This window comes from Bufo bufo, chromosome 4, assembly GCF_905171765.1.
Source record: "Bufo bufo chromosome 4, aBufBuf1.1, whole genome shotgun sequence".
NCBI classification, from domain to species: Eukaryota; Metazoa; Chordata; class Amphibia; order Anura; family Bufonidae; genus Bufo; species Bufo bufo.
The window spans coordinates 59038100-59182278 of record NC_053392.1 but is presented as its reverse complement, the minus strand read 5'-3'; the positions used below and the strand labels follow the sequence as shown (position 1 = coordinate 59182278).

The 144179-nt window shown below is 44.4% G+C and overlaps 2 protein-coding genes and 1 long non-coding RNA gene across 5 annotated transcripts; 1 reads left to right on the top strand and 2 right to left on the bottom strand.

Annotated features, from left to right (window-relative positions):
- Positions 1 to 34311: 34311 nt before the first annotated feature.
- On the top strand, positions 34312 to 121732 carry LOC120997274. Its single transcript, XR_005778135.1, has 3 exons — positions 34312 to 34432; positions 50770 to 50773; positions 120969 to 121732. It is a non-coding gene; the product is annotated as an uncharacterized LOC120997274 (long non-coding RNA).
- LOC120997273 (bis(5'-adenosyl)-triphosphatase enpp4-like) lies at positions 38840 to 62859 on the bottom strand. 2 transcript variants are annotated; one of them, XM_040427294.1, is made up of 4 exons: positions 62835 to 62859; positions 43192 to 44047; positions 42463 to 42636; positions 38840 to 39344 (listed from the first exon to the last, which is right to left on the bottom strand). In XM_040427294.1, exons 2-4 carry the CDS (start codon positions 44018 to 44020, stop codon positions 38980 to 38982), a joined length of 1368 nt encoding a protein of 455 aa, XP_040283228.1. In that variant the 5' UTR covers positions 44021 to 44047; positions 62835 to 62859; the 3' UTR covers positions 38840 to 38979. The 2 variants fall into 2 exon arrangements, with proteins under 2 accessions (XP_040283228.1, XP_040283227.1); XM_040427293.1 differs by having other exon boundaries at positions 62654 to 62853.
- Positions 121733 to 125729: 3997 nt separating the features above from the next.
- Positions 125730 to 140859, bottom strand: LOC120997272 (bis(5'-adenosyl)-triphosphatase enpp4-like). Of its 2 annotated transcripts, none has more exons than XM_040427292.1 (4): positions 140804 to 140847; positions 128417 to 129272; positions 127707 to 127880; positions 125730 to 126557 (listed from the first exon to the last, which is right to left on the bottom strand). In XM_040427292.1, the coding sequence occupies exons 2-4, from the start codon at positions 129243 to 129245 to the stop codon at positions 126220 to 126222; spliced, it is 1341 nt and encodes a 446-aa protein (XP_040283226.1). In that variant the 5' UTR covers positions 129246 to 129272; positions 140804 to 140847; the 3' UTR covers positions 125730 to 126219. The 2 variants fall into 2 exon arrangements, with proteins under 2 accessions (XP_040283226.1, XP_040283225.1); XM_040427291.1 differs by having other exon boundaries at positions 125731 to 126557; positions 140622 to 140859.
- Between the last annotated feature and the right edge of the window lie 3320 nt (positions 140860 to 144179).

Here is a 144179-nt window from a genome sequence, read left to right as displayed (position 1 = left end):
TAAAAACTATGAGGAAATTGAAATTTTGCCCACCTTACTTCCCAAAGAAGGTAATAAAAGTGATCAAAAAAGTCGCATGTACGCCAAAATAGTACCAATCAAACCGTCATCTCATCCCGCAAAAATCATACCCTACCCAAGATAATCGCCCACAAACTGAAAAAACTATGGCTCTTAGACTATGGAAACACTAAAACATGATTTTTTTTGTTTCAAAAATGAAATCATTGTGTAAAACTTAAATAAAATAAAAAAAAGTATACATATTAGGTATCGCCACGTCCGTATCGACCGGCTCTATAAAAATATCACATGACCTAACCCATCAGGTGACCACCGTAAAAAAAATAATAAAAAAAAACGGTGTAAAAAAAGCCATTTTTTGTCATCTTACATCACAAAAAGTGTAATAGCAAGCAATCAAAAAGTCATATGCACCCCAAAATAGTGCCAATCAAACCGCCATCTCATCCCGCAAAAAATGAGACCCTACTTAAGATAATCGACCAAAAACTGAAAAAACTATGGCTCTTAGACTATGGAGACACTAAAACATTTTTTTTGTTTTAAAAATGAAATCATTGTGTAAAACTTACATAAATAAAAAAAATTGTATACATATTAGGTATCGCCGCGTCCGTGACAACCTGCTCTATAAAATTACCACATTATCTAACCTGTCAGAAGAATGTTGTAAATAACAAAAAAAAGTGCCAAAAAAGCTATTTCTTGTTACCTTGCCGCACAAAAAGTGTAATATGGAGCAACCAAAAATCATATGTACCCTAAACTAGTACCAACTAGTATTCTAGGGGTGCATCAGGGGGGCTTCAAATGGGACATGGTGTAAAAAAAAAACAGTCCAGCAAAACCTGCCTTCAAAAACCGTATGGCATTCCTTTCCTTCTGCGCCCTGCCGTGTGCCCAAACAGCAGTTTACAACCACATATGGGGTGTTTCTGTAAACTACAGAATCAGGGCCATAAATATTGAGTTTGGTTTGGCTGTTAACCCTTGCTTTGTAACTGGAAAAAAAATATTAAAATGGAAAATCTGCCAAAAAAGTGAAATTTTGAAATTGTATCTCTATTTTCCATTAAATCTTGTGCAACACCTAAAGGGTTAACAAAGTTTGTAAAATCAGTTTTGAATACCTTGAGGGGTGTAGTTTCTTAGATGGGGTCATTTTTATGGAGTTTCTACTCTAGGGGTGCATCAGGGGGGTTTCAAATGGGACATGGTGTCAAAAAAACAGTCCAGCAAAATCTGGCTTCCAAAAACCATACAGCGCACCTTTCCCTCTACGCCCTACTGTGTGCCCGTACAGTAGTTTACGGCCACATATGGGGTGTTTCTGTAAACTGCAGAGTCAGGGCAATAAAGATACAGTCTTGTTTGGCTGTTAACCCTTGCTTTGTTGGTGGAAAAAATTGGTTAAAATGGAAAATTAGGCAAAAAAATGAAATTCTCAAATTTCATCCCCATTTGCCAATAACTCTTGTGCAACACCTAAAGGGTTAACGAAGTTTGTAAAATCAGTTTTGAATACCTTGAGGGGTGTAGTTTATAGAATGGGGTCATTTTTGGGCGGTTTCTATTATGTAAGCCTCGCAAAGTGACTTCAGACCTGTAGTGGTCCCTAAAAATTAGGTTTTTGTAAATTTCTGAAAAATTTCAAGATTTGCTTAACTTCTAAGATTAAACTTCTAAGCCTTGTAACATCCCCAAAAAATAAAATATCATTCCCAAAATAATTCAAACATGAAGTAGACATATGGGGAATGTAAAGTCATCACAATTTTTGGGGGTATTACTATGTATTACAGAAGTAGAGAAACTGAAACTTAGAAATTTGCAAATTTTTCCAAATTTTTGGTAAATTAGGTATTTTTTTATGCAAAATAATTTTATTTTTTTACTTCATTTTACCAGTGTCATGAAGTACAATATGTGACGAAAAAACTATCTCAGAATGGCCTGGATAGGTCAAAGTGTTTCAAAGTTATCAGCACTTAAAGTGACACTGGTCAGATTTGCAAAAAATGGCCAAGTCCTTAAGGTGAAATAGGGCTGAGTCCTTAAGGGGTTAAACACCCTTTCTCCCTAAAATTGTTATTAATTCTGGTGAATGGTGTTAAAAAAAACAAACAACAAAAAAAAAAAAACACTGCAATTTGCCAGAATTACTGCTTTTGTTTATCCACCACCCAAAAAAAAAACGGAATAAAAAGCCATCAAAAAGTCTCATGTACCTCCAAATGTTACCAATGAATACTATAAGTCATCCTGCAAAAATCAAGCCCTCACAGGGCTGTCAAAAGTAAAAAAAAAAAAAATTTATTGCTTGGTGACTAAGGTGCAGGCTGGTCTCTAAGAGGTTAAAGGGGGTTTCTACTTTCAACAGTCTCTGCCTTGACAATAATCTGATCACAGCGTCCCCCTGCTGGGATCTCCAGAGATCAGCTGTAGTCTGTGAAGAAGTGGTCAATTTTCCTACAGCGCCACCACAAGGGAAACAAAGAATTACACAGTGTCCTTTAAAATCAATGGATTGTCTTTGTAATGTAGGACAGGACAGATCCTCCAGAGTGAGAGACAATCTTGGTAACTGATCTTACTGTGGGCAAGAGATGAGGACCCTGTAAGGGAAACCCCTCTATTAACTCAGAGTTCCCTATTAGGATGTATGAAAATGCAACTTGCCAACTGTCCCGAATTTGAAGGGACTGTCCCTGATTTTTATAGACAGTTCAGACAAATTTGCGCTGTCCAGGGCGGGAGCTTAAGCAAACCTCACCCATAAATAGGTATTCCAATGCGGGTCGGGGTGTTCCCAGATGCCCCGATTTTGGTAAGTATCAAAATGGGATTTTTTAAACTGGAAACCTCTTTAAAGGGGTTATCCCATGACTCATGTAAAAAATGAAAATCAGACATCATATAGTACATGACAATCTCTTTCTAACAAAGTTATAACCAGCCCTGTACCTCACATGGATCCAGAGATCTCCCCATTCATTGCTCTGCTAGATATATATCAAGCTGAAAGCTCAAGGGGAGTGTCTTTTCTGCTGCAGATAAGGGGGCGTGTCTCAGCTCTCCCTATCACAGCTCAGGAGGCAGATGAAGGATAAAACTTCAGTGGGCAGGTCAAAGAAATAAGAAAAAAAACAAGCAGAAGGTGGCGCTATACAGATAGATTTTAGTGAATAACTCAGTGGCTATGCAAATTTTTTTATTACATGCAATTACAAAAGTGGTCAGATCCAGGTGCTGGTTTGAAAACTGTAGAATATTTTTCGTGGGACAACCCCTTTAAGCAGCAGAACTGTACAAGGGCCAGTTATAACCTGAGCTGCAAAGGCAAATGTAATGACGTCAGAGACTGATCCACAAGTCTGTACGTCTAGGAAGGTAGGCTCGGCGGTGCCATCGCTGAACTATTAGAAATGGCACTTGTTTTTTCATCAGTGCCATTAGGTAAATGAAGAAATATGGTTTCAGTAGTGCCAGGCAGCCAGGAGGACTTTTCTAGAAAATACCTGACTCTGATGCTTGACTTGAAGAACCCCCTTCTCCCCCCCCCCCCCCCCACAGGGTCACCTTCCATCTGACTCATGAAATCAATGGGCTGTGATAACGTTATACACGATAAAGCTGCACAGTACACGTTTTATACCGTACACACAAGCTTTAATGATTTATATATATTTCTATATCACTTAGACTCTCAACGGAAGATGAGCCGTCCGGACTCTCAGCCTGAAAAACAAAAATATTACTCCGAATATATACTGTATTCATGACGAGGACATTAAACTCATAGCAAACAGCAATTTACTCACAATGCACCGAAACCTCTGTGCTCGAGTGTTGCCCTCTTCTACGCTGTTTCGTTGGTGGCATCTCCGTATACAGCCAGGTCCATAAATATTGGGACATCGTCACAATTCTAACATTTTTGGCTCTATACACCACCACAATGGATTTGAAATGAAACCAACAAGATGTGCTTTAACTGCAGACTGTCAGCTTTAATTTGAGGGTATTTACATCCAAATCAGGTGAACGGTGTAGGAATTACAACAGTTTGCATATGAGCCTCCCACTTGTTAAGGGACCAAAAGTAATGGGACAATTGGCTTCTCAGCTGTTCCATGGCCAGGTGTGTGTTATTCCCTCATTATCCCAATTACAATGAGCAGATAAAAGGTCCAGAGTTAATTTCAAGTGTGCGATTTGCATTTGGAATCTGTTACTGTCAACTCTCAAGATGAGATCCAAAGAACTGTCACTATCAGTGAAGCAAGCCATCATTAGGCTGAAAAAAAAACAACAAACCCATCAGAGAGATAGCAAAAACATTTGGAACATCCTTAAAAAGAAGGAACGCACCGGTGAGCTCAGCAACACCAAAAGACCCGGAAGACCACGGAAAACAACTGTGGTGGATGACCAAAGAATTCTTTCACTGGTGAAGAAAACACCCTTCACAACAGTTGGCCAGATCAAGAACACTCTCCAGGAGGTAGGTGTATGTGTGTCAAAGTCAACAATCAAGAGAAGACCACCAGAGTGAATACAGAGGGTTCACCACAAGATGTAAACCATTGGTGAGCCTCAAAAACAGGAAGGCCAGATTAGAGTTTACCAAACGACATCTAAAAAAGCCTTCACAGTTCTGGAACAACATCCTATGGACAGATGAGACCAAGATCAACTTGTACCAGAGTGATGGGAAGAGAAGAGTATGGAGAAGGAAAGGTACTGCTCATGATCCTAAGCATACCACCTCATCAGTGAAGCATGGTGGTGGTAGTGTCATGGCGTGGGCATGTATGGCTGCCAATGGAACTGGTTCTCTTGTGTTTATTGATGATGTGACTGCTGACAAAAGCAGCAAGATGAATTCTGAAGTGTTTCGGGCAATATTATTTGCTCATATTCAGCCAAATGTTTCAGAACTCATTGGCCGGCGCTTCACAGTGCAGATGGACAATGACCCAAAGCATACTGCAAAAGCAACCAAAGAGTTTTTTAAGGGAAAGAAGTGGAATGTTATGCAATGGCCAAGTCAATCACCTGACCTGAATCCGATTGAGCATGCATTTCACTTGCTGAAGACAAAACTGAAGGGAAAATGCCCCAAGAACAAGCAGGAACTGAAGACAGTTGCAGTAGAGGCCTGGCAGAGCATCACCAGGGATGAAACCCAGCGTCTGGTGATGTCTATGCGTTCCAGACTTCAGGCTGTAATTGACTGCAAAGGATTTGCAACCAAGTATTAAAAAGTGAAAGTTTGATTTATGATTATTATTCTGTCCCATTACTTTTGGTCCCTTAACAAGTGGGAGGCACATATGCAAACTGTTGTAATTCCTGCACTGTTCACCTGATTTGGATGTAAATACCCTCAAATGAAAGCTGACAGTCTGCAGTTAAAGCATATCTTGTTTGTTTTATTTCAAATCCATTGTGTTGGTGTATACAGCCAAAAATGTTAGATTTGTGTCAATGTCCCAATATTTATGGACCTGACTGTGTATATATATATATATATATATATATATATATATATATATATATATATAGAAAAAATTTGATGCTGTTAAAAAAAAATATATATATATATATACTACTCTACATGAAAAAAAAAGTGACTCGTATCCGTCATGCATATGTCACTCCTCTCATCCTCTCCCCTCTCTTCAGATATACTGACATATACTAGTGTATATATATTCATATATGTATAGAGAGAGCAAGATGGAGACACACCGAGAGCCCGGTGCTTTCCATTCTCATAGACGACATGCAGAACTACATACAGGACCACTGCACATACAGGACCACTGCGCATACAGGACCACTGCACATACAGGACCACTGCGCATACAGGACCACTGCGCATACAGGACCACTGCACATACAGGACCACTGCGTATACAGGACCACTGCGCATACAGGACCACTGCACATACAGGACCACTGCACATACAGGACCACTGCACATACAGGACCACTGCGTATACAGGACCACTGCACATACAGGACCACTGCGTATACAGGACCACTGCGCATACAGGACCACTGTACATACAGGACCACTGTACATAAAGAACCATATACACAACCACTGTCCATCCAGTTCAGCCTGTTATCCTGGAAGTTGATCCAGAGGAAGGCAATAAAAAATTCCTTCCCGACTCCAATCAGGCATCAGAATTACTCCCTGGATCAACGACCCCTCTCTAGTAGCTATAGCCTGTAATATTATTACGCTCCAGAAATACATCCAGGCCCCTCTTGAATTCCTTTATTGTACTCACCATCACCACCTCCTCAGGCAGAGAGTTCCATAGTCTCACTGCTCTTACCGTAAAGAATCCATAGTCTCACTGCTCTTACTGTAAAGAATCCATAGTCTCACTGCTCTTACTGTAAAGAATCCATAGTCTCACTGCTCTTCGGTTATGATCACAAGTCGGATTTTGCCCATGACAGAGACCACTGCAGTTTGAATGCTGCGGTCCCGCTCTCAGTTTAGTTCCATTGAATGGAGGCTCTGGCTGCGTCTTTCCAAGATGTCCGCACAGTAACTGTGCCAATAATGGACCTGTACATTCTTGGCACTGTCTGGAAAACCGCACAGGAAAAATCTGCGCTGAAACCCATGCCAAAAAAAAATGACATGTGAACATAGCCTTACAGCAAAGATTCCTCATCTCTGTCACAGTAGAAACATTGGGGACGTCCCCTTGTTATATCACAGTCCTGGATACTGTACATACAGGACCACATAATGTACGTACATACAAGACCACTTACATACATAAAGGAGCGCACATACATACAAGACCACATATGTACGTACATACATACATACATACATACATACAAGACCACCTACATACATACATAGATACAAGACCACCTACATACATGCATACATACAGACCCAACCACATACATATGCAACGAGCAGGACACTGGGTCATTGGGGCTGCTATGCAGTTGGTCAGATTTAGATGTGAATAAGTTTGTGACGCCAATTGCAGCTTGCGCAGGTACTGTAAAAGGGCCCTTTAAGATGGTATGAGCAGACGTACTAGGTGAGGAATGCCAGAGGGGGATATTGTCTCTGTATTGTGTCAACGGTGTCTCTTACCTGTAGTACGGCTGGACTCCTGTATCCTGGCTCACATGCAACAAAATCGAGTGCTGTCAATAGGAGTAATGAAGGAATGATGGAATTCCACACAGATAATAGGGTCCAACTCTTCTTTACTGATGTTAGAATATATGCAGCTCTTGATCCATACAAGGTTACAGCTTTAGTCTAGGATCCCAGCAGGTTTTGGCAATATGTGGCAGGAATTTATATATCTATTCTGCATCTGGTACATACGCCTATAGATCTGCCAGGTATCTGTCTTCTGCTCTGTCTGTGGTCTGCTTGGTATGGGCCTGATTAACTGTGGAGGTACTTATCTTCTCCTTGTATTGGGATCTTTACTTACAGGACTGCTTGCAGGGAATGATGGTTTCTTCCTGGAGATCTGATAGTTCTGAAGTTGGCTGCTTCCTTGGTCATCCAGCTGAGGTAAGGGACTCAGGCTGGGAAAAGTTGATCTTGGGCCTCAGCAGAGGCTTGGATCCTGGTTGGGGTCCCTGTTTCTTGGAGCTCCTACTGACGCAGCCTACCACAGCAGGGGGTGGCTGGTACACTGCTAGAACTTTCTTTCCTCCCCCTGAAGTAAGATGTGGGAACATTCCACTCCTCCTCAGATAGGGGGAAGCTAGTCTGGAATGGTCTGTTCCAGCCTAGGTCTATTAACTAACTAACTGTAGACTGCCTACATATTGCTGCCACCTGCTGGTGTACATCAAGAATTACAGCATATACATATTAAACAGTCCCAGTAAATCCGGATTATATAAAGGGTGATAACACAGGGTGATAACACATTCACACTTTAACATCATATAGCCGGGTGACAGAGTTTTAGTGACATACTCTGGGATGTTACACATACAGGAGCGCACACACATACAAGACCACCAACATACATGCAGAACCACCTACATACATCCAAGACCACGTACATACATACTGTACATGCAGGAGCACACACACACACACACACACACACACACACACAAGACCACCTACATACATGCATACAAGACCACCTACATACACACATACATTACATACATACACGAGCGCACACATATACAAGACCACCTACATACACACATACATACAGAACAACTGACTGTACATACATACAGGAGCACATGCATACATATCACAGCTCTACCCGCTATATGATTTCTCTACACATATATAAAAGCTGGAGGCAGCTCTGCAATAGAAAACCTTTGCCCACATGGTGTGCACCTCTTCACAGCAAGTAACACCTACTGTGATGGGTGTACTTACCTCTGGGTGCTCTTGTGTCTGCTTAGATGAGCTCCGCACATGTCCCCTTCCTCCCCGGTCACCTCCCATGTTTTTGGCTCCAGCAGGGAAGGGCTGGGTCTGATTGATAAAGCTGAAATCACACCTGCCATCTCTGGTGCAGTTTTTGAGCCAGAAGTGGATTGGAGAGGAACTGGACATCCAGTATAAAGAGGTCTTCTCCTTCCTGAGGAAGATGAGAGGTGTCAGTCTTCACTGTGTTTTCCTTTTGGATCCAGACTTGACTTGGCTCAAAAAATGTATTTGTGGTCACCCCTAGTGTTGATCAAGCACCAAAGTGCTCGGGTGCTCGAGCCGAACATCTCGAGATGCTAGGGTGCTCTACCAAGCACCCGAGCACATTGGAAGTCAATGGGAGAATCCGAGCATTAAACCAGGCACCCCCTGCTCTGAAGAGGTGAGGGGGTCTGGTTCATAGGAAAAGGTCAGAAATTGATGGAAACACCATCGAAATGGTTCGGGAACAGCATAGGGAGGATGTCTGGATGCATCTTGGACTCCCAGGTCACAGCTGGGAACGATGTTGTCCGAGTAGTACGCCACTTTTACAGACTGACAATAATACGTACAAAACCAAAGATAAAATCAATTTTAGAGGAAAAATTGTTAAAAAACATTCTTTTATGTATATTTACTTGTATATAAAGTGCAAGTGCTGCCAAAAATTACAAGGAAGAGGCACTCCGATAAAACCTGTATATCACATAAAGGAGGGCCTCATTCACATTGTGGGACAATTGTTCAGGTAGTGGGACTCCTACACTGATAAAGCCTATGCACTAAGTGAAAGGGCTTCCAAAAATTACAAGGAATCGGCACTCCAATACACCCTTTATTACACATAAAGTAGGGCATAATACACACCCTTGAAAAATTATGATTGATGGCCTGCTGATGTGACCCTCAAACATTATGGGTGAGGGGCTGCTGCTGATCTGACCATCTAAAGAATTTAGGGGTGAGGGTCTGCTGCTGAGCTGACCATCTAAAACATTAGGGGTGAGGGCAGCCTAATAAGCATGTTGATATGATGGAGGAGGAGGACGAGGAAAGGAAGATTGAACCATACACCTTTTTTGTGGTGGAAGGGGTGCATGGGAATACAGTGTATTCAATACACCATAAAAGCCACATTTAAAGTGCCTTTATGTTCAGCTACTTTCCTCTGGTGGAGTAGAGAAGTGAGGGGCGATCCAGGCCTTGTTCATTTTGATAAGAGTCAACCGGTCATCATTTTCAGTTGACAGGCGGATGCGTTTATCAGTTATTATGACCCCAGCAGCACTAAAAACCCGCTCTGACAAAACGCTGGTGGCAGGGCAGGCCAGCACCTCCAAGGCGTAGAGCACCAGTTCGTGCCACGTGTCCAGCTTGGACACCCAATATTTGTAAGGCACAGAGGGATCACTGAGGACGCCGACATGGTCTGCTACGTACTCCTTCACCATCTTTCAAAACATTTCCCTCCTTGTGACACTAGGCTGCGCATCAGGGTGAGGGTGCTGGCGGGGTGTCATGAAAGTGTCCCAGGCCTTGGAGAGTGTTGCCCTGCCTCTGTTGGAACTGCTGTGTGTTCCCCTCGTCTCCCCTCCTCGGTTGCCCAAGGAACTACGTACTCTGCCGCCAGCGTTGTCAGCTGGAAATTTGTGGAGCAATTTTTCCACAGGGACCTTCTGGTATTGCACCATTTTGCTATTCCTCTAGGGGTCGAGAAGGGTTAACAACCAGTAATTGGTGTTGGCCAAAATGCGTATAACGCGAGGGTCACGGGAAAGGCAACATAACATAAAGTCAGCCATGTGTGCCAGAGTCCCAACAGACAAGACTTCGCTGTCCTCATCAGGAGGATGACTCAATCTCCTCATCCTCTTCCGCCCATTCACGCTGAACAGATGGAATAAATCTGCTATGGGTACTACCCTCTGTAGCGGAGGCAACCGTCTCCTGCTCCTCCTCCTTCTCATCATCTAATTTGCGCTGTGAAGACGAACTGAGGGTGGTCTGGCTATTACCCTGTGTACTGTCTTCCCCCATTTCCACCTCTTCCACATGCAAAGCGCCCGCCTTCATTGTGAGTAGCAAGCGTTTCAGTAAACACAGAAGTGGGATGGTTACGCTGATAATAGAGGCATTGTCGCTCAAAATCTGTGTTGATTCCTCAAAGTTGCGTAAAACCTCGCAGAGGTCAGACATCCATGCCCACTCCTCGCTTGTGAAGAGTGGAAGCTGACTGGAAAGGCGACGACCATGTTGCAGCTGGTATTCCACTACTGCCCTCTGCTGCTCACAAAGCCTGGCCAACATGTGGAACGTGGAGTTCCAGCGCATGCTCATGTCGCACAACAGTCGGTAAGCTGGCAATTGCAAGTGCTGCTGCAGCGTTGCCGGACCGGCGGCAGCTGTAGATGACTTTCGGAAATGGGCACACACGTGGCACACCTTCACCAGTAGATCAGGCAAATTGGGGTAGGTTTTGAGAAACCACGGAACCACTAAGTTTAAAACGTGGGCTAGGCATGGGATGTGTGTGAGCTTGCCGAGCCGCCGCCAAGTTACGACCATTATCAGACACAACCATGCCTGGTTGTAGGTTGAGTGGCGAGAGCCACAGCTCAGTCTTGTCCCTTATTCCCTGTCACAGCTCAGCGGCGGTGTGCTATTTGTCACCTAAGCAAATTAGTTTCAGCATGGCCTGTTGCCGCTTCCCCACTGTAGTGCTACACTGCTTCCAGCTGCTGACTCATGGCTGACTGGTGCTGAATTCTCATCTTGCAGAGGTGGAAGTGGAGGAGGAGGTGGAGGAGGAGAAGGGAGGGGGGGGGGGGGGTTGCAGCCACTAATGTAGGTGGTGATGGAAATCCTGATAGAAGTAGGGCCCGCAATCCTTGGTGTCGGTAGCACCTGTGCCATCCCAGGGTACGACTCGCTCCCGGCCTCCACAACGTTCACCCAGTGTGCCGTCAGGGAAATGTAGCGTCCCTGGCCAAAAGCACTTGTCCATGTGTCAGTCGTTAAGTGGACCTTCCCAATAACTGCGTTGGTCAGGGCACGGGTGATGTTACGGGACACATGCTGGTGTAAGGCGGGGACGGCACACTGGGAAAAATAGTGGCGGCTGGGGACTGAGTAACGAGGGACGGCCGCGGCCATCAGGCTGCGGAAAACCTCAGTGTCCACAAGCCTAAATGGCAACATTTTCAGGACCAGCAATTTGGAAATGTGTGCATTTAGTGCTATAGAATGTGGGTGGGTGGCTGGGTATTTGCGCTTTCGTTCAAAGGCCTCGGGTAAGGACAAATGTACGCTGCGCTGGGACACAGAAGCGGATGTGCTAGCTGATGGTGCTTGCGAAGGTCCAGGTGCAGGGCGGGAGGCATCCGGGCCTGCGTCTTGGACAGGGGATTGGCCAGCACTAACACAGGGGAAGAGGAGGCAGTGGTGTGACCCGCAGACACTGATTTTGGACCCAGGCGTTCGGCCCACCTATTAGGGTGCTTTGATGCCATGTGGCGGATCATGCTGGTGGTGAGGTTGCTAGTGTTCACGCCCCTGCTAATTTTGGTATGGCACAGGTTGCAAATTACAATTCTTTTATCGTCTGCACTTTCCTCAAAAAAGAACACCTACCCCTTGGCAAGGGAGATTGCCGCAAGGGGGTGCTCCGGGGAACCGTTGCGGGCCTGTTTGGTGTGGCCTGCCTTCTCCCTTTTGCCACCCCACTGCCTCTTCCAGCCTGTTGCGGTGCTGCGGATCCCTCCCCCTCTGTACTGCTGTCCTCGCTCAGCTTGCCACCTTCCCAGGTTGGGTCAGTGATTTCATCGTCCACCACCCCCTCTTCCACTTCCTCACTCTAGTCATCATCCTGACTTGTTGACCTAACAAGAACCTCACTTATTGACAACTGTGTCTCATCCTCATCATCCACCTTGTGAAACACTAATTGCCGCTGACTTATTGGCAACTGTGTCTCATAATCTTCATCCACCTCGTGAAACACTAATTGCTGTTCCCCACTGTCATTTTCTTCTGACTGTGGATGCTCAAGAGTTTGGGAATCAGTGCACAAGATCTCCTCATGTCCCTCTTCAAGTGGGCTTGGCGGGAGGGACAAATCAAGGAATGGCGCTGAAAAGAGCTCCTCGGTAAATCCGAGTGTGGGATCACTTGTTTGCCAAGACTCTCCATGGTGGGAGGAAGGAGGATCAGGGTGAGGATTCTGTTGACCAGACTCTTGGCTACTGAGACTGGACTTTGTGGAAGACAAGGTGGTGCTTAACCGACTGGAAGCATTATCTGCGGCAATCCAACCGACCACCTGGTCGCATTGGAGTGACTTGGAGAGTGGTGTCCTGCGCCGCCATGCAAACTGGGACATGAAGCTAGGCATCGTGGATGAGTGTGTTTCTTGTGCTCTGGCAGCAGACACAGTTTCACCTCGCCCAGGGCCACGGCCTCTGCGTGCACCATCAGCAGCACGGCCACTTCCCAGTGCCTTACTGCTCGCCTTGAGCATATTAAATGGTATATATGCTTGCAAGTATGTCACACGTACAGGGAGTGCAGAATTATTAGGCAAATGAGTATTTTGACCACATCATCCTCTTTATGCATGTTGTCTTACTCCAAGCTGTATAGGCTCGAAAGCCTACTACCAATTAAGCATATTAGGTGATGTGCATCTCTGTAATGAGAAGGGGTGTGGTCTAATGACATCAACACCCTATATCAGGTGTGCATAATTATTTTTCCTTTGGCAAAATGGGTCAAAAGAAGGACTTGACAGGCTCAGAAAAGTCAAAAATAGTGAGATATCTTGCAGAGGGATGCAGCACTCTTAAAATTGCAAAGCTTCTGAAGCGTGATCATCGAACAATCAAGCGATTCATTCAAAATAGTCAACACGGTCGCAAGAAGCGTGTGGAAAAACCAAGGCGCAAAATACCTGCCCATGAACTGAAAAAAGTCAAGCGTGCAGCTGCCAAGATGCCACTTGCCACCAGTTTGCCCATATTTCAGAGCTGCAACATCACTGGAGTGCCCAAAAGCACAAGGTGTGCAATACTCAGAGACATGGCCAAGGTAAGAAAGGCTGAAAGACGACCACCACTGAACAAGACACACAAGCTGAAACGTCAAGACTGGGCCAAGAAATATCTCAAGACTGATTTTTCTAAGGTTTTATGGACTGATGAAATGAGAGTGAGTCTTGATGGGCCAGATGGATGGGCCCGTGGCTGGATTGGTAAAGGGCAGAGAGCTCCAGTCCGACTCAGACGCCAGCAAGGTGGAGGTGGAGTACTGGTTTGGGCTGGTATCATCAAAGATGAGCTTGTGGGGCCTTTTCGGGTTGAGGATGGAGTCAAGCTCAACTCCCAGTCCTACTGCCAGTTTCTGGAAGACACCTTCTTCAAGCAGTGGTACAGGAAGAAGTCTGCATCCTTCAAGAAAAACATGATTTTCATGCAGGACAATGCTCCATCACACGCGTCCAAGTACTCCACAGCGTGGCTGGCAAGAAAGGGTATAAAAGAAGAAAATCTAATGACATGGCCTCCTTGTTCACCTGATCTGAACCCCATTGAGAACCTGTGGTCCATCATCAAATGTGAGATTTACAAGGAGGGAAAACAGTACACCTCTCTGAACAGTGTCTGGGAGGCTGTGGTTGCTGCTGCACGCAATGTTGATGGTGAACAGATCAAAACACTGACATAATCCATGGATGGCAGGCTTTTGAGTGTCCTTGCAAAGAAAGGTGGCTATATTGGTCACTGATTTGTTTTTGTTTTGTTTTTGAATGTTAGAAATGTATATTTGTGAATGTTGAGATGTTATATTGGTTTCACTGGTAAAAATAAATAATTGAAATGGGTATATATTTGTTTTTTGTTAAGTTGCCTAATAATTATGCACAGTAATAGTCACCTGCACACACAGATATCCCCCTAAAATAGCTAAAACTAAAAACAAACTAAAAACTACTTCCAAAAATATTCAGCTTTGATATTAATGAGTTTTTTGGGTTCATTGAGAACATGGTTGTTGTTCAATAATAAAATTAATCCTCAAAAATACAACTTGCCTAATAATTCTGCACTCCCTGTACAGTAGTGCAGGTTTTGTAAGTGGATGCGCAAATAAATTAGACTGAATGTCACAGATATTTAGGATGCGCAAACGTTATACAGAAGATGTAGTGCAGGTAATGTCGCTGTCAAAGAATTGCGCTGAATGTCACAGATATTTAGGATGCGCTAATGTAACACAACAGATGTAGCAGAGGTTGTGTCGCTGTCAGCAGCGGCCAAACAATTGCACGCAATTTAGCGCAGGTTGCACTAATAATATACAGTATATTGCAGCCAGATAAAACAATAGTCCTTAAAAGGACTTTTGGGTCTCTAACACCTTTCAACAATTCCTGTCCCTACACTATCTCTCCCTTCTGCTGCAGCTCTCCCTGACTAAGGGCTTGTTCACACGACCGTGTGAAGCCCGTGTCCGTACCGTGGACCGCAAATTGCCGTGGGGCAGCCGCATGGGGATTGCAGACCCATTCACTTGAATGTGTCCGCGATCCGTCCGTTCCGCAAAAAGATAGAGCAAGTTCTATCTTTTTGCGGTGCGGAGGCACGGAACGAAACCCCAGAAAGCACTCCGTAGTGCTTCCGTAGTGTTCCGTCCCGTGCTTCCGTTCCACATCTCCGGATTTGCGGACCCATTCAAGTGAATGGGTCTGCATCCGTGATGCGGAATGCACACGGAACGGTGCCCATCTATTGCGGATCCGCAAATGCCGTCCGCAATACGGCAACGGGCAGCACACGTTCGTGTGAATGAGCCCTAAGACTGAGCCGAACCACGTGTCATCGGGTGCTATATAGCACCCGATGACGCTTTCCGGCCAGTCATAGTAATGTGAGGGCTAGTACTTCCCTGCATGTTTATTGGCTGCGTAGCAGCCAACAAACGTGCGGGGAGGAGACTCAAGCATCACGATGCTCGAGTGAAAATGGTGTTCGGCCGAGCATGCTCGCCCAACACTAGTCACAGCCTAAAACATTTTTTTTCCAACCAAAAGGAATTAAAAATGCATACATTTAATACAGGCAAACATGAGACATTACTAGTGCAGCGTACTCAAGTTAGGTTTAAAAATGTTCCTGGGTGTTGTAGTGCAATCGTGACTCTAACCTGAGACAGCTGACTCTCTGCAAGGGCAGGTAATGTTAAGTAATGTTCGTGACGCCAGTGCCAATTAAACGGTGGCACGCCGTTTGCTGATAGCAGGAATAACTGAGGAACCACGTGATGTTAAAACAGAACTCAAACTTTAGTAGTCATCATACATGGACATAGATGGAAGCGCAGTTCCTTTGAAGACAGCTGGTATCAATACATTTGATGCAGGCAGTATATAGCAAGGTGACTTCAGAGTGTTAAACACAGGACTTGCAGTACAGGCAGCTTGCACTCTATTCCTGACTGATCCTGGAACATAGAAACTCTTCTCCAAGGCCCGATGCCCTAGCTCTGGCGTATATCCTTGGCTTTATAACTATCAAGTACCTCCTCTGTTGTCTTTAGTACCTCTTGCTTTTCTAGACTTGCCTCTGTCTCCCTCAGTTTCCTCAGGCTGGTTGACGGTGGTGTTCCTGCTTCTGCATATATACCCTCAGGAGGGGAACCTTCTCCTTGGATCTGGAACCCGGTTACAGGGACTGCAATACCCTCTCCTGGTCTGCAGGCTCCAGGCCTGGACTTAACTCAGACATAGTCTGATCTCCAACACAGTCTAAATCTCTCTCTCTATTCCTTTCCCTGACTGGGCCTTATATAAACTAGGGCTCCCTAGCTTCCTCTAGTGACTAAGAGCTGGAATGACACCCCTAGCAGGCCTGTACATGCACATTTTACAGTAACAGGAAGGTACATAGCATTACATTACATTATATTTTATGAAGATGACTTATACCAACCTCCCCATAAATAAGGGGAAACGACAGCACACAAGTGACCCTTCTGTAGTGACGGGCATTACAGCCCCCGTACACTACACTAGTTTTGCGTGTATTACCCATTAACCGTTTCAGGACACCACCTATTTTTACATTTTTGCTTTTTTTCCTCCCACCTTCCAAGAGCCATGCCTTTTTTTGCTTTTCCATTCACATAGCTATACAAGGGCTTATTTTTGTGCCCTAAAAGTGACATGACGACCTTACTTTGCAGGTGAGTATGATTATGGTCATACCAAACATATAGGGGGTCATTTATGAAGGCTGGCTATTTAGATGCCGGTCTTAATCTCCCTGCGCTAGTGCCAGATGCGGCAAAGTTATGTAGAGGCGCCGGTATCTCTTCCATACCCACACCATGCCCTTTTTTTCCGCCACCTTGGAAAAGTGGCGTCAGTGGGGAAAAGTCACAGATTTGGCCGCAAAAACCTCTATGCGACCAAATCTGCAACAAAATTACACCAAAAAATGGGGTACAAAAAAAAATTCTTTCTTTGCATCGACATATTCTGACAGCCATGCGTTTTTTATATCTCCATCCACAGAGCTAAGTGAGGCACGTGTTTATGTGGATGAGCTGTGGTTTCTATTGGTACAATTTCAGGTTACATACAACTTTTTTTTAATCATTTTCTATTCAATTTTTATTTATTTTGGGGGGCGAGGTAGTGGTGTGGGGAAGTGCACTCCCAGCCACCGTCTAAAAACAAAGCAATTCAATAACATAGTGATCTGGCTCTAATAATGAGCATCAGCTGGTTCTAACCCACAGTGTTTAGAGCTCACTTATAATAGTTAATAGATGTGCTGACTTCATTTTAAACAAATCATTAAAAGTTACATTTTATTATCTGGGACAAGAAAGGAAATTAGCCTGTAGCTATGTGATTGTGTATTGTCAAATCCTTTCCCAGATAGGGTCAAATTTTTTCCTGTGTAGTGGTGCCAAGAAACGGCAAATTGGCCATTTTAGATTTTTTTCCATTTCAGCGTTCACCATGTATGATCCATTTTTTTAAAATATTTTAATAGTTCAGACATTTTCAGACGCTGCAATGGTTTATCTTTTATTGTTTATTTATTTTATGTGATTTGAATCTGTAATATTTTTTCAATTGTTTAATTTTTTTTCTCCATTTTTCTAACTTTAATTTATAGTCCACTAAGGGTTTATTCACACGTCCGCAAATGGGTCCGCATCCGTTCCGCAATATCGGGAACGGGTGCAGACCAATTAATTCTCAATGGGGCAGGAATGGATGCGGAGAGCACACTATGTGCTCTCCGCATCCGCATTTCCGGAGCGCGGCCCCGAACTTCCGGGCCGCGGCTCCGCACAAAAATAGAACATGTCCTATTCTTGTCCGCAATAACAGGCAGTTTGCTATGGTAGGCTGAGAGTCTTCACAGGGCCCAAGGCTGTCATAGCAACTGATTGGAGCCCTGCATTTTTGATGCAGGGGCTACAATTGGAGGACAAATGAAATCCCTCCAACTGCTCAGATGCTGCAGTCACTATTGACTGTGGCATCCAAGGGGTTAAATGATCTGGATCAGCGTTATCTCTGATCCCAGTCATTGTGGCTGGGTTTCATTGATATTACACAGGCGGCATCCACCACATATGGAGCGGGTTCAAAGCATGAGCCTCCTTCATACATTTACTGCGCATCAAAGATGTATAGTTATGTCCTGGTGCCTGTAGGACAGGGATCAGCAACCTCCGGCACTCCAGATATTCGGAAACTACAACTCCCAGAATGCTCTATTCACTTCTATGGGAGTTGTGAGAACAGCCGTGCATGTTTGCATGCTGGGAGTTGTAGTTTCACAGCAGCTGGAGTGCCGAAGGTTGCTGATCCCTGCTGTAGGAGGTTAAAAAGTCCCATACAGTACTTTGACAGAAAACAGTAGTTTTCCATTGCCCTTAGCCTCACATTACTGATGCAGAGTCTAACTGTCCTTCCTGTATCATTTACCTTATAAAAACGTCCTCATCCGTCTGTCACACACGTTTCAAACCTAGCTATTTCCTCTTCACAAGTTGAAGAGCTGCCAATGTTACCACAAAACCAGCACTAAATTTTCAGCCTTAGACCCGACACACACAACTATGTCAGTTTTGTGGACCGCCAACTGCAGATCCGAAAAACGTACACCGACCATGCACACCCCGGATCATGGTGCGGACTAATCGACTTCAAAGGTTCCGCAATCCACATGTTGCGGCCAAAGATAAGATCATTTCTATATTTTGCGGTGTGGCTGCACAGACCCAGATCCTTCCGTGTGTTTCCAGGTCCATGCGACCGTGCCACAAAAGGGAGGACATGTCTTATCTGATGACTAAGGACAAGGTGTCCGAAACGCGTAAACTTTCACTTGCTGCATCAATTTGTCTGCACTTGTCAGTGTTACGTAAATAAAGAGGAAGATTTTATTGAGAAAACTTCAGTGCCGGAACCATTTTCTTCACATTATTTGATTTATCCAAGGACTTGCTGGTTGGATTCCGAGCTGGACAAGCAATGTTTTATATGTTTCATCAAGGATGTTTCCATGCTACACCGTCCGTTTCCTGTTAAATATACAATGAAACTTCCTCAGTAACTGAAGTAAGCACTGCGGACTGTTCATATCACTTGTGTACCTGTTGCACTATGGTATTTATGATGACACCTGATCGCAGGTCCAAAGCAGATTCGTTTTTTTCCATGGATGACCAGTCCGCTAAAAGGGATTTGGATCTGAAGAGTAAAATGACGGATCTGGAAAAACTCATGTCACAGGAAACTCGCTTATGGTGGGATTACACCACGTTGGTGAAATATACGGAGAAATCAATGATCCCGCGCGGACTTAGGATCAAGAAAATACCTACCACTATTTTTTCAGATGTGTTTGTAACAAAATGGAATAGTATTTTGTCACACTGTTCATTGGAACTCGTGGCATTAATTATTGAATTTGAAAATGAGAAATTGCTGTCGCTACATACGGAAATACAAATGTGCAAAGAAACCTTGAATAAATATGGAGGAGAGGCTGATTATGTGCCACATCCTCCTCCATCATCGCCCGAAGCGTTTTTTCAAGGAGACATAGAAGTGAGATAGTAACGCTGAGAACGGCATTATCTGCACTGGCCATGTCGGTGGAGTACTCGAAACAGCGCAACAGGGCACACAGGTCTCGCATGGAGGCCCAGTCATTGGTGGTGAAGTGGTGCTGTTCCGCAGTGCGACTGACCCGTGTGTGCTGCAGCTGAAACTCCACTATGGCCTGCTGCTGCTCACACAGTCTGTCCAGCATGTGCAAGGTGGAGTTCCACCTTGTGGGCACGTCACATATGAGGCGGTGAGCGGAAAGGCTGAAGTTACGCTGTAGAGCAGACAGCCGAGCGGCGGCAGAATGAGAACGCCGGAAGCGCGAACAGACGGCCCGCACTTTATGCAGCAGCTCTGACATGTCGGGGTAATTTTTAAGGAATCTCTGCACCACCAAATTCAGCACATGCGCCAGGCAATGGATGTGTGTCAAACCGGCTAGTCCCAGAGCTGCTACGAGATTTCGCCCATTATCGCACACCACCAGGCCAGGCTTGAGGCTCTCCGGCAGCAACCACTCGTCGGTCTGTTGTTCCATGCCTGTCCACAGCTCTTGCACGGTGTGGGGTTTGTCCCCCAAACAGATAAGTTTTAAAACTGCCTGCTGTCGTTTACCCCTGGCTGTGCTGAAGTTGGTGGTGAAGGTGTTACGCTGACTGGATGAGGAGGCGGTAGAGGATGAGGAAGCAGAGTAGGAGGAGGAAGCAACAGGAGGCAAACTAAAGCGCCCTGCAATCCTCGGTGGTGGAAGGACGTGCGCCAAACTGCTATCCGCCTCAGGCCCAGCTGCCACTGCATTTACCCAGTATGCTGTTAGGAAGATATAACGGCCCTGACCGTGCTTACTGGTCCATGTATCTGTAGTGAGGTGGACCTTGCCACAGATGGCGTTGCGAAGTGCACACCTGATTTTGTCTCCCACTTGGTTGTGAAGGGAAGGGATGGCTCGCCTGGAAAAGTAGTGGCGGCTGGGCACGACGTACTGTGGGACAGCCACCGCCATAAGGCCTTTAAAACTATCCGTCTCCACCAGACGGAATGACAGCATTTCAAAGGCCAGTAATTTTGAAATGCTGGCATTCAGGGCCAGGGATCGCTGGTGGGTAGGGGGGTACTTCCTCTTCCGCTCCAGTGTTTGGGAGATAGAGAGCGGAACGCTTCCATGGGACATTGTGGAGATACTTGGTGACCCAGGTGGTCGTGTTGCTGGCAGATCCTCTGTTTGCAGGGTGGCAGGTGGCACTGTCACTCAAGTGGTGGATGAAGAGGCCGAGACTGCAGCAGAAGAGGAAGCAGGAGGAGCCAGAGACCTTTCTTGGTTTTTGAGGTGTCTACTCCACTGCAGCTCGTGCTTTGCACTTAGATGCCTGGTCATGTAGGTTGTGCTCAGGTTGAGAACGTTTATGCCTCGCTTCAGGCTCTGATTGCACAGACCACCACTCGTGTCTTGTTGTCAGCACATTGTCTGAAGAACTGCCACGCCAGGGAACGAACTCCTTGGAGCTGGCTTTGGTGTGCTTGGTCCCTTGCTGTGGTGGGCAGTAGCAGGCGTACTGTCTAGGGGACGGCCGCTCCGCTTTTGCACCCTGCTCCTTCTTCTGCTATGCTGGTGGCTCTGTGCGACCACCGCCTCTTCCTCCGAACTACACAGGTCACTCGCATGAACTTGATTCCATGTGGGGTCGAGGACCTCATCGTCCTCCACATCATCTTCCACCCAGTCTTCACCCCTGCCCTCCTTGTCGGTCTGCACACTTTAGAAAGCCCCAGCAGTTGGCACCTGTGTTTCGTCATCATCCTAGACGTGCTGCGATGGTCCTCCCATGTACTCATCCTGAAACATAAGTGGTTGGGCATCGGTGCACTCAATGGCTTCCACTATTGGGGCCGGGCTATGTGGATGGCCCTGGGAAACCCTGCTAGCAGACTCATCAAAAAGCAGAAGAGACTGCTCCATGGCTTGGGGCTCAGACTGCTTGGTTGATTTGCAAGGGGGTGAGGTGAAGGACTGATGGACATGGGCTTTAGGTGCCAACTCTGATCTTTCAGCAGGAGACTGGGTGGGAGACAATGTGAAGGAACTGGATCCACTGTCAGCAACCCAATCTATCGCCTGTACTTGTTCTGGCCTCACCATTCGTAGAGCTGCATTCGGCCCTACCAAATACCGCTGAAGGTTCTGTCGCCTACTCGCACCTGAGGAAGGTGTTTCACTTGTGCGTGTAGCTGGCCCAGATCGACCACGTCCTCTCCCTGCAACAGGAGCTCCACCAGCAGCACCACGACCGGGGCCACATCCCTTATTTGACGCTCTCCTCATTCTTTGCGTTCACCCACCAAACTAACAAATGGTTTATGTCAGGCAAAAAATTTAACCGCCAATAGTTAACAATTAAGTTCAGTGAGAGTAAGGCAGTGTCGGTGTCATAAAGAGGAAAAATTTCTTGAGGTTACACAACAGTGTGACAGGCAAATTTTATACAATTACTTCACGGTCACAAATTTTTTTTATTTGTCAACCAACAATGTAACTGCAGTATTGACTGATTGTATTTCACTGTGACAAATGCAGCAAAGGCAGCAAATTTTGTATCTTGACCAAAATGGGTGTTTTTTTTATGACAGAATATAACAGCAGTTTTTTTAAACCCAGAATATTAGTGCAGTATTTCAAGCTTGTATTTCACTGTGACAAATGCAGCAAAGGCCCCAGATGTAGGGTCTTGCAAAAAATGGGTGATTTTTTTTAAACCCAGAATATAATTGCAGTATTTCAAGCTTGTATTTGAGTTTCACAGACTCACAAATGCACATATGCTGTACTGGTGCACTGAACTTGCATAAAACTCCCACCTAACTAACAGACAGATAAAAGTTATTTTTCTGTCACTGGGCTCAGGGCAGGGTAAAAAAATTGTGCACTGCACCCACAAAACAAAATCGCTGTAGATCTCTGCGTTAACAAGCACTTCTGATAAAAGAGGTCCATGGATATGTACCTGTGACCATGAATGTGCTAGTCTAAATTTTTTTGTAGTATATATTGAGGGTAGCGGCCTCTTTTAGACTAAGCAACGCCCATCTGCCTAGAGTATAAATGTAGCAGGTTCCTACACTGCCCTGAATATTGTAGGCTTAGTTAAGTCCAAGAGAGGCAGTTCTGTTAGTGTTAGGTACCCGTCTGCGGAAGCCACCTTGAAGCCTGGTAGATGGGCCTGACACACGTTTGATCAGAAAATGTGCGCAAAGAGCTTCTATTTTTTCATTTATAGTAGGTATAATACCACTTTAATATATCCAATACCCTGGGTCTCTTCAAAGAGAGAAGCGCGAGCTTCTGGGTTTTTCACCCTTTAGATGCCGTGATCACACTTGATCTCGGCATCTAAAGGCTGTTATGACCACGACCAGTCATTAGCTGCGGGTCTCTGCTGTTCGAAACAGTGGAGACCCTCCAGCCATGGTGCCCGCTGCACGCATGAGCAGGCTCCATGTTTGCCCATCACTCCAGCACTGTGCATGTACGGCGCTTGTAGTGAAGGGGTTAAGGATGCAACTCTTTGAACTTTTCCCATTTTTTTATACAAAGTTGGCATTTGACCAAGATATTTATCTCACCCAGCATGGGTATATGTAAAATGACAACATGTACATGTACAACATTAAAAACGGGTTTTGGAGCGAATCAACTTGGTTCGCTCAACACTATTGATGACCTAGCCTGAGGATAGCTCATCAATATTGTAGCACTGCACAACTTCTTTAAAGAGGTTGTTCCATTACACAATTTATCCCCCATCAACAAGATAGGGGATTAGCGGGCCCCCACTGATCACAAGAACAGCGGTCTGTGTTTCCCCATTTGAATGGAACGTCAGACACGCATACTCCATTCAGTTCTATGGGTCTGCTGTAGATGGCCACTCAGCTATGTCCGGGAGCCTCACAGAGCGTCAGAGGGCTCCCTGCTAGGTGGAAGTCTCCGCCTAGCATAATCACGTGAAGCCGGTACGTCAGAGGCTCACAACAATGCTGTGCAGGACAAAGGGGAGCATTGGAGCAAGGAAATGCTCAGATGCTCCTATCCTACATGCTAAAGGAGTGAAGGAGAGCTTATGTCTGGTTCAGCCCTGAACCTGGGCAATCCCTTTAATGCTGAGAGCATCAGATTGTTATGTTCCCGACTGGCAGCACCCTGAGCATCAGCCCACTGAGAAATTTCCCTGTGGGATCTGTGGCCAGTCCACCCCTGACAACATGTTAGACTTTTCATCAGAAAATGGCTAACATGTTGTCAGAAAGGTGCTCTTTGGAATGTGGGCCCCTTTGCCCACCTAGGCTGCAAAAAAGTGTCACACATCTGGTATCCCCGTACTCAGGAGAAGTTGGGCAATGTGTTTTGGGGTGTCTTTTTACATATACTCATGCTGGGTGAGAGAAATATCTTGGCAAAAGACAACTTTTCCCATTTTTTATACAAAGTTGGCATTTGACCAAGATATTTATCTCACCCAGCATGGGTATATGTAAAATGACACCCCAAAACACATTGCCCAACTTCTCCTGAGTACAGCGATACCAGATGTGTGACACTTTTTTGCAGCCTAGATGCGCAAAGGGGCCCACATTCCTTTTATGAGGGCATTTTTAGACATTTGGATCCCAGACTTCTTCTCACGCTTTAGGGCCCCTAAAATGCCAGGGCAGTATAAATACCCCACATGTGACCCCATTTTGGAAAGAAGACACCCCAAGGTATTCAATGAGGGGCATGGTGAGTTCATAGAATTTTTTTATTTTTTTTGCACAAGTTAGCGGAAATTGATTATTTATTTATTTTCTCACAAAGTCTCCCTTTCCGCTAACTTGGGACAAAAATTTCAATCTTTCATGGACTCAATATGCCCCTCAGCGAATACCTTGGGGTGTCTTCTTTCCGAAATGGGGTCACATGTGGGGTATTTATACTGCCCTGGCATTCTAGGGGCCCTAAAGCGTGAGAAGAAGTCTGGAATATAAATGTCTAAAAATGTTTACGCATTTGGATTCCGTGAGGGGTATGGTGAGTTCATGTGAGATTTTATTTTTTGACACAAGTTAGTGGAATATGAGACTTTGTAAGAAAAAAAATAATAATTTCCGCTAACTTGGGCCAAAAAAATGTCTGAATGGAGCCTTACAGGGGGGTGATCAATGACAGGGGGGTGATCAATGACAGGGGGGTGATCAGGGAGTCTATATGGGGTGATCACCCCCCTGTCATTGATCACCCCCCTGTAAGGCTCCATTCAGATGTCCGTATGTGTTTTGCGGATCCGATCCATGTATCAGTGGATCCGTAAAAATCATACGGACGTCCGAATGGAGCCTTACAGGGGGGTGATCAATGACAGGGGGGTGATCAATGACTGGGGGGTGATCAATGACAGGGGGGTGATCAGGGAGTTTATATGGGGTGATCAGGGGTTCATAAGGGGTTAATAAGTGACAGGGGGGGGGATGTAGTGTAGTGTAGTGGTGTTTGGTGCTACTTTACTGAGCTACCTGTGTCCTCTGGTGGTCGATCCAAACAAAAGGGACCACCAGAGGACCAGGTAGCAGGTATATTAGACGCTGTTATCAAAACAGCGTCTAATATACCTGTTAGGGGTTAAAAAAAATCGCATCTCCAGCCTGCCAGCGAACGATCGCCGCTGGCAGGCTGGAGATCCACTCTCTTACCTTCCGATCCTGTGAACGTGCGCGCCTGTGTGCGCGCGTTCACAGGAAATCTCGGCTCGCGCGAGATGACGCGTATATGCGTCGCTGAGCGCAGGGCTGCCGCCTCCGGACCGCAATCCTGCGTTAGGCGGTCCGGAGGCGGTTAAAGTTTAAAGATCGAATCCCGAAGTTATCCCTCGTGGGACTTCGGGAATAACTCAATTCGCCTTGCCAGAGATAAATCTCCGTACAGCATTCAAAACAAAGTTTTGACGAAAGCGAAATCGGATCTATGATCCAAAGCTCGCTTCGCTCAACACTAGTCATCAATATCAGATCAGTAGGTGTCCGACTCCCGGCACCCCCGCCGATCAGCTGTTTCAAGAGGTAGTGTTGCTTGCCGCTTCAAAATTACCTGCACGTCATCTCGCTTGTAGAGGCACCGCAGAGTACAGTAATTCCAACTGAGTGTCCCAGTGAATGCATTGCAATTATATTGTGCCACCGCTGCAAAAGAGACGACATGGAGGTAGCACCGCCACCTCTTCATATAGCTGATCGTCAGGAGTGCAAGGAGTTGGACCCCCTGCTGATCTGATAATGATAACCTATTCTGAGGATAGCTCATCAATACTGTAGCACTCCACAACCCCTTTAGCCTTCCCTGCATTAAGCCTCATTCACACGTCAGTGTTCTCCACGGACAGCGCACGTCCCCATTCCTTTTAATGTGTGTATTCAAGCATCATTGTTTTAGCACCGTCCGTGGGTCCGTGTTTTTAGCACAGATGCATGCCCCATTTTGTTCATGTGTTCACGTATCCATCACGCCCATTATAGTCTGCGGGTCCGTGAAAACCACGGATGCAACACAGATGCCATCTGTGTTTCACGGATCATTAGGAAGAGATGCTTGGAAAAAGATTTTTCCGCTGCGCAGTGTCAGTGAAACACGGATGACACAAAAACGGACCCAACACAGATCCATCGAGGACATCTTAACGGAGGCATCACTAACCACCTTTTCACGGATTTCAACACGGACGTGTGAATGAGGCTTTAGTCATCACGCAATGAGCCCAGTACAATTTGAGGACATGCTAATGTGTTTTGACACCATTTTAGGTGCTGCTATAATGGATTTCTTTAAAATTAACAGAGGATGGGCACGGTCGTACGATTCTGGAGTTTCATGTTTTCACTAGGTGCAGTTGTGAGCGCCATGTCCCATCTTCTCCACTTGACTATTGTTCTGTCATAACTGGAAAATGACTGTGAGCAGATGGAAGAGACATCTGTGTTTGTTCTGCACTTTTCAATATAGATAGATGCTTTGATTTCAATTACATGTCATCCTCTGAACAAGTGGCACGTGCCCTGAATGACGACTCCCAGCGTGCGCAGATAAGAGGGCGCAACTGGACGTGACTGTACCACAAAGGCAACTATAGTCCTAGTGGAGGATGGAGGGGTATCACATACAGGGGGAGGGAAAGACAGGTCATTGAGGACCCCTTCTTTCATCATCTTGCATCTACATGTATCCATCAGCCTTCAAATAACCGTGAATTTCTAGAAAGATTCCAGCGTTACATAGTGACAAATATATATATTGCTAAATGTCACTCGCCATGCCTCATGATGAAGCACAGATTTAAGGTTCTCGTCTCATTCACCTACGTCCTCACACACTAAAAGAAATATCTACCACAAACTTGCTACAATTGTTTATGTAACATGTTACATAAGTTATAGGATGCCGTGTCTGTACATTAATGCCCCTATGTACAAAAATATACGGTACATGCTGCAACGAGTAAGGGTGCTGAGGCATACGAAACGCGTCAGTTGATACTGTACATGGGCTTGATGTGTCCTTCCTTGTGGATTTTACTTGAGTAACTACAATAAAAATCCAAAGTTCTTACAGATGGTTGGAGAACTACAGGGTGGGCCATTTATATGGATACACCTTAATAAAATGGGAATGGTTGGTGATATTAACTTCCTGTTTGTGGCACATTAGTATATGTGAGGGGGGAAACTTTTCAAGATGGGTGGTGACCATGGCGGCCACTTTGAAGTCGGCCATTTTGAATCCAACTTTTGTTTTTTCAATAGGAAGAGGGTCATGTGACACATCAAACTTATTGGGAATTTCACACGAAAAACAATGGTGTGCTTGGTTTTAACGTAACTTTATTCTTTCATGAGTTATTTACAAGTTTCTGACCACTTATAAAATGTGTTCAATGTGCTGCCCATTATGTTGGATTGTGAATGCAACCCTCTTCTCCCACTCTTCACACACTGATAGCAACACCGCAGGAGAAATGCTAGCACAGGCTTCCAGTATCCGTAGTTTCAGGTGCTGCACATCTCGTATCTTCACAGCATAGACAATTGCCTTCAGATGACCCCAAAGATAAAAGTCTAAGGGGGTCAGATCGGGAGACCTTGGGGGCCATTCAACTGGCCCACGATGACCAATCCACTTTCCAGGAAACTGTTCATCTAGGAATGCTCGGACCTGACACCCATAATGTGGTGGTGCCCCATCTTGCTGGAAAAACTCAGGGAACGTGCCAGCTAGATGAACAGTTTCTTGGAAAGTGGATTGGTCGTCGTGGGCCAGTTGAATGGCCCCAAGGTCTCCCGATCTGACCCCCTTAGACTTTTATCTTTGGGGTCATCTGAAGGCAATTGTCTATGCTGTGAAGATACGAGATGTATGTAATACGCCCTCGTCTCCACAGCAACGAGGGGTGGGGAGGATCTGGCTACACGCATTCCCTTGGAGTGGTCAGCGTCCTTCGCGTCCATGGCAACTGCGGTAAGCCTGAGCGCCGAGCTGATCACTCAGTTCTCGGCTGGGTTCAGGAGAATGGCCAGCATCACATGGCTCCTCTTCTCCACTATTTAACAGGCAGCCTGCTGGCCACAGGTTGCCTGTGAATTCAGTCTCTATCCTGAACTTGTTCAGCGTTACATGTGGCTAGATTCCCAGCTCCGTTCCTGACTACATCTCCGGTTGCTCCCTGCTTATATTGGCTTCTCCTGGTTTGACCTTTGGCGTGGACTTCTCTTTGATTATCTTTTTGTACTTTAGTGACATCCTGGTTCTGACTCTCAAATGGGCGTTTGAGGAATGGAGAAATTTTTTGGAGGGGGCTAAACATTGTATCACTGTGCTCACTGACCATAAAAATTTATTGTTCCTCGAATCTGCTAAACACCTGAATCCACGTCAAGCCAGATGGGCTTTGTACTTCACGCGTTTTAGCTTCTCAATTACTTTTAGGCCAGGAAGTAAGAACTTAAAGGCTGATGTCTTGTCTCGAAGTTTCTGTGCTTTTCAACCCCCTGAACCCATTCTACCAGTTAACATTATTTTGGCAGCTTTTTCAGAGGAACTGGCTTCTCTCATTAAGGCGAAGCAACATCTAGCACTGCCACAAACACCTACTGATAAGTTTTTTTGTTTCTGAGCAGTTTCGTCTCAGTTTGCTGAGTGAGTGTCACGACTCAGTCTTGTGCGGACATCCCGGTATTGAGGGCACCAAGGAACTCGTGTCCAGGTCTTATTGGTGGCCCACACTATCCAGGGATGTCAAATCTTATGTTTCTGCATGTGAGGTATGTGCCAGGTCCAAAACGCCCAGATCACATCCTGTTGGTGAATTACGACCACTACCCATTCCGAGTAAACTCTGGTCCCATATTTCAATGGATAATGGATTTCATCACTGACTTACCTCCCTTGGAAGGGAAGTTGGTGGTTTGGGTAGTGGTCGACAGATTCAGTAAGATGGTACACTTCGTTCCGTTAGCCAAACTCCCTGATGCCAAGACTCTGGCTTCTGTGTTTATCGAACAGGTGGTACGATTACATGGTATTCCTGAAAATATTGTGTCAGAGGTGTTCAGTTTGTCTCCAAGTTCTGGAGAGCTTTTTGTCAGTGATGTGAAATATCTTTGTCATTCTCTTCAGCCTTTCATCCTGAGTCGAATGGACAAACTGAATGCCTTTATTAAGCCGTTGAGCAGTTTTTAAGATCTTACATCTCTGATAACCAGCAACTATGGGTGAAATATCTCCCTTTGGCGGAGTTTGCCATCAACAACAGAGTGAACTCCTCCACAGGGGTTTCTATGTTTTTCTGCAATTTTGGTTTTCACCAGAGATTTAGTTTTGTTTCATCTGTTCCATCACCTAATCCTGAGGCTGACAGTATAACTTCAGAACTGTGCACAGTTTGGGCTCGGGTTCAGCAGAACCTAGAGAAAGCTCAAGAGAGTCAGAAAACCTATGCTAATAGAAAACGCTCCAAAGGAGGGTACTTTAAGGTCGGAGAAATTATCGAAATTATTAATCTCGTATCTTTCAGGTTGAAGTTGCCAGATTCGTTTTGCATTCACAATGTTTCATAAAGCTTTGCTTAAAAAGTATGTTTCACCCGTGTTTCCTTTTGCAAAGTGCTCCTCCCCCAGTGCTGGTGAATGAGCAAGATGAGTATGTCATTTCTAAGATCATTGACGTTAGGAAGGTTTGTAATTATTTTCAATACTTAGTTCATTGGAAAGGTTACGGACCTGAGGAAAGATCATGGGTACCAATGAATAAGATTCACACTAATATGCTGATTCAAAGGTTTCATCGTGATCATCCTGACAAACCTGCTCTGTCGGCTTGGGGTCCGGTGGCCCCACGTAGAAGGGGGGGTACTGTCACGGGGCGCTGACGGCAGGTTCCCCCTATTCACCGCTGTTAGCGCTTTGATGTTCATACGGAGCGAGGACGTGCGCTACACCCTCGTCTCCACAGCAACGAGGGGCAGGGAGGATCTGGCCGCGCGCATTCCCTTGGCGCGGTCAGCGTCCTTCTCGTCCATGGCAACTGCAGTAAGCCTGAGCGCCGAGCTGATCACTCGGTGCTCGGCTGGGTTCAGGAGAATGAGTCATGTGACGTGGCCTCCACTATTTAACAGGCAGCCTGCTGGCCACAGGTTGCCTGTGAATTCAGTCTCTATCCGGAACTTGTTCAGCGTTACATGTGGCTAGATTCCCAGCTCCGTTCCTGACTCCATCCCTGGTTGCTCCCTGCGTATATTGGCTTCTCCTGGTTTGACCTTTGGCGTGGACTTCTCTTTGATTATCCTATTGTACTTTAGGGACATCCTGGTTCTGACTCGGCTTGCTGACATATCTGTTGTTTGTCTTGTATGTCCCTCCGCACTTACCCAGGCTAGGGAACGCCGCCCAGTTGTACCTCGTTACCTAGGACGAGTGGTGCAAGTAGGCAGGGACAGGGGTGTGGTTAGAGCTAGTGGTCACTACCCTCTACCCCTCTTTGTGACATACTGTTCCTATGTACAACAATATAACTATATAATACTGCTCCTATGTACAAGATTATAACTACTATAATACTGCTCCTATGTACAAGATTATAACTACTATAATACTGCTCCTATGTACAAGATTATAACTACTATAATACTGCCTCCTATGTACAAGAATATATCTACTATAATACTGCCTCCTATGTACAAGAATATATCTACTATAATACTGCCTCCTATGTACAAGAATATAACTACTATAATACTGCTCCTGTGTACAAGAATATAACTACTATAATACTGCTTCCTATGTACAAAAAGGATACCTAGAAAAATACTGCCTCCTATGTACAAGAATATATCTACTATAATACTGCCTCCTATGTACAAGAATATAACTACTATAATACTGCTCCTGTGTACAAGAATATACCTACTATAATACTGCTTCCTATGTACAAAAAGGATACCTAGAAAAATACTGCCTCCCATGTACAAGAATATAACTACTATAATACTGCCTCCCATGTACAAGAATATAACTACTATAATACCGCCTCCCGTGTACAACAATATAACTACTAGATGTACAAGAATATAACTACTATAATACTGCTCCTATGTACAAGAATATAACTACTATAATACTGCCTCCTATGTACAAGAATATAACTACTATAATACTGCCTCCTGTGTACAAGAATATAACTACTATAATATTGCTCTGATGTACAAGAATATAACTACTATAATACTGCCTCCTGTGTACAAGAATATAACTACTATAATACTGCTCCTATGTACAAGAATATAACTACTATAATACTGCCTCCTATGTACAAGAATATAACTACTATAATACTGCCTCCTATGTACAAGAATATAACTACTATAATACTGTCTCCTGTGTACAAGAATATAACTACTATAATACTGCTTCTATGTACAGAAATATAACTACTATAATACTGCTCCTATGTACAAGAATATAACTACTATAATACTGCCCCTATGAACAAAAACATAACTACTATAATACTGCTTCTATGTACAAGAACATAACTACTATAATACTGCCTCCTATGTACAAGAATATAACTACTATAATACTGCTCCTATGTACAAGAATATAACTACTATAATACTGCCTCCTATGTACAAGAATATAACTACTATAATACTGCACCTATGTACAGGAATATAACTACTATAATACTGCTCCTATGTACAAGAATATAACTACTATAATACTGCCTCCTATGTACAAGAATATAACTACTATAATACTGCTCCTATGTACAGGAATATAACTACTATAATACTGCCCCTATGTACAAGAATATAACTACTATAATACTGCTCCTATGTACAAGAATATAACTACTATAATACTGCCTCCTATGTACAAGAATATAACTGCTATAATACTGCTCCTATGTACAAGAATATAACTGCTATAATACTGTCTCCTATGTACAAGGATATAACTACTATAATACTGCTTCTATGTACAAGAACATAACTACTATAATACTGCTCCTATGTAGAAGAATATAACTACTATAATACTGCCTCCTATGTACAAGGATATAACTACTATAATATTGCCTCCTATGTACAAGAATATAACTACTATAATACTGCTCCTATGTACAAGAATATAACTACTATAATACTGCTTCTATGTACAAGAATATCACTACTATAATACTGTCTCCTATGTATAAGAATATAACTACTATAATACTGCTTCTATGTACAAGAATATCACTACTATAATACTGTCTCCTATGTACAAGAATATAACTACTATAATACTGCTCCTATGTATAAGAATATAACTACTATAATACTGCTTCTATGTACAAGAATATAAGGTGGATTGCAACTATAGACGTTCTTGCCGGTCTGGTGTCTTCCTGCACATCTCGTGAATATTAATGACACAGGACACATCGGTGAAGTTATATTTTTATTACAAAAATATATTAGACAAGTCTGAGGTTAGGTCTATTTCCTACAGGTAAAGCTCTTCATCAAAGAAAAGGAGTAGACAATCTGGGCTTCTTCATTCTTCAGTGCAGACATGTATGAGACATAGAATGAGGAGACCTCGCATCTCATTAAATACCCCCCACATCTCAATTAGAGGACAGAACAGAATGGATTCATTACAGGTCATTAGATAATGGATTTCGGGTCCTAGCAGGAGACATGTATCATAGCTGGTGACAATATGCTGCAACGCGTTTCCGGTCTTTTTGGTTATTCTTTTGTAAGTTCCTATTTACTGCTGAGGGATGTGATCACCACAGTATATTATTATTATCTTGGTTGCACTGGGCTGTAACACCTTCCGCAATTTCTTAAAAAGTTTTCTAGAGATTATTAAGGATACTTTCACACTAGCGTTTTTGTTTTCCGGTATTGAGTTCCGTCACAGGGGCTCAATACCGGAAAAGAACTGATCAGTTTTATCCTAATGCATTCTGAATGGAGAGCATTCCGTTCAGGATCCATCAGTTCAGTCCCTCTAACGTTTTTAGGACGGAGAAAACACCACAGCATGCTGCAGTTTTCTCTCCAGCCAAAAATACTGATCACTTGCCGGAACGCCGGCATTAATTTAAGTGTGTCGGCGTTTTTCCGGATGACACCAGAGAGACTGATCCGGTATTTCAATGCATTTGTCAGACGGATCCGTCTGACAAATGCCATCAGTTTGCGTCCGGATTGAGACGGACCTGCCTGCCGGAATCCTCTGCCGCAAGTGTGAAAGTACCCTAATAAGAGTACGGACGTCCTCCAACATTCCCAAGTCATCTTAAAGAAAAAAAATTCAAGGGGTTTTCAAGGAGTAGAATTTTGATCTGATCGGTGGGGGTCTGACTCCCGACACTCCTGAGGATTAGCTCCGGTGGGCGCTGCGGACACTTTCTAGGCCAGTGATGTCACGTTCATCGGTCACATGGCCTATGTGCAGCTCACCTTCCCTGAAGTGAATGGGGCTGGCCTGCAATACCGAGCAGCATCGCTATACAATGTGCTGTGGAGGTCGCAGCTGTTTCGGGAGTCGGACCCAGATCAATCAGATACTGATCACCTATCCTGAGGATAGCTCATCAATATTCTACTATTGCTGTGTGCCCTTCAAAAACTTTTCTCTGAGTATACACATTGTGCAGAGGACAAATTATATCATTCATACTGGATTAGGCTACATTCACACAAACGTATTTTGTTTCTGTTCCGTTTTTTTTTGCAAATAGGATGCAGACCCATTCATTTCAATGCGTCCGCAAAAAATGTGGACAGCACACCGTGTGCTATCTGCATCTCCGTTCCGTAGCCCTGCAAAAAAAAAAATAGAATATGTCCTATTGTTGTCCGTTTTGCGGATAGGCATTGTTACAATGGATCAGCAAAAACCGCAAAACGCATACGGTCGTATGAATGTAGCCTTACGCTGTGGATCTACTCTTCAGAAGGCAATAAAACTAGCCCATCCTTCAATCCAAATATTTTAAATCGGCAGGCCCAAATATCTGTACTAATGGGATAGAATTTCTCTGGAGAAATGTCTTCCCTTCTCCAGTAACATCATTTATAGGGGTAGCACCTTCATGCAACTTTGACTTAAACCTTCATCTCGCACACTGTTGGCATATCGCGAGGATATGCCAGAGAGGTGCAGCGTGCTCCCCATTCTTCACTATGGGAGCTCCAAAAATAATCGAGCCCGGGCGCCTGGCTATTTTCAGAAGTCCCATGGCAGTGAATGTATCACTGCTCCAGACTAAAAAAAATACCTAGTAGTCATTGGCTCCTGAACTGAAAAATTTAGGAGCCAAATAAAATTTTTAGTCGCCAAATCGAAACCGAATCAAAATTTTTGTATCGTGACAACGCTACGCCGATCAGATCGGCGTAGGGTTGTTTTGATACCAAAATTTTGAATCACTTTCGTCACCATAAAAAAGTATTGCGATACTCAATACCACGCAAAGAAAAAAAACAAAAACACCAAAAAAAGCCGCGTGCATTTTATGAAATGTTCGGCCCATAATAGAACAGTCCTATCCTATTTTTTGGGGTGACAAGGTGACAAAAAAATGACGAATCGCATGGTTTTTATTTATTTATTTCTGTTACGGCGCTCACCGCATAGGAGCTATTTTTTAATAATTTAATAGTTTGGACTTTTCGGACGCAGCGCTATGTAATATGTTTATTTATTGTTTATATATTTTCTATGTAAAATTGGGAAAGAGGGGATTTAAACTTAATATTTTAGGGTACATTCACACTAGCATTATTCTTTTCCGGCATAGAGTTCTGTCCTCGGGGCTCAATACCGCAAAATAACTGATCAGTTTTATCCCCATGCATTCTGAATGGAGAGTAATCCGTTCAGGATGCATCAGGATGTCTGCAATTCAGTAATTTTGACTGATCAGGCAAAAAGATAAACCGCAGCATGCTACGGTTTTATCTCCGGCGAAAAAAACTGAAGACTTGCCTGAATGCCGGACCCGGCATTTTTCCCCATAGGAATGTATTCGTGCCGGATCCGGCATTCAAAATACCAGAATGCCGGATCAGTCCTTCCGGTCTGCGCATGTGCAGACCGGTAAAAATGTGTAAAAAGATACAAGACGGATCCGTCTGTCCGCATGACAAGCCGGATCCGCATCCGGATGCGTCTCACAAATGCTTTCAGTCACATCCAGATCGGCGGATCCGGCAGGAAGTTCCGACGATGGAAATGCTTGCCGGATCACACTGCCGCAAGTGTGAAAGTAGCCTTAGGCCTCTTTCAGACGGGCGTCACGTTTTGGCTCCGAATGCGTCCCGGGTGCATTGCGGCAAACCCGCGTGAGTTGGTAAGCAATTGCAGTCAGTTTGGACTGCGATTGTGTTCCGTTGTTCAGTTTTTAACGCGCGGGTGCAATGTGTTTTGCACGCGCGTGATAAAAAACTGACCGCGGTACCCAGACCCGAACTTCTTCACAGAAGTTCAGGTTTGGGTTCAAGGTTGTGTAGATGTAATTATTTTCCCTTATAACATGGTTATAAGGGAAAATAATAGCATTCTTAAAACAGAATGCATTGTACAATAGGGCTGGAGGGGTTAAAAAAAATTATAATAATTTAACTCACCTTAATCCACTTGTTCGCGCAGCCGGCATCTCTTCTGTCTTCATCTGTGAGAAAAAGGACCTGTGGTGACGTCACTGCACTCATCACATGGTCCATCACATGATCTATCACCTTGGTAATGGACCATGTGATGAGCTCAGTGACATCACCACAGGTCCTTTGACTGGTCCTGAAGAAATAACAGGAGACTGGCAGCTACGCGATCAATTGGAGGAGATGAGTTAATTTAAATTTTTTTTTAACCCTCATTGGCACTGCGCCACCAATGTTTATTATACTGGGGTGTTGGGGGGAAGGGGAGGCACACTGCCGCACTGCGCCACCAATGAAGATAACTGACCTGTTAATACAAATACAGGAGGCGGGTGCCGGAATCAAATAGCCGGCACCCGACCTCTATGACAGGGAGCTGCGATCCGCTGCAGTTAACCCCTCAGGTTAACTGCAGCGGATCGCAGCTCCCTTTCATAGAGGTCGGGTGCCAGCTATTTGATTCCGGCACCCGCCTCTTGTATTTGTATTAACAGGTCAGTTGTCTTCATTGGTGGCGCAGTGGCCACAGCCCCTCCCCTCCTCCTCCTGTCCCTTCTACTTATTGGCGGCAGCAGCAGCACAGGGGGGAGGGAGAGACTCCTTCTCCACTGCGCTGCTGAGAAGAACATCGGCGGCGGGGCAGAGAACTATCGGCTCTGTGCCCTGCCGCTGCTGCGGCGGGTCTAGTCGCAAATGGCGACAAGACTAAAAAGTCTTGTCACCATTTGTAAATTCTAAGTCGCATTGGCGACCATTTTGGTCGCCATCTGGAGCCCTGTGTATGGCTGCCTCTTCATTCACCGCTGTGCCAAAGGTGCGCGACAAGACTTGTCCCCTCTCCTGTCATGTCCGTTTCAGTAACCACTCACATTCCCCATGTAATAATTCTGGGGCACCAATTCTTATGACTCTATGTTGTGCCAATCCTTTATTATTCCTGCTAGAAGGGGGGGGTATCCCATCACCGAACAGCTTCATCCATACGTATGGCTTCGACTAAAAAGTACGCCAAGCCCTATCCACTAGAATGGCAGAAGCAGCAGTACCTTTGTGTCCTGACAGTAGGGCATCAATCTCAGAAAACCCCTTTTGGGTAAGGCCACCCGTAGTCACTACAGTATATAATTTGTAGGAACAGTCTATATCAAACACATAAAATTGCAAAAAACAATACACATTAGTGCAAACCCTGTATATCCCACATGTAATAGACAACCTCCCGCTATAACCTCCTAGTGCTGCACTACACTCCCTGGACTAGTCAGTGGCAGTGGTCACCCATCATTCCTACATTAATGTTATATGGGGGGGGTGACAAAGTAAATTCCTCATGACACCTTTGGACACTGCGGTTGCCCCCGTAAATCATATAATCTACACAAAGTGCTATGTGCTAAGGCAGCGGTCTGTGACTGGTGGCTTTCAGGCTGTCCTCAAACTACAAGAACCTGCACATTGCTATGGACTCGCATATCAATAAAAGTTTAGGGTACGCGGCAGGTGGGCCCGGCTAGGGTACGCGGTAGACTGCCTGGCAGTGGAAATGGGCAGCTGTATCTCTTCCCCTATACTATTGCTCTCCAACCTAGGGTGCAACTACAACTCTCAGCATGCCCTGTGGCATGCTTTCTTGGAGTTGCAACAGGTTGGAGACTGTAAATCTAGACCAGGGATGGTCAACCTGAGGCTCCACAGCAGTGGAGGACCTTTCCCAGTGTCACGTCACCTTCTGTGAGCCGTGCCTTGTGGCATCGTCTAGATCAGGGATGGCCAACCTGTGGCTCTCCAGCTGTTGCAAAACTACAACTCCCAGCATGCCCAGACTGCCTACAGCTACCAGCCGACATCAGGGCATGGTGGGAGTTGTAGTTTTACAACAGCTGGAGAGCCACAGGTTGGCCATCCCTGATCTAGATGATGCCACAAGGCATGGCTCACAGAAGGTGAGGTGACACTGGGGAAAGGTCCTCCACCGCTGTGTGCTGCCCTCAGCCTCAGAGCTGTTTAGAGAAGGCACTTTATTTAAAATCTCAGTATTGCAGTCTACAGACAGTACCAAACACAGAACGTCACAGCTCTACATATACGTCTCTAAAAGGGGGCCCTGCTTTGGACAACTGCTTTCTATAGGGCCCTTCTATTTGCAGAGATTCTTCCTCTATAGGACCCCGCTCGTCTCTGCATTACACAGACAGCCCACTGATTTCAATGGCTTCATTCAAAACTTCCTTTTCCCTGCAGGAGATGAGAATTTGCCTTTGTGGCTTTTAATGCTTCCTGGTGGAACGTCGTACCGAGTCTAAGGGGGCCCGGTCCACTTTACACAATGTGTTTGTGCTGGATCTCCAGACAATAAGCCGATCACAACGGGCCCCAGCAATCAGCTACAATCTGATGCAGAACCCATCAGCAAGTATTCCATTCCAATGCAGCGCCACCACAGGTGAAATGGAGGCATTACATGGCTGACTGAAAGCAAAGGGACCAAAGGGGATTTTGTGCCGGTCCTTGTAGCCTCCCTGGATAGTAAATGGGGTTCCTATATTTACACAGAATATTCTGTAAACCAATCCTGAGTTATACATCCTGTATTATACTCCAGAGCTGAATTCATTATTCTTCAGGCTTCAGAGCTAAAGTCTTCTACAGTTTCCTGCTTGTTCGGTGTCTGAACAGAGTGAATTGCATTTTGAGAGGTTTTCCCCTTTGACAGTAACTGCACAGTAATCAGCGAGGCTGTTTGGGATGTGTCTACTGGCGATCTTGCTGACTGTTTCCAACAGAAAACCGTACTGGCTGCCATGCAAAAGAAACACTTCAATGTTTTTACATTACTTAACTTATGTGCCAATTAGTTCTATACATTGTGCAAAGATGGATACCTCAGGGAACATCCCCAAATTCAGTGTAAAAAGTTATGAGCAGATTTGGCGCCGATTTTGGCATGGGTCTCAACCTGCAGCGACACAGTCCAGGAGGGGCCTGAATCGGGCATTTTGCCCTATTGTACCTTTAATATTTGGGACGATTTTTTTTTTTAAATTTAGACAGATTTCGGCACACTCAGGTTTTACATGGAAGAACATTTAAAGGGTTAAAGTGACGGTACCAAGTTTACTTGTGACTAAAGGAGGTCAGCCAATTAAAGGGTCGTCTTCATCCTGGAACTGCAGCCGTGTGAACTGGCGCGGGAAGGGCGTCTTCTTCTTCAGCAGCATTATGACCACGCAGGTGATCGTGGCGAGCACCAGGATCCCACCTATGACGACCCCAATGGCTTCTGGGACTTGGACGCACCACTGGTCGGCTAACAGGCACTTGGTGCTGGACAAGGAGCCGTTGTTGGCTTCTGCCGTTAAGCCGAGGATGTGACACATCATGGGATAGATGTCCACGATGTCTATGGTGCTGATCCGGACGCTCTTGTGGAACGCTGGTCCGCGGGCTGCCAGGAAGGGATGCATGCTGTGCAGGCTGTTGTCGTAGCCGTGGTTTCCCACTGCAAGATAAGAAATAGTTCTCAGCGCAGCTCAAATCCAGTGTGTGTGAACTTACCCCTTCTCTACAGGAGCTGGGAGCGTGCACTGCCTGAGTATCCGCAGCGGCTCCCAGTCTGGCTACCTACATGAAGCTGCATTCAGATGAACAGGACACGTGCAGTACGTGGAATGTGGTACATGCACCCAGTCTCTTATAAGATACCGTACATACATATATACACAGGCTAGCGGTATGTATACGTCCTTTAATGTGCCCCTTGTTATTTATCCTCATACTGCCATTCAGAATGCACAGCAGAACTGCTATGCCGCGGTCACCTGGGCTATGGCTTCTGTCCCACCCACAGATCAGAGATTTGACTGGATACGTGGAGTCGCGGAGACTGGAGAAAGAGCATGACCCACGGTAAACCATTTTTGGTTGCTAACTGGGTTTAGTTGGTGCAGCCTCTAGGTTAGGACTCATGAAGACGGCCATGCCCGTATTGCGGTCTGCAAACAGCGGGTCCGGATATGTTTGCGGAAACTGCATGGATGTTGCACTTGTATTGGGGAACGCAAATTGCGGTCCCCAATGCTCGGAACGGCTGATCAACGCCCGTGTGCATGAGCCCTTAGGCAGAGGATTCTGTGGGAATTGAGAGATTGGAATATCCCTTTAAGACTGACAATCATGTACACTGATGTCAAGGGTTTCCGTGGTGGGACCTCAAAAGGATTTTCGGCAATGGTGGCTGGTTTACACTGCACATGCACATTCGTTAATAGGGAGAGCTGCTGTATGCTTTCTGGGGAGTTGGTCACGCCGCCTCATGACTGAGTGCTCCCTCCACCACCCAGCAAATGCTGCTGTAAATTAGGGTGTAGTGGCTGATGTCAGGGTCGTAAACTCGTTTTTGTGATCTGGAATAATTTTGGGTTCTGTGCAGTACTGGCATATTAGGTTGGGGGGTGGACTTGGGAGGAGGTGGGGGCGAAGCCTAAAAGTTTATGCCATGGAAGGTATTTGTTCATGTGTTGTCCACACTGAGGGCACAGCAACTGGTCACGGTGGGCAAATGTGGCATGTGGACGACGCTACTGTGGCCTTCTGGTGATGCACCCTCCATATGGAGAACAGTTTGAGGTTCCCTGGTTTGAAGAAGTTTGCAAAACCACCAACTTTATATACTGCAGAGCCGTTGTCACTTCCCTTTCCCCACTCCTCCTGGCAGCTCAGAGCCGTTGTCACTTCCCTTTCCCCACTCCTCCTGGCAGCTCAGAGCCGTTGTCGCTTCCCTTCCCTCACTCCTCCTGGCAGCTCAGAGCCGTTGTCGCTTCCCTTTCCCCACTCCTCCTGGAAGCTCAGAGCCGTTGTCGCTTCCCTTCCCTCACTCCTCCTGGCAGCTCAGAGCCGTTGTCACTTCCCTTCCCTCACTCCTCCTGGCAGCTCAGAGCCGTTGTCGCTTCCCTTCCCTCACTCCTCCTGGCAGCTCAGAGCCGTTGTCTCTTCCCTTCCCTCACTCCTCCTGGCAGCTCAGAGCCGTTGTCGCTTCCCTTCCCTCACTCCTCCTGGCAGCTCAGAGCCGTTGTCGCTTCCCATCCCTCACTCCTCCTGGCAGCTCAGAGCCGTTGTCACTTCCCTTCCCCCACTCCTCCTGGCAGCTCAGAGCCGTTGTCGCTTCCCTTTTCTCACTCCTCCTGGCAGCTCAGAGCCATTGTCACTTCCCTTCCATCACTCCTCCTGGCAGCTCAGAGCCGTTGTCACTTCCCTTCCCTCACTCCTTCTGGCAGCTCAGAGCCGTTGTCACTTCCCTTTCCCCACTCCTCCTGGCAGCTCAGAGCCGTTGTCACTTCCCTTCCGCCACTCCTCCTGGCAGCTCAGAGCCGTTGTCACTTCTCTTTCCCCACTCCTCCTGGCAGCTCAGAGCCGTTGTCACTTCCCTTTTCCCACTCCTCCTGGCAGCTCAGAGCCGTTGTCACTTCCCTTTCCTCACTCCTCCTGGCGGCTCAGAGCCGTTGTCACTTCCTTTTCCCAACTCCTCCTGGCGGCTCAGAGCCGTTGTCACTTCCCTTCCCCCACTCCTCCTGGCAGCTCAGAGCCGTTGTCACTTCCCTTCCCTCACTCCTCCTGGCAGCTCAGAGCCGTTGTCACTTCCCTTTCCCCACTCCTCCTGGCAGCTCATATACTATACTACTTGGCAGGGGGGTCAGATTGAGCACCAAAAAACCAAGCCACCAGTGCTGACCTTCAAGCCACCATGGGTGGGGACAAGGAACGTATCCTCAGAAAAAAGGAATTGAAATGGATTTTTTTGTTGAAAGCATTACAACCTTATGGCCTCAATATCGAGTTTAATGTGAATGGGGTGGAGTCAAATAAGAAATGTGTGTATATCTGATTCAGTATTAGTGTATACATTACAGTATTTTATGTGGTTTTAATCTATGTATTTATCACTATTTTTTATATAGTTTTTATGGTGAATTTAATAGCGTATCCGAGACACCTGTGTTCCACCAGCAGACCGGAGATGTTGGATATTGGGTTATGCACCATACCTGTCACATTATGTATATACATTTGTGTGTGTATATATATATATATATATATATATATATATATATATATATATATATATACACACACACACACTGCTAACTGTACATACTGTTGCCGACTGGTGTGATGAGAAGTTTTGGTGTTTGAGTGGAACTCCGGTTTTGGTTGTCCACTCCCACCGAATCACAGCAATTTTAGGCTAATACTGGCTAGATTCGATATGCAGGATGGGTGTTGGAGCCCTTTTTATCTACACCCAGGTTTAGGAAAATAAATATTATCGCTTCTTAATATTATGACAGCGCAAAGAGACGGAGCTGATCTGACGGTCATGTGATTGATGACGCGCATCTGTGCGCTCCTGCGACTCCGGACGCTGGCGAATGAAGCTACGCAATGACGCTAGTGACTGTGTTTTAACCGGCTCTGCCGCAGGTAGAGCCGCATTTGTGACCTGACAGATCGGCTGATGATGGCGTACAATCCAGGACAGTCTACAACTACTACTCTAAACATGGTATAACAAGAGACTACTCCAGCAGGTGACAGGCACAAATACACAGGTGACGTCTTACGCGCTACAGGAGAGGAGGCGTTCTGCACGATGGTCCAGCCCTCGTCGGCTACCAGGATGATTGGCTGGATGCGGCTGTTCTGCTTGTAGTGGTAGTGATCGGGGATGTCGTCTTTCAGGTAGACCTTCATGTGATCGCTGCAGTATTTCAGCAGGCCGGAAACCAGATTTATATCTGGAAACAGAGAAAAATCGTATTAGTTGGTTCGTACTAATCTGTAAATAACACATATGTAGCAGAGCTGAACACTGCACTAGGCTATCTTGGTCGGTCCAATAGACTTTGAAAGGAGCGGTAGTGCATAAGCTTGACAGCCACTCCATCTAAGGGGGTGACACAAGACCCTCACTGGTCAGACAGCCCCAAATAGCACGCGTAGCGGTTATAGGCCGTATGTATACCTCTGTGTTATATGGAGGCACCCAAAACATAGCGCCTCTCAGAGGAATCAAGCAAAGGCACATGGCATCCATATGTATCCAGAAAACAGAACTATAGGACTGGTGGGTCTCCATAAGGCTCCTTGTGGGCAGTTTTGCTGAATATAGGAAGCCTTACTGACAGGCCATAATACAGATGGAGCAGAGCTGAGTTTGTGACTGAACTTGTCAAATATTTATCAAAAATGGTGCAAAGAAAAGGTGGAGAAGTTGCTAGCTTCGGAGATTCATCCAATGATATAATAAGGTCAGATCTACCTACTTAGGATTATTATACGATCACACATACCTTGAAGGGGCAATATGGCCGCCACTGGAGTTGTATCCACCAGTGTGTAGTTTCCCCGGCCAATACAATTATCCAGCACAATGACTCTGTCCGGCGAGCACTGGGCCATTCCATGGTCACTGGTGATTATTACATTCACTGTGTCCCAAAGTTTTAACTCTTTAAGCTTGGCCACTAAGTACCCTATTTTTATATCCACGTCTTTCAGTACGTTGGACATGTTCAATTTGTTTTCAGGTCCAAAAGAGTGTCCGCTGTAGTCGGGTTCTTCAAAGTACAGAGTCGCAAAGTTGATGGGGTCATTAGCCCTGGTCAACCACGAGGTGATGTTATCCACTCGTTCTTTAAAAGGTACCGAGCGATTATATTGTAAACAGTCATTTAGGGTGACGTTCTGGATCTTCACGTCAGTCCCCGGCCACATGGCGGAGCCACTCCTCCGCCCAGCACGCTGGTTTGTCACCCAGATGGGGGTGGCTTCGTTCCACCACACCGGTTTGGTCTCTGACGTAGAGTTGGAAACACTGAAGGTGAGGTTGGTGTCTTTGTCATACATGGAGTTGGCTACAATCCCGTGGCTCTCGGCGTACAGACCAGTCACTATGGAGTAATGATTAGGGAAGGTCTTGGTGATGAAGACGTTCTTGACTTCTCTTACTAGGACACCATCATTGATAAACTCCTCGAGATTGGGCAAAGAGTAGTTTAAATAGTCCGCCCTGAATCCATCAAAAGACACAAGGATTAACCGGGGGACGTCGTCAGATGATCCTCCGGAGCACAAAATTACTCCATGCATCAAGGTTAGCAAGAGCGCCAAATTCTGCATCTTGAATGTATGTCCAGATACGTTTATCTGGAAAAGAAAAGCAGGAGAGCAAGGATTTAAAGATGCAAAGTGGAAAAAAAATGAAATTAACAGTACAGATGAATATAAGAAACTTTGTAATATATCTTATCAGACGACTCGCTCTCTTTCTCCTAAACTAATATTCTCAGCTAATCCCGGACTGTCAGCTCACTGAAGGATCACACTACATGCTGCCTATAGACGGCTATGGATAGGGTTGGGGTGAGGAGGAGAGAGCTGCAGTGAAAGAAGAAACCAAAATTAGCTTATGCTGCCCACAGAGGTCTTCGGAGGAGGGTGGAAGAATGCTGCTAGAGGGAAAAAACAAGATTTTTGTGAACTCACCTGTAAAATCTCTCTCGCTTAGTTCATTGGGGGACACAGGACCGTGGGTATAGCTGCTGCTGCCACTAGGAGGCGACACTAGGCTGAAAACTGTTAGCTCCTCCTCTGCCTGCTATACCCCCTCCAGCCTGGAGAGAGCATATCAGTTTGTGCCCTAGCAGTAGAAGCAGAAAGTAAACAGAAAAACAAACTAGAACCGCGCACTGCCGTAGGACCAAACCAGAACCGAGGTCCCAACCGGCAACCAACTGCCCCTACATGCTGCACTAAGAAAATTGGGTGGGTGCTGTGTCCCCCAATGAACTAAGCGAGAAAGAGATTTTACAGGTGAGTTCACAAAAATCTCGTTTTCTCGCTTGTATCATTGGTGGACACAGGACCGTGGGATGTCCTAAAGCAGTCCACGGGGAGGGAAAACCAGAACCCCATGGAAATCAACTCCCTCGCGGAAGTCACTACACAGCGGCCTGCAAGACCCTGCGGCCCAGAGCAGCATCCGCCGAGGCCAGAGAATGCACCCGGTAAAATTTTGTGAACGTGTGCAAGGAGGACCAAGTCGCAGCCTTACACAATTGAGACGCAGGTGCATGGTGAAGGTGAGCCCAAGAAGCGCCGGCCGCTCTGGTAGAGTGGGCCGTGATCCCAGGGGGAGGTGCCTTGTCCCGGGAGCGGTATGCCTCGCAGATCGCTGACCGAATCCACCTGGCAATCGTCACCTTGGAGGCCGCCAATCCCTTGCGAAGACCTTCAGGGACTACGAACAAAGAGTCTGTACTAGGGATCGACCGATTATCGGTTTTATCGATATTATCAGTCGATATTCAGGATTTTCGAAGTTATCGGTATCGGCATCTATTTTGCCGATAACGAAGCGGGAACAAGGATCGCGCTGCTGTCAGCGCGATCCGTGTTCCCTCAGCAGCACAGGGGAGAAGGAAGCAGTGTCTCCCTCCCCCCTGTGCGGCTGCTGCCACCAATGAGAGGAGAGAGGAGAAGAGGAGGGGTGGTGCTGTGGCCACTGCGCCACCAATGATGTTGACTCACTCATTCATTAAAATTCAACAGGAGGTGGGAGCTGGCTGCAGAATCATATAGCCGCACCCGACCTCTATGACAAGTAGCTGTGGCACCTGAGGGGTTAACTACCGCGGATCGCAGCTACCCCTCATAGAGGTCGGGTGCGGCTATATGATTCTGCAGCCAGCTCCCGCCTCCTGTATATGAATAATGGGAGAGTTATCTTCATTGGTGGTGCAGTGTGCCCCCCCAACCCCAGTATTAAAGACATTGGTGGCGCAGTGAGCCCCCCACTATTAAAAACATTGGTGGCGCAGTGCGCCCCCCCCACCCGAGCCCCCCAGTATTAATCATTGGTGGCAGTGGCCACACGGTCCCCTCCTCCTCATTAGTGGTGCAGTGGCAGCTTCTGATCGGAGCCCCAGCAGTGTAACCCTGGGGCTCCGATTGGTTACCGTGGCAGCCAGGACGCTACTGAAGCCCTGGCTGCCATAGTCAGCTCCCTGCTGCCGTGTGTACTATGCACAGGGCAGCAGGGAGAGTGTGAGATCCTATTCACCCTGATAGAGCTCTATCAGGGTGAATAGGACAAGGGCTCTAGCCCCTAAGGGGGCTAAAAGTTAGTGTAAAAAAAAAAACAAAAAAAAAACAAAAACACACAAACACCAAAATATTAAGTATAAATGAAAAAGAAAGATTTACAAAAAAAAAAAAGCTACACGTTAACAATAAACATAGTTTTTTCAAAAATAAAAATGCACAGAATATCGGTATAAATTATCAGCTATCGGCCTGAAAGCTCACAAATTATCGGTATTGGCTCTAAAAAAAAAAAAAATCAAATAAAAAAGAAATAAAAATCTATAAAAAAAAAAATCGGTCAATCCCTAGTCCGTACACCGAAAAGAACCAGAAACGGACAGGTAGATTCTCAAAGCCCACACGGCATCAAGCCGATGGAGTTCACGCTCTCTCGGATGAGAAGGCTGCGGGCAGAACGAGGGGAGAACAATGTCCTCGTTGACATGAAAGGCCGACACCACTTTCGGCTGAAGAGAAGGCACCGGGCGGAGCACCACTTTACCTTGGTGAAATGCAAGAAAGGGCTGCCAGCTCCGAAACTCTCCTGATAGACGTGATGGCCATCAAAAAGGCCACCCTCCAGGAGAGCAAGCGAAGAGAAACCGCACTCAAAGGCTCGAACGGAGCGACCTGGAGCGAGCCCAGGACCAGGTTCAAGTCCCAAGAATGCAATGGGGGACAATAAGGAGGCACTGTGTGAGCCACCCCCTGCAGAAATGTCTTAACGGGGCCTAACCCAGCCAGGGAACGCTGGAAAAATATGGACAGGGCTGAGACCTGTCCCTTCAAGGAACTAAGCGCTAGTCCAAGTTCCAATCCGGATTGAAGAAATGCCAGAATAGCCGGAAGGGAGAACCGTCTGGGAAGGAGACCGCGTTCCTCACAGAAACGCAGGAAGGACTTCCAAGTCTTGTAATAGATTTTGGACGACGTGGGTTTTCTAGCCATAATCATCGTACAAATGACTGTATCAGAGAAACCTCTCCGCCTTAGAAGGAAGCTTTCAATAGCCAAGCCGTCAAACGTAGGGTATCGCTGGTGGAAGACCGGACCCTGTGAGAGAAGATCGGCCCTGAGAGGAAGGGGCCACAGTGTGTCCCCTAGAAGAATGAGATCGGTGTACCACGCTCGGCGAGGCCAGTCTGGGGCAACCAGGATTGTCCGGATGCCCTCCATCCTGATTCTGCGCAGAATCCAAGGCAGTAGAGGAAGAGGTGGGAAGACATACAGGAGAGAAGTCGTCCCATGATGCCACGAGGGCGTCTACGTCGTACGCCTTGGGGTCTCTTGCGCGAGAGAAGAAGCAAAGGACCTTATGATTGACGCCATCAAGTCCACATCCAGTCAGCCCCTACGGAGACAGAGCGCCTCGAACACCTCTGGATGGAGGGACCACTCCCCGGGGTCCACTATCGCCCAGCTGAGAAAATCCGCCGTCCAATTGTAGACCGCTGAGATTACCGGAACGTGGGCTTACGCCTACTGTAGGATCTTTGCTGATCCCTGCATCACCGCAAGGCTGCGGGTCCCCCCTTGGTGGTTGATATAAGCCACAGCCGTGGCATTGTCCGACTGTACCCTGGGTGGACGGCCCTCCAGGAGAGGGGTCCAATGCTGAAGGGACAGATAAATGGCCTGGAGCTCCAAGATGTTGATGGACAGTTTGGACTCCGATGAAGACCAAACGCCCTGGACTGTCCGAGTGGCGAAGACCCGCCCCAACCTTGAAGGGTGGCGTTGGTGGGGATGACTGTCCATGTCACTAGGAGAAAGGACTTACCCACTTCCAGGCGCGCAGGTGTGATCCACCACCTGAGTGCCGACCGTACCCGTCGAGACAGGTGGATACGCCGATCCAGGGAATCCGGGGATTTGTCCCAGGACGACAATATGGTACGTTGAAATGACCGTGTGTGGAATTGTGCGAATGGAACTGCCTCGAAGGAGGCTACCATCATACCCAGTATCATACAATTGTGAATTGACGGGCTTCGGCACTGGAGGAGGAGACGGACCGACCGCTGAAGATCCAGCCTCTTGTCCGGGGGGAAGGCGTACCAACGCCGTGCCCGAATCTGTGTGGAGGGACGCAGGGAAGACTTCTGCAGGTTCACCAGCCAGCCGAAGCGAGAGAGAGCGTGTCCAAGGTGATCCGTAGACTTCCTTCGCACTGAGCCGCTGTCGAAGCCTTGATCAGGATGTCGTCCAGATAGGGGAGCAGAGTGATGCCCCTGGATCGCAGAAGGGCAAGGAGGGGAGCGAGTACCTTCGTGAATACCCACGGAGCTGTTGCCAAGCCGAAGGGCAGGGCGAAAAACTGGTAATGGCACGACTGAATAGCGAAACAGAGAAAGGGTTGGTAGGTGGCTGCGATAGGGATGTGCAGGTAGGCGTCCTGAATATCTATGGACACTAGGAATTCCCCTTGAACCAACAAAGCAACCACGGAGCAAAGGGACTCCATTCTGAAACGTTGAACACGGAGAAACCGGTTTACCACCTGGAGATCTAGAACCGGGCGGACAGCGCCCTCTTTTTTGGGAACCACGAACAGGTTTGAATAAAAACCCGTAAATTGTTCCTCCAGAGGAACTGGAGTTATCACACCCCGTGCGAGGAGGGATTGAACCGCCTGAAAGAATGCCACAGCCCGAACTGGATCCCTGGGGGGTTGTGAGAGGAAAAAGCGGTTGGGAGGGGTGGAGGTGAACTTGATTTTGTAACCCGAGGTCACGACCTCGAGTGCCCATGCTTCCGAGATGTGAGCCCGCCATGTCTCCTGAAAAAGGAGGAGACGACCCCCCCACCCGCGAGGGCGCACCTTCATGCGGAAGACTGCTTGCCAGAAGAGTAACGTGGCGGCTGAGCCCATGGGCGCCAGGCCGCTTGGGGTTTAAAAGACGTTTTTTTCCGCTAGTCCTGTGTGGGCGGCCTTGCAGACATGATAGCCGCCGGACGGGTGGCAGAGAATCGGCGAAAGGACTGGGAACGGGAAGCCGAGGCCCTAGGACGAAATGTATGCTTTGACTTAGGCTGTGGAAGGTGGGTGCTCTTTTCACCTGTCGCTTCCAAAATTATTTCGTCCAGTCGGGTACCGAAGAGTCGGGACCCAGCAAAAGGAAGGCCCGCAAGTGATCGTTTAGAGGACGAATCTGCCGCCCAAACTTTAAGCCAGAGTTCTCGGCGGAGAGATACCGCGAGGGCCAAGGAGCGGCCGCCATAGCCCCAGCGTCCAGGGCCGCATCACAAAGATATTTCCCTGCCTGAGAGATTTGAACCGCCAAGGATTGGAGCTCAGCTGGGGTAAGATCCGCCGCCAAATCCTGGTTCAAACGGAGGGACCACTCCAAGACCGCCTTGGCCACCCAGGCAGAAGCGAAAATGGGCCGTAGTGCTGAACAACTGTCCGTAAAGACGGACTTGGTGAGAGACTCTATGCGTCGGTCCACAGGGTCATGGAGAGAGGATCTGTCAGCTACCGGAATAGCCGTATTTTTAGCAAGGCGAGCGACCGGGGATCCACCTACGGAGGAGAGGACCATTTCGCCATGCACTCACTGGGAAAAGGATAGAGCAGGTCCAGCCGCTTTGGGACCAGGAAGCGCAAACCTGGCTGGTCCAATGCCTTGGCGACAACCACAAAGAAGTCATCGTGCAAGGGGAAAGTCTTGGGGGCATGCTTCGAGCGCAGGAAAGACACCCCCTGGTGGCTGGTTGAGGGAAGGTCGTCCTGCACCTGGAAAGTGTCCCGGACAGCAGACACCAGGCTATCCACCGAGTCCGAATCCGCAATCTCCCCCTCCGACATTGCGTCTCCCAGGAGGGAGGGCGTCTGTGATTGGGAGGGGGAGGGGATGCTGAGGCGTCAGAGGAGGAATGGTGTACTGCTCTGGGATGCTTGTTAGGAGGCCTGCCCCTGGGGTGGACGCCCTGAGACGGTGCGGACTGCGCAGGTGGCGATTTATCAACCAAACAACCCATGAGAGAAAGGGTGGATTGGGATATCTTAGATAGGTCCTCCACTGCCCAGGACAGGGCCCGTGCCCAGTCTGGTTCCACACTGACAGACTGGTCCTGCACTTCTGTGGGGTGGAGAGGGGGGGGGGATTGGGCCTGCCTGGGCACATGGCATGTTGAGCACAAAGAGTCTGCCTGTCCACGAGGGAATTTTACCTTGCAAGTAGTGCAAGCATAGTAGGTGGCCCTGCGGGTGGCCTGAGGGGAAGTACTGATTGGGTCAGACATTATATGCTGATAGCGCTCAAAGCTAGAGGGGGTAGCGATATTCCTACCGAATGTCCGGCGAACCCAGGTCCTGTGTACCCCGACAGAGAGCTGCGTGGAAGAAGGAAGGAGGGAACGTCCGGTCGCGGCGGGAAAGCTAACCCCGCCACCTCAGGACGCTGAGGAGCATGACTGGAGCGAAACTGAAGCGCAGCGCAGTCTAGCCACGCCCCCTGCCATGTTCCGCCATGCACTCTGCGGCGCATTGGGATCCCAACAGAGCGGTTGGGACTCCCAGAATAACTACAAACCACAAGTTCTTACGCGACCCAGCAGCGGGGAGGTGAGGGCAGAATGATGCGCTGGGAGAAAAATCTGCGCCCCTGTACCCTAAATAGTGAAGTCAGCCAGGCTGCAATTAAGGCTGGCCCGTGAAACACTTAACCCCGCATGCCCAGCGGCGGCGTGAACTGCATCCGCCTGAAGTAGTGATATCGCTACCCCCTCCGCGATGCCTGCTGCCCAAATCTGGGACCAGTCAGAGGGTTGAGACTGGAGAGGGAGGTGGGAAAGGGAGAGGGATATAGTCACCTGCCTTCATCTGTGTTCTTCGCCCTTCCATTATAAACCAGCAGGGCCACCTCTACAGTCGCTGGCACCGAAGTGGCAGGGGACAGGTGAGTGAAGGGCTTGGAGAACAGGTGACCTTTGCGCTGTCGGGAAGCAGGGGAGTGAGGCTGCCCTGGTTCACCTTTTCTTCTTGGGGGAGGCAGGGCGGTGGGACAACCGACACCGGCCAGCCTCCCTGGGTAGACAGAGAGGCAATGCGACTCTGTTCCCCATCCAGAAGTGAAAATGGAGAAAAAGATAAAAAAATTAAAATATCGAAGGAAGCCGCCCTGCTAAGCAGGGAGGTCTGCTTCCTACGGCACTAAGCTAAAAACTGATATGCTCTCTCCAGGCTGGAGGGGGTATAGCAGGCAGAGGAGGAGCTAACAGTTTTCAGCCTAGTGTCGCCTCCTAGTGGCAGCAGCAGCTATACCCACGGTCCTGTGTCCCCCAATGATACGAGCGAGAAAAAGGCATTTTTCGTTGATAAGATATATTGCAGTATCTTCTATTACTGCTACAGATTTATACAAAATTTGTTGAAAGTACGGTGTCCATTTAACTATAGAGACGGTCAGAGACAGCTATCGAACACTCTTCTTGGCAGGCACTCGGTCTAGATGGCCATGAGGTCTGTGGAATGGTAAGCCAGACTCCCAGCTCCACCTCAGACGCCTCTCTTTTTTCACACGCCAACTCTAATATAAATGGCTCAAGTACAATAATTAGTGATACATTTATTTTAGTATTACGGTGACCTTGGGCTTTTCTTCACCTTTATTAAGGACTTGCCTTAACACCTGCGTCCTGTTCTCTCCAGCTGGTCCAAGAAGACTTACTCAGTGTTGAATGTCCTCCCTCTGGTCTTCGCAAGAGAAACTTCACTACTGAGCAAGTGCAATGGCGGCATATGGTAGGGTAGGTAAGGATCATGCATGTTGGATTTTAACTGCTTAATCCTTATACTTTCAGGAGATAAGCCACCATATGTATGAGAGTATCAGGACAGACAGTTGGCCAAATGAGAGTTGGGAGGACAGTGATGGCCAGTGTGCGGCTGGCTTCAAGGTGAGAACAAATGAGAGGTGATGACTGATTTTCTATTTTCTTGCCAGAATAATATATATTTATATGAATACAATTTCTAGACTTTGTTAATTTACCATTAAAGTACATATGCAAGACGATCTGGGTATAATAAGTGAAACATTAATAATAATATATAATAGTTCATAATATTTTGAAGCCAGAGCTTGAGTCAGTACATTTCTACTACCCGTTCTGGAAGTTTGGCTCACATTCTAGATACCCATTACAGTCTAGAGGTCCACTTCCCGCCCATGGCATTCTAGAGGTCCACTTCCCGCCCATGGCATTCTAGAGGTCCATTTCCCGCCCATGGCATTCTAGAGGTCCACTTCCCGCCCATGGCATTCTAGAGGTCCACTTCCCGCCCATGGCATTCTAGAGGTCCACTTCCCGCCCATGGCATTCTAGAGGTCCACTTCCCGCCCATGGCATTCTAGAGGTCCACTTCCCGCCCATGGCATTCTAGAGGTCCACTTCTCGCCCATGGCATTCTAGAGGTCCACTTCCCGCCCATGGCATTCTAGAGGTCCACTTCCCGCCCATGGCATTCTAGAGGTCCACTTCCCGCCCATGGCATTCTAGAGGTCCACTTCCCGCCCATGGCATTCTAGAGGTCCACTTCCCGCCCATGGCATTCTAGAGGTCCACTTCCCGCCCATGGCATTCTAGAGGTCCACTTCCCGCCCATGGCATTCTAGAGGTCCACTTCCCACCCATGGCATTCTAGAGGTCCACTTCCCGCCCATGACATTCTAGAGGTCTACCTCATACCCACTGCATTCTAGTGGTCCACCCCATACCCATTACATTCTAGATATCAAGGTGACTCCAATTACACTCTAGAGGTCCAGCTCACACCCATGACATTCTACATGTACAGCTCAGATCTATTACATTCTAGATGTTGAACCCACACTCATTCTGTTATTATGCTTGACAGTCAGCTCAGACTCTAGATTATAAATGACCATGTTACGTTCATTATACTTAATATACCTATTCTAGATGTCCAGTGTACACCCATTCCCCATTCTATATTCATTGTAGATAACAATAAACTCATTCTGTACACTTTTTAGGTGTTCAGCTTGTACACAGTTCATGCTCACCCGATACCCAGTTCCCTGTACTGTGGCTAGTATTAAGGCTTATAAAAACACAACACACCACCAGTTCACACAACTGTGGTGAAACTACAACTCCCAGCATGCATTGACTACCACAAGCTGAACAATGTAAAAATATATTAAAGGGAATGTGTCGTCAGGAAATGACCTATTGTTTAAATAATGGTTTTATGTAAAACATATTTTTAAAGAAAATGTCTGGTCATGTTATTTTTAATTTTCCATGTCAAAACCTATATATAAAAAAATAAAAATATATACAAAAAATTCAAAAAAAGGCTGCAGTTTTTGCACTGGCCACTAAGCCTAACAATAGGCGCCACTTCTTGGTCTGTACGATCACTTTCCAGCAGTCATGTCATTATCACCACAGGACAGATATCACCTCTGTATAGATAACACAAGATCTACAGTTCACAATAGATGATATCACAGCTTATCTTCTCCCTCCTGACCTCTGCACAGGTCACAGGGCATGCCTAGAAAACTCTCCCATAGAAGTCAATGAGGTCTCCTCCTGTCCACTGTGTCTATGGCCCATGGTAAAGCAAATCTCTAAATGCTGTTAAGAAGAGCTCAGGCAAGATGGCCACCTCTATAATCATGTTCGGGAAACAGAATAAAAAAATTATAATCTGAAATCAGTATAAAAAAGTTGAAAGAAGGAACACGTGTAACAATCTGGTTTTAACTGGCAGAAAAAAAAAGATGTATGGTGACACACAAGTAACAAACTGCTAGTGTTAGGTTACCATCCGGTTACGGCAAGTCCAACAAGCCGTGAAGACTGTTAAATCCAGTTAATCCACTTTTCAAGAGTAGCATACAACACTTGAAGTCCTACAATAACCACAACCAGAAATTCCAGTTTTCCACGTAAGAGAACTGGGTTAAGGCAGCAATACTATGGTCAATGTCCACGAGTCACCGGGTTTATTAACTCACTTAAGTATACCCTGCAAGTCCATCAGATGGAGAACAACTCAGGTTGGCAACAGCTGCCAGTAGTCTTTCAACATACAGCAACCATGGACCAGGCCATGAGGACTACGTGGTGAAAAAAATAAAAATACCTACTCTTATAAATGGGTTCATGACTACAGCTCCTGTTCTCCTCACTATTCATGGTAAGGGAAAGCAACCTTAACTGAAGAATTGTCCACTGGAATTATCATGTGTTGGGTGCTCTGCACATTTTCACCCAAGTAGTGTCACACGTGTGGTACCATTTCTTACCGATGTGATGGACATATCTGAGTTTGGAGGATACTAGAAGTATGGTGGCACCATTTCTAATGTTGTGTACAAGAAAAATAGTCTTCTCGTGGACCTAAGAAAATTATGATAATGTAGGGTGCAGTGACTTTCCCAAAAAATTATGACTTTCCAAAATTTTGGCACCAGGTTTCCTCAGGAATATGCTCCTGAAGGTCAATAAAATTGTTTTGCATGTAAAATACTGAATGGATTGCATCCAGCCCTTACCTAGACCTACTGAACATCTCTGGTATGACTTTGTAGGGTGCAGTGATTTTCCAAATAATTATGGCTTTCCAAAATTGTGGCACGGTTTCCACAGGTCAATGCTCCTGAAGGTCCATAAAAATATCTGACAAGCTTGCATCCAGCCCTTACCTAGACCCTAATGAACATCTGGAGAATGACGTTGACCTCACTAATGTTCAAAGGGGACGTTCTAGCAGCAAAGAGGGATCCAACCCCAAGCAGGTCCATTATGGACAGTTTGTGAAAGAGGAAAGTGAAGCACATTTGGACGACTACCTAGTCTACCTCCTGGTACAGCAAAGAAGACTCACACCTCATGATGGGTCTAACAAATTAAGATCAGAACCTGCAAGGGGTTGTCTCAGGATAGACGCTGGTGGTACACTAGCCGGATATGCCACTGTTGCCCAAACGGAAGGGGTCACAGCAGTAAATCTGTAGAACAAAGCAGCAGTGGCACTCGGAAAGTGCTTGCTATTTAATCCAAATTTGTCCACCAGGCAGTCTTTGGAGGTCAAAGGCTTGGTCTATTATACTCAATGGCTGACCATGTGGGTGCCCGGAAGAAGGAGAGAGACAAAGTGGCACTGCACTTTCCTACAACAGCTGCCACGTGGTTCGGGCAGGGGCACAGCCTAGAGACGTCTATACCGAGACACTACCGGTTACGCCATGACAATGCTTCTGGTGCAAAATTCTTGAAGACTAGCCCACACATCTGGCACCAACTGTGGTGACCTGCAGTTTCTCCACCATCTACTACAAAGCCTGGACATTTTTCTCCAGTCTAAAAAAAAGTTAATCTTGTGCCAACTGGAACAAAAGGACTGACTGAAAGACGTGGTGCCAATGGATATCACTTAAAATACATATTAAGCTCTGCTATGTTTGTACCAATCTACCTCAATGGAAAGGATAAGCTCCACCACCTCCTGATGTTGATTTCCTTAGTCACGTCTGTCTAGAAGCTTCTGTTCAGGTTTGGATACAGTAAGAGGAACAGATTTCAGCACAATGACCCTGTCAGCGAGGCTCCGTACAGTGATATGGGGCATACAGTATGGCGACAGCTCCTATGAAGACTTGTGACCGCCGTGGTCAAGTCAGAACAGGTATCATGTGATCGACACAGCCAATCATGTGTCAGTACGACACATATAAATGGAGGCTGGCTGGTTCTGGTAGTGCACCGGCACTACACGCTCCAAGCACTTACATGGGGTGCCACAATACAACAACTTATCCCCTATTCATGGTATTGGTGGGGCTCCGACTGCTGGGGTCCCTGCCAATCAGGAGAATGGGGCCTGCGTACCCCCCATTTGAACAGAGCGCCAGTCACACATGTGTGGTTCACAATTTTGCTGGCTTCTGAGCTGAAATCTCCCAGCATTCCCTGCTTGTGTAGCGTCCTGCTGCAATCACTTGGGGGACCTGTCAGTGACTACTGGGGACATAGGGGGTCATTTATCAAACTGGTGTACAGTAGAACTGGCTTAGTTGCCCATAACAACCAATCAGATCTCACCTTTAATTTCTCACAGCTCCTTTGGAAAATGAAAGGTGGAATCTGATTGGTTGCTATGGACAACTCAGCCAGTTCTACTTGACACCAGTTTGATAAATGACCCCCGTTGTGTATTCCCACTGCTATTTCTTCCTGTGCAACTTTGTAAATCCTTTGTTTTATACTTTCTCCCTCGATTCTTTGTGCCTGTTCACATGATGGATTATGCCCCCGGAATTTTGGAGCAGAAACCGCGCCGCGCGGTCGCCTGCCGTCTGCCTCCCATTGTTTTCAATTGGAGGCAGAGCTGCAATTCGCGGGCCGGTGGTGTAAAGCCACTGTGCGGCACTTCTCTGTATGAGGTGGTTACTGCGGTCCAAGGTCCAGTAGAGGTCAGGTGACAATAAGGGTGTGTCCTGCCCGTCTCACCACGCAGGAAGTGATATATATACACCGTATACTGCACTTCTTTGGTGAAAACAAAAACCTGCCTGACGAACTTAGCAGCCATTTCCTACGTGATTTTGACACGTTTCTGCCCATATGGTGCATTTTATAATGGCGTTTTCTGCACGTCTTACTTTTTTTTATACTTAAGTATGTGCCCCCCCCCCCCCGTCCATCATATCACTTCATCTGCAGAGCCGTATGGGGAAAATCTATATACCGCATTTTTCGCCCCCATAATACGCACTTTCCCCCCCCCATTGCAGACTGCGATGTATCAGCTGGACGGGGAGGGAGGAGGGGCCGGTGTTATGCAAATACGGCGGGACCGGTGCGGTCACTGTACTCCGGCCCCGCCGCTCACTCACTGCTTTATTGCCAAAGCCTTTTATAATAATAACTTTAACCACCTCAGCCCCCAGTGCTTAAACACCCTTAATGACCAGGCCACTTTTTACACTTCGGACCTACAGTACTTTCACCGTTTATTGCTCGGTCATGCAACTTACCACCCAAATGAATTTTACCTCCTTTTCTTCTCACTAATAGAGCTTTCATTTGGTGGTATTTCATTGCTGCTGACATTTTTACTTTTTTTGTTATTAATCGAAATTTAACGATTTTTTTTGCAAAAAAATAAAATTTTTCACTTTCAGTTGTAAAATTTTGCAAAAAAAACGACATCCATATATAAATTTTGCTCTAAATTTATTGTTCTACATGTCTTTGATAAAAAAAAAAATGGTTTGGGTAAAAGTTATAGCGTTTACAAACTATGGTACAAAAATGTGAATTTCCGCTTTTTGAAGCAGCTCTGACTTTCTGAGCACCTGTCATGTTTCCTGAGGTTCTACAATGCCCAGACAGTACAAACACCCCACAAATAACCCCATTTCGGAAAGTAGACACCCTAAGGTATTCGCTGATGGGCATAGTGAGTTCATAGAACTTTTTATTTTTTGTCACAAGTTAGCGGAAAATGATGATTATTTTTTTTTCTTACAAAGTCTCATATTCCACTAACTTGTGACAAAAAATAAAAACTTCTATGAACTCACTATGCCCATCAGCGAATACCTTGGGGTGTCTTCTTTCCAAAATGGGGTCACTTGTGGGGTAGTTATACTGCCCTGGCATTCTAGGGGCCCAAATGTGTGGTAAGTAGTTTGAAATCAAAATCTGTAAAAAATGGCCGGTGAAATCCGAAAGGTGCTCTTTGGAATGTGGGCCCCTTTGTCCACCTAGGCTGCAAAAAAGTGTCACACATCTGGTATCTCCGTACTCAGGAGAAGTTGGGCAATGTGTTTTGGGGTGTCATTTTACATATACCCATGCTGGGTGAGAGAAATATCTTGGCAAAGAGCCACCTTTTGGATTTCACCAGCCATTTTTTACACATTTTGATTTCAAAATACTTCCCACACATTTGGGCCCCTAGAATGCCAGGGAAGTATAACTACCCCACAAGTGACCCCATTTTGGAAAGAAGACACCCCAAGGTATTCCGTGAGGGGCATGGCGAGTTCCTAGAATTTTTTATTTTTGTCACAAGTTAGCGGAAAATGATGATTTTTTTTTTTCTTACAAAGTCTCATATTCCACTAACTTGTGACAAAAAATAAAAACTTCCATGAACTCACTATGCCCATCAGCGAATACCTTGGGGTAAATGACCTGTGAAATCCGAAAGGTGCTCTTTGGAATGTGGGCCCCTTTGCCCACCTAGGCTGCAAAAAAGTGTCACACATGTGGTATCGCCGTATTCAGGAGAAGTTGGGCAATGTGTTTTGGGGTGTCTTTTTACATATACTCATGCTGGGTGAGAGAAATATCTCGGCAAAAGACAACTTTTCCCATTTTTTATACAAAGTTGGCATTTGACCAAGATATTTATCTCACCCAGCATGGGTATATGTAAAATGACACCCCAAAACACATTGCCCAACTTCTCCCGAGTACGGCGATACCAGATGTGTGACACTTTTTTGCAGCCTAGATGCGCAAAGGGGCCCACATTCCTTTTATGAGGGCATTTTTAGACATTTGGATCCCAGACTTCTTCTCACGCTTTAGGGCCCATAGAATGCCAGGGCAGTATAAATACCCCACATGTGACCCCATTTTGGAAAGAAGACACCCCAAGGTATTCAATGAGGGGCATGGCGAGTTCATAGAATTTTTTTTTTTTCGGCACAAGTTAGCGGAAATTGATATATATTTTTTTTCTCACAAAGTCTCCCTTTCCGCTAACTTGGGACAAAAATTTCAATCTTTCATGGTCTCAATATGCCTCTCAGTGAATACCTTGGGGTGTCTTCTTTCCAAAATGGGGTCACATGTGGGGTATTTATACTGCCCTGGCATTCTAGGGGCCCTAAAGCGTGAGAAGAAGTCTGGAATATAAATGTCTAAAAATTTTTACGCATTTGGATTCCGCGAGGGGTATGGTGAGTTCATGTGAGATTTTATTTTTTGACACAAGTTAGTGGAATATGAGACTTTGTAAGAAAAAAAATATATATATTTCCGCTAACTTGGGCCAAAAAAAATATGTCTGAATGGAGCCTTACAGGGGGGTGATCAATGACAGGGGGGTGATCAGGGAGTCTATATGGGGTGATCAGGGGTGATCAAGGGTGATCAGGGGTTAATAAGTGACGGGGGGGGTGTAGTGTAGTGTGGTGCTTGGTGCTACATATTGCTGAGCTACCTGCGTCCTCTGGTGGTCGATCCAAACAAAGGGGACCACCAGAGGACCAGGTAGCAGGTATATTAGACGCTGTTATCAAAACAGCGTCTAATATACCTGTTAGGGGTTAAAAAAATCGCATCTCCAGCCTGCCGGCGAACGATCGCCGCTGGCAGGCTGGAGATCCACTCGCTTACCTTCCGATCCTGTGAACGCGCGCGCCTGTGTGCGCGCGTTCACAGGAAATCTCGCGTCTCGCGAGATGACGCACGGATGCGTCCAGGAGGAATGAATCAACCACCTTCCGGACGCATCCGTGCGTTAGGCGGTCGGGAGGTGGTTGATTGACGTTCCGATCCCCAGCCCCATCTGTACTACTTACTAAATGTCCTGTAGCAGGCAGAGCAGGGCGGGCGGCCGGAACTCGCTGATGTCACGTGACGTGCCTGCACCGCCTACTTTATGAATGAAGTAGGCGGCGCAGGCACGTGACGTCAGTGAGTTACGGCCGGCCACCCGCCCGCCCAGTGACGGCCCCTCCCCCCTCCCACAGGTTTAGCTATGGTATATTAGGGCATCTGTGGATGCCACTATTATGGGGTGGGGGATATGTGGATGGCACTGTTATGGGGTGGGGGATCTGTGGGTGACACATATATAGCAGTGCCATCCACAGATCACCCCCCATAACAGTGCCATCCACAGATCACCCCCCATAACAGTGCCATCCACAGATGCCCCCATAACAGTGCCATCCACAGATCCCCCCATAACAGTGCCATCCAAGGATCCCCCCATAACAGTGCCATCCAAGGATCCCCCCATAACAGTGCCATCCACGGATCCCCCCATAACAGTGCCATCCACGGATCCCCCCATAACAGTGCCATCCACAGATTCCCCCATAACAGTGCCATCCACAGATTCCCCCAAACCAGTGCCATCCACGGATCCCCCCATAACAGTGCCATCCACAGATCCCCCCATAACAGTGCCATCCACGGATCCCCCCATAACAGTGCCATCCACGGATCCCCCCATAACAGTGCCATCCACGGATCCCCCCATAACAGTGCCATCCACGGATCCCCCATAACAGTGCCATCCACAGATCCCCCCATAACAGTGCCATCCACAGATTCCCCCATAACAGTGCCATCCACAGATCCCCCATAGTAGTGTCATGCACAGACCACCATTAGTTCAAAACCCACCAAAAGCACACCTTTTGGTTAAAAATATTTTTTTTCTTATTTTCCTCCTCAAAAACCTAGGTGCGTCTTATAGGGCGAAAAAATACGCTATATAAAGGACGTATGTGTGTATGTTCTGTGATCACTCAAAAACACAACCATCAATTTCAACGAAACTTGGTACACACATCCCTTGCTACCTGGAAAGAAATCTTGTGGCAGTCTCAGCTCTCTAGGACGTACCGTTCCTGAGATATTCCCAAAAAATGACCTGCATTAGCAAATACAAGCCTGCAAGTCTTTCTCTTCATATCCCAACTGCCATATATGCGGTCACCGTGGAGGTCATTGTTAAAGGGGTGTGCCCCTGAGAAGGTCAATCTCAAGGGAGTGAGGTGCTGTGAAGCTCAAAGTTAAGCAGACGGGCTGCTGTAGACGTCCTATTGTCAGCAGGAGGGGCACTGTGGGGGGGTCAGTGTTAATGAGTGAGGGGCAGTGGAGGTCACTGTTATAGGGGGATACTGTCGATATCTTTTAACGACACACAGAAACATGAAATGAAATAGATGAAATATTCTCGTGCGCAGTCGGGTCCTTCTGCTAGTATACTGGTATAAAAAATAAAAAAATAGGAACACGTACTGCTTTTTTTTTTTTAAGCAGGGCAAAAAAAAAAAAAACTAAACTAATGGGAGGGGGGGGGGTCTATGGGAGAAAAACACCAGACAATGGGGGTCAGCTACCATAACATTAGACCATCTTTCTGCCGTTGGAAAATCACAAATTTTGTCGCAGGTGGTAGTTTGAAGCTAATTTTGGGACTTTTTAGCTTTTCCAAAAACTGGCTGGGGGTCCAGGCGGGATCTGCGCGGCCCGACTCATCTAACATGTGCGCCAAAAAACTGACGCAGGCGCCACCAGCAATCTACAGCAGCTCCTACATAGAGGTTCTGACAGCAGAAGACGTGACAAATTCATTAAAAAGGTGCACCCCCTAAAAAAAAACACCATATAAAAAAAACACATTGGCCCAAAAAATGCCACTACTAAAAAACACCTGTCTGTCCTCTTTGATCTTTCCCACAGACTCCCATGTTGTAGCAATTATGGCAAAATAAATGGGAAACAAGGCGCTCATAGGGTAGTAGTTTTTGGTATCAGATTTAGAGAGTGTACTGTTTCAATTATTACACTCACCTTCTGGTGTTGTGCTTGTGTCAGTACAACACTTGCAAAGGCGGAGGGGGGAGAGAGAGGGTCGATCAAAGGGGGGTATGCTGCCGGTATCTTCTCAATCCTTGGAGTTGCCAGCACTCCAGAGGAGTGATGTAGAATACTGAAAAAGAGCTGTGTACTGTCTCGTACACAATGTGATACCTCTTGGCGCAAAACCACAACTGCGAGTGACGTCTTTTTAAAAGTTATTTATTCATTCGAGTGACAACGCGTTTCGGAGTGAGAATACTCCTTTATCAAGCCTTTGGCGCAGCGCTACACATACAGGACCCCGACACCAAGCATTTGGATCAGTCGCACCAACTGTATGTACCCAGCTCCAAAGACTTGATAAAGGAGTATTCTCACTCCGAAACGCGTTGTCACTCGAATGAATAAATAACTTTTAAAAAGACGTCACTCGCAGTTGTCGTTTTGCGCCAAGAGGTATCACATTGTGTACGAGACAGTACACAGCTCTTTTTCAGTATCCCATGTTGCAGCTGAAACTGGTGTTATTTATTTATTTTCTTAAAAACACTTTAAAAATAAATATAAAAAAAGTGAAGAAAAAATAAAAACAAAAAACAAAATAAAAAATGCAAGAAAACAAAACAAAACCAACATAAGCTTGACATCACCCATGTAGGAAATCAAGACGGGTCCCAGGAAATGTCCGTCAGTCTGGCATCAACGGGACCGTCTGTGTCCTGGATTATCAGCGGGACATGGACGCAGCCACGTGATCCCATCTGGGTGACGCTCCATTTAAAGGGGTTGCGGCAAAAAGTTGCCTTAGTAGTTATACAATTTTCCAATATACTATCCTTTCCAAGATCTCTGCTTGCTGTCCCTCACCTTCATTACTTCCAGAGTTATAGAGCCCAGGCCTGACCACCCTGATGTGCTCTCTGATAACTGTGTGTCCCTCACTAAACCAGGTCTGGAAGGAAGTAATGAAGGGTCCTAGTCAATGACGGCAAGCACAGATCTTGTGAGGATCACATTTTGTTTGTCCTATAGGACTGTACTGGAAGAGACTGATTATTCTCCATGACCTACCTGTACATCAATCAGCAAACACAACTCTGCTACTCCAGCTCCTGGGCGTCACCACCGCCCCTCTGTATGAACGTACACAAGCTGCGTCCTCCCTTCAGTACAAACCCCCGCAATGCTACGGCGGAGAGCTCCTGGTAAGTGACGCAGCGGTCTCAGCTCCCGTACACACTGATCTACTTACAGAAACCGCGCAGCTCCCGACCCTCAACTCCACGGTCTACAGCCGCCGCGCTCACTGGGCGGGGCCTCCGAGAGGGGGAGGAGACGCTGTCATCTGATTAGCTGGGAAGGGATGACGTAATTGACTCCTGGGGTAGTTTGACAGCGGCCAGTGTTTTGGTCACGTGATCAGCCTGGTGAGGTCACGGCGCTTCATGTGCAACCTCTGCAGCACTTAACCACTTCCTGACCGCAATAGTTTTACCGATTACTTTTATGCTATACTTAAAGGGCTTCTGTCACCCCACAAAACTAATTTTTTTTTTTTGGATAGTTATATTCCTTATAGCGCGATATAGGAGAATATAATGGTCTTACTTACTTTCATGCGGCCGATTCTTTAGAAAACGAAGTTTTATAATATGTAAATCAGGGCTCTACCAGCAAGTAGGGCGTCTACTTGCTGGTAGCCGCATCAGAAATCCGCCCCCTCACCGTGTTGATTGACAGGGCCAGCCGTGATCTCCTCCTCCGGCCGGCCCTGTCGGCATTTCAAAAATCGCGCGCCTCTGGTCATTCGGCGCAGGCGCTGTGAGATGAGGAGGCTCGTCTCCTCAGAACTCCCTCACTGCTCCTATGTACAAGAATATAACTACTATAATGCTGCCCCTACGTACAAGAATATAACTACTATAATACTGCTCCTATGTACAAGAATATAACTACTATAATACTGCTCCTATGTACAAGAATATAACTACTATAATACTGCTCCTATGTACAAGAATATAACTACTATAATACTGCTCCTATGTACAAGAATATAACTACTATAATACTGCTCCTATGTACAAGAATATAACTACTATAATACTGCCCCTACGTACAAGAATATAACTACTATAATACTGCTCCTATGTACAAGAATATAACTACTATAATACTGCCTCCTATGTACAGGAATATAACTACTATAATACGGCTCCTATGTACAGGAATATAACTACTATAATACGGCTCCTATGTACAAGAATATAACTACTATAATACTGCTCCTATGTACAAGAATATAACTACTATAATACTGCTCCTATGTACAAGAATATAACTACTATAATACTGCCTCCTGTGTACAAGAATATAACTACTATAATACTGCCTCCTATGTACAAGAATATAACTACTATAATACTGCCTCCCATGTACAAGAATATAACTACTATAATACTGCTCCTATGTACAAGAATATAACTACTATAATACTGCCTCCTATGTACAAGAATATAACTACTATAATACTGCCTCCTATGTACAAGAATATAACTACTATAATACTGCCTCCTATGTACAAGAATATAACTACTATAATACTGCCCCCTATGTACAAGAATATAACTACTATAATACTGCTCCTATGTACAAAAATATAACTACTATAATACTGCTCCTATGTACAAGAATATAACTACTATAATACTGCTCCTATGTGCAAGAATATAACTACTATAATACTGCTCCTATATACAAGAATATAACTACTATAATACTGCCTCCTATGTACAAGAATATAACTACTATAATACTGCTTCTATGTACAAGAATATAACTACTATAATACTGCTCCTATGTACAAGAATATAACTACTATAATACTGCCTCCTATGTACAAGAATATAACTACTATAATACTGCCTCCTATGTACAAGAATATAACTACTATAATACTGCTCCTATGAACAAGAATATAACTGCTATAATACTGCCTCCTATGTACAAGAATATAACTACTATAATACTGCTTCTATGTACAAGAATATAACTACTATAATACTGCTCCTATGTACAAGAATATAACTACTATAATACTGCCTCCTATGTACAAGAATATAACTACTATAATACTGCCTCCTATGTACAAGAATATAACTACTATAATACTGCTCCTATGTACAAGAATATAACTACTATAATACTGCCTCCTATGTACAAGAATATAACTACTATAATACTGCTCCTATGTACAAGAATATAACTACTATAATACTGCCTCCTATGTACAAGAATATAACTACTATAATACTGCTCCTATGTACAAGAATATAACTACTATAATACTGCCTCCAATGTACAAGAATATAACTACTATAATACTACTCCTATGTACAGGAGTATAACTACTATAATACTGCCTCCAATGTACAAGAATATAACTACTATAATACTGCCTCCAATGTACAAGAATATAACTACTATAATACTGCTCCTATATACAAGAATATAACTACTATAATACTGCTCCTATGTACAAGAATATAACTACTATAATACTGCTCCTATGTACAAGAATATAACTACTATAATACTGCTCCTATGTACAAGAATATAACTACAATAATACTGCTCCTATGTACAAGAATATAACCACTATAATACTGCTCCTATGTACAAGAATATCACTACTATAATACAGCCTCAAATGTACAAGAATATAACTACTATAATACTGCTCCTATGTACAAGAATGTAACTACTATAATACTGCTCCTATGTACAAGAATGTAACTACTATAATACTGCCTTAAATGTACAAGAATATAACTACTATAATACTGCTCCTATGTACAAGAATATAACTACTATAATACTGCTCCTATGTACAAGAATATAACTACTATAATACTGCTCCTATGTACAAGAATATATCTACTATAATACTGCTCCTATGTACAAGAATATAACTACTATAATACTGCTCCTATGTACAAGAATATAACTGCTATAATACTGCCTCCTATGTACAAGAATATAAATACTATAATACTGCTCCTATGTACAAGAATATAACTACTATAATACTGCTCCTATGTACAATAATATAACTAGTATAATACTGCCTCCCATGTACAAGAATATAACTACTATAATACTGCTCCTACGTACAAGAATATAACTACTATAATACTGCCCCTACGTACAAGAATATAACTACTATAATACTGCTCCTATGTACAAGAATATAACTACTATAATACTGCCTCCTATGTACAGGAATATAACTACTATAATACGGCTCCTATGTACAGGAATATAACTACTATAATACGGCTCCTATGTACAAGAATATAACTACTATAATACTGCTCCTATGTACAAGAATATAACTACTATAATACTGCTCCTATGTACAAGAATATAACTACTATAATACTGCCTCCTGTGTACAAGAATATAACTACTATAATACTGCCTCCTATGTACAAGAATATAACTACTATAATACTGCCTCCCATGTACAAGAATATAACTACTATAATACTGCTCCTATGTACAAGAATATAACTACTATAATACTGCCTCCTATGTACAAGAATATAACTACTATAATACTGCCTCCTATGTACAAGAATATAACTACTATAATACTGCCTCCTATGTACAAGAATATAACTACTATAATACTGCTCCTATGTACAAGAATATAACTACTATAATACTGCTCCTATGTACAAGAATATATCTACTATAATACTGCTCCTATGTACAAGAATATAACTACTATAATACTGCTCCTATGTACAAGAATATAACTGCTATAATACTGCCTCCTATGTACAAGAATATAAATACTATAATACTGCTCCTATGTACAAGAATATAACTACTATAATACTGCTCCTATGTACAATAATATAACTAGTATAATACTGCCTCCCATGTACAAGAATATAACTACTATAATACTGCTCCTATGTACAAGAATATAACTACTATAATACTGCTCCTATGTACAAGTATATAACTACTATAATACTGCTCCTATGTACAAGAATATAACTACTATAATACTGCCTCCTATGTACAAGAATATAACTACTATAATACTGCCTCCTATGTACAAGAATATAACTACTATAATACTGCTCCAATGTACAAGAATATAACTACTATAATACTGCTCCTATGTACATGAATATAACTACTATAATACTGCTCCTATGTGCAAGAATATAACTACTATATTACTGCTCCTATATACAAGAATATAACTACTATAATACTGCTCCTATGTACAAGAATATAACTGCTATAATACTGCCTCCTATGTACAAGAATATAACTACTATAATACTGCCTCCTATGTACAAGAATATAACTACTATAATACTGCTCCTATGTACAAGAATATAACTACTATAATACTGCCTCCTATGTACAAGAATATAACTACTATAATACTGCTCCTATGTACAAGAATATAACTACTATAATACTGCCTCCAATGTACAAGAATATAACTACTATAATACTGCCTCCAATGTACAAGAATATAACTACTATAATACTACTCCTATGTACAGGAATATAACTACTATAATACTGCCTCCTATGTACAAGAAGATAACTACTATAATACTGCCTCCTGTGTACAAGAATATAACTACTATAATACTGCTCCTATGTACAAGAATATAACTACTATAATACTGCTCCTATGTACAAGAATATAACTACTATAATATTGCTACTATGTACAAGAATATAACTACTATAATACTGCTCCTATGTACAAGAATATAACTACTATAATACTGCCTCAAATGTACAAGAATATAACTACTATAATACTGCTCCTATGTACAAGAATATAACTACTATAATACTGCCTCCTATGTACAAGAATATAACTACTATAATATTGCTACTATGTACAAGAATATAACTACTATAATACTGTTCCTATGTACAAGTATATAACCACTATAATACTGCTCCTATGTACAAGAATATAACTACTATAATACTGCTCCTATGTACATGAATAAAACTACTATAATACTGCTCCTATGTACAAGACTATAACTACTATAATACTGCTCCTATGTACAAGAATATAACTACTATAATACTGCTCCTATGTACAAGAATATAACTACTATAATACTGCTCCTATGTACAAGACTATAACTACTATAATACTGCCTCCTATGTACAAGAATATAACTACTATAATACTGCTCCTATGTACAAGAATATAACTACTATAATACTGCCTCCTATATACAAGAATAACTACCATAATACTGCTCCTATATACAGGAATATAACTACTATAATACTGCTCCTGTGTACAAGAATATAACTACTATAATACTGCCTCCTATGTACAAGAATATAACTACTATAATACTGCTCCTATGTACAAGAATATAACTACTATAATACTACTCCTATGTAAAGGAATATAACTACTATAATACTGCCTCCTGTGTACAAGAATATAACTACTATAATACTGCTCCTATGTACAAGAATATAACTACTATAATACTGCTCCTATGTACAAGAATATAACTACTATAATACTGCTCCTATGTACAAGAATATAACTACTATAATACTGCTCCTATGTACAATAATATAACTAGTATAATACTGCTCCTATGTACAAGAATATAACTACTATAATACTGCCTCCTATGTACAAGAATATAACTACTATAATACTGCTCCTATGTACAAGAATATAACTACTATAATACTGCTCCTATGTACAAGAATATAACTACTATAATACTGCTCCTATGTACAAGAATATAACTACTATAATACTGCTCCTATGTACAAGAATATAACTACTATAATACTGCTCCTATGTACAAGAATATAACTACTATAATACTGCTCCTATGTACAATAATATAACTAGTATAATACTGCTCCTATATACAAGAATAACTACCATAATACTGCTCCTATGTACAAGAATATAACTACTATAATACTGCTCCTATGTACAATAATATAACTAGTATAATACTGCTCCTATGTACAAGAATATAACTACTATAATACTGCTCCTATGTACAAGAATATAACTACTATAATACTGCCTCCTATGTACAAGACTATAACTACTATAATACTGCTCCTATATACAAGAATATAACTACTATAATACTGCTCCTATGTACAAGAATATAACTACTATAATACTGCTCCTATGTACAAGAATATAACTACTATAATACTGCTCCTATGTACAAGAATATAACTACTATAATACTGCTCCTATGTACAAGAATATAACCACTATAATACTGCTCCTATGTACAAGAATATAACTACTATAATACTGCCTCAAATGTACAAGAATATAACTACTATAATACTGCCTCAAATGTACAAGAATTTAACTACTATAATACTGCTATGTACAAGAATGTAACTACTATAATACTGCCTCAAATGTACAAGAATATAACTACTATAATACTGCTCCTATGTACAAGAATATAACTACTATAATACTGCCTCCTATGTACAAGAATATAACTACTATAATATTGCTACTATGTACAAGAATATAACTACTATAATACTGCCTCAAATGTACAAGAATTTAACTACTATAATACTGCTATGTACAAGAATGTAACTACTATAATACTGCCTCAAATGTACAAGAATATAACTACTATAATACTGCTCCTATGTACAAGAATATAACTACTATAATACTGCCTCCTATGTACAAGAATATAACTACTATAATATTGCTACTATGTACAAGAATATAACTACTATAATACTGCTCCTATGTACAAGAATATAACTACTATAATACTGCCTCAAATGTACAAGAATATAACTACTATAATACTGCTCCTATGTACAAGAATAAAACTACTATAATACTGCCTCCTATGTACAAGACTATAACTACTATAATACTGCTCCTATGTACAAGAATATAACTACTATAATACTGCTCCTATGTACAAGAATATAACTACTATAATACTGCTCCTATGTACAAGAATATAACTACTATAATACTGCTCCTATGTACAAGAATATAACTACTATAATACTGCTCCTATGTACAAGAATATAACCACTATAATACTGCTCCTATGTACAAGAATATAACTACTATAATACTGCCTCAAATGTACAAGAATATAACTACTATAATACTGCCTCAAATGTACAAGAATTTAACTACTATAATACTGCTATGTACAAGAATGTAACTACTATAATACTGCCTCAAATGTACAAGAATATAACTACTATAATACTGCTCCTATGTACAAGAATATAACTACTATAATACTGCCTCCTATGTACAAGAATATAACTACTATAATATTGCTACTATGTACAAGAATATAACTACTATAATACTGCTCCTATGTACAAGAATATAACTACTATAATACTGCCTCAAATGTACAAGAATATAACTACTATAATACTGCTCCTATGTACAAGAATATAACTACTATAATACTGCCTCCTATGTACAAGAATATAACTACTATAATATTGCTACTATGTACAAGAATATAACAACTATAATACTGTTCCTATGTACAAGAATATAACCACTATAATACTGCTCCTATATACAAGAATATAACTACTATAATACTGCTCCTATGTACAAGAATAAAACTACTATAATACTGCTCCTATGTACAAGACTATAACTACTATAATACTGCTCCTATGTACAAGACTATAACTACTATAATACTGCCTCCTATGTACAAGAATAAAACTACTATAATACTGCTCCTATATACAAGAATAACTACCATAATACTGCTCCTATGTACAAGAATATAACTACTATAATACTGCTCCTATGTACAAGAATATAACTACTATAATACTGCTCCTATTTACAAGAATAAAACTACTATAATACTGCTCCTATGTACAAGAATATAACTACTATAATACTGCTCCTATGTACAAGACTATAACTACTATAATACTGCCTCCTATGTACAAGAATATAACTACTATAATACTGCTCCTATGTACAAGGATATAACTACTATAATACTGCTCCTATGTACAAGAATATAACTATAATACTGCCTCCTATATACAAGAATAACTACCATAATACTGCTCCTATATACAGGAATATAACTACTATAATACTGCTCCTGTGTACAAGAATATAACTACTATAATACTGCCTCCTATGTACAAGAATATAACTACTATAATACTGCCTCCTATGTACAAGAATATAACTACTATAATACTGCTCCTATGTACAAGAATATAACTACTATAATACTGCCTCCTATGTACAAGAATAAAACTACTATAATACTGCTCCTATATACAAGAATAACTACCATAATACTGCTCCTATGTACAAGAATATAACTACTATAATACTGCTCCTATGTACAAGAATATAACTACTATAATACTGCTCCTATGTACAAGAATAAAACTACTATAATACTGCTCCTATGTACAAGAATATAACTACTATAATACTGCTCCCATGTACAAGAATATAACTACTATAATACTGCTCCTATGTACAAGAATATAACTACTATAATACTGCTCCTATGTACAAGACTATAACTACTATAATACTGCCTCCTATGTACAAGACTATAACTACTATAATACTGCTCCTATGTACAAGGATATAACTACTATAATACTGCTCCTATGTACAAGAATATAACTATAATACTGCCTCCTATATACAAGAATAACTACCATAATACTGCTCCTATATACAGGAATATAACTACTATAATACTGCTCCTGTGTACAAGAATATAACTACTATAATACTGCCTCCTATGTACAAGAATATAACTACTATAATACTGCCTCCTATGTACAAGAATATAACTACTATAATACTGCTCCTATGTACAAGAATATAACTACTATAATACTGCCTCCTATGTACAAGAATAAAACTACTATAATACTGCTCCTATATACAAGAATAACTACCATAATACTGCTCCTATGTACAAGAATATAACTACTATAATACTGCTCCTATGTACAAGAATATAACTACTATAATACTGCTCCTATGTACAAGAATAAAACTACTATAATACTGCTCCTATGTACAAGAATATAACTACTATAATACTGCTCCCATGTACAAGAATATAGCTACTATAATACTGCTCCTATGTACAAGAATATAACTACTATAATACTGCTCCTATGTACAAGAATATAACTACTATAATACTGCTCCTATGTACAAGAATATAACTACTATAATACTGCTCCTATGTACAAGAATATAACTACTATAATACTGCTCCTATGTACAAGACTATAACTACTATAATACTGCCTCCTATGTACAAGAATATAACTACTATAATACTGCTCCTATGTACAAGTATATAACTACTATAATACTGCTCCTATGTACAAGAATATAGCTATAATACTGCCTCCTATATACAAGAATAACTACCATAATACTGCTCCTATATACAGGAATATAACTACTATAATACTGCTCCTGTGTACAAGAATATAACTACTATAATACTGCCTCCTATGTACAAGAATATAACTACTATAATACTGCCTCCTATGTACAAGAATATAACTACTATAATACTGCTCCTATGTACAGGAATATAACTACTATAATACTGCTCCTATGTACAAGAATATAACTACTATAATACTGCCTCAAATGTACAAGAATATAACTACTATAATACTGCTCCTATGTACAAGAATATAACTACTATAATACTGCCTCCTATGTACAAGAATATAATTACTATAATACTGCTCCTATGTACAAGAATATAACCACTATAATACTGCCTCCTATGTACAAGAATATAACTACTATAATACTGCCTCCTATGTACAAGGATATAACTACTATAATACTGCCTCCTAGCTGTGAGGACGTGTGTTGGTGGTTCTCCTCATGTCTGGAGCTAGCCCAGGGAAGGGCCTCCCTGGGCGGGGAACTTCCCCAAGCAAGGCCCAGGCTTCCAGGCCTCCACTGGGAGGTAACTCCCAGGCTCTTTCTAGTATGGATGCAAGTCCAAAAGTGAATCCTGTGACAAGGAATGACCAGAATGGAAGAAACACCAGTGCATTAAGTGCAAGTAAGAAAGATGGAGCAACAGTTGTGATTGCAGCAGAAAAGAAGGATTCAGCAGCAGTGAGTACAGCTAAGAAAGGTGCAGAGAAGCAGTCCTCCAGCCCAGGCATGCAGCGTCCAGTACTGTATAGTGACTCCCAAATGGTATCTTCTGTGAAAAGTGGAAATCCAAACCTGCAGTGTGCGCAGGAGGTGAGACAGGGCGCAGCACATGCATCAGGTGTGCAGCTCACCCCTCCAGCACACAGGCAGCGGAGGACATCTCTGGAGAGGCTGACATTACAGCAGAACCTGCAGCAGGGTGAGGTGGTGACCATGGCACACTTAGGCCGCACCAGGTCTCAGTCTGGAAGTGGCAGCAGCAAAAATGCTGAACAATTTGTGGATGTGGCACAAGAGAGACCTTCAGAGAAATCTGATGGAGGCTCCAGGTCTGCTGAGTTCAAACAGCCTGAGAAGCTGCCCAAGACTGGATCCCAAACGAGAGAGACCCGTGCACCTGAGCTGCAGCTAGCAGACGAGATCCCTGCCCTGGTGAGGAAAATGGAGGAGCTGAAGGGACACAAACAGATGCTGCAAATGGAGATTGACTGTGTGTACAAGCTGAAGACTGCAAACCCAAACTGTGCAGCTGTGTATGACCGTAAGCTACACTCACTCAGCTTGGAACTTGGTGACCTGGTGAAGCAGATGGACACTGTCTTGGTCAGGATGGGACCACTTGCCGAGTCCTATAAGAACCAGGAGCGTTTTGCCAGCCAAGGCCTGAACCTTGAATCTGGATTTTCTGATGTGGAACTGGATTCCAGTGTTACCCCTGAGGAGGCCCAGCGAGCGACAAGACCTGTGCTACAAGCCGCAAAGTTTTCTTTTCATAAAGGAGAGATCCATAAACAGGACAGTGTGCAACAGCGGCCACAAGGATCTGCAGCTGTCCCTAAGGAGACACATGGACCTCAGACACCGGCACTACAAGTCCCAGGAGGCACAGTGCAGCAGGACAATGGACATGCATCCGTACATCCAGGTGATGGGGTGGCAGAGCAGATCTCTACTGCTGGGGCAGAGACTGGGGGTGATGGTGGACATGTCCATGAGGGGTCAGCGTCTGGGGGGAATGTACAGTCTGTATGGGAGATATCTGAGGATGGCATAGAGGTGGACAGGCTGGAGGAATCTCCACAGAGTAATGAGGGCGATTTTCCACCTTTACCCTCGAGCACAGAAGGTGTGAGTGGCCCCCCTAGTGCAGACACATCCCCAATAAGTCAGGGCCCTGAACCCCGCCAGGTCCCCCCCAGTAATGCCTGGAGCCGTGGTGCTCCATCTTTTTCCTCCAGTGCTCACTATACAGGTCAGGCCTTTAAAAGGAGAAATGTAGTGAGGTTTAAACATCGAGGCGCCAAAGAAGACCTCCCAGATCGGAGGCTTGTGGTCCGAAAGCTCCTGTGTCGCCAGATGGGGTTTGTGCCAGCGGACATCTTGGCAGTCATTAATCTACCAGATAGACAGGGCTATGACGTCAGCTTCAAGGTCATGTCTAATCTGGATAGATTCTGGGCTAATTTCCCTAGGTTCAGAGACACTGACGATTGGGGTAAATTTATTTTTATTCCAATATCCAAGCCAGATACCGTCACGGTTAATATCATCTTCTGGAACGAAGCCGTCCCTCCCCAGGACATTGTGGTGTGGCTCAGGAGACACTGTGACATGGTCTCTCATCTCACCAAGAACCGAGATGATGATGGTATCTGGACTGGAGGGTGGAAGGTTTTGGTGAAGCTGCGCCAGCATAATAATGTGACGTGGCATTTACCAAACTCCTTCTTCATTGGGAGAGAGAAAGGCGTCTGCTTCTACCCAGGTCAGCCCAGGAAGTGTTTTAAATGTGGCAGAACCGGTCATGTCGCAAGTGTGTGCACTGTGGTCAAGTGCAATCTGTGTGGTGAGGTTGGCCACATAAGCGCAAATTGTCAAAACATCAGATGTAATCTATGTGGTGCGATGGGTCACCCTCACAGAGATTGTCCGGACGCATGGCACAATGTCTGTAAGGAGCTTCCTGATGAGGAATTGTTAGAGGCAGATGCTGTAGAGGAGGAGGCCTTAATGTCAGGGTCCATTCTGACCAGACAAGAAGTCCAGCAGGGATCAGGTACTGCAGCTCCAGAACACGAGGTCCCAGATACTGCACAGGGGAGTATGGAGGTTGTCCCTGAGGGCCAGCAACAGTCAGAGGTAGCTTCTTCTTCATCACCAGCAGTATTTGAGGAAAGTAAGAGCAACAAGAGGAGGAAAAAAGACAAGTCCTCCCGTAAGCCTGAGGGTGAGTACAGCATGGCCGAGAGTGTCAAGAAGAAAGTCCATAAGGGGGCAGAGGTTATGGTCATATCCAACAGGTATGAAGTCCTGTCAGAGTCTGAGGAAGATTATGAGAGAGAGCTGAAGAAAATAGATGATGAATGTGAAGGGGACACTGAGGATCCCCCCACCAAAAGGAAACCCTATGCTGTAGAGTCCCAGGTAGAATCAGACATGGAGACAGGTGGTAAGCAGGGCAACTCCGTCTCCGACCTATAATAATGGGTATTACCTCGCTGCTCCTCCTTTTGTGTTGTGTAATAATGGCCGGGTTCTCTTTAAAAGTGCTTTCCAGCAATGTGAACAGTATTAAAGTAAGAAAGACAAGGCACGTAGTGTATGACCACCTTGGATCTATTGATGCAGATGTTATCTTCTTACAGGAGACGCGTCTGACCACATCAGGACTTCTACGTGAGGCCGAGAGGGAATGGAGGTCTGGTCCTTCTTTCTGGTCGCTGGCTGTGGAGCCTTATGCCGGGGTTGCTATATTGTTTTCCACCAATGATGTGACTGTACACAGACTGACAGAAGTTATTATGGGTCGGTGTCTGGTCCTGGAGGTCACAATCCATGGTAGACGACTCCGGCTCATTAATATCTATGGCCCACAGTCAGTGGCGGAAAGGGTCCAGTTATTTAATGAGGTTAAGCCATATCTTTTTACCTCTGTCCCAGTGGTGTTGGCTGGAGATTTCAATGTCACTAGGACATCAGGTGACAGATCCTCTGGCCGAGCAGTGACCAGGGACTCCAAGGTCCTAAATAGCATGATCCAGCAGGCAGGCCTCAGCGATGTGTTCACACAGGGTGGTAGGAAGCCAAAATTTACATACTCCTGTGCTGACAGAAGTAGTCGCATCGATATGGCTTTTGTAAACCCTACAGAAGTGGTTAGTGGGATGTGTGAGAAAATTGTCCCTTTCTCTGATCACTTGGCCTTGTCATTCTGTTTGGGATCCATGAAGCGTCCAGATGTTGGTAGAGGGCTATGGAGACTCAACTCCTGGAGGATCCTTATGCCCAGGATTGTGTCCACTTTCTTTTTCAGCAACAACTAGAGAGAGTGGAATTTTATGATAGCATGGCTGACTGGTGGGAGGACGTCAAGGAGGAGATCAGATCCCTCTTGAGGAGACTGTCATTTAAGAAGGGGAAAAGTAAGTACAGCCAGTATCTCAAGCTGCGGAAAGAATTGGAGTCACTGTATTCGGCAGATGGGGGGGACCAGCAAAAGATTAACCGACTGAAATCTGAGATAAGGCAGTATCAGTACAGCAGGTACACCTCCCTGGTTCTGGAACGAGATTATGGTTCCTTAGGGTCACCTGATCCCTTTGAGAACTGCCGGGAGCGTGTAATAAACAAAGTGGTCACAGGTCTCACTGACTCCCAGGGTGTTTTGCAGGAATCTCGGGAGGGTATCCTGGGGGTGGTGAGATCTTACTATACTGACTTATTTCAGAAGAAGGTTTTGGATAAAGAGAAGATGACACAATTCTTGGAGGCAACTCCAGGCCCTGATACTAATGATTTGGACTTTTCTCCTTTAACAGCAGAATTAACGGTGGAGGAGGTTAAAGTGGCCATTGATAAATTACATCTGAAGAAGGCACCAGGTCCCGACGGTATTACCGCAGAATTCTATAAGAAATTCAGAGACCACTTGGCTCCAATCCTCGTGGACGTGTATAAAAATTGTCTAGAAAATCACCTGATGCCTCCGTCCATGAGGGTATCATCGCTAATTCTGCTTTCTAAAGGTAAGGAGCCTAGCGACATCAAGAACTAGAGGCCGATTGCCCTCTTGAATGTCGACAGGAAAATTCTGGCAAAAATCCTTTTCTCTAGATTAGTCTGTTTGTCCCGGGCACTGTTGGCAGGCTGTCAGTTCGGCACAGTAAAAGGGCGGAACATCTCTGGAGCAGTCATCTCGATAAGGGAGATGTTTGAGAGATGTAAAGCTCTGAGGTGTGGGAGATATGTTGGTCTTGACCAGGCTAAAGCCTTCGACAGAGTAGACCACGAGTATCTATGGGCCACTTTGTCAAAGTACGGTATTCCGGGACAATTTATTGATTGGCTGAAAACCTTATATAGAGAGGCAGAGAGCTTTCCTCTGGTCAATGGTTGGCAGGGTGGCACGTTCAAGGTTGAGGCAGGGGTGAGACAGGGTTGCCCGTTGAGTCCACTGCTGTATGTGTTTGCCTTAGACCCGTTCCTGAGGTCGCTGCAGGAGTGTGATTTTCGGGGGGTACCGGTCCCCCACTGCTTGCCTCTGAGTGTTGTTGCCTATGCAGATGATGTGACTGTGGTGATATCTGAGCCTCGTGAGGTGCAGATGTTGTCGGCAGCCCTCAGAAGCTACTCTGAGGCCTCAGGGTCTCTGGTCAACCTTGAGAAGAGTCAAGCTTTCTGGACACTGGGTTCTGTTCCAGACTTTGATCTGCCACAATTTGCGAAAGCCTCCACCTATATTAAGATCTTGGGGGTTAAATTTGGGAGGGACGATAACACCAGGATAAATTGGGAGGAGAAGTTGGAAGCCGGAAATGCAAAGGTTCAGCGATGGAAGAACTGGAGGCTGACCTATAGAGAAAGGGTTAAAATGCTGAAGACTTACCTGGTCCCTGTCTTCTTGTATATCTCTGTCATTTTTCCTTTGCCAGAATCTTTCTCGGCTAGGCTCTTTAGCCTGTTCTTCCAGCTTCTTTGGGGGAACAGGTTGAACCCAGTAAAAAGAGGGATCACCTACCTACAGAGGAGAGAGGGTGGGCTGGATATGTTAATTCCAAGGGTGTTCTTTGACTCCTTGTTCCTAAAAGTCAATTTTGGTGACCTGGACTCGGAGAACAGCTCCCTGTGGGTAAACAGTGTCAGGGACTGGATATTGCCTTTTGCAGAGTCTTGGGTGCGAGGCGGCAGTCTCAAGAGGGGTCGGTTGACTCGTGGCTTCCTCCCCCAGTACCTGGTATATGGTCTTAGGTGCTTGAGAAACTGGCGGATTGATAAAGTATGTATTGAGAGTAAGACCAGGAAAGAGCTGTACCTGACCATATGTAGGACTTTCTTTTATATACAGCCAGCATTAAAAGACTGCACATCAGTAACCTTAAAAGAAAGTCTGAGGTTTCTTAATGGAGTCAGGCTCCCTGCTAAATTTTTTGACATTGCCTGGCTGTCCTTGCATGGAAAGCTTTATGTTAAGGGGAATCTAAAACATCTGAGTGTGTCAGAGCGTAAGTGTCCCTTAGGATGTCAACAGGAGGAGACAATGGCACATTTTATATCTGAGTGCAAGGAAGGGCAGAAAATATGGCAGGAGGTATCCTCTAGGTTAAAGATCCCTAGACTGCGGTGTCTTACATACCCTGATATCATCTATGGGGTACCAGCTAGTATACCTGACATTGACCGGGGGACCATGTACCTGATTATAACGGTCATTAAATACTACCACTGGCATACTAGAACGAAAGTGTCCGTACATAGCGAGCCGTTCCATCACAGGCAAGCGGTGAACCTGATCCTGTCAGAGCTGAGGTGGATAAAGAACTTAGAATGTAGGAAAAAGGAGAGAAACAGGATGTTATGGAGGAATGTACATATGGTGGATGTGGACTTATCTCCATAATGGAATTGTGTTTATTACTGATTTATTTACTTTATTTTCCTTTAACAGCGATGGACTATTGTTAAGTTAAAGTTATCATCATTATTATTATTTATACTGTTGGATATGTATGATTTCTGGTAAATGACCATTGTTTCTGTTCATTGAGATTGAATGTACTGTTATGTTTGTTTATACTAATAAAAATTGCCTCCTATGTACAAGAATATAACTACTATAATACTGCTCCTATGTACAAGAATATAACGACTATAATACTGCCTCCTATGTACAAGAATAAAACTACTATAATACTGCTCCTATGTACAAGAATATAACTACTATAATACTGCTCCTATGTACAAGAATATAACTACTATAATACTGCTCCTATATACAAGAATAACTACCATAATACTGCTCCAATATACAGGAATATAACTACTATAATACTGCCCCCTATGTACAAGAATATAACTAATATAATACTGCCTCCTATGTACAAAAATATAACTACTATAATACTGCTCCTATGTACAAGAATATAACTACTATAATACTGCTCCTATGTACAAAAATATAACTACTATAATACTGCTCCTATGTACAAGAATATAACTACTATAATACTGCTCCTATGTACAAGAATATAACTACTATAATACTGCTCCTATGTACAAGAATATAACTACTATAATACTGCTCCTATATACAGGAATATAACTTCTATAATACTGCCTCCTATGTACAAGAATATAACTACTATAATACTGCCTCCTATGTACAAGAATATAACTACTATAATACTGCTCCTATGTACAAGTATATAACTACTATAATACTGCTCCTATGTACAAGAATATAACTACTATAATACTGCTCCTATGTACAAGAATATAACTATTATAATACTGCTCCTATGTACAAGAATATAACTACTATAATACTGCCTCCTATGTACAAGTATATAACTACTATAATACTGCTCCTATGTACAAGAATATAACTACTATAATACTGCTCCTATGTACAAGAATATAACTACTATAATACTGCTCCTATGTACAAGAATATAACTACTATAATACTGCTCCTATATACAGGAATATAACTTCTATAATACTGCTCCTATGTACAAGAATATAACTACTATAATACTGCCTCCTATGTACAAGAATATAACTACTATAATACTGCTCCTATGTACAAGTATATAACTACTATAATACTGCCTCCTATGTACAAGAATATAACTACTATAATACTGCCTCCTATGTACAAGAATATAACTACTATAATACTGCCTCCTATGTACAAGACTATAACTACTATAATACTGCTCCTATGTACAAGAATATAACTACTATAATACTGCTCCTATGTACAAGAATATAACTACTATAATACTGCTCCTATGTACAAGAATATAACTACTATAATACTGCTCCTATGTACAAGAATATAACTACTATAATACTGCCTCCTATGTACAAGTATATAACTACTATAAGGCCCCTTTCACACGAGTGTGACGGATTAGGTCCGGATGCGTTCAGGGTGCATTCACTGAAACTCGCACCATTTTGCAAGCAAGTTCAGTCAGTTTTGTCTGCGATTGTGTTCAGTTGTTCAGGTTTTTCCACGCGGGTGCAATGCTTTTTGATGCGTTTTTCAGGCGTGTGATAAAAATCTGAAGCTTTACAAACAACATCTCTTAGCAACCATCAGTGAAAAACGCATCCGCACTTGCTTCCGGATACAATGCGTTTTTCACTGAAGCCCCATTCACTTCTATGGGGCCAGGGCTGCGTGAAAAACACAGAATATAGAACATGCTGCGTTTTTCACGCAACTCAGAACTGATGCGTGAAAAAAGCGCTCATGTACACAGACCCATTGAAATGAATGGGTCAGGATTCAGTGCAGGTGCTGTGCGTTCACGTCACACATTGCACCCGCGCTGAAAACTGGCTTGTGTGAAAGGGGCCTAATACTGCCTCCTAGCTGAGAAGTTGTGTCTCTGTAGCTCTCATGTCTGGAGCAAGCCCAGGGAGGGGTCACCCTGGGCAGGGATGCTCCCAGGGCAAAACCCAAGATCTAAGGCAGGCATCCTCAAACTGCGGCCCTCTAGCTGTTGTAAAACTACAACTCCCACAATGCCCTGCTGTAGGCTGATACCTGTAGGCTGTTCGGGCATCCTGGGAGTTGTAGTTTTGCAACAGCTGGAGGGGCGCAGTTTGAGGGTGCCTGCTCTAAGGCCTAATCTGGTAAACAATTCCAAGTCCTCGCAATGTGTGGATGAAAATCCCAAAGCTCTTCTGAAGAAAGTGAATGATCAGAATGTCAGCTGTCATGTTGTCAGCAGTCCCAGTCATGGTGTAAGCAGTCCCAGTCATGGTGTCAGCAGTCCCAGTGCAGCAATCAACCAGGATGGGAAGAAAGTAATAGTAGAGAAGAAATAAGCCGCAGTAAGTAACAGTTTGATGAATCCACCTACCAATGTGCATGTGCAACGTCCTGAAGGAAAAAGTGGCAGCAAAACCAGCGTGCAGGAATATTCAGAAGCAGGAGGCCAGCAGAGTTTGCAGGAGATGAGGCAGACTCCATTGCAGCCTTCACCTTCCCCATGCAGGCAGAGAACTTCTCTGCAAAGACAAACGATTCAGAAAAACCTGAAACAAAATGTCCTGATACAATCGGACCGTACAAGATCTGGGAGCAGCAGCAGCAAAAAAGTTGCAAAAAGTGTGGAGGAGACCAAAGATGGAAAAGAAGGAAGGAAGGAAGGTTTCAAGGTGCAGCCACTGGAAAAAACTTGGGAGTCGGTCCCCAATCTGGAGACTGTGCACCCACCACAGTGACCACAGCCGCAGCAAGTCCAAAGCCACAAGTGTCTTCACCAGCAGTGCAGAGGCCTGGGCTGGAAACAAGCGGAACAACTACTACACCCGTGAGAGGCCATCCTGCAATATCCAGCAATGGACAGTCTGCTAGGGGGGTGAGCACGCACCTGAGCTCTGCCTGGCTGATGAGATCCCTGCACGGGTGATGAGAATGAAAACTCTGAAGAAAGAGAAACTGCAGCTTCAGAAGCAGATAGACTGCATGTGCAAGCTGAAGGCAGCAAACCCTGACCGCCAGGGGCTTCATGACCGCAAGCTGAGCTCCCTGGCCATACAGCTCGCTGATACCGTAAGGGAGATGGACTCTGTGTTGGACATACCTGCTTCAATTAACAACTGATTGAGGCCTACCATATATCAGCTTCCACAAAATAGTGATTGAGGTTTTCCATATACCTGCGTCCACAAAATTACTGCTTGAGGGTGATATAGCTGCTTCAACTAACTACTGATTGAGGCCTGCGATATATCTGCTTCCACCAAATATTGATTGAGGCCTGCGATATACCTGCTTCCACAAATACTGCTCTTCTCTAGGGTCTTTGGCACAGGGTCATTTTGAAAATGACAGGCAGAGGAAGAGTCAGGCTGTTCCGCAGGAGTGGTAGGTGTCGGGCAGGTGCACCAGGCAGGAGTCTAAGTGGGAAGTTGGAGAAGATGCGTGCGATTACGTCAAAGGACGCACCAGAGTTGGTTGAGTAGGTCACTCAGCCTTCCGCTTCTGCCCCCTCCTCATCCTCTGTATATGCACCCTCCTCACTCTCTGCTGTGTGCACCCCCAAAGACATCACCACCACCATAGCCCCTGCATTGGAGTCAAAGGAATTATTTTCCCATCCATTCCCAGACGTTACCGATGCGCAGCCATTCTTGGCATCGGATGAGGAAGAGGAGGTAGCAACGGCCGCCGCCCAGCGGTCAGACGACAGTACCCAGATCAGCCCAAGGATGGAGGTCCCCGCTGTTGCTGCCTACTCTGAGATCTCTAATGTCAGTGGTGGTGAAGGTGACGATGATGACATGTCGATGGACGTCACGTGGGTGCCCACAAGAGAGGAAGAGGAGGGGAGTTCAGAGGGAGAGACGGAGCAGCAGATAGGGAGAAGAAGCAGGCAGAGCTCGCAGTGAAGAGGAGGCAAAAAGCAGACTGCAAATGTATCTGGAGCGAGCCATCCACCATGCATGATCACATCTGGCGCTCCCAGGACGCCGGCACATGGCTCTGCAGTGTGGGCTTTTTTTAACGTGTCAGCTGCTCACAATAGTGTTGCCATCTGCAGCCTGTGCTGTCAACGCATAAGTCGCAGTAAGCCCAATACTCACCTAGGGACGACTGCCTTAAGCAGGCACCTGGCCTCCCATCACCGAGCCCAGTGGAAGAAACACCGTCAGAACCCACAAAACTACACTCCCGGCGCTCCACGTCCTGCCTCTTCTCCTTCTCCTCTCTCCTCCCATTTGTCCCACACTCCACCTTCCACTGTGCCGTTGTCGTGTTTATCTGGCATAAGGCAGGCATCCGTTGCCCAAATGTTCAAGCGTAAAACAATGATGACGCCAGATAATCCTCTTGCCCAACGGCTAACCGCTGGCTTGTCGGAACTGCTAGCCCACCAACTAAACTGGTGGACTCGGAGGCCTTTAGAAAATTTGTGGCCATTGGCACACCGCAATGCAAGGTCCCCGAAAGGAAATATTTCTCCCAGAAGGGCATCCCGGAGCTATATGGCCACGTTCAGCGGCAAGTTAATGTATCTCTGGCACACAGTGTCGGTGCCAAGATACATCTGACCACAGATACGTGGTCTAGCAAACACGGGCAGGGAAGGTACATAACTTTTACTGCCCACTGGGTGAACCTTCTGACGGCCGTCAAGCATGTAACCCGTGGCACCTGTGTGGATTTGGTGTTACTGCCACTGATTGCATGCAGGCCTGCCTCTTCTTCTCCTCCTACTCCATCCTCCATCTACTCCTCAGCTGACTCCTCCTTTTCCACTGCTACTGCCTCTTCCGCTGCGCCATCCAAGCTCCAAGAACCTATTCCACGTGCCAGGTGAGACGTTGCCATGCTGTGCTGCGGCTGTTGTGCCTGGAAGCCAAGAGCCACACCGGTCCTGCACCGCTTTCAGCTCTGCAGTCACAGGCCGATCAGTGGCTAACCCTGCTCAATTTGACAGTTGGTAAAGTAGTGTGCGACAACGGTGCCAATCTGCAGAGCGCGCTGAAACAGGGCAAAATGACACACGTGCCGTGCATGGAACACGTCATGAACTTAGTCGTGCAGCGATTTGTTGCCAAATACCCCGGGGTCCAGGACATCTTGCGGCAGGACAGGAAAATCTCTGGCCATTTTAGAAGATCTTACACGGCCATGGCTCGCCTTGCTGACGTTCAGCGGAGACACTATTGTAGTGTCCCACTAGGTAAAGGTGGGCACTACACAAGGGTCAATTGGACCACGTTGTTCTCTAACTCCTGTGGAACAGTGGCAGTGTATTTTTACCTCACATTTTAAGGTGTATTGCCATGCTTTTATGTGTATTTCTCTGTTGTATCTGTGTATCAGGTCTGTTAGGGTGTATGTAGTTCTACCTCCTAGACAGTAGAGGGAGCTAGGGAACCCCTAATATATATATAGTCAGGTCCTGTTCAGGGAAAGGAGTGTAGAGTCAGAAGCAGTGAGGACTTTAGCTAGGTAACAGCTAAAGGGAGCTTCTGACATGAAACTAGACAGCCCAGGTTTCTAGTTGACACCAGGAGGCTAGGGGGAGTAGTCCAGCCTGCCTGAGGATATTGAGCCAGAGTTAGCTCAGAAGATTGTCACCAGGGGAAGAGTTGCCTCCTGAGAAACCAAGTTCCCACAAGCAGAGCAGAGCCAGTATTCCAGCCAGACAAGAGAGCTGAAGGGCAGAAGGATTTTACCTAAAGCAAGGATATATACCTGAGGAATTTTGCTACCAAGGATAAAGCCAGCATTAGGGCATGTGGGCCTTGGGATAAAGACAGCCAGCAGTTCTGAGGAATAGTGCACAGGATTTCTGAGGAAAAGTGTTTTTACCCTCTGTGTATCTTGCAAGAACATTGTGCCTGCCATATATATATAAAGCCTGCTTATTACTGCTGCTGTACCTGGAACTTACAAAAGACTGTATAAAGTTAACTGTTTCCAGTAAAGGAAGTTCTGGTTCACCACAACATCGTGTTCCTCAATTATTCCTTCCTGCAACCGGTGTGCCACCGTTACAGGCACTGGCGTGACAAACCTTAAAGGGACCTTGCTCCTGGCACATTAAACACCTGCAACATCCAGGGCATCTCACCCACCATCAGGCCAGGTCCCTATACAGAGAGTGCCCCAGAGGACTATTGTGCCAGACTCTCCATCACTGCTGTACGCCTGCCCAGGGTCTCCCTACAAACTGTGAGTAACCCATAGCAACCATCGTTTTCCTAAGTAACCGTGACCTCACAATCGCAGTACCCTGCAGGGCTGCGTACTGCACTACTTGCCCGTCAGACGCACCACTTGCCCCCTCAGTCATCTGATTTGTGTCACGGATGGTGTTGCAGAAAACTGGAAGTTATAAATAAACATCCGACTGACTTGATCCCAAACTAAGGAACATATGGGTGAGCCCTATAAAACCCCTAGAGCTCTCCCTGACTGCTCTGCCCATGCAAAGATCTTTATGATAGATAATTGCATGCCCTCGTACCTAGGCTGTGTGACACCTGAAAACCCTATAATAGTGAGGGGACACGACCACCGGCTCCCTGCACTTAATACGGAGGGAGTCAGGGTCACCTAGAATCAAGCCAGCTTGGAAACACAAATAAAGGAAAAGACTTATCTGAGGAACCAGCAGTTGCAGCCTCCAGCAGTGAACACAATCCAGGAAGTAGTATAAACCGCAAAGTGAGGCAGTATGGGAGGGGATATAAAGGGAGGCAATCAGTGTAAATAGATGACAGCTGGGAGAAGGAAAAGAGATGACAAAGTGAAACCAAAACAAAGAACATCATGCAAGAGGTACAGAAGAACGTCTGCCAGAGCTTCTCAGAGAGCTGGCGGTGACAATTTGTGACTGCCCGACGCGTTGGAACTCCACCTTGTATATGTGTTGGTCACTTCGGATATGAGATCATTCTCGCAGCCAACCCATCGACAGCCGCCCTCCGGATCTAGCCTCAGGGAACGCCTAGACCGACAGGTGTCCGACTACATCGGGTTAACGGCCGATGTGGACGCTCTGAGAAGCGAGGAACCCCTGGACTACTGGGTGTGCAGGCTTGACCTGTGGCCAGAGCTGGCACAATTTGCCATAGAACTCTTGGCTTGCCCCTCGTCGAGAGTCCTGTCCGAAAGAACGTTCAGCGCAGCAAGGGGGATCGTGACCGATAAGCGCACTCGCCTAGCTCACGACAGTGTGGACTACCTCACATTTTTAAAAATAAATGAGGCATGGATCTCGGAGGAATTCAACACCTGTGATGACCACGTGTAATAGAATTTCCTTATGCTAGCCCACACATATCCGCCACCACCCAGAACAAAGAATGGTCCTTGACTTATGTATATAAAGCGGCATAAAAGGCCTTTTATGTCAGGTGAATGCCTAATTTTTGGGGCCTGTACTGGCCGACAGTTACATGCTTATCCTGTGACCGCCTAACGTACCTCCAGCCACAGAATCCAAAGTTCTGTGCTGTCAGGTGAATGCCTATTGGCTAATTTTTGGGGCCTGTACTGGCCGACAGTTACATTTTTTATCTCTAGTTACATAATCACACCGCTGTCTCACTCCTCTGCCTATCATTATGGTGGCATATGAACCGCATTCACCATAAGGACCTTCTAGTGTCATAGGGTCATGTGACTGTGCCCCCTACCCTGTACTGTGCCCCTCACCCCATACTGTGCCCCCTTATACCCTGCATTGTGCCCTCTTACCACACCCTGTGCAGTGCCCCTAGTCATTCCCTGTACTGTGCCCTCTTATACCCTTTTATCCGGTCACGGTATGGCGGTGTTATCCGGTCACTGTACAGAGGTGTTATCCGGTCAATGTATGTTGGTGGTATCCAATATCTGGATAGCCATAACTGTAGCCCCTTCCCTGCCCACGCCATCCTTTTTTAGACCTAATTTGAGCTGGAAAAATTTGCAGATTGCGGTGCTAAGGACCTTTGCGCCACAATCTGTCAGAAATACGCCTAACATAGACATATTTCTATATAATAAATGACCACCTAATTGTATTATTATTCGGGGTAGGGCTAATATCTTTATATTATATAGATTCTAGTGTATTATACTGTGCCCTGTATTTCCCAGTAGAAAATGATCCTTGTGAAACACAGTCCTCATCCCTGACCACCAGGACCAGGTAGCGCTCTGTCAGTACATGGCGGCCTCCCCTCTCCACCACGCTGCTCCGCTCTGTACTGGTGCTTATTCTGACACTAGGGCTGGGTTCACATCCTATTTTTGCCATCCATTTAATGCATACCAAAAATGTATGTGTTAACAGATGCCTCAGACGGATGCCGTACAGTGGTGTCCGTTCACCATACAGTTCCATGGTAGAAAAAAAATTACGTTAACGTATGCATTTTTTTTAGTAGACTCTGCAGGATACAAAAACGTGGAGTGCTGCACATTTGTATACATCAAACCGATAGGAAATAAAAATTTTCTAAGCTCCAGGAGAGCACATTTTTGAGAGTTTCCCTTTAAGACGCATAAAAATGGCCCATGATTAAAATACGTATTTTTTTGTGGGAATTTTTGCCATTGATCCCCCTCCGGTATGTCACTGTGAATGTGGGACTATTTGTGCACTTCTAGTAAGAATTTGGTGGCTGCAAATATGACCTTAAGGTTTTTCAGGTTTGCCTGCTATTAAAGTGAATGGGGCCCGCCGCGAACGTGTGGTTTGCAAACATTTGATCGCGAACGCGCGTTCGCAAAACGTCCCGGACGATATTCGTCCATCACTAGTCACCAAAAGTGTCAGGGGGCAGCACTGTGCAGATAGACTCCTATCAGAAGGTGGCGATGCAGCAGCACATCAGACTGGTATTACTGAGGTGGACCCTCAGGGCTCTGCTCTGCAGGACTGTACTGCTGAGGACTGTGAGGACATTCATGTGTCTGATGATATTGGTGATAATCTGTGTAATAATACTACTGATGCTTCATGTGATAATGTTCTGTCAGGGGAGAGTGCACCACAGTCTGTGTGGGATCTGAGATCATCTGGTGAATCAGGCCAGTCTGTGGTTCCCTGTGTGAATGCTGGTGTCACCGATGGTGGGGAGGGAGCAGTACAGTCTAAGGGACTGTTCACACAACCGTATATATTTTGCAGTCCGCAAAAAATACGGATGACGTCCGCGTGCATTCCGTATTTTGCGGAACGGAACAGCTGGCCCCTAATAGAACAGCCCTATCCTTGTCCGTAATGCGGACATGGATAGGGCTGTAGGACATGTTCTATTGTTTTAGGGAACGGAAATATGGAAATGGATGCACACGGAGTACCTTCAGTTTTTTTTGCAGACCCATTGAAATGAATGGTTCCGTATATGGATACGGAAAGAAAATACGTTTGTGTGCATGAGCCCTAATGCACAGGATTTCCCCCCATTAGTTGTGCAGACAGTACGAGAACCCCCTAGTACAGGAGGCCAGCAGCCTACACAGAGCCCACAAGAACGGCAGGATAGTGGACCTAGTCACACCTCCTCTGGGAATACCTGGAGCCGTGGCTCACCATCATTTACATCAAACACCAGTTAGGCCTCTTGCACAAGAACCTATTTTCATTCCATTTCCGTTCCGTTTTTTTTTGCGGACCGTATACGGAACCATTCATTTCAATGGGTCCGCAAAAAAAACTGAAGGTACTCCGTGTGCATTCTGTTTCTGTATTCGCATCCGCAAAAAAATAGAACATGTCCTATTATTGTCCGCATTACGGACAAGGATAGGACTGTTCTATTAGGGGCCAGCTGTTCCTTTCTGCAAAATATGGAATGCACACGGATGTCATCCGTATTTTTTGCGGACCGCAAAATACATACGGTCGTGTGCAAGAGATCTTATACTGGTCAGGCTTTTAAGAGGAGGAACATGGTCAGGTTCTGTCACGACCATGGTCATGGTCGTGACTCCCCCGCATGCAGTTGCCTGCGGTTTGGTCTGTTGTCAACCACATGGTGAGGACTGCTGGTATGTTGCCTCACATGTGGTGGCCGCTGGCAACATGTTTGTGTTCGCAGTATAGCAGCCTGAGCTTTTTCTAGGCAGCTTGCTGTGAAGGGCATGCGGTAGCACAGGATAACCTCCCCTTGTATGTGTGCACTTTCCTTGTTTGTTGTGCACGAGGTTGTTGTATGTCTGTATTGCGAGTCTTTCCTTCACTTGCGGTTGTCCGTGGCAACGTCTGGTTTTGTGTACATGTGGTGGCAGTGTCTCGGCCTTCTGGCTGTTCCCCAGGACATGGTTGCCACGCATGTCGTTGCCGGCGGTAACAGCTGCAGTGTGATTATTGTGTGTGTATTCCCCTTTAAGTGGTTTCACTCCCTGGTTGGTGTTAGAAGGGTTAATTCCCTCTCCAGTGTGTGTCTGTGTGGGTGTGGCCACTTTGGGCTATAAAGCCTCTGTGGAGACCTGAAGCTGAGGGATACTCCAGCCTTGTAGTAAGCTGGAGGCATCCTCCTGGTCTCTAATACCATCTGCCAGTGAGGGCCACCCTTGTGGTCATAAATTTATGTCACAATGTTATTTTATGTTTGTGTGGTGTTTAATATTATTGCAGCTATGGATCTGGGTTCCTGTGTGTTTATGTATGTGTGCGGTGTCCTTTATCTTGGGTGTGGACATCAGCAGTTGAGCACGGGATCCAGTCAGTGTGTCTGTGGCAGGTAGGGGTGGAAGTCGTTTTCACTCTCCATATCCATAGGCTGTTTATGTTTCTTTTCCTTTACAGCTTGGCCAGTTTAGACTCCTGTCCATCCGTATCCAGGAGGAACAGGTAGTCTTATCCAGCTCCTAGCTCAGGGATCTGTCCAGGGCTAGTAGGGAAGCCAGGTTCCTGAGTATGAGACCTCCTACCATCAAGGTCGGCTCATACAGCTAGGAGTCAGGGTCAGATTAGGGATGTGCTAGGAGATGACCTGCTCCCTAAATCTGTTGTCCTGGTCAAGCAGCTTTATGTTACCTTAACATCACATGGATTAGAGTTACCCCCACTCTAATCCGTGACAGGTTCAGAGAAGAAGAGAGCTGGAATAAGTTCAGTTTTATCCCCCATTTCTAAGCCAGATACTGTTAATGTCACTATCATTTTCTGGATTGAGTCCATTCCCCACCAGGACATTGTAGTTTGGCTGAGGAGACATTGTGACCTTATGTCAGATCTCACTAAGACCAGAGATGAAGACGGTATCTGGACTGGGGGGTGGAGGGTCTTGGTGAAGCTTCATCAACACCAAAATATAACCCATCTGCCCAATTCTTTCTTCATTGGCCGGGAGAAGGGTGTATGTTTCTATGCGGGTTAGCCTAGAAAGTGCTTTAAGTGTGGGAAGACTGGTCACTTAGCGAGTGCGTGCACCATGGTGAAGTGCAACCTGTGTGGGGAGGTTGGTCATGTAAGTGCAAATTGCGAGGTCATTAGATGTAATTTGTGTGGTAAGATTGGTCATGCCCACAACCAGACTGTCTATTAGTGATGAGCCGCAGGGGTCATATTCGAATTCGGGATATTTTACTAATATTTTGTAGAATATTTGTCGAATATTCGTTATATTCTACATTTTTTTACTCGAAAAATTGGGAAGGTAATGATCGCGTAATATGCAAATATTACGCGATCAATACAGTCGTGGGTCAAAAACGAATATATAGCACTATAGAATTTAGTGCTATATATTTGTTTTTTAGAATATTCGTATTTTTTTTCCATCTAAAGTCATGATTCCTCCCTGTTTAAGTAAGTTAAGCAGGGAGGAATCATGACTTCAGATGGAAAAAAAAGACGAATATTTGAAAAAACAAATATATTCGATATAGTGCTATATATTAGTTTTTTTAGAATATTCGTAATATTCTAAAACAAGAATATATAGCAATATAGCGAATATTTGAAAAAAAAAACGAATGTAGAGCAATTTAGCTAATATAGTGCTATAATCTTTTTTTAATAGTTGTAATTTTTTTCTCATCTGAAGTTCAGATTGGAAAAAAATTACAACTATTAGACAAAGAAGATTATAGCACTATATTAGCTAAATTGCTCTACATTCGTTTTTTTTCCCGAATATTCGCTGTATTGCTATATAATCTTGTTTTAGAATTTTATGGATATTCTAAAAAACAAATATATTCGATATAGAGCTATATATTAGTTTTTTTTGAATATTCGTCATTTTTCCCATCTAAAGTCAGGATTCCTCCCTGTTTAAGTTGCTTGTGGGCCAATGACTCATTGGCCCGCAAGCAAGAAGCAGGGAGGAATCATGTTTTCAGATGTGAAAAAATTACGAATATTCTATATAGCGAATATAAAGCACTATATTCAAAATATTCACGAATTCTCGAAGTTGCGATATTCGAGATAAATATTTTCGTAATTCGAATATTTGCGTTCAACACTACTGTCTATTACTCTGACTCCTCTAGCGCCGTTCTATGGAAACAGTAGGCTTAAAGAGCACACCAAATGCTTGAAATAACTTCTTTATTAACTTCAACTTTTCTTCATATAACACTGCCATCTCCGCAGCAGATAGTCCATGTACAAAACACGGGTTGCATAAAGATATCACAAAATGGCGATATGCATAAGATCGTGGTTCAAATGTTCAATCTTGTCATTTAACATAAAATGGTGGATATATTTCTCTCTTCAGTATCTGTACTGTCACTTTAAGTTATTTAAGCACTTTATGATCTCTCTGAGAGGTATATCTGAGGTCTAAGTAATAGTTCTACTTGCTGAATTTGGTCACAATTTGCAGTATGCAGTTAGCAGTAACTATTTGCAGATTGGTTGAGTATGATCTGATATGGTTGTATGCAATTTGGATTGCAATATGGAATTTATATGTGAACTTTGTAGTTTGCAATTGGTGGAACTGTAAGTAAACACACATATAACTGGCTCAGTATACAGTTCTAATCCCTATATTAACAGTAGGAACATTATATAACTATTTTAAATACCTATTTTGGCCTCTCTGCTTCCATAAAACAGAGCTCTTAGTGGAGTGAATGTCTGTTCAGCTTCTCTCCTCTGGTGTAGTGATTCTAGCAGCTCCTGCTAGGGGAATTTCCCACACAGGCTGTGTGTGAGGCTGGCTGTGATTGGTCAAGACTCCTGCTATGTGTGGGTCTGGCTGTGATAAGTCAAAACTCCTGCCCAGCAACAACAGTTTAACTCTATGCTTTCTATTGTTTCTACTGTGTCGTTGAGCTTACCTTACATTATATAATGAATCTTAAAGGCAGCCTCCCAGACCTGATAAAGGGGTCCGTTAAACCCCGAAACGCGTTGTCTTCAAATAAACCTTGTTATACTTGCCATCTGGTTGTGAGTTTGCACCCTGTGTCCACACGCTGGCTAGACTTTCATGGTCCTCTAGTATCTGGAATATGGTCTAAAGTACTTGAAGAAATGGGGAATAGATAAGGTATATCTGGAAACTAAGACCAGGAAGGATCTCTATACCAGGATCTGTAGAATATTATTTTACTTGCAGCCTGCACTACGAAACTGCACAACAGCCACCTTGCAGGAAAGTCTAAAGTTCCTCAATGGACTGAGGCTTCCTTAATAGCTTTTTTGACATTGCCTGGCTGCCGTTGCATGGGAAGCTTTTTGTCAGAGGAAATTGCATGATTTTCCTATTTTATGACTTAAAGTCATGATTTTATGAAAGACACGGAGGCGAGTATTGCTTAACCCTTTCTTTACTGTCCACCAATAGCAGCAAAGAAAAAACATGACATAAAGGAAGAAACCATGGCAACAAGCTCCTCCTCATATGTGCCATTATAATAGACCCCACATCCAAAAGTCCTTCCTCTTTCTTAGCGAGGTGACACCAACTCAATAACAGAAACAATCCGGAACATTCCTTTTCAACCGATGCAGCACGAACCACTGAACTCTTCGGAACTGGAAACACTGCCACGGTCTGGCGAACTCAGCACTGAAGCCACACTGTGAAGCTCCTAATGATCTCGAAGATTCTATCCTGCAAAATCAAGAAAACAGAACATTGCGGAATTACACCTAAAACGGGGCAAACATCCCTGAAAATAAACATATCATTATCAATGCAATTAATCAAGGCAAAGAACAACATATACTACAAAGAAAAAATGTGGGGGGTTGAGTCAGCACAACCCGTATGTAGGTGCACATCACTATGGCGAAATACATATACAAACGGAAAATACAAATGTGATAGCACTCTACATCCAGCATTCTGCCCTGCCTCTATGCTAGATGAGGCATTGGTGTACATTTTGGCCAAAGCGTAATAAGCCACTCACCACGTCAAGGTTGCCTCTGTTGAGTGGTCCCTAACACTAGTTCCTACCCGTTTATGGGCCATGACAGCCACATAAAGTCCAGGGAATGCAGGTCAGCGTGCACACCAAGCACACTCTGCTTTTAACCCCGTCCGGTGCCATTACAGCTTTCATCGGATCCAGGGATGCAAGTACCAACATGCACGCTGAGCCCACCATATACTTCTCCTGGAGCCAAATAGCTACTGGTAGGTTCTATATAAGCAGACTCAGTTTTATACTGACTTTAAAACCAGCCTCCAGGACAGATTGACTGGTCAGGTGTGCATGACTCCAAGGAGATCGCCACGCCTCCAATATATACTACAAAGAAAAAATGTGGGGGATTGAGTCGGCACAACCTGTATGTAGGTGCACATCACTATGGTGAAATACATATACAAACGGAAAATACAAATGTGATAGCACTCTACATCCAGCATTCTGCCCTGCCTCCATGCTGGATGAGGCATTGGTGTACATTTTGGCCAAAGCGTAATAAGCCACTCACCACGTCAAGGTCGCCTCTGTTGAGTGGTCCCTAACACTAGTTCCTACCTGTTTATGGGCCATGACAGCCACACAAAGTCCAGGGAATGCAGGTCAGCATGCACACCAAGCACACTCTGCTTTTAACCCCGTCCGGTGCCATTACAGCTTTCATTGGATCCAGGGATGCAAGTACCAACATGCACACTGAGCCCACCATATACTTCTCCTGGAGCCAAATGGCTACTGGTAGGTTCTATATAAGCAGACTCAGTTTTATACTGACTTTAAAACCAGCCTCCAGGACAGATTGACTGGTCAGGTGTGCATGACTCCAAGGAGATCGCCACGCCTCCAATATATACTACAAAGAAAAAATGTGGGGGATTGAGTCAGCACAACCTGTATGTAGGTGCACATCACTATGGCGAAATACATATACAAACGGAAAATACAAATGTGATAGCACTCTACATCCAGCATTCTGCCCTGCCTCCAACATATAGACACAAAAAAGATTGTCTGGGCGGGTAAAAGGGGCGGGGCAATACTCGCCTCCGTGTCTTTCATAAAATCATGACTTTACGTCATAAAATAGGAATATCATGCAATTTTATTTCAAGACACGGATGATCCTACTGCGAGTTCAAAAGCCGACCCATAACCGACGAGAAAGCATGAAGTGGCGGTCGAAAGTAAAATTCCCTGAAGGTGGAAACCCTGGACCAATCTGCAAATCTCATGACGTCTTCCAGTTTAGCACCTGCTACCGCCATAGAAGTGGCCGCAGCTCCTCTGGTGGAATGAGCTGTGAAGACTGACGTGTCCACTCCCGCTAAGGATATGACCCACTTAACCCATCGAGGCAACGTAGTGCTGGTGACAGGGGAGAAGGGCCGACGGAACGAGAGAAAAAGCTGGGGAGACGCGGGAGAGCGATATGCCAACGTACGAGCCTCATATTCCCTGAGGCAGAGAACCGGACAGAGCGCTGGGGTAGGAGGAAAAGCGGGATAATGTACAACGTGAATGTGCGTCTTGGTGCGGCGCGTAATATTGAAAGTAAGGCCTTCTGGGGTGACCGAACGGGCATCATAGTCCAGAGCCCGGACATCGGACACTCTCTTACAAGAGATGAGACCCAGAAGTGTAACAAGCTTGGCCGACAACTGGCGCAAGGAGAGATCCAGGTTAGATGGCCAGGTAGAAAAAAGAGACACAAGACACATCCCAAGTCGTGGAGAACCGAGGCCTCGGGGGCCTAGCCAGGTGTGAACCACGGAGTAGACGACACACCAGAGGGTGCTGGCCTGCCGGACGCCCGTCGAATTCTTGGTGAGCGGAGGAGATAGCCGACCTGAACAGGTTAATTGTGCAGTAAGCCTTGCCATCTTCGAACAAGGAAGTAAGGAACTGCAAAATTTCCGCTATAGGAGCTTAAAAGGGATCCAAGTCCCGAGCCAGGCACCAGTTAGTCCAAGATCTCCAGGCAGCTCTATAAGATCTTCTTGTGCCGGGAGCCCATGCGTCCTCCAAAAGACGCCGAGTCGCTTCCAAAATTCCCCGGATTCCCCAGGAGTTCACGAAATCCTGCATGCCAGGAGCCGAAGAGAGCCGTCCAGTAGGAGAGTGCTGAAGCCCCGACGGTCCTCGTAAGAGATCCAGAAAACAAGGTAGGAGGAATGGTGTGTTGACTGTCAGTTCTAACAATTGGGGAAACCAAGCTTGGGTGCCCCAGAAGGGGACCACCAAAACAAGCTCGGCCAATTGCTGGCGAACTTGACTCAGGACCCGCAAAATCATGGAAAAAGGCGAAAAGGCATACATCAGTGACCCTGACCAGTCCTGTAGGAAGGCATCCACCGTCGCTGCGTCTGGATCCGGGCGCCAGCTGAAAAAACGGGAAAGCTCAGCGTTCAAATGGGAAGTGAAGAGGTCAATAAAAAGGGGACCCCAGTGAGATGATAAAGCAGCGAACACCTGTTCGTGCAACTTCCAATCGCTGCCATCTCTGACATTTCGAGAGCTCCAGTCCGCGTGAGTGTTGTGCAGCCCCGGCAGGTATTCCGCCCGAACCACAATGTCCCTGGCCAGATAAAATGACCAAAAATCCTTCGCTAGCTGAGACAACATAGCTGAATGAGTGCCCCCCATGGCGTTGACGTACCTCACCACCGAGACATTGTCCATATGCAGCCTAATGCACGCCTTGGCTACCCCATTTGCAAAACTTCGGATCGCGAAGGATCCAGCCAGAAGCTCCAGAGCATTGATGTGGAGGTGGGACTCGTCCTCCGACCAGCTTCCTCCGGTGGTCACACCTTCGCAGTGAGCGTCCCAGCCACTCAGACTGGCGTTCGACTCCACCGTGAAGTCCGGTTGGGGCCCGAAAATCGCCTTACCGTTCCAGGCCGAGAGATTGTGGATCCACCATAACAACTCGTCTCTGGTCTCCGAGTCCAGCAAGATGAGATCTGCATATGAAGCCCCCGCGTGTAGGTGGGCAATCTTCAAGCGTTGCAAGGCTCGGTAATGTAGCGGAGCTGGGAAGACCGCCTGAATAGAGGAGGCCAGAAGGCCGATAATCCGGGCCAGATGGCGCAACTCCTTGCGGATAGAATGGACCTTCTGCCGAGGGAGGCGTAGCGTAGACGTGGTCGAATCCACCGTGAAGCCCAGAAAGTCCATGCAGCGAGATGGTCTCAGCACAGACTTAACGGGACAGGAGATTCACCGTCAAATCTAGATGACTGAGAAGGATGGATTGGTCCTGAGCCATGATGAGGATGTCGTCCAGGTAGACTATTAGCCGTACTCCTCGACTGCGCAGCCAAGCCATAGCTGGACGCAATAATTTGGTGAAGCACCAGGGCGCTGAAGAGAGACCAAAGGGGAGACATGTAAAACGCCAAATGTCCCCTCTCCAGAGGAAATGCAGAAGGCCTCTGGAAGACTCTGACACCGGAACCGTCAGATACGCATCTTTGAGGTCGAGCTTCACCATTCAATCTGGTTGCAGAAGATCTCTGAGGATGTGAATCCCCCTTATCTTGAAGTGGCGATACCTGACGAACGCATTCAAAGTTCGGAGATTGATGACCGGGCGCATATGCCCACCTTTCTTTTCCACTAGGAAAATGCTGCTGACAACTCCCGAATGCCCGTCCGGGGCCTGCCCCTTTCCGGTAGAGTTCCGACAGCTCCTGATCCACCAAAGCTTGCACCTGAGTGGAGCAGACCTGGATGTGCGGCGGGGGAAGGAAAGGAAGGTCGTCTACCAGCTCTATGTGGAACCCCCGAACAGTAGAAAGAACCCACGGGTCCGAGGTGATGCTGGACCAATCATGAGAAAAAAGACGGAGTCGTCCCCCTACACAAAAATCCGAAAAATGCAGAGGAGGTGTTGGACTTACCAAAAGGACGTCTTGATCCCGTGGAACCTCTATAGCCTCTGAAACGGCCCGATCCCCCACGAGTGGGGAAGAAGGAAGAAGATTGCCTTGCCTCCGGGTAGGGGTTCCTCTGAGCAAAGGACCTCTGAGAGAAGGAGCCTCGATCCATGCCTCGGGTCTGGAAGGTCGACCGGCCAGACAGGCGGCCCCTGGAACTGCCGGCCCTGGTAGAAACCCTATTCTGAAACACCCTTCTCATGGAGGACTGGGCTTTGTCCAAGGCCGTAAAGGCGCCCAAAAAACGACCCATATACTTGATAAAGGAATCACAAAAAGAGCAAACCTTGTGCCTCCCTACCCGCCTCTGTAAGGGCAAGGTTGGCCAATTTGAGTTCAATCTTAAAAAGGATGTCCTTGCGCCTCTCAATAGAAAGGGAAGTATTAACATTTCCGGTAATACAAATGTCGCGTTGAACCCAGCCCCGGTCCACCCTGTCTGTCCTCAGCTCTAGCGGTTTCTGCCAGCTGGAAAATTTTTGCCAAGGGGCCAAAGACATCCAGGAGTTTGTCCTGGCAGGCTTTTAAGGCTGATTCTAGCCCCTTGGGAGGGTTCCAACCGGATTTGGCCAAAAATTGTACCATTTTAGGGTCCACCACTGGAGTCTCACAGACCTTGTTAGGTACCAGGGGTCTCGGGCATTCCGCCCGTAGCTTATTGCGGGCCTCCTTACTAAGGGGGCACCGCACACGGGCCTCTAAGTACTTGGCCACGTGGTCTACCGGGAGCCACTCCGCCGATCTGGGATGGTGGAGAGCATCCGGGTCAAAAAGGGGTTCACCGACCGGGTCTATAAGGGTGGTGGCAGAGGCAGTGGTGGCCTCAGCTAGGGAGCCGCTGGCCGAAGGGGCTGAGAAGGGTCGGTCCACTGGAACGTCCCCAAGATCCCCCTCCACGTCGCCAATGGTGTCAGTCGGAGCCTCCTCATCTGAACCAAAGTCATGGACTCAGTGTCTGGTTGGGCTCTGGCACGTTTCCACGGGCGTGCTCTTTCTGCCTGGCGCGTACAGGCCCTTTTGCGTTACATAGGCGCACTATCATGGGTGGCAAAAGTCACACCGCTCACATCGTTTCTGGAGGCTGACGGGTCAGGAGCTGAAGATCCAGCTTCAAGGGTGGCATGGGGAACCCGAAGTCTGGAAGTTGAGGGCTGGGCCAAAGTGGCCTCAGAAATGGACCGGGATAGTGTGGAGGACATGGACCCCATGGTGGCGTCTGTCATAGAGCACTGGAGCGCAAGGACCTGGGAGTCATCCACCCGGGGATTATCCACTCCTGCAGGGGAAAAGGGGCCAGGATTAGCTGGGGCTTCTCCAGATGCAAGGTCCCCAAAGGAAGGGGGACTAAGGGGCACCCTATGCTTGGACATAATGAATCCCTGAAAAGTATCTATAGGAACTAATTGAGGGCAGCAGGTCAACCTGACCCTGGATCCCTCCTGCAGCAAGGGTATACAGAACAAGAAGGGGGGGGGGCAATAATATTAGCCCAAGAGCCGAATAAATTGTACCAGAGGCCCGAGACCAGCGCTGCCGTCCGGAATGAAGATCGGGGCACCCGAAGTCTCGCGAGACTACGGGAGTGACGTCCGCAACTGCCGGCCGGGATGAAGAGCGAAGCGCCCGAAGTCTCGCGAGACTACGGGTGCGTCAGAAGGGGCGGCCCAGAACCAGAGCGGTCGGGGAGTGCGCGAAGAGAAGGAGAAGAAGGGAGATGGAGAACAAGGAGGCGGAGCCAAGAGAAGAGAAGGTAAGCGCAATGGCGGACGACGCAGTAGGATAAGGGGGGGGGACAAGGAATAAAAGGGGGGATTGGATCCAAGACACCAGAAGCAAGAAAAACCACACCAGCCCCTGGGCAAAGACTGGTGTGGGAGCGATGACAACAGGGAGAATTTTTATATATATATATATATTTGTTATTTTTTGTTATTTTTTATATACACTGCTCAAAAAAATAAAGGGAACACTTAAACAACACAATGTAACTCCAAGTCAATCACACTTCTGTGAAATCAAACTGTCCACTTAGGAAGCAACACTGAGAGACAATCAATTTCACATGCTGTTGTGCAAATGGGATAGACAACAGGTGGAAATTATAGGCAATTAGCAAGACACCCCCAATAAAGGAGTGGTTCTGCAGGTGGTGAGCACAGACCACTTCTCAGTTCCTATGCTTCCTGGCTGATGTTTTGGTCACTTTTGAATGCTGGCGGTGCTTTCACTCTAGTGGTAGCATGAGACGGAGTCTACAACCCACACAAGTGGCTCAGGTAGTGCAGCTTATCCAGGATGGCACATCAATGCGAGCTGTGGCAAGAAGGTTTGCTGTGTCTGTCAGCATAGTGTGCAGAGCATGGAGGCGCTACCAGGAGACAGGCCAGTACATCAGGAGACGTGGAGGAGGCCGTAGGAGGGCAACAACCCAGCAGCAGGACCGCTACCTCCGCCTTTGTGCAAGGAGGAACAGGAGGAGCACTGCCAGAGCCCTGCAAAATGACCTCCAGCAGGCCACAAATGTGCATGTGTCTGCTCAAACGGTCAGAAACAGACTCCATGAGGGTGATATGAGGGCCCGACGTCCACAGGTGGGGGTTGTGCTTACAGCCCAACACCGTGCAGGACGTTTGGCATTTGCCAGAGAACACCAAGATTGGCAAATTCGCCACTGGCGCCCTGTGCTCTTCACAGATGAAAGCAGGTTCACACTGAGCACATGTGACAGACGTGACAGAGTCTGGAGACGCCGTGGAGAACGTTCTGCTGCCTGCAACATCCTCCAGCATGACCGGTTTGGCATTGGGTCAGTAATGGTGTGGGGTGGCATTTCTTTAGAGGGCCGCACAGCCCTCCATGTGCTCGCCAGAGATAGCCTGACTGCCATTAGGTACCGAGATGAGATCCTCAGACCCCTTGTGAGACCATATGCTGGTGCGGTTGGCCCTGGGTTCCTCCTAATGCAAGACAATGCTAGACCTCATGTGGCTGGAGTGTGTCAGTAGTTCCTGCAAGACGAAGGTATTGATGCTGTGGACTGGCCCGCCCGTTCCCCAGACCTGAATTCAATTGAGCACATCTGGGACATCATGTCTCGCTCTATCCACCAACGTCACGTTGCACCACAGACTGTCCAGGAGTTGGCAGATGCTTTAGTCCAGGTCTGGGAGGAGATCCCTCAGGAGACCGTCCACCACCTCATCAGGAGCATGCACAGGCGTTGTAGGGAGGTCATACAGGCACGTGGAGGCCACACACACTACTGAGCCTCATTTTGACTTGTTTTAATGACATTACATCAAAGTTGGATCAGCCTGTAGTGTGTTTTTCCACTTTAATTTTGAGTGTGACTCCAAATCCAGACCTCCATGGGTTGAAAAATTTGATTTCCATTTTTTAATTTTTGTGTGATTTTGTTGTCAGCACATTCAACTATGTAAAGAACAAAGTATTTCAGAAAAATATTTCATTAATTCAGATCTAGGATGTGTTATTTTTGTGTTCCCTTTATTTTTTTGAGCAGTGTATATATATATATAAAAAAAGGAAAAAATCCAGCGGGAGCACCAACCAAGGTTTGGGTGCAAGGTCCAGCACAGGGTAACGGCTATACCTAATATTGTAGAGACGAAGAAAGTAGGACTGCACTCCAGAGTAATGGCGAAATAAAGTGTTTAATCACCCATAGTATGGCAAACTTGGCATATATATAAGTTTGCCATACTATGGGTGATTAAACACTTTATTTCACCATTACTCTGGAGTGCAGTCCTACTTTCTTCGTCTCTCTCTCTCTCTCTATATATATATATATATATATATATAGAATGATGCAAATTCAGGGCAGCACACCTAGTAAAAAATGCTGGGTGCCAGCGGTGTCGACACTAGGTCCAAAAGTGTCAGATAGACAAAGAAATAAGTACACCGCAGCACATCCGTCTGGTGAAAAGTGGTGGGATCCTTTATTCACCCAGGTAGCGACGTTTCGGTCCGCTTACTGGAACCATTTTCAAGCAATGCATACATTACAATTGTGGGTTTTTATGTGGTCATCGCAATTTACATACATAAGTGGTACTTAAACAAAATAGTGAAAATAAAATACAATACATTTTGAGTACATACATCCGAACATCATATAAGAAAGACAATGCAGTCAAATGCATGAATACATGTAGTTCAGATATAGGAAACCATCAGTGCATAAAATATATACTTATAACACTAAAGTGATAATCAGAATTAAATAATTGTCACCTGTAAATGTGACGTTGTAGGAGGGCCTGGTATGGAATCGGGCAAGCTCAGGTTACAGGTGGACACAGGATTCCATGCTGTGTCTCGTGGATGCGGCGTCCCGGAACTAGATTTGCGCATGTCCGTGACGTCATTGAAGAGGCGGTCACGTGTTCACAATAATGTGTCACATGATCGCCGCGTCACCGGCACCATGAACAAGGTGTTTCGATATCAATACAAAGTAGCTTCTGAGGTCAAATGTCATTCAGGAGGCTTTTCCCAGGGTACAGGATCGGGTGATGTGCTATCCAACGATGCACTATCACTCGGGTTATTTAAATGAGGGAGGAGGGGACAGCAACTGCTGATGCCCTAACCTTCCCTACATTAACCCTTGCCGGGCAAAAGACTTCCAGAATTGACCATAGCAAAAGAAAAAAACGCATACAAAAGGCGCATTCATGTGATTACAAAAGAAAATGCAATGTAGTCCGGGATGAACCGCGCATATCCAGAACATCTGTCCTCCTGCTGAGCTGAACCCTTCCATCCATAGGTCCTATATGTGGAATAAAAAAGGTGAAAAATGTGAAGAATAAAAAATGAAAAATATATTATCCAAATATATTTTGGTTAAAAACATAACAAATTTCTCATTACCGGGATCGACAAGGATACAAGAACGTGTCATCATATGAATAGCCAAGGTTTGTACTCTACATTTAGGCCGTTCGGCTTAATAGATTGTAATTTAAAGATCCACTCGGATTCACGCTTTTTGAGCATTTGAACGGCCTAAATGTAGAGTACAAACCTTGGCTATTCATATGATGACACGTTCTTGTATCCTTGTCGATCCCGGTAATGAGAAATTTGTTATGTTTTTAACCAAAATATATTTGGATAATATATTTTTCATTTTTTATTCTTCACATTTTTCACCTTTTTTATTCCACATATAGGACCTATGGATGGAAGGGTTCAGCTCAGCAGGAGGACAGATGTTCTGGATATGCGCGGTTCATCCCGGACTACATTGCATTTTCTTTTGTAATCACATGAATGCGCCTTTTGTATGCGTTTTTTTCTTTTGCTATGGTCTATTCTGGAAGTCTTTTGCCCGGCAAGGGTTAATGTAGGGAAGGTTAGGGCATCAGCAGTTGCTGTCCCCTCCTCCCTCATTTAAATAACCCGAGTGATAGTGCATCGTTGGATAGCACATCACCCGATCCTGTACCCTGGGAAAAGCCTCCTGAATGACATTTGACCTCAGAAGCTACTTTGTATTGATATCGAAACACCTTGTTCATGGTGCCGGTGACGCGGCGATCATGTGACACATTATTGTGAACACGTGACCGCCTCTTCAATGACGTCACGGACATGCGCAAATCTAGTTCCGGGACGCCGCATCCACGAGACACAGCATGGAATCCTGTGTCCACCTGTAACCTGAGCTTGCCCGATTCCATACCAGGCCCTCCTACAACGTCACATTTACAGGTGACAATTATTTAATTCTGATTATCACTTTAGTGTTATAAGTATATATTTTATGCACTGATGGTTTCCTATATCTGAACTACATGTATTCATGCATTTGACTGCATTGTCTTTCTTATATGATGTTCGGATGTATGTACTCAAAATGTATTGTATTTTATTTTCACTATTTTGTTTAAGTACCACTTATGTATGTAAATTGCGATGACCACATAAAAACCCACAATTGTAATGTATGCATTGCTTGAAAATGGTTCCAGTAAGCGGACCGAAACGTCGCTACCTGGGTGAATAAAGGATCCCACCACTTTTCACCAGACGGATGTGCTGCGGTGTACTTATTTCTTTATATATATATATATATATATATATATACGCCGAAAATAAAACCAGACCTATAAGGATATATATATATATACAGTACAGACCAAAAGTTTGGACACACCTTCTCATTCAAAGAGTTTTCTTTATTTTCATGACTATGAATGCTTCAAAACTATGAATTAACACATGTGGAATTATATACATAACAAACAAGTGTGAAACAACTGAAAATATGTCATGTTCCAGGTTCTTCAAAGTAGCCACTTTTTGATTACTGCTTTGCACACTCTTGGCATTCTCTTGATGAGCTTCAAATAGCCCTTACTTTCAAAGTTTTCCCAATTTTTTCGGCTGACTAAATGACCTTCATTTCTTAAAGTAATGATGGCCACTCGTTTTTCTTTACTTACCTGCTTTTTTCTTGCCATAATACAAATTCTAACAGTCTATTCAGTAGGACTATCAGCTGTGTATCCACCTGACTTCTCCTCAACGCAACTGATGGTTCCAACCCCATGTATAAGGCAAGAAATCCCACTTATTAAACCTGACAGGGCACACCTGTGAAGTGAAAACCATTTCAGGGGACTACCTCTTGAAGCTCATCAAGAGAATGGCAAGAGTGTGCAAAGCAGTAATCAAAGCAAAAGGTGGCTACTTTGAAGAACCTAGAATATGACATATTTTCAGTTGTTTCACACTTGTTTGTTATGTATATAATTCCACATGTGTTAATTCATAGTTTTGATGCCTTCAGTGTGAATCTACAATTTTCATAGTCATGAAAATAAAGAAAACTCTTTAAATGAGAAGGTGTGTCCAAACTTTTGGTCTGTACAGTATAAATATATATATATATATATACAGTTGCAAGAAAAAGTATGTGAACCCTTTGGAATGATATGGATTTCTGCACAAATTGGTCATAAAATGTGATCTGATCTTCATCTAAGTCCTAACAATAGACAATCACAGTCTGCTTAAAATAATAACACACAAAGAATTAAATGTTACCATGTTTTTATTAAACACACCATGTAAACATTCACAGTGCAGGTGGAAAAAGTATGTGAACCCTTGGATTTAATAACTGGTTGAACCTCCTTTGGCAGCAAAAACGGTTCCTGTAGTTGCAGATCAGACGTGCACAACGGTCAGGAGTAAATCTTGACCATTCCTCTTTACAGAACTGTTTCAGTTCAGCAATATTCTTGGGATGTCTGGTGTGAATCGCTTTCTTGAGGTCATGCCACAGCATCTCAATCGGGTTGAGGTCAGGACTCTGACTGGGCCACTCCAGAAGGCGTATTTTCTTCTGTTTATGCCATTCTGTTGTTGATTTACTTCTATGCTTTGGGTAGTTGTCTTGTTGCAACACCCATCTTCTGTTGAGCTTCAGCTGGTGGACAGATGGCCTTAAAGGGAACCTGTCATGTGGATATTTGATTATAATCTAACTAATTATATACAATCATTAACTACTAAAAAGTGCCTTAGATGTATTCACTTACTGGTGTGACAGATGGTTACCTCATAATATACACACAAAGATGTCACATGCCGCATGCTAATGAGCTGATTGGAGTCCGGCGTGATGTCATTGAGTCCAGCGTATATTTAATTCAGAGCTATAGCCACTCCCCTGCCCACCTGCTGCTGATTCATATGGAAACAAACTGTCATTCAGCAGCAGGTGGGCGGGGAGAGTCAGGAGCTCATGAATATTCATGACTCATCATTATCAGCTGGAGCTTTTCAATACAAGATGTTAACAGATTGACTGGGTCAATTAAAGAAAGTGACCCAGCATTGTGCTAAGAGAATCAGTCACTTATTTAAGCCCTTAGTTAGGACACCATAAAACTGGTGACAGGTTCCCTTTAAGTTCTCCTGCAAAATGTCTTGATAAACTTGGGAAATCATTTTTTCTTTGATGATAGCAATCCGTCCAGGCCCTGACGCAGCAAAGCAGCCCCAAACCATGATGCCCCCACCACCATACTTCACAGTTGGGATGAGGTTTTGATGTTGGTGTGCTGTGCCTCTTTTTCTTCACACATAGTGTTGTGTGTTTCTTCCAAACAACTCAACTTTGGTTTCATCTGTCCACAGAATATTTTGCCAGTACTGCTGTGGAACATCCAGGAGCTCTTGTGCAAACTGTAAACGTGCAGCAATGTTTTTTTTGGACAGCAGTGGCTTCTTCTGTGGTATCCTCCCAATAAATCCATTCTTGTTTAGTGTTTTACGTATCATAGATTCGCTAACAGGGATGTTAGCATATGCCAGAGACTTTTGTAAGTCTTTAGCTGACACTGTAGGATTCTTCTTCACCTCATTGAGCAGTCTGCGCTGTGCTCTTGCAGTCATCTTTACAGGACGACCACTCCTAGGGAGAGTAGCAGCAGTGCTGAACTTTCTCCATCTATAGACAATTTGTCTTACCGTGGACTGATGAACAGCAAGGCTTTTGGAGATACTTTTATAACCCTTTCCAGCTTTATGCAAGTCAACAATTCTTAATCGTAGGTCTTCTGAGAGCTCTTTTGTGCGAGGCATCATTCACATCAGGCAATGCTTCTTGTGAAAAGCAAACCCAGAACTGGTGTGTGTTTTTTTATAGGGCAGGGCAGCTGTAACGAACACCTCCAATCTCATCTCATTGATTGGACTCCAGTTGGCTGACACCTCACTCCAATTAGCTCTTGGAGATGTCATTAGTCTAGGGGTTCACATACTTTTTCCACCTGCACTGTGAATGTTTACATGGTGTGTTCAATAAAAACATGGTAACATTTAATTATTTGTGTGCTATTAGTTTAAGCAGACTGTGATTATCTATTGTTGTGACTGAGATGAAGATCAGATCACATTTTATGACCAATTTGTGCAGAAATCCATATCATTCCAAAGGCTTCACATACTTTTTCTTTCAACTGTATATATATATATATATATATATATATATATACACATATATATATATACTCATATATACACTGCTCAAAAAAATAAAGGGAACACAAAAATAACATCCTAGATCTGAATTAATTAAATATTCTTCTGAAATACTTTGTTCTTTACATAGTTGAATGTGCTGACAACAAAATCACACAAAAATAAAAAAATGGAAATCAAATTTTTCAACCCGTTGAGGTCTGGATTTGGAGTCACACTCAAAATTAAAGTGGAAAAACACACTACAGGCTGATCCAACTTTGATGTAATGTCCTTAAAACAAGTCAAAATGAGGCTCAGTAGTGTGTGTGGCCTCCACGTGCCTGTATGACCTCTCTACAACGCCTGTGCATGCTCCTGATTAGGTGGCGGACGGTCTCCTGAGGGATCTCCTCCCAGACCTGGACTAAAGCATCTGCCAACTCCTGGACAGTCTGTGGTGCAACGTGACGTTCGTGGATAGAGCGAGACATGATGTCCCAGATGTGCTCAATTGGATTCAGGTCTGGGGAACGGGCGGGCCAGTCCATAGCATCAATGCCTTCGTCTTGCGGGAACTGCTGACACACTCCAGCCACATGAGGTCTAGCATTGTCCTGCATTAGGAGGAACCCAGGGCCAACCGCACCAGCATATGGTCTCACAAGGGGTCTGAGGATCTCATCTCGGTACCTAATGGCAGTCAGGCTACCTCTGGCGAGCACATGGAGGGCTGTGCGGCCCTCCAAAGAAATGCCACCCCACACCATTACTGACCCAATGCCAAACCGGTCATGCTGGAGGATGTTGCAGGCAGCAGAACGTTCTCCACGGCGTCTCCAGACTCTGTCACATGTGCTCAGTGTGAACCTGCTTTCATCTGTGAAGAGCACAGGGCGCCAGTGGCGAATTTGCCAATCTCTGGCAAATGCCAAACGTCCTGCACGGTGTTGGGCTGTAAGCACAACCCCCACCTGTGGACGTCGGGCCCTCATATCACCCTCATGGAGTGTTTCTGACCGTTTGAGCAGACACATGCACATTTGTGGCCTGCTGGAGGTCATTTTGCAGGGCTCTGGCAGTGCTCCTCCTGTTCCTCCTTGCACAAAGGCGGAGGTAGCGGTCCTGCTGCTGGGTTGTTGCCCTCCTACGGCCTCCTCCACGTCTCCTGATGTACTGGCCTGTCTCCTGGTAGCGCCTCCATGCTGTGGACACTACGCTGACAGACACAGCAAACCTTCTTGCCACAGCTCGCATTGATGTGCCATCCTGGATAAGCTGCACTACCTGAGCCACTTGTGTGGGTTGTAGACTCCGTCTCATGCTACCTCTAGAGTGAAAGCACTGCCAGCATTCAAAAGTGACCAAAACATCAGCCAGGAAGCATAGGAACTGAGAAGTGGTCTGTGGTCACCACCTGCAGAACCACTCCTTTATTGGGGGTGTCTTGCTAATTGCCTATAATTTCCACCTGTTGTCTATCCCATTTGCACAACAGCATGTGAAATTGATTGTCACTCAGTGTTGCTTCCTAAGTGGACAGTTTGATTTCACAGAAGTGTGATTGACTTGGAGTTACAGTGTGTTGTTTAAGTGTTCCCTTTATTTTTTTGAGCAGTGTATATATATAAATCTATAGGTGAATCTGAGGGAAGAAAACCTAAAAACTAAAAGCAACCAGTGAGATAGGACAAACAAGGAAAATAACTGTTATGGAATGTACTTATCTTGGTGGCAGCAGCAAAGAAAGAGGAAGGACTTATGGATGTGGGGTCTATTATAATGGCACATATGGGGAGGGGCTTGTTGTCATGGTTTCTTCCTTTATGTCATCTTTTTTCTTTGCTGCTATTGGTGGACAGTAAAGAAAGGGTTAAGCAATAGGAGCCTCCATGTCTTAAAATAAAATCTAAAATTTCTGAGTGTCTCAGATCACATTTTATAACCGAGTGCTGGGGAGGGGGACAGAAATGGCAGAGAATAACCTGCAAGCTAAAAATCCCAAGACTGCGGTCTCTAACCTACCCAGACATCATCTATGGCAGTGGTGGCGAACCTATGGCATGGGCACTCAGAGCCCTCTCTGTGGGCACCCGCGGCCTGGAAAAAGTCTATAGTGTACCAATATGCCTTACACTTTTCCTGACATTCACCAGCGGCGGACACGCTATGAACAGCACAGGCAGCGCACTGTATGTAGGCAGGCTATTATAGCTAAATGGTAAAATACATGGAAGATATACTATATGGGTATTCAGGGTAAATTGTCGTGTTGGCACTTTGCGATAAATAAGTGGGTTGTAGGGTTGCAGTTTGAGCACTCGGTCTCTAAAAGGTTCGCCATCACTGATCTATGGTGTAACATCACAGGTAGCTGACATTGACCGAGGACCATGCATCTGATTATTACCACCATCAAATACGGACACTGGCATACAAGAACAAGAGTGTCCATTCACAGTGAGCCCTTCAATCATATAAAAGCCATTAACCTCATCCTGTCAGAACTAAGGTGGATCAGATCTATAGAGGTTAGGAAAAAGGGAAAGAATGAAAAATAGAGGAATGTATATTTGGAGTAATTTTAACTCATGTACCATGTAATTATATATACACTGCTCAAAAAAATAAAGGGAACACTTAAACAACACAATGTAACTCGAAGTCAATCACACTTCTGTGAAATCAAACTGTCCACTTAGGAAGCAACACTGAGTGACAATCAATTTCAAATGCTGTTGTGCAAATGGGATAGACATCAGGTGGAAATTATAGGCAATTAGCAAGACACCCCCAATAAAGGAGTGGTTCTGCAGGTGGTGACCACAGACCACTTCTCAGTTCCTATGCTTCCTGGCTGATGTTTTGGTCACTTTTGAATGCTGGCGGTGCTTTCACTCTAGTGGTAGCATGAGACGGAGTCTACAACCCACACAAGTGGCTCAGGTAGTGCAGCTTATCCAGGATGGCACATCAATGCGAGCTGTGGCAAGAAGGTTTGCTGTGTCTGTCAGCGTAGTGTCCAGAGCATGGAGGCGCTACCAGGAGACAGGCCAGTACATCAGGAGACATGGAGGAGGCCGTAGGAGGGCAACAACCCAGCAGCAGGACCGCTACCTCCGCCTTTGTGCAAGGAGGAACAGGAGGAGCACTGCCAGAGCCCTGCAAAATGACCTCCAGCAGGCCACAAATGTGCATGTGTCTGCTCAAACAGTCAGAAACAGACTCCATGAGGGTGATATGAGGGCCCGACGTCCACAGGTGCTTACAGCCCAACACCGTGCAGGACGTTTGGCATTTGCCAGAGAACACCAAGATTGGCAAATTCGCCACTGGCGCCCTGTGCTCTTCACAGATGAAAGCAGGTTCACACTGAGCACATGTGACAGACGTGACAGAGACTGGAGACGCCGTGGAGAACGTTCTGCTGCCTGCAACATCCTCCAGCATGACCGGTTTGGCATTGGGTCAGTAATGGTGTGGGGCGGCATTTCTTTGGAGGGCCACACAGCCCTCCATGTGCTCGCCAGAGGTAGCCTGACTGCCATTAGGTACCGAGATGAGATCCTCAGACCCCTTGTGAGACCATATGCTGGTGCGGTTGGCCCTGGGTTCCTCCTAATGCAAGACAATGCTAGACCTCATGTGGCTGGAGTGTGTCAGCGGTTCCTGCAAGACGAAGGCATTGATGCTATGGACTGGCCCGCCCGTTCCAGGTCTGGGAGGAGATCCCTCAGGAGACCGTCCGCCACCTCATCAGGAGCATGCACAGGCGTTGTAGGGAGGTCATACAGGCACGTGGAGGCCACGCACACTACTGAGCCTCATTTTGACTTGTGTTAAGGACATTACATCAAAGTTGGATCAGCCTGTAGTGTGTTTTTCCACTTTAATTTTGAGTGTGACTCCAAATCCAGACCTCCATGGGTTGAAAAATTTGATTTCCATTTTTTTATTTTTGTGTGATTTTGTTGTCAGCACATTCAACTATGTAAAGAACAAAGTATTTCAGAAGAATATTTAAGTAATTCAGATCTAGGATGTGTTATCTTTGTGTTCCCTTTATTTTTTTGAGCAGTGTATTTATTGTTTTTTCCTTTTTTTTTTAGATGGACTCTTAAGTTAAAGTTATTATAAATGTATTCTTTAGACAATATGTATGATTTCTGTAAATTAATTATTGCTTGTTTTTTACTAATAAAAATTGCCTCCTATGTACAAGAATATATCTACTATAATACTGCCTCCTATGTACAAGAATATAACTACTATAATACTGCTTCTATGTACAAGAATAAAACTACTATAATACTGCTCCTATGTACAAGAATATAACTACTATAATACTGCCTGCTATGTACAAGAATATAACTACTATAATACTGCCTCCTATGTATAAGAATATAACTACTATAATACTGCTCCTATGTACAAGACTATAACTACTAGAATACTGCTCCTATGTACAAGAATATAACTACTATAATACTGCTCCTATGTACAAGAATATAACTACTATAATACTGCTCCTATGTACAAGAATATATCTACTATAATTCTGCTCCTATGTACAAGAATATAACTACTATAATTCTGCTCCTATGTACAAGAATATAACTACTATAGTACTGCTCCTATGTACAAGAATATAACCACTATAATACTGCCTCCATGTATAAGAATATAACTACTATAATACTGCTCCTATGTACAAGAATATAACTACTATAATACTGCCTCCTGTGTACAAGAATATAACTACTATAATACTGCTCCTATCTACAAGAATATAACTACTATAATACTGCTTCTCTGTACAGGGATATAACTACTATAATACTGCCTCCTATGTACAAGAATATTACTACTATAATACTGCTCCTATCTACAAGAATATAACTACTATAATACTGCTTCTCTGTACAGGGATATAACTACTACAGGGAGTGCAGAATTATTAGGCAAGTTGTATTTTTGAGGATTAATTTTATTATTGAACAACCATGTTCTCAATGAACCCAAAAAACTCATTAATATCAAAGCTGAATATTTTTGGAAGTAGTTTTTAGTTTGTTTTTAGTTTTAGCTATTTTAGGGGGATATCTGTGTGTGCAGGTGACTATTACTGTGCATAATTATTAGGCAACTTAACAAAAAACAAATATATACCCATTTCAATTATTTATTTTTACCAGTGAAACCAATATAACATCTCAACATTCACAAATATACATTTCTGACATTCAAAAACAAAACAAAAACAAATCAGTGACCAATATAGCCACCTTTCTTTGCAAGGAAACTCATAAAGCTTGCCATCCATGGATTCTGTCAGTGTTTTGATCTGTTCACCATCAACATTGCGTGCAGCAGCAACCACAGCCTCCCAGACACTGTTCAGAGAGGTGTACTGTTTTCCCTCCTTGTAAATCTCACATTTGATGATGGACCACAGGTTCTCAATGGGGTTCAGATCAGGTGAACAAGGAGGCTGAAAGGAATCCATGTTCTTTATTATGTCAAAATGAATTCTGCTTTTTGCTGAAGTTTTGTTTCTATGTTAGGTACTAACTCTGATTGCTGTGAAACTAATATACTGTAAGGTTTCTATTCTCTGTAACCCTGAATCTTATCTCTTTGGCACTACTCCCGGACAATGTTCCTAATATGGAAGTTCAGTTTTTGTTTCTATTTCTCTGAGCGTAGAATGAAACGTGTTAATATGATAGGTTAAATACATAACATACGATGATATGCTAATAAAGAGGGTAAAGCCCCCTCTATATAACCTGTGTGCATTAAAAATAAACCTCAGAGTGTTCATTCAGTACATCACTGTTGTGTCTTTCGTTACCTACTGAGTGAAGCGCTCTCCTGACGTCAGAAAGGACTCAAACCAAGCCGATACTAGAAGTTTTGGTGCCAGGGGTACCAAGTGGGACTCAGAGATTCCTATCAGTCAGAGATTCCTATCAGTTGGGGGCTCGTTTCCGGGATCGGGAAGGTTTTCCTCGTGTTCGGTAAGGAAGGCATCTGTTATTGTCCTCTAGCCGATCCGAGAACCACATCTCGATCTAGTAAGTAGAACCTACAACTTCTAGTATAATTACTGTATCAGGGATACAGGGTACAGACTCCGGGAGTCTGGGGGAGTGACCCGGGGACTCCGGGAGTCCGCCGTGAGGATCACTCAGAGAAAATATAGTGCGCACTACATAATATTGTCTCAGGGAGACAAGGATGGAGCTTGGTTTGACTCTTTTAACGTTGTTTTAAAGTATAAGATTATTAGAGTTGAGATAAGGATACTGATGTCCGGGTGGTAAGTGTACGGACTGAAGTTCACTATTTGCATAGAGTTTTAAGGACATTGCATTGTTGTTTTACTGTGTTGCGGAGGTCTGCAATACGCCCCACCCCCGGCTGGGAGCAATCCATTAACCCGCAGATAGGTGAACACAAGCGGCAGACCAAAGCAACAAATTATATGTTTGATGAGACACTCTGATATTTTCTGATCAGACCTGAGTCCTTTGCCTAGTTGACAGCATTAATTTGTTGAATCCTTAACGCTTCAGTGCAGCCAGTCCTAGGAAAGTAGCATCATTAAAATATCAGACGGAATGGGGTCACAAGGGTCTAAAACAAATCATCCCAAACCTGAGACGGGAGAAACATGCAAAGTTTATGTTGCACGGTGTAGTCCCACAAATTACTTCCTATTTAACCCATGGGTGGATAACTTAGCTGGATGGACTGAGTTCATGCAAGCTGCTAGCCCTTTTTCCCAGGGACGGCGATAATAGCCCGTACCACATGGACATGATAAAGGGTCTTTGTCTGGGAGACAAAGAAACATGGCCACATTTTGACCATGACCCGTCCTAGGATTTGGATTACATGATACAAAGGAGTAGGGAATCCTCCAGAGTAAGTGATGTTATATGTGTAATATTATTATAGAAGACAAAAAAATTGTTCAATAATTTTCTTTCCCCAGCAGTGTAATGTGAGAATCCAGTTTTTAACAAGAATTATTATATATGTACAACATTAACTAAGAACACCTGACATATAAAATGATTTGGGTTTAACAAAATGACTTTATGATTATAACATGTATATTGTCTTACAGCGACAGACCATCAGCATTTCTGGGTGTGCTGTGGAAAGCTGTGTTTGTCTGTGCTGCAAGTTTTGGGATGAAACAAAGACAATTGTGTGATTAGGTTGAAAGACAAATGATTCAGTGGAATGTGAATGGGTGTGGCTCTGAGTTGTAGTGGAGTTGAAGGTGTGAAAGAGCCCTAATGGATGCTTTAGGAGAGCTGTGTGTGCAATTCAGTTTTAATGTTTAAGGGCGTGATTATGAGCTGTTTTGTGAAGATGAGTACATGAAATGTATATGAATGTGTATGGAGTACGATATTTGTTTTCATATAATATGCGCATTGAGAATTTTATTTTATTTTTCTTGAAGTTTTTGGTTTTTATTGGTGCCAACAGCATTGATCAAGCTGTAAATTTTTTTTTATTATTGAAGTCAATGAAAAGTTTTAGTGGGCCCTTTGTGTGTTCATGTCTGTATTGTCAGATCTGTTTGTTTCAATGTTTGCAGTTACGTGTTACATGTTAAGTGTTGTGCTTCACATCAGAGCTCTGTCCTCATGGACAGCTGGGACACTAATGACAGAGAGTAGGAGGACCACAGCGTCCGACTAAAAGGGGTGGACTTAGATGACTCAGAGTAGGATGCATGGTAGATAGCAGTGCAACCTCAAGTGTGTTAAGTAAAGATTTGTTCATTAAGCTTGACTTACAAGTGTCAGCCAAAAATCAGGGCATAAGAGTACACTCAGATCTCATTCCAGTCTCTACACCAGTGCCACTGATTCTTGCAAACATACAGAACCACCCAGAACTTAACAACATTAACCCTGCATTATGGTCTTCAAATGAATATGACACAGGATTCATAGATTGCACACCTTACAAAGCTACTGTAAAACCAGGTGTCATTTCAGTGTTCCAGAAACAATACCTACTGCCAAAAGAGAAACTTGATGGACTTAGGCCAATGATAAAAGAATTCCTACAAAAGGGAATCCTGGAAGAGGTGATTTCACCCTACAGCATGCCCGTGAATCCAGTGACAAAGGCAGATGGTATTACCCGCTTTGTACAGGATTTAAGGGCCATCAACAACATCATTGTGCCTATAGCCCCTGTTGTACCTGACATCACTCAATTACTATCTGCCATTCCAGCAGACGCTGTTTGGTTCAGTGTGATAGATCTGAAAAATGCATTCTTTTCTATCCCAGTTGACAAGAAGACCAGACTAATTTTTGCTTTTTTCTTTGACAGATGTCAACTGACCTGGGGCAGAAATGCCCTAGGGATATGCTGATTCACCTGTAGTGTACAGCATAGTCCTCCAAGCCACGTTAAAACCATGGCACCCCCCCCAAGGTTCCGTGTTGTTGCAATACGTGGATGATTTACTGTTGTGCAGTATGTCAGTGGAGGCCAACATTGAGGATGGTATATCACTGTTACAATGGTTGTTTGAATGTGGACACAAAGTGTCATTAGGGAAAATGCAATGGTGTAAACAGCAAGTCGAATACTTGGGGTTTGTCCTCAAAAGGGGGAAAAGAGGATCAGTCCAGGGAGAGTTCAGTCTGTAGCGGGCTTGGTCACCCCGCTCTCCAAGAAGGAAATGCTATCCTTCCTTGGAATGATAAACTACTGCAGACAATGGATCCCAGACTGTTCCTACTCTTGAGACAGGCAACACTGCAGGACAAACCTGATTTAATAAGATGGTCTTCAGAAATGTACAATGCATTTGATTATCTGAAATGTTCATTAATGTCAAGTCCAGGATTGGACCTCCCTGACTACAAACTTCCACATGTTTGCACGACAAAATTGTAAAACCATGGCGGGTGTACTGACACAAGAACACGGAGGCAAGTTGCATCCTTGTGTATTTTTTTCTCAAAGGTAATGCCCACCCCTGTTCAAGGGATGCCGGCATGTCTGTGTTCTCTTGCAGCCTGTGCTATGATGGTAGAGTTGGCAACTCCTTTCACAATGTGACGTTACACCATTTTTGCACACTACACATGATGTTATAGGCCTACTCAAGGGCATCCACACTCAACACAGCAGGCAGCTGAGCTCATTGCACTCACTAGAGCATGTATTCTACATACTGATAGATCTGTCACCATTTATACTGATAGTAGGTACACACATGGGGTAGTGTGGGACTATGGTATGATTTGACAGAGGAGAGGATCACGGCAGCAGATGGTAAGGATCATGTCTCACAGGGCAATGCGCTGGCAGATAAGGTGGCGAAACGAGTGGCCAAATGCAACCCCACAGGTCCATGTAACCATTGGGAGATGCCATGTTTGGCACCTCCAACCCCTGAGATGTCACAAATGCTTACTGATCTTTAAAGATATTCCACTGAACAGGAACAGCAAGACTGGTGTTATCCAGTATTGCAGAAAAATCCTAAGACAGGATTAGTCTGCAAAGAGGGGGTAGGATATAACAGCATTGAGAATCCTTGCAGATACTCATGGGAAGGCCTTTCCCCACCCCCTGGGCAAGGCGCCCAATGATAGTGCAGGAAGGTGATCTTGATTTAATAAGGGAAGAAAATGTCACCAAATTGATACAGGTTCTTAATAAAACTGAGGAGAAAGTTGCTTGTAAGTTTCCCTCTCTTCCACAGGAACCCACCCACCCATACAGGGTGGGGGATGAGGTAGTGATCAAAACACTGAAGAAAGGAAAATCCCAAGGTGACTTCGCATATGGCCCACCCACTACCATGGTCGCAGTAACCAGAACAGCCGTGCTGACTGAACAGTCTCCAACTTGGATCCACGCCACCCGAGTGAAGCTTGTGAGAACAAGAGAGGAGGCAGGAACGGAGGCAGACAGCCTTGGCCTTGAAGAAGGACAAGAGGTACTAACGGGGGCAGACAGCCCTGACCTCCAACAAGGCCCAGAGGTACTAACGGGGGCAGACAGCCCTGACCTCCAACATGATGAGCTCCTCACCCCTTTCTGGGAAATGGTTGAATGTACTGACTAAGATTGCTTCAATAATCTTGTTGATTTTACCAATTCGTAGTAAGGGAGAAGTAGCCGCAACTAGCAAGGGCGGCGTCATCACCTTTTGGTATAATTCATCTAACACTCACGTAGCTACCTACACCTTTTGCCTTTGTGATATATTGAAAACATGTTCATATTATAACTATTGTTCCAACAACTATGTAGAAGGACAGGCCTATATATGTGTAACAGACTCATACTGGGGAAAAGGTTGTGGATACTGGGGATCAGTGGGATGGAATACAGGGACAAAATGGGGATATAAACCAGAAAGCGCCCTCAAAAGGAGGGATAAAAATTCTAAGTCCCTTTTGACTAGAATGACACTCCTTGAGAGAGGGACGTGTTATGTGGACACCTCTTCAATGTATCATTGCAAAAAAAGGTCAGCGGAAATGAAGATTGTATTGACAATAGACAACCCTGGTAAATATGATGAAGGAGATTATGTACTAGGATGGTACTTCCATAAAATGTGGGGAGCTGAGACTTCTCAGGTAACACAAATGTTCAAACTTAGAGATATGTATAAGTCTAAGGAATACCAGCCCATCACAGGTGTCCCCAAAAACCCACTAGCCCCACATATAGTTTCTCTAAAAAACCTAAGGGCCATATCTAATCCCACATATGAGGATACTTTGGCCATGGGGACGGGTTTTTCTGATGTTAATTTGTGGCTGGAGTGGATGAAGTATAGTGCAGCCTCTGTGAATAAAAGTAACTGTTACATATGCGGTGCTGCCAAGCCACACCTAGGTACCGTACCCCTAGTGTTACCAGAAAGTGTGGAAGAATGTTTTTTTTGACTCTTTTTGTTAATATGTCTTATAACCACAGTGCATGTACAGAATGGAAATCAAAATACCCTCTTTTGTTAAAAAATCCTCGCCTAGGGGCAGGCATCCAGGTATATCCAGGTAACTACACATGTTACAAGGGGAGTACACATGGGAGGAATGTACAGAATTTCACCAAAGGTTATTGTCACAAATACAGCAATCTGAACATATCCCTCACTCAGAACCAAGTGTACTCCATAGGAGATGTGTACTGGATCTGTGGAGATGGAAAAATAAGATCCAGATTGGAAGGTGCCTGGAAAGGTGAATGTGCGCTTGCCAAAGTTATAATGAACATGCACATTTTTACTGAATCAGATATTATAGACAAAGGGGTGCTAAAGAGAAACAAAAGAAGCAGCCCCCTTTCAAGTTTTGACCCCCATGTGTATATAGATGCAATAGGTGTTCCAAGAGGGGTCCCAGATGAGTTCAAAGCTAGAGATCAAGTAGCCGCCGGATTTGAATCAATATTTCCCATCATTACTGTGAATAAAAATGAGGATTGGATAAATTACATATACTACAATCAGCAAAGGTTTGTAAACTATACCAGAGATGAATTTCAAGGGGTAGCAGAACAACTACAAGCAGACTCAATCATGACATTCCAGAATTGAATGGTGTTGGATATGATTCTTGCAGAGAAGGGCGGAGTGTGCCGAGTATTGATTGATCCAACCTCCTGCTGCACATACATACCAAATAATACTGGCCCCACTGGTAAGGTTACAATAGCTATAAAAAAAAAAAAGCTTGAAGATCTGTCAGTAGAACTGAAAAAGAACTCAGGTATAAATGATCCATGGGATCAATACTTTGGGTGGTTCACAAATTGGAAACAAGGTCTCATGCAACTAGGGATTGTCATACTAATAGTAATTGTAGTAATAGGTGTAGTAGTATTATGTGTTATTCCCTGTGTGAGACGAATGCTAGAAAAAGGGCTCTCTAATATGTCATTATATCAGACTACTGTACCCCAGGAGGATCGAAGCCCAGATGGGTATAAGAATTACCTAATATCGTATAGAGAGAAAAAGGACAAGGAAGGAAAGAACCATGTAGTGTGATCCACTAAAGGTTCTTAAGAGGGGATTTGAAAGGAATCCATGTTCTTTATTATGTCAAAATGAATTCTGCTTTTTGCTGAAGTTTTGTTTCTATGTTAGGTACTAACTCTGATTGCTGTGAAACTAATATACTGTAAGGTTTCTATTCTCTGTAACCCTGAATCTTATCTCTTTGGCACTACTCCCGGACAATGTTCCTAATATGGAAGTTCAGTTTTTGTTTCTATTTCTCTGAGCGTAGAATGAAACGTGTTAATATGATAGGTTAAATACATAACATACGATGATATGCTAATAAAGAGGGTAAAGCCCCCTCTATATAACCTGTGTGCATTAAAAATAAACCTCAGAGTGTTCATTCAGTACATCACTGTTGTGTCTTTCGTTACCTACTGAGTGAAGCGCTCTCCTGACGTCAGAAAGGACTCAAACCAAGCCGATACTAGAAGTTTTGGTGCCAGGGGTACCAAGTGGGACTCAGAGATTCCTATCAGAGGCCATGTCATTAGATTTTCTTCTTTTATACCCTTTCTTGCCAGCCACGCTGTGGAGTACTTGGACGCGTGTGATGGAGCATTGTCCTGCATGAAAATCATGTTTTTCTTGAAGGATGCAGACTTCTTCCTGTACCACTGCTTGAAGAAGGTGTCTTCCAGAAACTGGCAGTAGGACTGGGAGTTGAGCTTGACTCCATCCTCAACCCGAAAAGGCCCCACAAGCTCATCTTTGATGATACCAGCCCAAATCAGTACTCCACCTCCACCTTGCTGGCGTCTGAGTCGGACTGGAGCTCTCTGCCCTTTACCAATCCAGCCACGGGCCCATCCATCTGGCCCATCAAGACTCACTCTCATTTCATCAGTCCATAAAACCTTAGAAAAATCAGTCTTGAGATATTTCTTGGCCCAGTCTTGACGTTTCAGCTTGTGTGTCTTGTTCAGTGGTGGTCGTCTTTCAGCCTTTCTTACCTTGGCCATGTCTCCATTGCACACCTTGTGCTTTTGGGCACTCCAGTGATGTTGCAGCTCTGAAATATGGCCAAACTGGTGGCAAGCGGCATCTTGGCAGCTGCACGCTTGACTTTTCTCAGTTCATGGGCAGTTATTTTGCGCCTTGGTTTTTCCACACGCTTCTTGCGACCCTGTTGACTATTTTGAATGAAACGCTTGATTGTTCGATGATCACGCTTCAGAAGCTTTGCAATTTTAAGAGTGCTGCATCCCTCTGCAAGATATCTCACTATTTTTGACTTTTCTGAGCCTGTCAAGTCCTTCTTTTGACCCATTTTGCCAAAGGAATGCCTAATAATTATGCACACCTAATATAGGGTGTTGATGTCATTAGACCACACCCCTTCTCATTACAGAGATGCACATCACCTAATATGCTTAATTGGTAGTAGGCTTTCGAGCCTATACAGCTTGGAGTAAGACAACATGCATAAAGAGGATGATGTGGTCAAAATACTCATTTGCCTAATAATTCTGCACGCAGTGTATAATACTGTCTTCTATCTACGTGAATATAACTTTTATAATACTGCTCCTATGTACAAGAATATAACTACTATAATACTGCCCCCTATGTACAAGAATATAACTACTATAATACTGCCTCCTATGTACAAGAATATAACTACTATAATACTGCTCCTATATACAAGAATATAACTACTATAATACTGCTCCTATATACAAGAATAGAACTACTATAATACTGCCCCCTATGTACAAGAATATAACTACTATAATACTGCTCCTATGTACAAGAATATAACTACTATAATACTGCCCCCTATGTACAAGAATATAACTACTATAATACTGCTCCTATGTACAAGGGTATAACTACTATAATACTGCTCCTATGTACAAGAATATAACTACTATAATACTGCCCCCTATGTACAAGAATATAACTACTATATGAGACAGGTAGATTGTAACTATAGACGTTCTTGCCGGTCTGGTGTCTAACTGCACATCTCGTGAATATTAATGACACAGGACACATCGGTGAAGTTATATTTTTATTACAAAAATATATTAGACAAGTCTGAGGTTAGGTCTATTTCCTACAGGTAAAGCTCTTCATCATAGAAAAGGAGTAGACAATCTGTGCTTCTTCATTCTTCAGTGCAGACATGTATGAGACATAGAATGAGGAGACCCCGCATCTCATTAAATACCCCCACCATCTCAATTAGAGGACAGAACAGAATGGATTCATTACAGGTCATTAGATAATGGATTTCAGGTCCTAGTAGGTAGAATCCCACAGTCATGAATAGACATGTATCATAGCTGGTGACAACATGCTGCAACGCGTTTCAGGTCTTTTTGGTTATTCTTTAGTAAGTTCCTATTTACTGCTATGGGATAAGATCACCACAGTATATTATTATTATCTCGGTTGCACTGGGCTGTAACACCTTCCGTAATTTCTTAAAAAGTTTTCTAGAGATTATTAATAAGAGTACGGACGTCCTCCAACATTCCCAAGTCATGTTAAAGAAAAAAATTTAAAAGGGGTTTTCAAGGAGTAAAATTTTGATCTGATCGGTGGGGGTCTGACTCCCGATGATTAGCTCCGGTGGACGTTGCGGCCACTTTCGAGGCCATTGATGTCACGTTCATCGGTCACATGGCCTATGTGCAGCTCACCTTCCCTGAAGTGAATGGGGCTGGCCTGCAATACCGAGCAGCGTCGCTATACAATGTGCCTGGCTATTTTCAGAAGTCCCATGGCAGTAAATGCAGAGCGCACCGTGCATGTATGGCTGCCTCTTCATTCACCGTTGCGCCAAAGGTGCAGGACAGGACTTGTCCCCTCTCCTGTCATGTCTGTTTCAGTAACTACTCACATTCCCCATGTAACAACAATTCTGGGGCACCAATTCCTATGGTTCTATGTTGTGCCAATCCTTTATTATTCCTGCTAGAAGTGATCAATGCATTACTAGCATCTGAAATAATGGTCCAGTTGGGTGTTACCAGTTGGGGGAGTGTCCATGAACAGTTTGACACTATATAATCGGTGCTGCCAGTGTCAGAATGTGCTCAAACTTGTAACACCCATTGCAAACCGATAGCAATTCATAACTCCTAGCAGGAATAATAGAGGAATTGTACAACATACAGTCATAAGAATAGACGGTTCAGAACTGTTATTACATGGGGAATGCAAGTAGTTACTAAAACAGACAAGTTAGGAGAGGGGACAGCTCCTCTTTAAAGGGGTGTTCCAGGATATATATTAATGGCTGCTAGTGTATAACCAGTGGGAGTCCTAACCTCGGGGGGGGGGGGGGGGGGGGTCCCATCACCGAACAGCTTCATCCATACGTATGGCTATGACTAAAAACTACGCAAAGCCCTATCCACTAGAATGGCAGAAGCAGCAGTACCTTTGTGTCCTGACAGTAGGCCATCAATCTCAGAAAACCCCTTTTGGGTAAGGCCACGCGTAGTCACTACAGTATATAATTTGTAGGAACAGTCTATATCAAACACATAAAGTTGCTCAAAAAACTTCAAAAAACAATACACATTAGTGCAAACCCTGTATATCCCACATGTAATAGACAACCTCCCGCTATAACCTCCTAGTGCTGCACTACACTCCCTGGACTAGTCAGTGGCAGTGGTCACCCATCATTCCTACATTAATGTTATATGGGGGGGGTGACAAAGTAAATTCCTCATGACACCTTTGGACACTGCGGTTGCCCCCGTAAATCATATAATCTACACAAAGTGCTATGTGCTAAGGCAGCGGTCTGTGACTGGTGGCTTTCAGGCTGTCCTCAAACTACAAGAACCTGCACATTGCTATGGACTCGCATATCAATAAAAGGTTAGGGTACGCGGCAGGTGGGCCCGGCTAGGGTACGAGGCAGGTGGGCACGGCTAGGGTACGAGGCAGGTGGGCCCGGCTAGGGTACGAGGCAGGTGGGCCCGGCTAGGGTACGAGGCAGACTGCCTGGCAGTGGAAATGGGAGGCTGTATCTCTTCCCCTATACTACTGCTCTCCAACCTATGGTGCAACTACAACTCTCAGCATGCCTCGTGGCTTGCTTTCTTGGAGTTGCAACAGGTTGTAGACTGTTAATCTAGACGATGCCACAAGGCATGGCTCACAGAAGGTGAGGTGACACTGGGGAAAGGTCCTCCACCGCTGTGTGCTGCCCTCCGCCTCAGAGCTGTTTAGAGAAGGCACTTTATATAAAATCTCAGTATTGCAGTCTACAGACAGTACCAAACACAGAACGTCACAGCTCTACATTAGTGTTAATCGAGCATGCTCGGCCGAACACCATTTTGACTCGAGCATTGCGATGCTCGGCCGAACACCGAATGTGCTCAAGCCAGTGTATTTAAATCTAATTTAGCCTCTATTTTTGAAAATTTTCTGTTGGGATTTAAACTCACATCCTTCTACATTAGAGGCAAGAACCTTAACCACTCAGCTATAAAGCTGAATGATATACTGTGTCAGAAAAACCTCATAGTAGTTTCTAATGTAGTAAGTATTCCTATACAGCAATTCCTATACAGCAGAAGTATCATTGTATATTTAACTGCAGGTTAACATGCAGCTCTATAGCGTAGTGGTTAAGGTTCTTGGCTCTAATGTAGAAGGTTGTGAGTTCAAATCCCAGCAGAAACAGAGGCTACATTTAATTTAAACATTATTTATATATATATATATATATATATATATATATATATACGCATACACACACACACACACACACAGTTGCAAGAAAAAGTATGTGAACCCTTTGGAATGATATGGATTTCTGCACAAATTGGTCATAAAATGTGATCTGATCTTCATCTAAGTCACAGCAATAGACAATCACAGTCTGCTTAAACTAATAACACACAAAGAGTTAAATGTTACCATGTTTTTATTGAACACACCATGTAAACATTCACAGTGCAGGTGGAAAAAGTATGTGAACCCTTGGATTTAATAACTGGTTGAACCTCCTTTGACAGCAATAACTTCAAACAAACGTTTCCTGTAGTTGCAGATCAGACGTGCACAACGGTCAGGAGTAATTCTTGACCATTCCTCTTTACAGAACTGTTTCAGTTCAGCAATATTCTTGGGATGTCTGGTGTGAATCGCTTTCTTGAGGTCATGCCACAGCATCTCAATCGGGTTGAGGTCAGGACTCTGACTGGGCCACTCCAGAAGGTGTATTTTCTTCTGTTTAAGCCATTCTGTTGTTGATTTACTTCTATGCTTTGGGTCGTTGTCCTGTTGCAACACCCATCTTCTGTTGGGCTTCAGCTGGTGGACAGATAGCCTTAAGTTCTCCTGCAAAATGTCTTGATAACCTTGGGAATTCATTTTTCCTTCGATGATAGCAATCCGTCCAGGCCCTGACGAAGCAAAGCAGCCCCAAACCATGATGCCCCCACCACCATACTTCACAGTTGGGATGAGGTTTTGATGTTGGTGTGCTGTGCCTCTTTTTCTCCACACATAGTGTTGTGTGTTTCTTCCAAACAACTCAACTTTGGTTTCATCTGTCCACAGAATATTTTGCCAGTACTGCTGTGGAACATCCAGGTGCTCTTGTGCAAACTGTAAACGTGCAGCAATGTTTCTTTTGGACAGCAGTGGCTTCCTCTGTGGTATCCTCCCATGAAATTCATTCTTGTTTAGTGTTTTACGTATCGTAGATTTGCTAACAGGGATGTTAGCATATGCCAGAGACTTTTGTAAGTCTTTAGCTGACACTCTAGGATTCTTCTTCACCTCATTGAGCAGTCTGCGCTGTGCTCTTGCAGTCATCTTTACAGGACGGCCACTCCTAGGGAGAGTAGCAGCAGTGCTGAACTTTCTCCATTTATAGACAATTTGTCTTACCGTGGACTGATGAACAGCAAGGCTTTTGGAGATACTTTTATAACCCTTTCCAGCTTTATGCAAGTCAACAATTCTTAATCATAGGTTTTCTGAGAGCTCTTTTGTGCGAGGCATCGTTCACATCAGGCAATGCTTCTTGTGAAAAGCAAACCCAGAACTGGTGTGTGTTTTTTATAGGGCAGGGCAGCTGTAACCAACACCTCCAATCTCATCTCATTGATTGGACTCCAGTTGGCTGACACCTCACTACAATTAGCTCTTGGAGGTGTCATTAGTCTAGGGGTTCACATACTTTTTCCACCTGCACTGTGAATGTTTACATGGTGTGTTCAATAAAAACATGGTAAAATTTAATTCTTTGTGTGTTATTAGTTTAAGCAGACTGTGATTGTCTATTGTTGTGACTTAGATGAAGATCAGATCACATTTTATGACCAATTTGCGCAGAAATCCAAATCATTCCAAAGGGTTCACATACTTTTTCTTGCAACTGTATATATATATATATATATATATATATATGTTTTTAGCCATAATATATTTACATATATTATTATAAATTTAGAATATATAATATATGTAAATATATTATGGCTAAAAAACATCAGTAGTAGTTTCCCACATATTATGCATTCATATATATCAGAAGTAAGAGATTATATATATATACAGTACAGACCAAAAGTTTGGACACACCTTCTCATTCAAAGAGTTTTTTTTTATTTTCATGACTATGAAAATTGTAGATTCACACTGAAGGCATCAAAACTATGAATTAACCCATGTGGAATTATATACATAACAAACAAGTGTGAAACAACTGAAAATATGTAATATTCTAGGTTCTTCAAAGTAGCCACCTCTTGCTTTGATTACTGCTTTGCACACTCTTGGCATTCTCTTGATGAGCTTCAAGAGGTAGTCCCCTGAAATGGTTTTCACTTCACAGGTGTGCCCTGTCAGGTTTAATAAGTGGGATTTCTTGCCTTATAAATGGGGTTGGGACCATCAGTGGCGTTGAGGAGAAGTTAGGTGGATACACAGCTGATAGTCCTACTGAATAGACTGTTAGAATTTGTATTATGGCAAGAAAAAAGCAGCTAAGTAAAGGAAAACGAGTGGCCATCATTACTTTAAGAAATGAAGGTCAGTCAGTCAGCCGAAAAATTGGGAAAACTTTGAAAGTAAGGGCTATTTGACCATGAAGGAGAGTGATGGGGTGCTGCGCCAGATGACCTGGCCTCCACAGTCACCGGACCTGAACCCAATCGAGATGGTTTGGGGTGAGCTGGACCGCAGAGTGAAGGCAAAAGGGCCAACAAGTGCTAAGCATCTCTGGGAACTCCTTCAAGACTGTTGGAAGACCATTTCAGGGGACTACCTCTTGAAGCTCATCAAGAGAATGCCAAGAGTGTGCAAAGCAGTAATCAAAGAAAAAGGTGGCTACTTTGAAGAACCTAGAATATGACATATTTTCAGTTGTTTCACACTTGTTTGTTATGTATATAATTCCACGTGTGTTAATTCATAGTTTTGATGCCTTCATAGTCATGAAAATAAAGAAAACTCTTTGAATGAGAAGGTGTGTCCAAACTTTTGGTCTGTACTGTATATATATATATATATATATATATATATAATTTTTAGTAATTACACATTTATTTTTGGCCATACATTTTTTGGGCTGTTTGGGATCTGTCTACTGCGAGCTTGCTGACTGTTTCCAACAGAAAACCATACTGGCTGCCATGCAAAAGAAACACTTCAATGTTTTTACATTACTCAACTTATGTGCCAATTAGTTCTATACATTGTGCAAAGATGGATACCTCAGGGAACATCCCCAAATTCAGTGTAAAAAGTTATGAGCAGATTTGGCGCCGATTTTGCCATGGGTCTCAACCTGCAGCGAAAACCGACATGCCTATAAGCAGAGGAGTGACCCAGTCCAGGAGGGGCCTGAATCTGGCATTTTGCCCTATTGTACCTTTAATATTTGGGACGATTTTTTATATTTTTTATCCCCCACCTAATATTTAGACAGATTTCGGCACACCCAGGTTTTACATGGAAGAACATTCGAAAGGTTAAAGTGACTGTACCACGTTTACTTGTGACTAAAGGAGGTCAGTCAATTAAAGGGTCATCGTCATCCTGGAAGGGCGTCTTCTTCTTCAGCAGCATTATGACCACGCAGGTAAACGTGGCGAGCACCAGCATCCCACCTATGACGATTCCAATGGCTTCTGGGACTTGGACGCACCACTGGTCGGCTAACAGGCACTTGGTGCTGGACAAGGAGCCGTTGTTGGCTTCTGCCGTTAAGCCGAGGATGTGACACATCATGGGATAGATGTCCACGATGTCTATGGTGCTGATCCGGACGCTCTTGTGGAACGCTGGTCCGCGGGCTGCCAGGAAGGGATGCATGCTGTGCAGGCTGTTGTCGTAGCCGTGGTTTCCCACTGCAAGATAAGAAATGGTTCTCAGCGCAGCTCAAATCCAGCGTGTGTGAACTTACCCCTTCTCTACAGGAGCTGGGAGCGTGCACTGCCTGCATATCCGCAGCGGCTTCCAGTCTGGCTACCTACATGAAGCTGCATTCAGATGAACAGGACACGTGCAGTACGTGGATTGTGGTACATGCACCCAGTCTCTTATCAGATACCGTACATACATATATACACAGGCTAGCAGTATGTATACGTCCTTTAATGTGCCCCTTGTTATTTATCCTCATACTGCCATTCAGAATGCACAGCAGAACTGCTACGCTGCGGTCACCTGGGCTATGACTTCTGTCCAACCCACAGATCAGAGATTTGACTGGATACGTGGAGTCACGGAGACTGGAGAAAGAGCATGACCCACGGTAAACCATTTTTGGTTGCTAACTGGGTTTAGTTGGTGCAGCCTCTAGGTTAGGACTCATGAAGATGGCCGTTGCCCGGCCGTGCCCGTATTGCGGCCTGCAAACAGGGGGTCCGCAATATGCGGGCACCGACCGTGTGCACTACGCACATCACGGATGCGGACCAATTCACTATCGCACTGCATGCACTCCTTGGGTCTGGATCAGTCTGTGGAATCTATATGGATGTTGCCCTTGCATTGGGGACCGCAAATTGCCTAAAAGTTTATGCCATGGAAGGTATCTGTTCATGTGTCGTCCACACTGAGGGCACAGCACCTGGTCATGGTGGGAAAATGTGGCATGTGGACGACACTACTGTGGCTTTCTGGTGACGCACCCTCCATATGGAAAACAGTTTGGGGTTCCCTGGCTTGAAGAAGTTCGCAAACCACCAACTTTATATACTGCAGAGCCGTTGTCACTTCCCTGCCCCCACTCCTCCTGGCAGCTCATATACTATACTACTTGGCAGGGCGGTGACACCGAGCACCAAAAACCCAGCCACCAGTGCTGACCTTCAAGCCACCATGGTGACTGTGTTTTAACCAGCTCTGCCGCAGGTAGAGCCGCATTTGTGACCTGACAGATCGGCTGATGATGGCGTACAATCCAGGACAGTCTACAACTACTACTCTAAACATGGTATAACAAGAGACTACTCCAGCAGGTGACAGGCACAAATACACAGGTGACGTCTTACGCGCTACAGGAGAGGAGGCGTTCTGCACGATGGTCCAGCCCTCGTCGGCTACCAGGATGATTGGCTGGATGCGGCTGTTCTGCTTGTAGTGGTAGTGATCGGGGATGTCGTCTTTCAGGTAGACCTTCATGTGATCGCTGCAGTTTTTCAGCAGGCCGTAAACCAGATTTATATCTGGAAACAGAGAAAAATCGTATTAGTTGGTTCGTACTAATCTGTAAATAACACATATGTAGCAGAGCTGAGCACTGCACTAGGCTATCTTGGTCGGTCCAATAGACTTTGAAAGGAGCGGTAGTGCATAAGCTCGACAGCCACTCCATCTAAGGGGGTAACACAAGACCCTCACTGGTCAGACAACCCGAAAAGCACGCGTAGCGGTTATAGGCCGTATACCTCTGTGTTATATGGAGGCACCCAAAACATAGCGCCTCACAGAGGAATCAATCAAAGGCACATGGCATCCATATGTATCCAGAAAACAGAACTATAGGACTGGTGGGTCTCCATAAGATCCTTGTGGGCAGTTTTGCTGAATATAGGAAGCCTTAGTGACAGGCCATAATACAGATGGAGCAGAGCTGAGTTTGTGACTGAACTTGTCAAATATTTATCAAAAATGGTGGAGAAGTTGCTAGCTTCGGAGATTCATCCAATGATATAATAAGGTCAGATCTACCTACTTAGGATTATTATACGATCACACATACCTTGAAGGGGCAATATGGCCGCCACTGGAGTTGTATCCACCAGTGTGTAGTTTCCCCGGCCAATACAATTATCCAGCACAATGACTCTGTCCTGCGAGCACTGGGCCATTCCATGGTCACTGGTGATTATTACATTCACTGTGTCCCAAAGTTTTAACTCTTTAAGCTTGGCCACTAAGTACCCTATTTTTATATCCACGTCTTTCAGTACGTTGGACATGTTAAATATGTTTTCAGGTCCAAAAGAATGTCCGCTGTGGTCGGGTTCTTCAAAGTACAGAGTCGCAAAGTTGATGGAGTCATTAGCCCTGGTGAACCACGAGGTGATGTTATCCACTCGTTCTTCGAAAGGTACCGAGCGATTATATTGTAAATAGTCATTTAGGGTGACGTTCTGGATCTTCACGTCAGTCCCCTGCCACATGGCGGAGCCACTCCTCCGCCCAGCACGCTGGTTTGTCACCCAGATGGGGGTGGCTTCGTTCCACCACACCGGTTTGGTCTCTGACGTAGAGTTGGAAACACTGAAGGTGAGGTTGGTGTCTTTGTCATACATGGAGTTGGCTACAATCCCGTGGCTCTCGGCGTACAGACCAGTCACTATGGAGTAATGATTAGGTAAGGTCTTGGTGATGAAGACGTTCTTGACTTCTCTTACTAGGACACCATCATTGATAAACTCCTGGAGATTGGGCAAAGAGTAGTTTAAATAGTCCGCCCTAAACCCATCAAAAGACACAAGGATTAACCGGGGGACGTCGTCAGATGATCCTCCGGAGCACAAAATTACTCCATGCATCAAGGTTAGCAAGAGCGCCAAATTCTGCATCTTGAATGTATGTCCAGATACGTTTATCTGGAAAAGAAAAGCAGGAGAGCAAGGATTTAAAGATGCAAAGTGAAAAAATAAAAATAAAATTAACAGTACAGATGAATATAAGAAACTTTGTAATCTATCTTATCAGAGAAAAACGTCTCTTTCTCTCCCTCCTAAACTAATATTCTCAGCTAAGCCCGGACTGTCAGCTCACTGAAGGATTACACTACATGCTGCCTATAGACGTCTATGGATAGGGTTGGGGTGAGGAGGAGAGAGCTGCAGTGAAAGAAGAAACCAAGATTAGCTTATGCTGCCCACAGAGGTCTTCGGAGGAGGGTGGATGAATGCTGCTAGAGGGGAAAAAAGGCACTTTTCTTTGATAAGATATATTGCAGTATCTTCTATTACTGCTACAGATTTATACAAAATTTGTTGAAAGTACGGTGTCCATTTAACTATAGAGACGGTCAGAGACAGCTATCGAACACTCTTCTTGGCAGGCACTCGGTCTGTGGAATGGTAAGCCAGACTCCCAGCTCCACCTCAGACGCCTCTCTTTTTTTCAAACTCCAACTCTAATATACAGTGGATATAAAAAGTCTACACACCCCTGTTAAAATGTCAGGTTTCTGTGATGTAGAAAAATGAGACAAAGATAAATCATTTCTGAACTTTTTCCACCTTTAATGTGACCTATAAACTGTACAACTCAATTAAAAAACAAACTGAAATCTTTTAGGTGGAGGGAAAAAAACAATGGTTGCATAAGTGTGCACACCCTCTTATAACTGGGGATGTAGCTGTGTTCAGAATTAAGCAATCACATTCAAAATCATGTTAAATAGGAGTCAGCATACACCGGCCATCATTTAAAGTGCCTCTGATTAACCCCAAATAAAGTTCAGCTGCTCTAGTTGGTCTTTCCTGAAATTTTCTTAGTCACATCCCACAGCAAAAGCCATGGTCCACAGAAAGCTTCCAAAGCATCAGAGGCATCTCATTGTTAAAAGGTATCAGTCAGGAGAAGGGTACAAAAGAATTTCCAAGGCATTAGATATACCATGGGACACAGTGAGAGAATATGGCACAACAGTGACATTACCAAGAACTGGACGTCCCTCCAAAATTGATGAAAAGACGAGAAGAAAACTGGTCTGGGACGCTACCAAGAGGCCTACAACAACACTAAAGGAGCTGCAGGAATATCTGGCAAGTACTGGCTGTGTGGTACATGTGACAACAATCTCCCGTATTCTTCACATGTCTGGGCTATGGGGTAGAGTGGCAAGGCGAAAGCCTTTTCTTACGAAGAAAAACATCCAAGCCAGGCTACATTTTGCAAAAACACATCTGAAGTCTCCTAAAAGCATGTGGGAAAAGGTGTTCTGGTCTGATGAAACCAAGGTTGAACTTTTTGGCCATAATTCCAAAAGATATGTTTGGCGCAAAAACAACACTGCACATCACAAAAAGAACCCCATCCCCACAGTGAAGCATGGTGGTGGCAGCATCATGCCAAGGGGCGGTGTTTCTTCAGCTGGAACTGGGGCCTTAGTTAAGCTAGAGGGAATTATGAACAGTTCCAAATACCAGTCAATATTGGCACAAAACCTTCAGGCTTCTTCTAGAAAGCTGAACATGAAGAGGAACTTCATCTTTCAGCATGAGAACGACCCAAAGCATACATCCAAATCAACAAAGCAATGGCTTCACCAAAAGAAGATTAAAGTTTTGGAATGGCCCAGCCAGAGCCCAGACCTGAATCCGATTGAAAATCTGTGGGGGTCATCTGAAGAGGGCTGTGCCCAGGAGATGCCCTCGCAATCTGACAGATTTGGAGTGTTTTTGCAAAGAAGAGTGGGCAAATCTTGCCAAGTCAAAATGTGCCATGCTGATAGACACATACCCAAAAAGACCAAGTGCTGTAATAAAATCTTTTTTGGGATGTTACAAGGCTTAGAAGTTTAGAAGCAAATCTTGGAATTTTTCAGAAATTTTCAAAAAACAATTTTTAGGGACCAGTTCAGGTCTGAAGTCACTTTGTGAGGTTTACTTAATAGAAACCACCCAAAAATGACCCCATTCTAGAAACTACACCCCTCAAGGTATTCAAAACTGATTTTACAAACTTTGTTAACCCTTTAGGTGTTCCACAAGAATTAATGGAAAATAGAGATACAATTTCAAAATTTCACTTTTTTGGCAGATTTTACATTTTAATATTTTTTTTACTTTTACAAAGCAAGGGTTAACAGCCAAACAAAACTCTAAGAAACTACACCCCTCAAGGTATTCAAAACAGATTTTACAAACGTCGTTAACCCTTTAGGTGTTCCACAAGAGTTATTGGCAAATGGAGGTGAGATTTCAGAATTTCAATTTTTTGGCAAAGTTTCCATTTTAATCCATTTTTCCCAGTAACAAAGCAAGGGTTAACAGCCAAACAAAACTCAATATTTATGGCCCCGATTCTGTAGTTTACAGAAACACCCCATATGTGGTCGTAAACTCTTGTACGGGCACACGGCAGGGCGCAGAAGGAACGGAATGCCATACGGTTTTTGGAAGGCAGATTTTGCTGGACTGTTTTTTTGACACCATGTCCCATTTGAAGCCCCCCTAATGCACCCCTAGAGTAGAAACTCCAAAAAAGTGACCCCATTTTAGAAACTACTGGATAGGGTGGCAGTATTGTTGGTACTAGTTTAGGGTACATATGATTTTTGGTTGCTCTATATTACACTTTTTGTGAGGCAAGGTAACAATAAATAGCTGTTTTGGCACCGTTTTTATTTTTTTGTTATTTACAACATTCATCTGACAGGTTAGATCATGTGATATTTTTATAGACCAGGTTGTCACGGATGCGGCGATACCCAATATGTATACTTTTTTTTTTTTTTATGTAGGTTTTACACAATGATTTCTTTTTTGAAACAAAAAAAAAATCATGTTTTAGTGTTTCCATAGTCTGAGAGCCATAATTTTTTCAGTTTTTGGGCGATTACCTTGGGTAGGGTATGAATTTTGCGGGATGAGATGACGGTTTTATTGGCACTATTTTGGGGTGCGTGTGACTTTATGATCGCTTTCTATTACACTTTTTGTGATGTCAGGTGACAAAAAATTGTTTATTTAGCACAGTTTTTATTTAAATATTTTTACACTGTTCATCTGAGGGGTTAGGTCGTGTGATATTTTTATAGAGCCGGTCGATACGGACACGGCGATACCTAATATGTATACTTTTTTTTATTTATGTAAGTTTTACACAATAACAGCTTTTTTAAAACAAAAAAAAAGATGTTTTAGTGTCTCCATATTCTGAGCCATAGTTTTTTTTATTTTTGGGCGATTGTCTCAGGTAGGGGCTCATTTTTTGCGGGATGAGGTGATGGTTAGATTGGTACTATTTTGGTGGGCAAACGCCTTTTTGATCGCTTGCTGTTTTTGTGATGTAAGGTGACCAAAAAATGGTTTATTTAGCACAGTTTTTATTTTTTACGGTGTTCATCTGAGGGGTTAGGTCATGTGATATGTTTATAGAGCCGATCGATACGGACGCGGCGATACCTAAATATCTATACTTTATTTTTTACCAATTTTTTTTTAACTTTATTTGGGGAAAATTACGTTTTTGTTTATTTTTACTTCAAACTTTAAATTTTTTGGGGGGGGAAACTTTATTTTTTCAAATTCTTTTTTTCACTTTATTTTTTGTCCCACTTTGGGACTTGAACTTTTGGGGGTCTAATCCCTTTAGAATGCATTCCAATACTTCTGTATTGGAATGCATTGGCTGTATGAGTAATACAGTGAATATTACTCACTGTAAAACAAAACAATGAGAGTCCACAAGCTAGCTCTCTCCTGGTGCCAAATGGTTTCCAGTGAGTGAGGGAGAGCAGGCCAAGCTATATACTCACACTAATTAAAATCAGCCTATGATTTGCCAAGCATCTCTAAATTATTAGTGTAGCACTTGCAATTATGATGCAATTTTGTACTTTATTTGGTTTGCAGTGAGCTGTTGCATTGCTTGTTTTGTTTTACAGTGTTGTTCTCAGCCATAGCAACGTGCTCCTGCGCTTTGGGATGTGCTGACTGACCCCCTTTTTCTTTGCAGTTTGTACCGGAGGTGTGGCTGACACCTCAGTCGTGCACTCCTTCCAGCTCGTCTGCCCCATTGGCTGATTTTAATTAGTGTGAGTATATAGCTTGGCCTGCTCTCCCTCATTCACTGGAAGCCATTCGGCACCAGGAGAGAGATAGTTTGTGGACTCTCATTGCAGTCTTTGGTGGCCATTTGGCACCAGGAGTGGTGTGTGGAGTGGGCCCGGCATGCATGTTGGCACCTGCATTCCTTGGATATAATGGAGGCCATGTTGGCACCAAAAATGACAGAAAGTGAAGCAGGCCCAGCATACATGTGGAACCTACACTCCCTGAATTGTATGGTAGCCGTCATGGCACATAACAGGTAGAATTTAGTATTAGGAACCCGTCTTACAGAGATCGCCTTGACGTGCGGCAGACGGGCTCAAATAATTTTGCACAAAATGATTTGCCAAGCATCTCTAATTTATAAGTATAACACTAGCAATTATGATGCAATTTTGTACTTTATTTGGTTTGCAGAGAGCTGTTGCATTGCATGTTTTGTTTTACAGTCTTGTTCTCAGCCATAGCAACGTGCCCCTGCGCATTGGGATGTGCTGACTGACCCCCTTTTTCTTTGCAGTGTGTATTACTCATACAGCTTCCGGCCTGTGAGATCCAGGGGGCTGGATCTCAAAGGCTCATCACCGGAGGGCACCGCGCTGCCTTCCATGCCATCGGGTCCCCCCTAAAGCCGCATGGGGACCCGATGGCACCGCCACACGCCGCCGCAAGTAGAAGCCGCAAACTGAAGGTCTAAATTGACCTGCGGTTTGCGGCGATCGCAGACACGGGGGGGGGGAGTCACAGGACCCCCCCGCGCATTTAGCCAAGGTGCCTGCTCAATGATTTGAGCAGGCACCTTGTTCCGATCACCGCCCGCCGGGCGGCGGTGATCGGAAATACACAGGGCGTACCCGTACGTCAGGTGTCCTTAAGTACCAGGACAACATGCTGTACCGGTACGTCATGTGTCCTGAAGAGGTTAAGGGTGTGCACACTTATGCAACCATATTATTTTATTTTTTGTTTTCTTTCCTCCACCTAAAAGATTTCAGTTTGTTTTTCAATTGAGTTGTACAGTTTATAGGTCACATTAAAGGTGGAAAAAGTTCTGAAAGGATTTATCTTTGTCTCATTTTTTTACATCACAGAAACCTGATATTTTAACAGGGGTGTGTAGCAAGGGAAATCAAAGTAGACCCACAGGAGAATCAGATTATTAATCTATCAGCTCGTACATTAGATACTTTGGAAGAAAGGGTTTTATCAAAAGGTTTATCTTTTGTACCGACAACGAAATTCTGTGCTTTCAATTGGGTTAAGGACATTAATTTATTTATACGTAAACTAAAATGGAAAAAGTTCTTTAAAACCCATGACGAAGAAACTTGTCTGGAGCTGGGGATTGCCATTGAAGACTTGGAGGGAGTCCGAACTCTCAGTTCTCTAATGACGGAGAGTGAGCGCCCTACAGGCACGGGCCCTTTTACCTCCTTGAAAGGGAAAAGTACCAGGATGCCCCCACCGCAGGATAATCCGGCTCTGGACATTTTCTCTAGTTTGGTGACTGAACATATAGAGAAGATTCCCGAGTATAACTTATTGAGTAGAGGTAACCTAGATAGGGATGAATTAAGGGCCCTCACAAGACTAGAAAATGACCCCACTATTGTATTCAAGCCCTCAGATAAGGGAGGGAATATTGTTCTAATGGACCATAAAAACCATCGTGAAATGTGTTTGGGTCTTCTGAGTGATAAAACATGCTACAGGGTACTTGAAAATAACCCTACTTCTGTTTTCTTAGCAAAATTGGAGACTATACTCTTACAGGCCTTTGAAAATAATATTATATCTAAGGATGAAATTCAATTCCTTATACCAAAATGTCCTCCGATCCCTACTTTTTACACTCTACCAAAGGTCCATAAGGGTTTTCCCCCCCTTAGAGGCCGACCCATAGTATCAGGGATTGACTTTTTACACTCTACCTAAGGTCCATAAGGGTTTTCCCCCCCTTAGAGGCCGACCCATAGTATCAGGGATTTACTTTTTACACTCTACCTAAGGTCCATAAGGGTTTTCCCCCCCTTAGAGGCCGACCCATAGTATCAGGGATTGACTTTTTACACTCTACCTAAGGTCCATAAGGGTTTTCCCCCCGTTAGAGGCCGACCCATAGTATCAGGGATTTACTTTTTACACTCTACCTAAGGTCCATAAGGGTTTCCCCCCCCCTTAGAGGCCGACCCATAGTATCAGGGATTGACTCTATCACCCAGAATGTTAGTACATACATCGATGAAATCCTTCGGCCATTTGTTGACTCCCTTCCATCATACTTTAGAGACACTACTGATCTGATGCTAAAAATCGATAGTGTCTCGATTGATGACCACGTATTTTTGGCGTCCATTGATATGGAGGCCCTTTATATGAGTATACCACATGACGGTGGTCTCTGTGCGGTCGCACATTTCCTGAAATCAAGGGGCAATCAGTTCCAGGCACACAATTCATTGGTTGTGGAAGCCTTACAATTCATACTAACACACAACTATTTCCAGTTTGAATCCCGTTACTACCACCAGCTCAGGGGCACGGCGATGGGGAGCCCCTGTGCCCCCCAGTTACGCCAATTTGCTCCTGGGCTGGTGGGAGGATACAATGGTATTCTCAGATGAGACCATTGAATTTACATCACATATTGTCTTTTGGGGTCGGTATATCGACGACATCCTGATTCCCTGGGATGGTAGCATGGACTTTTTTAAAACCTTTGTGCAACGTCTAAATAGAAACCCCATTGGTCTTGGCTTTACATTTGAAATTGAATCACAAAGTATTGCCTTCCTGGATATTCGTATTACTAAGGTCAATGGGGAACTACATACCGTAAACCCACCTCTACAAATAGCCTCTTACGGTCTGACAGCTACCATCCCAGGAGTCTAAGGGACAATATCTGATGACACGTAGGAACTGTTCCTCTATGGAATCGTTTAGGGAGCAAGCTAGGGATATGCAGAGTAGATTTACTAAACGGGGCTATCCCTCTGAAGTTTTAAAAGAGGCTTTTCAACTCTCCCTCCATAGAGACAGACAATCACTACTGTCCCCACGCGAACAGTCTGCCCCCGAGAAAAATGTGATGAGAATCGTTGGCACCTATGATGTCCAGAATCAAAAAATCATGGGGATCCTGAGAAGATTCTACTATCTGACTCAGATTTAAAGGAGGTTCTGCCTCCAAGACCTATGATAACATCCAGAAGGGGTAGATCACTGAGGGACAGGCTAGTTCATAGCCATTACAAAGCACCACCTCAGGTTGGCAGTTGGCTCAGTCGGAAGGTCTGAGGAACCTTTAGATGTGGCAACGACTGCATTTGCTGTCCACTTATCTTGAAGTCGAAGGTCTTTTGCAGCATCTCAACGGGAATAAGCTATACCATGAGAGATTTTGCCAAAACCGAGGGAGTTGTCTACCTGTGTACTTGCCCCTGCCCACTCAACTATGTGGGCAAAACAAAAAGGGAACTGAGAAGACGTGTGGGAGACCACATTGGAGATGTAAAATATCGGAGGGACAAACCAGTAACCAGGCATGTCCTGGAATATCACTCCGGTGATTTTAGCGCCCTACGGTTTCAGGTTATTGAGGTGGTACGTAAATCACCCAGAGGCGGAGACTGGGATAAAAGGATACTCAGGGACAGTTTATTAATAACTGTCCCTGTTTATATTCCCCATGGGGCACCACAAGTTAGTCCTCTAGTGATTGACTTCCCTCTACTAACCTCCACGCTGTATAGTGTAAGTTATCATGTAGCCATGGCAGCGCTCGGTGGTATCTGCGCTGCCTAGGAGAGGCATATCCGGCCGACGTACGTCATTTCCGGCTGTTGGAACGCAGCATGCCTTCCACCGGACATCGGCGCCTCCTGGATGCGCTTTGACAGCGCTTTTGATGAGGTAGTCCCGCCCGAATATGCATGTAGTTTGATACATAAGGACATTGATCCTCTGTAGTCTGAAGTGTACTTGACTTGAAGAGGCGAACTTTGATTATATTATAGTTCGCTGTAAATTTTCAGTACGATCGCATGACCGGAAGTGACGTCAGACGCGCGGCCTTTAAAAAGGGAATATTCTCATTCACCAGTGCGGTCCTTTCTATCTCGGTGCCCTTATCATATGTGTCTGATCTGCAGCTAGTTTGTATCAACAAGTGGACCATTTGGATATCTCCACTTGGGGAAACGCGTCGGGGAGAAGATCATCTTTTCATTTAGGGGACATTTAGAGGGTTTAGCCACCGAGAAGTGGGGTCGCCCCTTTCGGGGCGGGTGCTCTGCTTTTAGGCAGGGAGAGCCAGCAGGGACTACTCTGGGATTTTTGATCTTTCCCACCCCATGGTCCTGGCTGCTGACCCACAGACAACCCGATGATGTGTTTACCTGGATTCTCTCTAAATCATGAGATCACCTGTATGCAACTAACCGCGAGTCTTTATCAGATAGATCGCTGGTTAATATGCAACTAACCGCGAGTCTTTATCAGATAGATCGCTGGTTAATATGCAACTAACCGCGAGTCTTTATCAGATAACTTCACTAATGTGTGTGGATTTATAGAGGCCACCAAAATACGGATGTGAGACTGGTTGCCGCTCTTTCCTTGCTGTTATTGAGTGTTTTTTACTGCGCCGATACCTTATTTTCAGCACGGACATCGGATATAGGTCATCATGCCTGTGTTTATTTAGATATACGTTGGGGTTTATCCATTTATTTTTATTTCGTATAACATTAAAAGTTATATTTTAGGGGTTTATTTTGCTCAGTGACATTTCTATGGTCTCCCCTACACAAATACATTTGCATGTCAGTGATATCATTTATCAAACTGGTGTACAGTAGAAATGCCCATGGCAACCAATCAGATCTCACCTTTCATTTCTCACAGCTCCTTTGGAAAATGAAAGGTGGAATCTGATTGGTTGCTATGGGCAACTAAGCCAGTTCTACTTTACACCAGTTTGATAAATGACCCCCGTTGTGTATTTCTTCCTGTGCAATTTAGTAAATCCTTTGTTTTATACTTTCTCCCTCGATTCTTTGTGCCTGTTCACATGATGGATTATGGCCTGGCGTCTGCCTCCCATTGTTTTCAACTGGAGGCAGAGCTGCAATTCGCGGGGCGGTGGTTTAAAGCCACAAATGCACCAAGAAGTTACTTACCAGTCCTTGGCGCGGGTGTGCGGACAGATGGCGCGGCAGCTGTCCTCTCGTGGCTTAGCTCCATTCAAGCCGCAATCGGATCCGTGGCCTTCTGACTAAACAACCAACGCGGTTTCTGCCGTGGAGCTTGCAATGGAGTTTGACGCCGTCCAATTCTGCCGTGTGAAAGGGGACGTAGTGATTTCCCGTAATATTCTCCATTCACATCCAGAGCTGCGTTCAAAATTCTGCCCCTCTGCAGTCCTGTCCCTGCTCTAGCTGTATCTGTCACCTCAGCTCCGTCAACGCCCTGCTCTCCGGCCACTGGAAGCCAGAAGAACGGAGAATTTAGCTTTGGATGTGACCGGAGAAGAAAACAAACACCAGTACAAGGCAAGTGACATGGAGGCGCTTCCTCATGAAGACGCTGCAGATCGTCCCCTGCGGAACGGCTGGCGAAAAATCAGCAGGGTTTCGAGTAGGAGCAGAGTGGATGAGACTTGGCGGGAAATAAATCTGCGGAATTTAGATCAGAAACGCATCAGCTGATGCTGTGGAAATCCGCACGCGTTTTGGCGTAGATTTCTCCGCTGCATTCTGTAATACAACGTCCTCGTACTGTGACTGTGCGGCACTTCTCTGTATGAGGTGGTTACTGCGGTCCAAGGTCCGGGTGAGGTGACAATAAGGGCGTGTCCTGCCCGTCTCACCACACAGGAAGTGATATATACCGTATACTGCACTGGCCAAAACAAAAACCTGCCTGGCGAACTGAGCAGCCATTTCCTACGCGATTTTGACACGGTTCTGCCCGTGTAGTGCATTTTATAATGGCGTTTTCTGCACGTCTTATGTTTTTACTATAAAAAAATACATAGGTATAAATAAAAAAAAAAGGCTTTTTTTTTAAGCAGGGCAAAAAAATAATAAGAATAATGGGGGATCGGGGGTCTATGGGAGAAAAACACCAGACAATGGGGGTCAGCTACCATAGCGTTAGACCGTCTTTCTGGCGTAGAAGAATCTGTAATTTTGTCGCAGGTGGTGGCTTGAAGCAAATTTTGTGACTTTTTAGCTTTTTCCAAAAACTGGCTGGGGGTCCAGGTGGGATCTGCGCGGCCTGACTCATCTAACATGTGCGCCAAAAAACTGACACAGCCGCCACCAGCAATCTACAGCAGCTCCTAACCAGAGTACATAGAGGGTCTGACAGCAGAAGACGTGACAAATTCATTAAAAAGGTCATAAAACGGGTCTTTAGTAAGGGGGAACACCAGAAAAAAAAAAAAAAACACCTGTCTGTCCTCTTTGATCTTTCCCACAGTCTCCCATGTTACGGCTGGAGCTGGCGTTTTTTTTTTTAAATAAAACACTTTAAAAATAAATATAAAAAAAGTGGAAAAAAGAAAAAACAAAATAAAAAATGCAGAAAACAAAACCAACATAAGCTTGACACCACCATCAAGACGGGTCCCAGAAAATGTCCGTCAGTCTGGCATCAACGGGACCTTCTGTGTCCTGGATTATCAGCGGACAGTCAGTAAAAAAAAAAAAAAACGGACCCTATAACAACGCTGGACATGGACGCAGCCACGTGATCCCATCTGGGTGACGCTCCATTAAAAGGGGTTGCGGCAAAAAGTTGCCTTAGTAGTTATACAATTTTCCAATATACTATCCGCATCATATCCTTATGGTTTTCAAGATCTCTGCTTGCTGTCCCTCACCTTCATTACTTCCAGAGTTATAGAGCCCAGGCCTGACCACCCCGATGTGCTCTCTGATAACTGTGTGTCCCTCACTAAACCAGGTCTGGAAGGAAGTAATGAAGGTTCCTAGTCAATGACGGCAAGCACAGATCTTGAGAACCTGTGAGGATCAAATGAATACAGGAAGTATACTGGAAAACCTCACACCAGGAGACAGGGGTGGGCTGGGGGTTTCTATCAGGTTTCTCCTATAGGACTGTACTGGAAGAGGCGGATTATTCTCCATGACCTACCTGTAACATCAATCAGCAAACACAACTCTGCTACTCCAGCTCCTGGGCGTCACCACCGCCCCTCTGTATGAACGTACACAAGCTGCGTCCTCCCTTCAGTACAAACCCCCGCAATGCTACGGCGGAGAGCTCCTGGTAAGTGACGCAGCGGTCTCAGCTCCTGTACACACTGATCTACTTACATAAACCGCGCAGCTCCCGACCCCCAACTCCACGGACTGCAGCCGCCGCGCTCACTGGGCGGGGCCTCCGAAAGGGGGAGGAGACGCTGTCATCTGATTAGCTGGAAAGGGATGACGTAATTGACTCCTGGGGTAGTTTGACAGCGGCCAGTGTTTTGGTCACGTGATCAGCCTGGTGAGGTCACGGCGCTTCATGTGTAACCTCTGCAGCACTTAACCACTTCCTGACCGCAATAGTTTTACCGATTACTTTTATGCTATACTTCATGTTGTTGTGGACATTTTATTAAGATGTGTTTCTAATAGATTGTGTATTGTCACCATGTCTCTCGGTGTCAGGGCCGTCTTTAATATTGATTGGACCCTGGGTAAGAATTTACTTGGGCCCCCCTGGATCCCGCCTTCCCACACCTTAAAAAAAAAAGCTAAAATCTTATACTCACCTGTGTCCTTTCACTGGCGCTCACTAGCTGCTGGTACGGCGAGGGATGGTGCAACGCAGACGCGCACACCTCAGCGCGTCCTGGCAGAGGCGGGCGTGATGACATCATCACGCCTGCCTGCGCTGGGATTTCACTACCAAATAGACCTCAGGCCTGTAGCCTATGACAAGTCTTGTCGCCATCTGCAAATTTTAACCTCTTCAGAACACAGGTACGTCCTGTGTATTTCTGATCACCGCCGAGCAGGCACTTCGGCTAAATGCCCGGGGGGTCCCGTGACCCCATCCCCCCATGTCGGCAATTCAGACCTGCAGATTGCGGCTTTTACCTATTGTGGTGGTGGCGTGTGGCGGTGCCATTGGGTCCCGATGCGGCTATAGGGGGGACCCGATGGCATGGAAGGCAGCGCAATGGCTTCCTTAGGCATCGCGCTGCCTTGCGGTGACGAGCCTGTGAGATGCAGCCCCCTGGATTTCACAGGCCGGAAGCTGTATGAGTAATACACACAGTATTACTCATACAGCCAATGCATTCCAAAACAGAAGTATTGGAATGCATTGAAAAGGGATTAGACCCCCAAAAGTTCAAGTCCCAAAGTGGGATAAAAATGTAAGTGAAAAAAAAAGTTGAAAAAATAAAGTTTTCCCCCCCAAAAATTAAAAGTTTCAAGTAAAATAAACAGAAACGTCACTTTCCTCAAATAAAGTTAAGAAAAATTACTAAAATATAGGGGAATAAAAAAAGTATACATATTAGGTATCGCCGAGTCCGTATCGACCGGCTCTATAAAAATATCACATGACCTAACCCCTCAGATAAACAGCGTAAAAAATAAAAAATAAAAACTGTGCTAAATAAACCATTTTTTTGTCACCTTACATCACAAAAAGTACAACAGCAAGCAATCAAAAAGGCATTTGCCCACCAAAATAGTACCAATATAACCGTCACCTCATCCCGCAAAAAATGAGCCCCTATCTGAGACAATCGGCCAAAAAATAAAAAAGACTGTGGCTCAGAATATGGAGACACTAAAACATCATTTTTTTTGTTTCTTTTTTTTTTTTTTTTGAACAATAGTTTTTATTGAAATTTTTTTTATAACAATAGGTTACATAACAAATGGCAGCATTCACATATACATCTTGGTATAGGTAATAATATGGCAGATACGTAGCTAAATTTTTTTTTGTTTCAAAAATTATATTATTGTGTAAAACGTACATTAAAAAAAAGTATACATATTAGGTATCGCCGCGTCCGTATCGACCAGCTCTATAAAAATATCACATGACCTAACCCCTCAGATAAACACCGTAAAAAATAAAAAATAAAAACTGCTAAATAAACCATTTTTCGGCACCTTACATCACAAAAAGTGTAATAGCAAGCAATCAAAAAGTCATATGCACCCCAAAATAGTGCCAATCAAACAGTCATCTCATCCCGCAAAAAATGAGACCCTACCCAGGTAATCGCCCAAAAACTGAAAAAATTATGGCTCTCAGACTATGGAAACACTAAAACATGATTTTTTTTGCTTCAAAAATGAAATCATTGTGTAAAACTTACATTAATAAATAAAAAGTATACATATTAGGTATCGCCGCGTCCGTGACAACCTGGTTTATAAAAATATCACATGATCTAACCTGTCAGATGAATGTTGTAAATAACAAAAAATAAAAAAGGTGCCAAAACAGCTATTTCTTGTTATCTTGCCTCACAAAAAGTGTAATATAGCAACCAAAAATCATATGTACCCTAAACTAGTACCAACAAAACTTCCACCCTATCCCGTAGTTTCTAAAATGGGGTCACTTTTTTGGAGTTTCTACTCTAGGGGTGCATCAGGGGGGCTTCAAATGGGACATGGTGTCAAAAAAAACAGTCCAGCAAAATCTGCCTTCCAAAAACCGTATGGCATTCCTTTCCTTCTGCGCCCTGCCGTGTGCCCGTACAGCGGTTTATGACCACATATGGGGTGTTTCTGTAAACTACAGAATCAGAGCCATAAATATTGAGTTTGGTTTGGCTGTTAACCCTTGCTTTGTAACTAAAAAAAAATTATTAAAATTGAAAATCTGCCAAAAAAGTGAAATTTTGAAATTGTATCTCTATTTTCCATTAATTCTTGTGGAACACCTAAAGGGTTAACGACGTTTGTAAAATCAGTTTTGAATACCTTGAGGGGGGTAGTTTCTATTATGTAAGCCTCACAAAGTGACTTCAGACCTGAACTGGTCCCTAAAAATTGGGTTTTTGAAAATTTCTGAAAAATTTCAAGATTTGCTTCTAAACTTCTAAGCCTTGTAACATCCCCAAAAATAAAATATCATTCCCAAAATGATCCAAACATGAAGTAGACATATGGGGAATGTAAAGTAATAACTATTTTTGGAGGTATTACTATGTATTATAGAAGTAGAGAATTTGAAACTTGGAAATTTGCAATTCTTTGCAAATTTTTGCAATTTTTTTTATTTTTTTTATAAAAATGAATTTTCTTGACTTCATTTTACCAGTGTCATGAAGTACAATATGTGACGAAAAAACTGTCTCATGATGGCCTGGATAAGTCAAAGTGTTTTAAAGTTATCACCACTTAAAGTGACATTGGTCAGATTTGCAAAAAATGGCCTGGTCCTTAAGGTGAAATATGGCCGTGTCCTTAAGGGGTTAAGGCGCATTGGCGACCATTTTGATCGCCATCTGGAGCGCTGTATTGCATCAGTGACATGACCACTCTCCACATATAATGTTATATTACATCAGTGACATCACCGCTCTGCACATATAGGCAATATATTACATCTGTGACATCACTGCTCTCCACATATAAGTGATATATTACATCAGTGACATCACCGCTCTCCACATAAGTGATATATTACATCAGTGACATCACCGCTGTCCACATATAGGTAATATAT

What these genes read in the sequence shown, in the direction of transcription:
- LOC120997273 (XM_040427294.1), bottom strand. Translation starts at nt 44,020, where the DNA reads ATGCAGAATTTGGCGCTCTTGCTAACCTTGATGCATGGAGTAATTTTG. An exon ending in GGCCATATTGCCCCTTCAAG is followed by an intron (nt 42,637 to 43,191) that starts GTATGTGTGATC and finishes CTCTGTTTCCAG; the next exon opens with ATATAAATCTGGTTTCCGGC. An exon ending in CGCCTCCTCTCCTGTAGCGC is followed by an intron (nt 39,345 to 42,462) that starts GTAAGACGTCAC and finishes CTTATCTTGCAG; the next exon opens with TGGGAAACCACGGCTACGAC.
- LOC120997272 (XM_040427291.1), bottom strand. An exon ending in GGCCATATTGCCCCTTCAAG is followed by an intron (nt 127,881 to 128,416) that starts GTATGTGTGATC and finishes CTCTGTTTCCAG; the next exon opens with ATATAAATCTGGTTTACGGC. An exon ending in CGCCTCCTCTCCTGTAGCGC is followed by an intron (nt 126,558 to 127,706) that starts GTAAGACGTCAC and finishes CTTATCTTGCAG; the next exon opens with TGGGAAACCACGGCTACGAC.